Source organism: Triturus cristatus, chromosome 4_1 (genome assembly GCF_964204655.1).
Source record: "Triturus cristatus chromosome 4_1, aTriCri1.1, whole genome shotgun sequence".
Lineage (NCBI taxonomy): Eukaryota > Metazoa > Chordata > Amphibia > Caudata > Salamandridae > Triturus > Triturus cristatus.
Window position 1 is genome coordinate 899,850,560 of NC_140585.1, and position 144,179 is coordinate 899,994,738.

Here is a 144,179-nt window from a genome sequence, read left to right on the forward strand (position 1 = left end):
ATGGAGACTCTTCTACATGTCATTATTCTCCAATTCCCCCAATCTACATTCATACAACCCTATTCCAATTGAATGGTCTGACCACATGCAGATCTCATTCTCCCTCTTCATGCTCTTATACTAAAAGTTCTGGACATCCCAAGAAAGTGTAAATATGGTTCATGGACACATCCAACCATGACACAAAAGCCATGGCCAGAATGGCCCTTCCTACCCCAATTTTGATTACACCCTAACTTGATATTAACAAGGTGACCTACAAATACAACTCCTTCATGGAACCCCCTATCGACAAATGTCCACCTATGTAGTGCACATTATCCAGACCAAAACCCTTTAGTCCTCAGTTCTCAAAAGAACTTTACAAAGAAAGAAAGCTTATCAGAAAGAATGGAGATAGCACCCTCTCCCCTGCGTATGACTAAGCTTTGCATAGCATGAAAACAATACAAAGACTGAATACTCAGAGCCAAATCCTCTCATATCAGAGAACTTGTAAATTCTTCAAAGAACAGACCACAGCGCCGTTTCAAGGGTATCGCGCAGACTACAAACCTTTCTACCACTTCAGCTCCTGAGTCATCAGCGGCCCGCAGCAATAACTCAGTGGATTCTTTTGATAGAGAAATCCATATATTGCTACACACTAGCAAACCCCCAGTAAATGAGATTCTTCCATGCAAGGTTGTTGATTCATGGTCATCTTTCTCTCCAATTTCTGAACAAGATCTACAGCGAACAGTCTCCAAAGTGAAACCCTCGAACCACCTACAGGACCCAATTCCAGGTTCTTTGAGCAAGTCTCATGCCACACACCCACTCATCCTATGGACCAAATGGTCAAGTCCTCTCTTCAACAGGGCCTTTAACCAGAATGACTAAAAGTGGGGCAAATATCTTGTCTCTTGAAAAAACAACCTCTTGATCCATAGAACCTGAACAACTTCTGCCCAGTCTCCACCGTTCGATTTTTAGGCAAAGTAATTTAAAGTTGCGTAGCGTCCCAACTAGCTTCACATATTTGAACAAACAATGTCCTAGATACTCAACAATCAGGTTTCCTCCAGGGCCACAGTACAGAAACTGCAACCTTCCAAATAGTCGATGATTCCCTGAGAATCCTCGACTCTGGTAACTCTTGTCTCCTGGTCCGCTTGGATTTATCTGCCGCATTCAACACTGTCAACCATCTGGACCTTCTTCGCACTCTTGAACAACACATGGGATGTCAAAGAAAAGTTCTCAACTGGTTCTCTTCATACCTAACCAACCATTTCCAAATTGTGAAAATAGGAAACAAGATCTTGAGACCAGTCTGTGTAAATCAAGGAGTCCCTCAAGGCTTGATTCTCTCCCCAACCCTCTTTAGCCTCTACAGAGAATCACTATGTGTGATTCTCAGAAACCCTGGTATTCTCTTTCACCTCTATGCCGATGACACTCAGATATACAAGAATATCTCATCCCCTGAAGACATTGCCCTCCTTTCAATCACACGCCAAAAGATTCAAAACTGGATGTCTAACTGTTCTGCTTGGGTTTTCGGATCAGATAGAACCCGCTCATCAGAGCCTCACTAACCCAGCCAGAACGTTACCCCCTCCCTAGAACCTATTTACAATCCTGCAACCACATATATCTACCACCTAAGGACAGGGGATTCCTACTATGCATACCAAGACCTCTTATAATCGGCGGCCTCGCGATCCCATACGGATCCAGACCTCTCTGCCCATACGACAGTATCACAAGTGGCGGCCTCGCGATCCCCTACGAATCCAGACCTCTCTGCCCATACGACAGTATCACAAGTGGCGGCCTCGCGATTCCATACGAATCCAGACCTCTCTACCCAGACGGCAGTCTCAGCACAATCGGCGGCCTCGCGATCCCATACGGATCCAGACCTCTCTGCCCATACGACAGTATCACAAGTGGCGGCCTCGCGGTCCCATACGAACCCAGACCTCTCTACCCAGACGGCAGTCTCAGCACAATCGGCGGCCTCGCGATCCCATACGGATCCAGACCTCTCTGCCCATACGACAGTATCACAAGTGGCGGCCTCGCGGTCCCATACGAACCCAGACCTCTCTACCCAGACGGCAGTCTCAGCACAATCGGCGGCCTCGCGATCCCATACGGATCCAGACCTCTCTGCCCATACGACAGTATCACAAGTGGCGGCCTCGCGATCCCATCCGAATCCAGACCTCTCTACCCAGACGGCAGTCTCAGCACAATCGGCGGCCTCGCGATCCCCTACGAATCCAGACCTCTCTGCCCATACGACAGTATCACAAGTGGCGGCCTTGCGATCCTATACGAATCCAGACCTCTCTACCTAGACGGCAGTCTCATACGACAGTTCATCCTATGATCACCATAACATACAAAAAGGGAATCAGTCTCACTATTCATCAGATCACACAAGGATTGCCAGTTCGAGCATAGCCTGTTCTCAGGTTCGAGGGGCTCCTCTTTCCCTTATTCAGTTACCACTTACCTGATCAGGGTTAACATCTGTTCATGTAGCCGCAGCTGACTAGAAGAATAGGCTACCCTCTTATACAAGAACACGCAGCACATGTTGGTTCACTACAAACTGGATACTTTATTACTCATTACATACACAATCACATAGCATTACGATATAACACATAACCTGCAAAGAAAAGTGAAAGATTAAGTTGTACACTCTAATAAGAAAGGGTCGACATCACCTTAGTAGTATGTAGCCTGCACTCAGTGGTCATCTAGGTTCCCTTCTCGTCTGTGCCTCGGCTCGCCTGGAATCACCCTTCTCCGAGTCACTGGGACCTCTTCCTTATCGGCTACTCTCTCCTCTCTGGCTATTCTGCTAGGAAAGCATCTGTCTCTCGGTTCTTCTCCGCCTTCAAGATGGCGTCTGTCTTCCCTGGAATAAGTAGTAGCTTTACTGCTAACGGCTAGATGCCGCCTACGGACTGAACATGTAACTGCCTCAGACTTTCACTAATATAGAGGTGCGTTTCCTCATGGAAAATTCCGGCCCGTAACCTGCCGCCCACCAAATTCTTGTACCTCCCCGTACCAAGGACACGTTCCCAGCCGGCCGGCCTGATGTAGTGTCTTCGGCATGAAGAAAAATACAATCCTTCGATAAGGGCCGGCCTGAACCGGTTCTCTCCAAGCGAATAACACCTCATAACTAAAACATTACATTTGACCTAGAAGCATCCCAAGCTGCCGGAGCAGAAAGAAAGATGGAGTCTCTCCCGTTTGAGGCCTACCAGGCCTGAATTCAGCACAGCTCCATGAAATACCCTCACTACAGGACAGGTTATCCCTAATACTAACGAATCTATCCCCTAGGCTATGTGTGCGAGCCCTGATCTATGGGGAAGAGCACAGAATCATGTCGAAGTGCCTAGTAAATAGGCTCCATTCACTACTCTAACCCTTAGACTTGAATGGTAAGAGACTGAAGTCACATTTAATCATCTTTTCCTCACAAGAAGGCCGGGAAAATCGAGCAGAACATTTCACCCTTGACTTCAGTCTATTATACATTCATTAAACGGAACTAATATCTGTGGAAGAATAATATGAAACAAGACTAACTGATCTATGTCTAGTACCAGGTGTGCAGAATTGAAGTAGTGAAGGAATACACTGAATAAAGCAACAGATAGAAATCAAAATGCCGATAGTAATCAGAATACCTCCTAATATTTGACGTAACATATGCAAATTAGGTAACCAATTAAAGAGCCAGTCAAACCAGCCCTGGTCAATGTGTTTTCTAACTTCTTCTGTCAAGTCATGTCATTTATCAATGTGAGCTTGAATGGATTTTGTATGATCCGACAAGTTAAAACAACAAAGACCCTCAAAATCAGAACAATCGTGTCCATGTTTAAGCAAAAGATAATCAATGGCCGCTCGATTTTGCAAGATAGCCCTACGTTCACCCTGGGCGTCTAATAGCATGTCAGACAGGACTGTAGAAGTATGATTGATGGATTTTACCATCCAGCAGGCCATTTTCCCAATAGATTTGGCATTATAAACTGCCAAAGCAGGATCACCAACAATTGAAATAGCCAGGCTAAGGTATTCAGACTTGGAATATAAATGCAAAGATGAGTCACAATCCTCCTGTAACCTCACTGTATCTCGAATCACACGAGAGTTGGCATTCGGATGTGATGAAAACATGAGCAAGCTCAGTCTAGTAATGGCACAAGGGCCTCCAGAAATATTTGCGGGTATATATGTCCAGGAAGTATTACCACATGAGAAAAGCCATCCGGCAGGCAGTAACATCGTGCGATAGTGACTGGGGGTAACTACCATACTCTTGCAAGTCATGTTATTCTGAACAGAAGTACATGTTTTCGGTGTCCTTTGAAGGCACAAAGTTCGTTCATGAGCGGTGAATGAAGTGGCACCTTTCAATCTTAAACGCATACATTCAGAAATCACCCTAGGATCACAAGTAAGGAAAAAACATAAATCACCCTGTGTGATATTATAGGTAACTATTTGGGACTGGATGGGCGGTATCGGGTCTGACAGTACAGTACACAAGGGGCAATACTCATGGGCAGCGAAATCGCCCAGAAGAACATTGGGGCGAGCATTTGATATATTAAAAATATGAGTCAAAGTCTCCAATGAAGCAGGGACAGCAACTAAACAAGTTGCCAGAATGTCCGTCACCGATCTCATCGGTGTCAAGCAGAAATGAGGGGCTTTAGTCACTTGCTTGGCCAATGTAATCCAAAAGTTCGACGACGAATCCCACGCAGCGAAGGAACGCGACACTCGGGTTCTCAACTCAGCCCGGGTTGATGGGATCCCTCCTCTCTCGTCGTACCAGCCCAAAAGGAGTCCAACGCCGACACATCCTGCAGCAACAGTCCAAAGAATGATCTGAAAGAGAATCAAATACAGGCATTATTCATTCTCGTAAGTAACATTTGTCAGCCGGGACTGCTTCCCAGCTATCTTTCCCTGGTCTCATAACTAAAATGGTGTTGTCTTGACCGGTTCCAATCACTTCTGCTTGTTCAGGGGGATTCTTAGGCGGCTGCACCCAAACTCTGGCCCCAGGATTATCTGTGGAGCCAAAACCTTTCTGACCTCGTACAGTTAGCAACGTTGGGGCAGTGCCTTTTGTCATCTCACCACTGAAGACAGGCATTATTAGCAATTGAGCCACTCGGTCAGTTTGATGTATCAGTAAGTCAACCTCACTGCTATTCAGCAGGAGCACCTTAATCTCTCCCTGATAATCAATATCAATGATTCCTCCAAGCACCTGAATGCCTTTTACAGCCAGCCCCGATCTAGGGGCGATTAATCCGAAATTTCCAGTTGGTATATGAACACCAACACCAGTTTCAATGATGACTCGATCCTTACTTTTTATAACGGTGTCATCCATGGCATGCAGGTCTAAACCTGCCGACCCTGGGGTCGCTCTACATGGAGCCAAAGCTCCGGGAGTAATCTCCCAGTACATCACGGTCTCTCTGATTTCATTGGGCTTAGCATCAACATTCGGAGGAAAAAAACGCATAAGTGGGGATTCAGCATTTAGAAAAGGACGGTTATTCAAAATCAATAGCGCTTGAGGCAAAAAGTCTCGCCAATTCTTATACTTGTCATCTGTTAATTTACGCAATTGATCTTTTAGCAAGCCATTCAACCTCTCCACAAGACCCGAGGCCTGTGGATAATATGGTATATGAAACACCCATTCAATATTGTTTTCCACACAGAATTCCTGTACCAATCTTCCACGAAAATGGGATGCATTATCAGATTGAATTTGGAATGGCACACCATAATACATCATCATCAATTCCAATGTTTTAATAGTATTCAATTGGGTAGCTTGCTTACAGGGAAGGGCCACCAACAGGCCACTGTATGTATCAACAATGGTGCAAACATATTGACAATTCCTACTCATAGGAAGTGGACCAATGTAATCAATCTGCCAAATTTGAGCGGGCAATTTCCCGCGATGTAAATGACCTTTAACAATTTGGGGCACTTTGCGCTGCCTGATATGCTGACAAATGGGACAATGTAGAATAACATTTTTGATTAAATCTAGGGGAATATAAATTCCTCGATCAGCAGCCCACCTGCTAGTGGCTTTCTCTCCAAAGTGTCCTGCTTTCTGGTGGGCCCATTTCGCCAATCCCGCAATATCAGAATCTTGCGTGTCCACCACTGCCTCAGCAATTTTAGATTTCTCATCTGCAATATTATGAAAGAATTTGTCAAGAGAGTCTATCGGGGTATGAGCATCCACATGGAAGATTGTAACAGTACTCTGTGGGAGCATTTCCCAAATCTCCTGCCATAATTCTTTTCCCCACAGTTCTTTTGAATGGATTTTCCAACTATGGGAATGCCAAGTCGGTAACCAAACTGCCAGTCCGTTGGCAGTAGACCAAGAATCGGTAAAAATATGACATGTGCCAGGTAACTCTTGTTTCAGAACTTGATAAACAGCATAGAGTTCAGCAAATTGACTGCTCTTACCCTCACCAGTTGTACTCAGCAATTTTTGTGTGATCGGATTATAGGACACTGCCTTCCAATGCCGTTTCGTCCCTATGAACCTTGCTGAACCATCCGTAAACCAGACATGGTTTCTGTCCTCTGCGGACAAATCATCAAAAGGTTTACCCCACTTAACAGGAGACTCCTGTACTAAAGGTACGGAACATTCACTCTCAGTCTCAGTTGATGGCGCCCGTGCCACCTGCTCATGCAAAGATGCAACTCCTTTTTGTCCCACACGTGCCCTGTCTTGTATATACCATTTCCATTTAATCACACTCGCCTCTTGAGCGTGTCCAATTCGGTGAGTTTTCGGCGAACTCATAACCCACTGCATGATAGGAATCTCAGGTCGCAAAACTATATCATGTCCCAAAGTCAATTGCTCGGTATCCACCAGAGCCCAATAACATGCAAGTTACTGTTTCTCAAAAGGTGTATAACGCTCACCAGCATCAGGTAACTTTTTAGTCCAGAAACCTAACGGTACTCTACTCTTGCCTTGTTTCTGCCACAAACTCCAATTCGCATAAAGGCCTTGTACAGACACATTCAAATCCACATCACCATCACATACAGGCCATAAATCCAGAGCATGCTGAATTGCTTCTTTTGCCAGACTGAACGCATCTTGCTGTGGTTTACCCCATTCAAATGCATTCTTTTTACGAGTGACCTGGTACAAAGGGGCCAATATTTGACTTAAATAAGGAATATGCTGGCGCCAAAAACCAAACAAGCCAATGAAGCTTTGGGCTTCTTTCCTATTCCTCGGAACTGCAAAATCAAGAATTTTTTGTTTAACCTGAGGGATCACTTCTCAGTGCCCCTCATGCCAATTAATGCCCAAAAATTTCACATCCTGGGACGGACCTTGTAATTTATCCGGGTTGATTTCCCAACCTTTCTCACGCAAGCACTCAATGACTCTATCCAATTGGGTCTGAACTTCCTCTTGTGTTTCGCCTTGGATCAAAATATCATCAATATAGTGACATATCTGAATTTGCGGATGAACCGGTACCTCAGCCAAATGCTGTGCCACCAGCCGGTGACATATCGTAGGACCATGCACATAGCCCTGGGGAAGACTTCTAAACGTCATTTGACGCCCGTTCCACGTAAAACTGAATTGTTCCTGGCACTCAGGGGCAATCGGAATCGAAAAGAAAGCATTAGCAATATCAATGGACGCATACCATGTACCTGGATGTTTTTGGATTCTTTCAATTAGGGTAATAACAGCCGGTACTGCAACAGTCAAAGAGGGTGTGTGTCTATTCAATTCTCGATAATCAACAGTCATGCGCCAAGAATTATCACTCTTACGTACAGGCCAAACAGGATTATTCCAAGCAGAAGTAACTGGGGTTATAACTCCTGCATCCACCAACTCCTGAATAGTGGTACTAATCTCTTCATGACCACCTGGAATACGATACTGCTTCTGACGAACCACTTTTGTCGCCTGGGGAACTTTTATGGGGGGCATTCTTAAACGACCAACCCGTACAGGCCTGGACGATATATAATGTTTAGTTCTAAATTGGTAACATCCATCATCTAAGTGCAAAGTCATTCCTTTCAAAATATCAATTCCAATTATGAATTCTAAGAGTGGCACCACTAATACAGAGTATTCTTTTCTAGGAATTCTACCTATTCTCATTTCAAGTAAGGTTTGAACTGCGGGAGTTTCCTTTCCACCTAATCCGGTAATTGTAAAAGGCTGACCTTTAAACTTCTTTGATTTTCCATGAATAAGAGTGGCCTCCGCTCCTGTATCTACCAATGCTCGGGCCCTTTGGATATTACGATGTCTCCAATAAATATCAATATCTACATAGGGTCTATTATCTCTGTGAGCCCATCTGTGTACTGGAGCTTGACCTATTTCCTAGTCCTTTATACTGTGTTCTGTGTACCAGGATAAATCAGGATAAAGACTCTCACGTTTCCCAGGTATCGATACCTCCTGTTCATATCCATCTCCATTACGAAATGGATTACTGTTCTCTGCATTGTACTGCGGGTTTCGATCGGCCAATATGTGTCGATCCTCTCTCCTTCTCAACTCAGGGGATTGATCCCTATCATCTCTACGTCTGCTGTTAACATAATCATCTCTCCCCCTCTCTCTTTCCTCCTCTCTCTCCCTGTCTCTCACACGACGGGGGGACAAATCACGTACATAACGTCGATCATCACGACGATCAGAGCGCCCACGGCGGTCGTCATCACCGCTACCGTCAGAAAAACCACGATCACACTCAGTTGTCCGAACACGCCGGGCACCCTCCTTTCGATCCAAGCCACGTTTGCGAAACATTTCCCACAAACGAGAAGTAGTCTCACCATCAATGTCCTCCTTCCGCACACCATCGGCCATAAGACCAAAAAACATATCACGTCTAGTAAGTTTATTGTCACCAGGAGTACGAGTGTCAGGCCGGGACTGCCGTTCAGGTTTAAACCACTCACCCAACTCACCGAGTTGGCGTACCGATTCCAGCACCACAGATAACATGTTACCAGTCTGATTAATCAATAAAGTCATCATGACCTGCTTATAAGCAACAGGGGAAGAACGAATAATACGATTCCGCACAGAAGATGTCAAGAAACCATCAAGCAACCTGTCAGCAGTATTTAGAAAAATCGCCGTTTTCATCACCTCCTCTTTGAGACGCTGTGCAGCATCGCGCAAAGTATACCACGGTTTGTCATTCACAGGCCAGTCAGACTCAGTAGGATATTTGTGATTACAACCCTCAGTCGCCAATTGAAGCAAAGAAATTTGACCACCAGCATTAAAGTTACGAAAATGATCCTGTACAGTAGAATCCGAACTCAAGGAACAAAACTTCAAACAATCGCCAGCATCCAACATAATGCCAGCAGCGCCCAGTTCATAAAGGCGCACCATCCATGTGAGTAAGGTCTCACCAGCTCGCTGCCGAAATCGCTGCAAAATATCACTAATTTCTTGTTGAGTAAAATCCTCCAAAGAGTCTAAAGCAATACCATTCGGAGCACCGGGAGCCTGCTGCACCTTCCGCCGAAAAACTGGATGCACCGAGACCGCGGGACGAGCATCACAAGGAGCTCGACCAGTACACGTAGAGGAACAATCAGTGGAAGAAGCATCGACCCCGCTCGAAGAACGAGCGCAATCACGGGGTGCACCATCAGAGGCGCAAGAAGCAGACTTACAATCACGGCCGGAGCGAGAGGACTCGCGCTTGGTAGACTCCTCACCCGAGGAAGGAGAATCACTCGAGTTCCAGATATTACCATCCCATTCATCAGGATTCCAATCCAGTCCGGCTTTCGCCACGACCAGACGCACCTTTCGCGTCGAAACCCGACCACGCCGATTCTTGTATTTATAACGAGCAATTCGCACAGCCGCCCTTTCGGCAATAGTTTGGTACGTATCAAGTTTGTCAGCAAGCAACTTATTTTGACACCGCAACAAAGTATGAGCATTCTGAATCTCAACAAAGTTCGCTTCCAAATCCTTATGCAAGTTCTGTAACTTCAACAACCTCTCATGCAGAATCCTGTACGCAGACAGAACAATCCAACCTCTGCGCCCCAAAACGGGAAGCTCATCACCCTTAGATACCGGCGCCTTCTGTAAACAAGTAATCACAGTAGCCGGCTCCGCCAGCTCCAAAAAAGAAATCCAATTCTCACTCAAACCAGTAGAATCAGCCCACTCACGGGCTAAGGCTTCATAAGGCGTTGAATCCCAACCGGGAATATCAACGGGCAACTTAAAAGTAGATTTCGACTTTCTAGAAAACATCTCGGAAAAGAAAGAAAAAGAGAAAAAGAGAAAGAAGAAAGAGAAAAGAAAACTACACACAGGTATATATAAATAATATACAAACAAAACCACGCACGCGCCGAAAGGAAACACGATACAACCACAACGCACACAGGTTTCGTAAACGGTTCGTGACGCCAAATGTTCTGCTTGGGTTTTCGGATCAGATAGAACCCGCTCATCAGAGCCTCACTAACCCAGCCAGAACGTTACCCCCTCCCTAGAACCTATTTACAATCCTGCAACCACATATATCTACCACCTAAGGACAGGGGATTCCTACTATGCATACCAAGACCTCTTATAATCGGCGGCCTCGCGATCCCATACGGATCCAGACCTCTCTGCCCATACGACAGTATCACAAGTGGCGGCTTCGCGATCCCCTACGAATCCAGACCTCTCTGCCCATACGACAGTATCACAAGTGGCGGCCTCGCGATTCCATACAAATCCAGACCTCTCTACCCAGACGGCAGTCTCAGCACAATCGGCGGCCTCGCGATCCCATACGGATCCAGACCTTTCTGCCCATACGACAGTATCACAAGTGGCGGCCTCGCGGTCCCATACGAACCCAGACCTCTCTACCCAGACGGCAGTCTCAGCACAATCGGCGGCCTCGCGATCCCATACGGGTCCAGACCTCTCTGCCCATACGACAGTATCACAAGTGGCGGCCTCGCGATCCCATCCGAATCCAGACCTCTCTACCCAGACGGAAGTCTCAGCACAATCGGCGGCCTCGCGATCCCCTACGAATCCAGACCTCTCTGCCCATACGACAGTATCACAAGTGGCGGCCTCGCGATCCTATACGAATCCAGACCTCTCTACCTAGACGGCAGTCTCATACGACAGTACATCCTATGATCACCATAACATACAAAAAGGGAATCAGTCTCACTATTCATCAGATCACACAAGGATTGCCAGTTCGAGCATAGCCTGTTCTCAGGTTCGAGGGGCTCCTCTTTCCCTTATTCAGTTACCACTTACCTGATCAGGGTTAACATCTGTTCATGTAGCCGCAGCTGACTAGAAGAATAGGCTACCCTCTTATACAAGAACACGCAGCACATGTTGGTTCACTACAAACTGGATACTTTATTACTCATTACATACACAATCACATAACATTACGATATAACACATAACCTGCAAAGAAAAGTGAAAGATTAAGTTGTACACTCTAATAAGAAAGGGTCGACATCACCTTAGTAGTATGTAGCCTGCACTCAGTGGTCATCTAGGTTCCCTTCTCGTCTGTGCCTCGGCTCGCCTGGAATCACCCTTCTCCGAGTCACTGGGACCTCTTCCTTATCGGCTACTCTCTCCTCTCTGGCTATTCTGCTAGGAAAGCATCTGTCTCTCGGTTCTTCTCCGCCTTCAAGATGGCGTCTGTCTTCCCTGGAATAAGTAGTAGCTTTACTGCTAACGGCTAGATGCCGCCTACGGACTGAACATGTAACTGCCTCAGACTTTCACTAATATAGAGGTGCGTTTCCTCATGGAAAATTCCGGCCCGTAACCTGCCGCCCACCAAATTCTTGTACCTCCCCGTACCAAGGACACGTTCCCAGCCGGCCGGCCTGATGTAGTGTCTTCGGCATGAAGAAAAATACAATCCTTCGATAAGGGCCGGCCTGAACCGGTTCTCTCCAAGCGAATACCACCTCATAACTAAAACATTACATTTGACCTAGAAGCATCCCAAGCTGCCGGAGCAGAAAGAAAGATGGAGTCTCTCCCGTTTGAGGCCTACCAGGCCTGAATTCAGCACAGCTCCATGAAATACCCTCACTACAGGACAGGTTATCCCTAATACTAACGAATCTATCCCCTAGGCTATGTGTGCGAGCCCTGATCTATGGGGAAGAGCACAGAATCATGTCGAAGTGCCTAGTAAATAGGCTCCATTCACTACTCTAACCCTTAGACTTGAATGGTAAGAGACTGAAGTCACATTTAATCATCTTTTCCTCACAAGAAGGCCGGGAAAATCGAGCAGAACACTAACCACCATCTAAAACTCAACCCAACTAAAACTGAATTTCTTTTGTTCTCATCTCTGAAAGCAAAAACTCCAGTACACGAATGGTTGACCAACTTTCCCGCCCTAGATGGCTGCCCTGCCATTGTCCAGAGTACTAGGTCACTTGGTTTCACCCTTGACAATCATCTTGCCCTTCACAGCAACATCACAGCCATGGCCAACCGACCTAGGCAGCTTTAGGGCATCAGACAAATGATCCCTGCACACAACCTCAAAACAGTGGTGCAGTCTCTCGTTCTCTCCAGACTAGATTACGGAAAAGCCTTTTTCTCAGGCATTCCCAAAGTTCGCCTAGACCCACTGAGAGAAACCCTACATGCAGCAGCGCACTAAGTTTTAGGTCTCAAGAAATATGACCCTGTTTCCCCAGCCCTGCTAAGCCTCAAATGGCTTCCCATTGAGGAGTAGCCCTAATTCAAAACCGCCTGCATTACCCACAGAGCACTGCACTCCTCTTCACCCTCCTATCTAAAAACCTAACTGAAAAAATATGGAGCAAATAAGGGTTTTGGAAATGCCCAATCCCTGTTCCTGGAACACCCCCACCTTCAATCAAGAATGGCACATGAGAAAGTCATTCTCCAGTAGTGCCACAAGAATCTAGAGCTCCTTTTCTCCCCATCCTTTGCCTAACAACCTGCATAACCACCTTCAAAAAGGACCTCAAGCTCATCTTATTTGACTGAAACCTTGGTTAATCACCCTCGACCATACCTAAGTACTCTCTCCACCAGGATATAAACTGCATTCATTGTGTGAGCCCACCATCTTAATCGATGCTTGAACCATGTATGGCCCTTGACCAACTAATGCATTTGTCCTGGTCGCAGCTACCAATACAAATGTCTGAATTTAATTATTGTAACTGTCACTTGCAGTACCCTTGTATCCTCCTACTGTTGTAAAGCACTCTGATGCCTTCGGGCCATGTCCACGCTATATTAAATTGCATAAATAAATAAAATAAAGAACATTACCAGTTTGTGAGTGATACCGTGTATTTCTAGACTAAGGAGGGAGCAGGTCAATGCATTGACACATTCCAATTTCCTAATGAGATCACGTATTAAGCAATTAAAATGTATCTAGCCTTGTACCTGAAGATGGCCCTGTGCTCTTTGACATACTGCCTCAAATGCGATCTCTGCTTCTCTCTCATTTTGAGGGGGTACTCCCCTTTGCAGGCTCAATGTAACTCTGGTCTTTTAACAAACAATGCAGGACCTGTGAATTCATGTGTTCCATTCACGAAGCTCTGCTTCTGTGAAGGCATGGAGGTCACTGGTGCTGGAACAATTTTGGGAGTAGGTGTGATGCCATTACTGTTTCATCACTGAAGTCATAGGGATTGTGAAAAATCCAAGCGTCACATAATGAACAAGTATAGCAAATCAGCCATGCCAGTTCAGAAGGAGAGTGGTAATGGTGTAGTATGTAGCAAGTGGTGCATTCTGGAGCACACTGTTGAAAATATATTACTAAAGAATGGTGTGGTAGGGCACTGTCATTGAAGAAAAACATTTTTCCACTGAAATGGCAGCATAATTTGAACCAATTAGCAGCTTTTCTGGTAAAACTATTTAGTGCAGAAAAGATAATGTGTGGAAGTCGGGATTCAGCAAATATAATTTGCACATCACCAAATAATGTGTCTTGATTTCCTTCAATCATATTAAAATATTTGTTTCCACCACACTTTAGAATTGCAAATAAAGTTCTTCATTTGTGCTTTCCTAACTGCTAAAATGTTTTGAAATACAGCTCTTTACAAATATTTCAATGTTGTTTATGTAAACAAACTGAAGTCCTACACGGCAGCGTGATGTAAAATGATGGGGCCTGCCTGTAGACAGTGGCATAGCAAGGTCAGGTGGTACCTAGTGCAGAACATTTCTTGTCACCCCCGGCTTGACAAAAAGGCAAAATATGTGTTTATAACACATATTTTCGCCATTTTGTCACCACCCTCAGTGATGACACCCGGGGCGGCCCACACCCACCGCCCCCCTTCCTACGCCACTGCCTGTAGAAAGGAAAGAGGGGTCCCAGAGTCTCCCATATTTCACAAATATTCATTGGCCTTGGGTTAAATGGTGCCAGAGTTTGGTGACCCCTGAAGGATTGGACCCCCTCTGCCTCGCAAGAGCTGTGGGGGCATGCGTTACTCTCCTGATCGGACAGCATTTTTCTTTTATGCTCCTTGCGTCCCAGCAAGATTGTCAGATAGTTTGCTTTACAAATTGCTCAAACTTTACAGTTAGAGAAAGAAAAGTAAACACCAATGTACTTGTTCAAAGAATAAGCAGCAATCTGTCAGAAGACAGCGTGATATTTTACTTTTCTTTGAACGCATAACAAATGTGACAAGATAATAACAAAATTTGAAGACATCTTTATTTCTCATTCACCTTCTGACTTTCAGCATGTTTACTTTGAGGGTGCTCCAGCACCCCCACACCGCTACTTCTAGCACATATGGGGATGGCGCTAGTTTTTCAGGATTGGCGGATAGGGAAAAGTGATACTTGGTTTATAAGCATGAGAGGTAAAAGGGAAGGGTGAGAACAGTGTGAGGGATAGCATCAGGGATTGGGGGAATGTTTAGAAGGAAGGAAAGGGAAAGAGAACAAACAGAGTGGAGGAGACGTGCATGATGAGAAGAGATGTGGGGAAAAGAAAGGGAAGAGTGAGGTGGGAGGCAAGGGTGAAGGAGAGGGGAAGAGAGGAAAAAGGGAAGGGTGTGGAAAAGGGCAGGAGCACGGAAAGATGGGCAGCATGGACGAGTAGGAAAAGGTAGGGCTGAAGCATGTTTTTAAAGTGAGGTCCAAGCAAAGAGAAAGGAACAAGTTGTAGAAATGAAAAAGAACTTAGAAGGAAAAGGTTAACCAATTTTTTTGAAAAATGTAGGAATGGGCAGGGTATGCCCAGACGTAGGTTCTTTGCTCACATTGCCACTGGATTCAAGATAGCCTGTCTGATGAGGGTTATGAACCCAAAACCGGTCCCGGGATGCCTGATTCCGGTCCAGGAAAGACATGGCTTGGCAGTTCGGGCTGGATTGTTCCCATGAGGCACAGGGTCAGACTGATTTGCATATGGCCATGTCTGAACTGGGGTGGTGGAGTGAGCTAAAGAATGATGATGGATTAAACCCAGATCAGTTGACTGGGGGTGAGTGTTTGATTTGCTCAAACGCTCCGTCCATCATCCCCTTTGGTATCGCTTTGTTCGCCCTAAGTTGGCAGGGTATGCCCAGACGTGGGTCCCTTGCTCACTTTGCCACTGGATTCAAGATAGCCTGGTTGATGAGGGTTATGAACCCAAAATCGGTCCCAGGATGCTTGTTTCCGGTCCAGGGAAGACATGGCTTGGCAGTTCGGGCTGGACTGTTCCCATAAGGCACAGGGTCAGACTGATTTGCATATGGCCATGTCTGAACTGGGGTGGTGGAGTGGGCTAAAGAATGATGATGGATTAAACCCAGATCAGTTGACTGGGGGTGAGTGTTTGATTTGCTCAAACGCTCCGTCCATCATCCCCTTTGGTATCGCTTTGTTCGCCCTAAGTTGGCAGGGTATGCCCAGACGTGGGTCCCTTGCTCACTTTGCCACTGGATTCAAGATAGCCTGGCTGATGAGGGTTATGAACCTGAAACCGGTCCCAGGATGCATGTTTCCAGTCCAGGGAAGACATGGCTTGGCAGTTCGGGCTGGACTGTTCCCATGAGGCACAGGGTCAGACTGATTTGCATATGGCCATGTCTGAACTGGGGTGGTGGAGTGAGCTAAAGAATGATGATGGATTAAACCCAGATCAGTTGACTGGGGGTGAGTGTTTGATTTGCTCAAACGCTCCGTCCATCATCCCCTTTGGTATGGCCTTGGGACTGGCCAGCGGCTGAAACAGAAACGGGGTGGAGAGGCATAAATGGAGGAGATAGGGCATTTCTTTTCTTTTCTTTTTCGTGTAAAACTATGTTTTCCTGCAAAAAACGAAGGGGCATATTTGCAAGGACTTGCGATAAATATCGCAAAGCGCGCTTAGCGCTGTTTTTTTATCGCTGACTATCACTGGATTTTATTGCAGAGATAACGCGTTATCATCAACAATTTCCTCAAAGGTGATATTAAATCCAGCGATAGAGGCGAATCCCAACAATAACGTGAGATATTCAGCGATAAAAATCCCATCGCTAATGGAAATCTTGCTAGTAGGCAGGTGAGGACCTAACCGTAGAATCCACCTCCCATTGATTATAATGGGTTAGTCAGGTTTCTACCAGGTGTAAAATCTAAGCGATAAACGCGGTTAGCGTGCATTTTTTTATCGCTTCGCGGGCCTTGGTAATAGGCGGAAGGTGTGTTTGCGACTGCTTTCAGTCGCTTTCAAGTTGGGAACGCCTTCTTTGCATGTCATTAGTGATAAATATCGCTGACATGCAAAGCGGTACAAAAACAGGTACTATCGCCTGTAAGCTGTCGCTAACAGCTGTTAGCGACAGCCTGCTAATAGGGCGATTAAAATATCGCCGCTTTAAAGGCAAAAAGTGCCACTAAAGCGGGGATACTGCCCTAGCTAATATGCCCCGAAGTTTAATATGCTTCTCTTCCCACATTTGCAATTTATGTCTGATAGGGACTATTGACAATTTTAGACACTTTCATACCTTAATTTGAAACATTTTTACCCAGGCAAAACTGTGACTCAGGACCTGATTTATATGTTGACTTTAAGCAAACTCCATCACAACGGCAACAGAGTATCCTTGCTCACCCACATGATAGCCCGCCCACAGAATTTAGATGCGGGCGGATCTTTCGCTCAATCACAGCGGAAACTACTCCATCTCCTTAGTGATTAAACCCCTCTGATAGTCCTGTGGAGTAAGGGCCATCACAAGCCGACCTCCAATTCCACCCACCTAATTTAGATTAGCAGAGTTAGAGGTCAGTTTTCACTGCCCATTATCCCCAGAAAAATACCGGCTGTACGGGGAGGTAAAAACTTCTAAATGCTCCCCACACCATGGGAGAGGATTCCCGGGACAAAGGGAGAATTTTATTTTTTATTTTCAAACAGGAAATCCTGCTTCAGGTTTTTCGTTTTCAAAATAAAAACAGTTTGGTGCAGGGCTCTGTCACGTTGACAGAGCCCTGCACCAAACTGCAAAAACATTGATAGGAAATACCAGCAGTTCCTGGCAATGCTTAAGGAAATGACCACCTACTTGGTGGTCATTTCCAAATCTGGTGGATGGTGCCTCTGTCAGGGCAGAGAAAAGGCAATATGCTATAGTATAAATCTGGCCATCAGTCAGAATTCAAATCACTAAGGAGGCATGTAAGAAAGTTAATTATTAATTGGGGTGAATGGTAGTCCACAGTGAGTAATAACGTCACTACCTTGCTTGTTCCAGACAAAGGATTCAATAATTTAAGCCTGAGGTCAACCCCTGTTAGCTTTGGCAAAGAGCAGACCGGTTTAACTTAGAGAAAATGTGTAAAACATTTAAAATAAATAAAAGAGTAAAAAAACACAACACCATAAACACCCACTGCAAGTTGTATGAATTGGAGAAAATTCAATAAATACTTCTTGCTCCTTCGACTGTTCAAGATTTCTTTCTTTTGGACTTAGTTTATTTTTCAGAGCTCAGAATCCTCCAGCAGGGCAAGGCTACAGGTTGTTTCTGACAATGAGTTTCACAGAGCTGGATACTATCTCACCGAGGGCAGGTTGAAACAGATTTGCTACTGTAGAGAAGCTACAATCTGGAGATACCTGTTTCATAAGCCCAGCTGAGATGTGCATTGGCCAGGCCAGCTCGGATGGTTGGTCCTGGTCCTCCAGAGTCTGAAAGTCAACATTTGTATTTATTTCCAAAGATTTTCAGAGATTGTAGGAGAAGTTGTGTTAAACACAGCCAAGTGTTCCAGGACCTTAAGGACAGCACTTAGGGTTCAGAACTTAGTCCAGCAGAGACCGCTAGCTGGGTCCAGTTGCAAGGGGGGCACTTCTGGAAAAAGGCCTCTTGCAGCTTTATGTATCCATGCAGCCACACAGGACATCAGCCAACTGACCCTTTGAGTCCACTTCTTTTTCCTAGGTACACATTTGAGCAGGTCCAGCACTTCAGGTCTCCTCACAGGTCACAAACAGCAAGTGCAGCCTTTTATCTGTTTTACCACACATCCAGAAAGTATTTTGAGGAGGTTGCTTTAGGGTGCCACTGTTATGGTTGGTGCCAACTAGTGGGTGGGGGTGACTCCCAGCTCCTCCCAAACCAATGGGGTAAAAGTTCCCAGGGGCAACCCTACCCAGCTCCTGTTTGCCCTAATATATACAATTCCACAATGCACCTTCCTTCTAAAATCTAAAACAGGGAAACACTTTCTCCCTTGTTCAGAGCCTGTGTGCCTACCCAGTGGGGTACCCAGGGTAATGAGTAGTCCTAACCTTTGTGCTCACTTAAACCTGGTTCTGGGTTTAGCTTCCCTGAAACTGAAGTCATCCTGACAGAGGAAACAAAGATTGGCCTTCCCCAGGTCCATCCTAATAGGTCTTCCTGCAAGGGGAAGAAAAACACCCCCTCAATCCCAGGATCTTATCTCTGCACTTAGAGCAGTTTGCATACCTCATTAAGGTCAGGTACTGGCTGGGCAGCTTCTGGATAACTAATGCAAAGTAACCTTTAACAGCTTCAGGCAGGGAAAAGGTAACTCTCTGAAAGTTACTTTTCCTAAATATCTTTTAAAAATTGAACTTCACCATTAAATAGTATTTTAAATATATATTAAAAATAGTGATTGAATCATTTTCCTATCTGGTTCTAAACCTGACTTAGCACAATTACTATTTTAATCTGTACTGTACTTTTCCTCATAGGACAGCCAGAACCTTTCACAGAGAACATAGCTTTTTGGGCCTTGTCAATATAGGGACATGGTAATATTACATTTCTACATGTCCTACTTTTATTTATCATGAAACCTACTTTGTGGGCAACAAGGACTACATATGGGTGACTTCTTAATATTTTAAATGGGAGGATTTCCACTCTCAAAAGGATTATTTGACAAGTATGGCAGCAAATTTAAAGAGCATCTTTCAGGCTACATTGGTAGGCCTGAAGCGATGTTCTCCTTGCCCCATTAGTGGTTGGCACACTAAGCACTGCAGTCCATAGATGACATTTAACTTTCCATGCCATGGATGTATTTCAGCAGCATATACTATGGCCTACCATAGCCCTTCGAGGGCTACTCCTGTGTCAAAATTGAGATTAACGCATATTATGGTTTCAATTGTCTGAAAAATAGGAACTTTGAATGATTGCAATATGGTACACTTCCATAATACATGATTGCAATTCCCAAGACGTATCCATTGGCTATAGTTACTGGGTACCATTTCACGTGTTCTTTAGGGGACATAATATAGCTGATACCAATAGAGGAATTTTAATCACCTTAAATTAGAACTAACTGGGAGAGAATGCGTGTCTATATTCATCTGTTACCCTAACTTGAAAGTAATTGGCATCTCTTTGCCCTCTGACCATTGGGCATAGATCTTGGAGTGGTTTGGGGCTATGGTCTTCCATAATATGCCTTATACATGACAAATGTACTCCTGCCAGGAGAGTGGCGAAATAGGGCATCAAACAAGCAAGCAGATGTATTCTTATGCTAGAGAAAAAACATTGTATCTGTAAATATTTGAGGAATGCCTCCCTCCATTGTATCCCATATCTCTCTGAGGATTACAATATTTCCCCTCTACTGAGTATCTGATCAACTTCCAAGATGCCCTTTTTAGGTCAAAGTTTATGGATACGGGTACCTTGTTCGGGTAGCATGCTTTATTCTATAGTGAAACACAAGAGGTGCCAATCCACTCCCGAGCCTTGAAAGTGGGTTCTGCAGCTGTTTTTCCACAAGAATCGACACAGTGATGGCTTTGCGCTGATCAGAACTGACACAGCACAGATTTGAGGACATCCCTCCGCAGCGTGACAACGCGGTACCCGACTGCGAGGCTCTACGATGACGCAGTGCCTGCATCGTAATTGGTTCAACGTGGGACCTGTCTGTGAGGCTTGACGATTATGTATTGCCTACATTAGAAGGGATTTGACAACGACGTTGGACAGACTCTGAGGCTTGGCACTAACACACCTACCCGACTGCCTGGATCGGAACTGACGCATCGAGTCTTCGACACCGATGCTTGCTTCATACAAGGTACTCTTTCAGAGGGTCCTGTGTGGGTCCTGTAGCTGGCCTGCATTCCATTGCGATCGGCCTGAACTTTGCATTTGCCTTTGTCCAGCATGACCTCAAGTAACCCCTAAGCACTATTGGCTTTTGAGCACTATATTTAAGTTTATTCTTTAAAAATTCATAACTCAAGTTCTACTTATTGGAGTTTTGTTGTTTTGGCCTTGTTTTAGTCAGATACATATTTTATATATTTCTAAACTAGTGCGGAGTCCTTTTGTGTTGTTTTCACTGTGTTACTGTTTTTAAAGTGTTCCTCAAATACTTTACTCATTGCCTCTTAAGTTAAGCCAAGCTACCAGAGGGTGAGCACAGGTTAAATTAGGATGTGTATTTGACTTACCCTGACTAGAACTGTGGCCCCTACTTGGACATGGTGCAATCTATCTATCTATCTATCTATCTATCTATCTATCTATCTATCTATCTATCTATCTATCTATCTATCTATCTATCTATCTATCTATCTATCTATCTATCTATCTATCTATCTATCTATCTATCTATCTATCTATCTATCTATCTATCTATCTATCTATCTATCTATCTATCTATCTATCTATCTATCTATCTATGTGTCTTTTTAATATCCTTACATATCCTAAAATCTCTCTTTCACCTGGAAAGAACAAGAAAGATTGTCAGGTTCCAGATCTAAAACATACCTATGTTATCCACGTGTATTAGGATCTTGATAGCAGTACTTATTTTCAAGCTATATGTATAGTTTCTTCTTTAGAGATGAAATGCAAAAGTAGCTTCATAAACAGGGCAAACAGCAGTGGTGACAGTGGACATTCATGGCATGTACCTTTGCTGATCTCTAGTTGTCCAGCCAACTTTCCCTGTAGCGTTAAATCAGCCATCAAGTTCTGATACAAAGTACAAATCATTTGAGTGAAGTGGCTTGGGAATTCAATCACTTCAAGCACTCTTATTTAATATAGCCAGTTCATTAAATTTACTTTTCCAGTATCTGCAAACCACATTGCTAGGGGCATCTTCTCTAACTCAGTTTAGTGTATCACTTCCCAAAGTAGTGCACTCTTGTTTACTAATAAGCATCCTGGAATGAAACGCATTTGATTCTAAGAATTGATTTATCATCCCTGCTAGTAGTAAGGCAGATATTTTAATATCTATCTGTAATCCGAATTTTACAAAGCAATAAATTAGTAGGAGACACAGACTACAGGGTAATATTCGGGTTTCAGAAATGTTATAAACTCCCCCATTTTAAAAGAGTGATGCAACTCCTATCTTTTCATTATGTGATTAAAGAGAATAGTCAAGATGGGAATTAGGTTATCTGCAAATATTTTGTATGTCTCATTAAGGAGGCTATCCTCTTACATGGCCTTGGTAAAGGAGATGGAGCTCATAGTTTCTTACTCATCATTGTTAGTGCTAGATTTAATCAAAAACCTTTGTTCATCGTATTTAATTTGTTAAGTCCTGCCTGACTTCAGAAAGATTGACAGTGTATTCGAAGGCAGATATCTTTTACTTGTAGAATTCAGGACAGCATTTCAGGAAACACCTTCGCTGTTTTTATAGAATCCATTTCCAGAGAGTCTTTCTTCGGGTCGGTGAATTCGGAGACCTGGTTGGCTGCTTGCTGGGACTTGATTCTGTAGGCTAGATATCTACATCGCTGATTATATTCTTTAAAAGCTTTTTTAAAATGTAGCTTGTCTATTCGGTATCACTTTTTTAGATATTATTTCAAACAACTTAGTTGAGGTCCTGCAGAATTTCAGACCACCATTAGGGATGGAGTCTTTGTAACACACTAAAAAGAGTCTTATGGAACCAATTCTCTATTCTCTCTTCTCTCATTCTTTCTCTTCAACCTTCTTACTGCTGATACTTGTATTTATTAAGAATCCACAGTGATAGGCCTTAAATTTGACAACATTTGTGGAGCTAATATTGATTTCAAAGAAGTCCCTGATTACTGTGTAAACTTTCTTCAGCTATTCCTGATGAATATGAACATGTATACATAGGCCTTTTAATGATAATTGTATGAATTGTATCGCATGATACAATGTTACCGGAAGTGCAATATCAGTTTCAACTCATTCTAAGATTGATGCTTTTAAAAAATAAACTAGTATAGCCTGACTACTGTTTGCTAGTGTATGTAAATCTCTCTTGGTTGGGCTGCAATTCTCATCAGGAAGCTATCAATTTATTTCTCTTCTGCTGAATTCATAATACTTCTCTAATGCAGGGCTTTGGCCTATTTTCTTTCTTTTGACAGTTTCCACAATAGATTATGTATCTATTTATTTTTAAGGTTACAGTAAAATTCCCTCTTAATATTAAAGGAGAAGTAAATACTGCTAATTCTAATAGCAATTCTTCCAGGGATATTATAGGAGCCTACTGTTATATAATCTACTTAATACTTAATTGTAGCATCGGTCCAGGTTATCTTGTTTTTCTAGGACTATGGCCCATCATGCTAATTTTTGAGATGATTATAGTCATTTCTCTGATGGCTGCTAATGCTACTGGTTGTTGTACATCTTTTTAGTCTAACAATTGCTTGAACACATTTCATTTCCTTCAGGCTTTTAATCTATTTACATTCACTGTTACTACCTTAAATCAATCCATGTATTCACTGTTATATAATACATGTTTATCATACCCCTCTCTATTCTGTCTACCCATTTTTCATTTTGCCTAGCTAACTCAACCTCTAACCTATCTGCCAATCCTTGGGAAAAACCATGAACCACCTCCATTTACAGCCCCTTTGCTCTTCCTTTCCCTCAAGAAAAGAATGAAGAAACCACCCTCTTTTTTCTGTATGCATGCACTGGTGGTCATTCAATGGCAAGGTGGCCCAAGAAAAGCTGTGGAACCAATTCCCCTTCCCCTTTAATTGTCTGTTCCTAAATCCAGCTATCCCCAATCAGTGACTGTGAGACGGGAACTCTTATTTTCTGACAATTGTCTTTTGTTGGTGATTACCTTCAAAAATATGTCCTGTCTGTACAGTGATTGAACATTGATTTTCTTTTACCACATATTTTCTTATAGAAGGCTTCTGAGTGAGCAGCACACCCTTCAATCTATACATAATCTAAAATATACGTCATGTTCCATTTTAAATTATGAGTAGTCTATGAACTGTTTCTCTCCTACATCCTCCTTTCCATTAGATACCCTTAATTTGTCTTAAATTAGGTGAAAAACATATGTCCTTTTTTCTAGTTCATTTAGGATTTTGTGTTTTCCCTGCCACAGCACTTTAGTCTTGATTGGTGAATGATCTGAGCTTATCTCCCTGCTCTCTTACACTCTTTAATTAGCAATTGCATCTCTCTGCTATGTTAGCCGGTTTCAAAAGACATGTATTTGTATAGCTTGAACCTAGTGTTAAGGCAGTGGAGTGCTGTACAGGGTAAAAAGCATGCATACAGTCAATTATTGATAGGAGAGATAGATGGATTAATTGAACAGAAGGGTAGTGTTTTTGCAATGTGATATAATATTCTTTAACGAATATGCATCTTCAATTCTTATCCAGAAATTTAAAGAATAAATATCTAGTCATAGCTTTAAATGATCGGTCTATTTTGGTTTTCTCAAGCATTTCTTCCTTGGTATGGAGTCCATGAAGCAGACCAGGATAGTGCAGGGAGGAGCGTCACACAAAACGCCATAAAAACCCCAGAAACTAGCAACAATGTCTCAACCGGTTTCAATGAGGAAGGTAAATACATATGTATGTACACGACATTACAAAAAGGAAAGAAGGAGACTCATGATTTTTCAAAAGTGCTCATGGCATCATATATTTAAAATCGCAGTTCATACAAGACAGTTATATCAGCACTGTAAGCATAAATTGCAGAGGCAACCCAAAGGAACTTGGTGCACGTGGTGCTTGTGACACAAAAAAGTGACGGCGCAAGTGACAAGTGGAAAAAACAGCGGAAGGCGCAATGTGACAAGGTGATGAATAAATTATATACACAAATGTATGGTTCAAATAATGGTTATTTACAATGACTGATCATGATTTTGAACATTTAAATGAACCATAATAGAATGTGCGCCGTGAGTTGCGCTGATAAATTGGTCAAGAAACGAAACGCCAGGGCACTGTACTCTTTGATCACTGCGATGGAGATGTCCCTTTTGTGACACTTTATTCTTTCAATATGGACTCCCTGTTCCAGTGAATTGCTCAGGTCTCATGTTGCCTTCTCCCTTCTCCGGAATTCCCACAAGTCTCAGATTTTGGCACTTGGGTCTATTTTCCACATCCACTAAAGTTTCCTGAGAAAACATTCATTAACCTAATGCTGCTCATTGCAGTTTTGTTCCACCTATCAAAGTAACTAACCTGTACACTCTTGGCCAAGCTGATTTTGCAGCCAGAAGTTGAAAGATATTAGAGAGCAGCAAATCAGGTGTGATCTGAAAGTAATGAAGCATTTTCTGGCTGGTCTCTTGCAGCTTCTCTGGTATTCTTTCATTGAGATCGCTCCAAGCATCTCTCTTGCTGGTTGTACCTTGGGTGGCACCTTTGGTCCAGGTCTTGTAAGAATTCAAATCTTTTTGAGTCACTAAATGTCAGTGGGGTAGCAATAATGGAAGGCGACAGCTCCTTTTTAACTCAGTGGTTGTATTTACATTTGTCTGGAGTGTTCTTTTGTGTCTTAGGGTGGGTGTAACACGTGCAATTCCATGAAGTGTAATCACATGCAATTACGTAAAAATCAGCAAGATTATGAACTGCTCAGTGTCCACAATGGATGTGAGGATGCGTTTTTTGCTATAAGAAATAGCACTAAATGCACCAGAAAATGATTAACGAGCAGCGGCTCATGCTTGCTAAATGTGCTCTGTCTGTAGGATTTATTCCCCAAAATAGAGCACGTAGCACTAATTGCGTGATTATCAGTAATTCGTCAAAGAGCAGCTCGGAATTGCCAAAATTACTCTGATTACTCCAGTGTAATCAAAATTATGCACAGGCCTACTTGTGTTCACCACAGTGGCAGCAATTTTAGCAGGTTGGCTTTGTTAGGTCGAGCCTGGGCAGCGCATGTGCTACTGCAAGGCATGCAGTATTGGAGTATGGCTTTGAAGCTCGCCCATATTTTGAATTGGCTTGTGTCATTATTCTTTGTAAAGGCTGGCTTCCAAGTTGTTATTAGGCTTGTTAGTCCCTCCTTGGTACCGCCTTGCCTGCATTTGTTACCACCCATTACGACTGGATCTTTTACTTGTCTTGTTACAAGCACTGTTTTGTTTAATGATTTTCCTGCATACCACCCACTACGTCGCAGCACGCCACCCGCTTTTATTTTATTTACTAATGGCATTCCGCTTTAACTATAGCGGTTACGTTTATTTATTTATTTATTTTAGCAGCGCAGTCCGTTTTAAGTATAGTGGCCGCATTTTTCTTTCTTTTTTTTTTGTTTACTAGCGCCTATGCAGCACTTTGACATTCATGGAGGCCGCGCCCCTTATTTTAGACAAACCGCATCTAAAGAAAGGTGTTGCGGCTGCTATTAAAGTGAAAGCGCGGCATGGGTGCTTTTACAGATCAAAATCTGTCAACTTGACAAACAGATGCTTTTTTTTTTGTCAAAGTGCCCCTTGTTACGGTTTTACTTTATTGTGGGCCACTCCCCTTTCTTTAGACCCGGCTTGTCTAAAGAAAGGAGCAGGCCTCCATCACTGTGAAAGCGCCGCATGGGGGCTCATAATTTGCAATGCAATAGGTCTCGCATTTGCGCGAGTTTAAGGTATTGCACTGCCAATAGCTCAAACTCTCGTAAATGCGGGACCTATTGCATTGCAAATTCTTTTTTTTTTGTCAGTGGTGACAGGCATTGGCCTGACAGTCTCTATTCTGCCAATTTGGTCCCTTTTTTCCCCATTCATATGTAGGAGTGTGATGATTGATAATAATGTAGAGGAGAAAACTGGGAGCGAAGGTAGTATCAGAGTTATTGTTTTTGCACAGGTTGCTGCATTTGAGATATGCTGCCCCTTCTGATTCGATGCAGGAAGATTTCCAATCAATCCATTGTCATTTTCTGATTTGGATATGTCAGGGATTTTACGGGAATTTTCTCTTTCACTCTGTGGCTTACTGAGAAGTCCGTCTTGACCTGCCAGGCCAGAGCTTATCTCAAGGTCATCACTAAGGGCTTGATTTACAGGTTGGTGGGAAAGGTACCCCATAACAGTTGTGGCAATCTGGAAGTCTGTCCCTTATATTTAAATCTGACATACAGGGGTGTAACACAGGCCCCCGCATCCCCCGCGGTGCGGGGGCTCCCAGCTGCAGTGGGCCCCCTCATCACAATACTCAGGTCTGAGCTCTCTGGATAAAATCCGGAGCGGGGACCCCTCCATGTACATTGCAGGGGGGCCTCTTAAACATTAGTTACGCCACTGCCGGCATACTGTTATATTTCCAACTCGGTGCCCTCGCTGGCTCTGCTGATGAAAACCCTACATCAATTGCCTGACAGAGTTGGGTCTGTCATGTAGATGCATCAGACCATCAGCCTTATTTCGAGGAAATCCTGGTGGTTCTGAAAAAAATATATATATTTCAAGTGACATCCACTGCCTGGAAGGAATCTTTCAAAGTATCAAGGTTATTAGTTTTTTGTCTTTAAAAAATAAAGTCCTGTTTTGGGAGTTTGTTTTTGAAAAAACAAATAAGTTTGCTGAGTGATCCCCTGAAACATGCTGATCAAACTTTTATTGGTTCAGAAGGTCTCCACAGGGCTAGTGGAGGTCGCTACAAATGGTGAGTAGTAGCTCAGCCACGGTGGTGGAGGTAATTACCTCCAAACCCTCATAGTCAGTGGACTTCCCTCAAACAATTTTGAATGAGGCCCTTAGTTCGAGAGAGGAGGGCATTATCTGTTTTAATAACTTTCCTTGATACCATCACTGTACTTCCTGGAGAAAAATTAGTAAACTTTCCCACTTTGAGCCCTGTTTCCATTGTTAGTGTTCCTTCTTTAATTGGTGAAAGGATTTCCGGCCTGCCCTGACCCTTCCTCTTTAAGGTCACTACCACCCGCCCCTCAGTTGGGGTTTCTAGTCTACCAAGCTTCCAGTTATGGCTGTCCCTTATAACATCATTTGTGAAGCTTTTAGTTGTTGGCACCACCTTCCTCATTTTACCTTCCTCTGTACAATAGGGGTGATTCTTGGATATCCAGCTCGAGGGGGCCCCCCTGCAAAGTGCATTGAGGCGGACCCCTGTAAGAAGTTCTCAGCTGCCACCCATGCACAGTGCTCTCTTCTGCAGATACTCTTTCCCTGGCGACCTTGAACAATTCTTAAACAAAGTGTTTTAAACAATGGCTTCCTTTAATTCATTTTTAATATGGGTGATGTGTGAGTCTATTACGGACATTTTGCTGAGAAACGTTTGTTTGTTTCAAGCAAAATCCATGAAAAAGTTTATTTGAGATCAAAACAGACCTCGCCTATGAGAAATGGCTGGGTGTCACAGAGATTATTTGCAGTAATATTAGTGTTACAGTCTGTGGCGGCTCGCATAGGGCGTGCTGCGGGGCGGGGGAGAGGCAGGGTGGGGGTAGTAAACTCGGACATACGACTGAACGGGGGAAAGTAATAATTACTTTACTCCGTTCCGTACCCCCCACTCTGCCCCCGCCCCTGCCACACCACCCTGCAGCACGCCCTTTGCGAGCCGCCACTGTTTACAGTATAGAAAACACACATCACTATCCATGAATAATTAGATGTAAACACATTTAGAATTTGGATGAGTGTGCCAGTGCACTGTCAGTGACCTGACCAAAGAGAACATGAAAGAGTTGAAATTGAATCATAAATTGAAAACTGTTCCAAACAGGGGTCCCCAAAACACGTTTAGCCCAGGGCCCCCCAAATCCTTAAATGTCCCCAGTTCTCTGGCTGAGCTCTGGACTCAACCGGTGTATCTCCACTGATAATTCCTCCAGTAATGATCTCAGCGCTAGTACACATGGGGAGCACTTCTCCAGTTTCTAAAGCCAGAGGCCACCGTGTGATCTCATGCACTGTTATCCCAGCTTTACCATACAGTATGTGTTTTTAATAATAATGGCATTCCAATGTCTACTTTACCCAAAGACAGTCCTGCAGCTGTACTTTCATGCAGACCATAGATGATGCAATTGTTGCATTAACCGGTTTGCAGGGTGACTTGAATATACTAGGTTATCCCATGTAACTAAGGAGGCAGTGCTCCTCCCCTGGGTTTAATTTAGCAACCAGATGCATTCTGGTAGTTGTAGTTCCAATGCCCATCAACAAAATCCATTGGGCTAAGCTGTCAAATTACAGTTTGTAAGAGGAAATCCTTAGTAACCAGACAGTGACTGGCAGTAGGTGTCTCGCTGGAAATGGGGGAATGACCTCGCTGAGACTGCCTGCTTCAGCCAGTGCAGCTGCCAGCATGAGTGCACCCCCTTTCTTCTCTATCTTTGTTCACACCATGTGCTCCTATCTCTCACCATGTCTAGTTCATCTGCTTTGCCTGCCCGCTCTGCTCTGTCTGACATTAATTATTTCAGTCTGAGATGCATCTTCTCCATGTGGAGTCTGTTAGTTGTCTCCTCAGCATTTCACTTTAGATCTCTCTGGGTCCAGGCAACCTGCCACCTCTGTGCTAGCTATCACCTCTCACGCACTGCAAGGAAGAGCACGAATGCTATTTAGGCCTGGGCGTAGTTCGCGAAGTAGCACTTCGCGAAGCTACGCAAAGTGAAGTTCGAACTACGCGAGCTACGCGTAGCACTTCGCGAACTGCGTAGTACCTTGTTCGCACTGTGCCAGATGTCGTTTGCAATGATTGCACAGTGCGGACAAGCAACCGGCACTGTGCAATCATTGAAAATGGCATCTTGCACAGTGCGAGCTGTAGTTTTCTGATGCTCGAGTAGATTTTTACTCGAGCTTCAGCTTTCTCAACGCGAACTGGTAGTTTCTCATCGCGAGCGGTCGCGAGCATACGCGACCACTCGCAATGAGAAACCTGACCTCCTCGCGTTGGGAATCTCGCCTGGAGGTTTATTTTCCATGCTCGCGATCGCCAACTTGAAGTTGCTGATCGCGAACAAGGAAAAAGTCTCGCCGGGATGTCATTTTGCTTGCTCGCGGTCGCCAACTTGACGTTGAGGACCGCGAGCAAGCAAAAAATGACCGCAGCACTACGCTACACTACGCTACGCGTGTTCGCACTGTGCTACGTGCAGTTCGCGTAGTGCGAAGTAGCGCGAACTTCGCAAACTACGCGACCGTAGCGTAGTGCTTTGCCCAGGCTTAATGCTATTGCACTGATGTCATTCTTTTATTGTCAGGATTTCCTCTGCAGTGCCAGGAGCCAAGCTGGCAAGCCGTGAACAGCCTCCGTGCTCTTCCTCGGTGCATTATAGATTGAACGGCCTCAGTAACCAATATCTCCCATCCACATGGGCCCGCACCAGGCTCTGCAAGAGATACTAAGTTAAAAACAAGAAAAAGAAAACCTGGGGCGTAGCTTTGTCGGTAAGATTGGGGAAAGGGAGCGGAGCTTCAGATTTTCCAACAATGGCGCTGGCATATAATGTTAAAATCATTATAGGAGAAGCAGGGCGCATGCGGGCTAAAGGGCAATAGAAAGGGAGACGAATGCGGATTGCTAGGGGTACTAAGTGGGAGAAAACACAGTATTTTATAAAATAACCAACATTGTCGAAGACTTTCAAAACAGAGAGGGAAAAGTGTGTGTGCATCTTTGTCTGTGGGTAGGTACAAATTCCTGCTGAAATCCGACAGATACCTCACTTTACCCAACTAAAAGCACCTGTATCCAACTATTTAGGAGAAAATACATTTATTAGGGGGGTGTAACACCGCAAACACCCCTGTGAAGGTACGCCCCTGAAGAAAACCAGAGAGCAAGTAATTAACCTATCACAGAAAGGAAAGATGCCTGGGGAAAACCGCAAACGATCACAACACCCAGGGAGGACAGGGCGCCAGAAAACTGGATGTAGACTCGAGTTAACTAAGGACCACCTTGAAGCAGAGTCAGGACCACAATAACAGCAGGGAGTCACCCCATGGATAGTACAAGGCAATTACCACAAGGTCACCAGGACTTATGAAGAAGGCAAGGCAGTAGACATGAACAAAAACAGAAGGCAGACCCCAAAATGGCAAACACACAAGCAGTGAACAGCAGAATGTATGACAGAGCAAGTGGCACCACGATTCAGGGTCAAAGTGGTGAAAGACCATGAGCCAACAACCAAACAGGCAGAACATCACCCCAGGGTTCCAGCCACGTAGCACCCGCGAAACAAATACTGCCTCAGAATCTGAAGGCCAAAGGAAGAAGCCAGGCCCAAAAGTACACGTAGACAGTGCAATGAGAGACAAACAGCAGGAGGCAACTTGCCGACACCCCTACCATCTGTAGATGTAGATGCACTAAAGCATTTTGGGGCTTATTTATGAGAGGCTTGCGCCCCAAGGGGCGTCAATTTTTTTTTACTCTCCAGCAGCACAAGCCTCAATCAGCGCAAGTCGGTGCCTTGCCTTACACTGCATCAAGGAGGTGTTCCATGGGCGTTGTTGTGGGTTTTCCAATGTAGCACCCATGGATTTTGATGCTGCCCCAGATTTACTTATTCACGTAAACCTGGGGAAGCACCAAAACCTTACACCTCCACAGAGCAGGTGTAATGGGAAGAAATATTTTTATTTATCCTTGTATTTTCCTCTTGAATACAAGACACATAGAAATAGGAAAATGCCTCTGTGGATTGTTTTCGTGCAGGAACGTGCCCCTCCCTGCAAAAAGCAATCTTGTCCGCAATGGATGCACCCTTGCGCCACTGTGTAAGGGTGCCTGCGTTGGCGCTAGCCAGAAAATTGTGCAACAACGCGGGGGGAAAGGACAGGAATGCATCGTATTTCATGAATACGGTGCATTCCTGACCTTTCACATTGGCGTAGGCCAGGGCAGCAAGAAGATTTGCACACCGCCCTACTCCAATTCCTCATAAATGAGGCTCTTTATATGGACAGTCCTGTAAGAATGTGAAGGTCCATTGATAGACCTGAACATTGGCTTCAAAGTGTGCTGAAAAGGAGTGCCAAGAAACAGAGCAAATATGTTTAGACTTCTTAAAATAATTAGAATGGGCCCCCAAAGTGCACCAAAACAGATATCAGGGCCGGCTTTAGGGCGGTGCGACCGGTGCCACTGCACCGGGTGCTGGCTTCCTGGGGGCGCCCTGTTTGAAAGTTTATTAAGCTTTTGAAGCACCTGCTGCAGCGTTTCTTTCCGCCCACAATTACCAGGCCTCACATAAATGTCAAGAAAACTCGTGTGATTAATTATCTTCCTGGAGAGAGATCAGCTGTTTGTATAGTTGAGGTTTTGACTTTTAGGTGAAGTTAGTGCAGAGGGTTAATATGCCTGCTGCAAAGAACTTGTATCAAGTAGATTACAGAGTGCGTATGATGTAAACAGATCAGCAGGTTACTGCTTTCAAAAGAGACATCCTTTTGTTACTTGCAATTTATAACTTAAAGTCCTAATATAGAACAGCGAGCTATTGACTTTCATCCCAGAACTGCATACACACTGCAAAGTATACATTGTTAGAACATTGATTAATGTTGCAAAAAGGATTAATTTGGCTAGAAATCGATTCTTATTATTAAAGAAAACTCCCAACTATGCTGTTTCTTTTTCGACTCTGCGTGTGTGCTTCTTCACACCAAGCACTCTTAAACTATACTGCCTACCAGTATGGATAACGTGACTCCTACACTTTCAGTCCTTTGGCTTAAGTAACATTTCCTAAACACTGATTTACACACGTATGATTAATTGTCTCTGTAATGTGTGTGTGATGCAAAGTGCTCGGACACCCTACACTGGTATGAGTGGCGCTATATAACTAATTCAATGCATCTGAAAGAGTGTGGTTATGGTGACAGAGGGGCATATTAACAACAGACATATCGCCGCTTTTCTGTCGTTCTGCGCCGGAAAAGCGGCGATTATGAATTTGCGATATTTACAATGCGCTGCTAACATGCATTAGCACATGTTAGCAGCAGTTTTCCTAACGCCTCGCATCGCTAATTAGATGCAAGGTAGGCGTTCCTGAGGAAAACAGCATTGAAATACATGCAAACACGGCTTCGCCATATTAACAAGCCGGCAGCGGACCCGCGAAGTGAAGTCTAAACTCGCGCTAAGCCCCCATTATCGCCGATTCTAACGTCTGCAAAAAAGCAGACTTAGCCTTATGACATATGGGATGTGGATTATAAAGTTGAAACCACACTTCAGTTTCAGTGAGCTCTACTCTTATCGCCGACAATTAATCTCCGGATTTCTAGAGTTAATGGGGTTATTAGCCGCTATCGCTGGATTTCTTATCGCCATTGTGATAAGCGTTGACGATACAGCGCTATCACGGCGATGAAATCCATCGATAGCCCGCGATAAGATAAACATCGCTAAACGCGCTTAGCGATGTTTATCACTATTCGTTGTTAATATGTCCCTTGGTCGCTGTTAAAGGGTGCTAGTGAGAGAATCCGTGGTGGAGGTGGTCATTGGGGGGGGGGGGCGCCAACAAACATTGTCGCACAGGGCACCACCAGCACTAAAGCCGGCCCTGACAGATATACCCTAATAAGAAGTCCATATGGGAGTTAAAGTGTGCATGCAAACCATAAACCATACACACATCCTTTAGAATTAGAAGCATAATGGGACAGATTCTAACAGACCCACAAACATATTCCCCTACCGCAGACAGCAGAACACTAGCTGTGTTCATCTCAGTTTAATAGCAAATCAGTCGCTAGAAGCGGACCTGTAATTTGAGATCCAATATAGTTTGATTTAGAAACGATTGACATATTACTTATTTGACAGATCGTTGAAATACCGTGTAATGTACCTGACCATAAAATATGCACACTTAACATTTAGGCTGAGAGCCGTAGGCCTTTACCAGTATGATGGATTCCGAATGATTGACAGAATTCTTAAACTTAGGCCACAAGGGAGTTTTCTCAGAAAAACAAAACATGCCCATGGGAACAGAAGACCCTGCCCTAACCAACCCCGAAAATGCAGGACTCAAGGCATGAAGGTAGAGAACTAGGAACATGCTCACTAGAGATAGATAGATAGATAGATAGATAGATAGATAGATAGATAGATAGATAGATAGATAGATAGATAGATAGATAGATAGATAGATAGATAGATAGATAGATAGATAGATAGATAGATAAAGAGAGAGAGAGAGAATCTTTAACGAGCGATTCATTGAAATCGTTACAATACAGCTAAAAAAAGGTTCTTCAGATCTTAATGCATAACTTAAGTTTTAGTTGAGACCATAAATACAGTTAAAAAGAGCCCGTTCCTTTAGTAAAAAAGACAAAAAACCCATAGTACTAAAATAACCTTGTGCCACCAGGGCAGGTGACATTGAACTGCTATATATCTCCAAGTTATGCTGTTCTTAAAGGGCAGTTTGTCAAGTGCCCGAGGTGCAAAGTTAGCTTCTAGAAGAAAGTTCATCCCTAAAGGCCAATTAAAGTGCTGGGGGTTTAGCAACCTGTCAACATAGACCATCTCGAGATCTCTACCAGCGGTGTTAACTGACCTCCAACTGAGGTCGTGCTGACTGTAAAACTGCTAAAGTATTTTGGAGAATTATAGAAATCGGGCGGCTAACTGAGGTGATTTGCCTTGCAAGCATGTTTGTATGGCGTCCTGGCAAGTCCTGAAGTGTCCTGCTGGCAATATTAGGCGCAGCCTGTACTTTCTTCGCAGGAGCACATTTCATAAAGGCAGACGGTGTGGGACAAGGATTCCTCCTCCTTTGCACAGAATCTGCATTGCCTGTTGCCGTCATCGAATTTCCTCTGACCATGCTTGTAGGCTGTTAAAGAGATTAAGCCCAATCTGAGTTTCATCAGCTGCTCTTGAATGTCCTTGCCAAGAGGTAGCGAGAGATAGATCAGGAGAAACCCTGGTTCTACAGCATTGCTGTCCAGGTGCTGTGCACTTCTTGCTTCAGTGTCCGCACATCCTGCTTCCTTTAAATTGTTTTTGCTTGTTTCATCAACAGTTTCAATGTTAGGGATGAGGGGAGATTACTTGCTCAGCCCCCTCATTCCTCGAGTACGCTCACTGGCAATAGCTGCGCCAACCTGTTTGCTGCGTATTTGTTATTTCCCAAATTGAATGTTTTGAAAATATTGCCTTCAGTATCAGATGTTGCGAGGTCAAGCACAATTCTAGACTAATTTGGGTGTGAGGAGTGCAATCTGGTAAGGCGAATATTCTTCAGTAGCAGAAGGATTGAGTCTTGTCCAACCAATTTGCCAACTTACTTACATCTAAATGTTGTTGCTTCATGCAAAATTGTGGCTAGGAGCTTGTTGTCCATCACCTTCAGGAGTGCCGCTTGGCGGGGTGCACCATTGATGTTTGTGGTTCATGGAAAGCCCATGTTAATGAGTGTGCAGCCACCTGTTGGGCAAGAATATGCTGTGCAGTGCGGCACCTGCTGTGCAAACATACCCCAAGGTATTTGTAGGTGTCCACGACTTCAATCACACTCCCCTGGAGGAACCATAGCCCTCCTTTTATGAGTCCGTGGGAGATGTCATCACCTTCCCAACCATACCCCAAGGTATTTGTAGGTGTCCACGACTTCAATCACACTCCCCTGAAGGAACCATACCCCTCCTTTTATGAGTTTGTGGGAGATGTCATCACCTTCCCAACCATACCCCAAGGTATTTGTAGGTGTCCACGACTTCAATCACACTCCCCTGGAGGAACCATACCCCTCCTTTTATGAGTCCGTGGGAGATGTCATCACTTTCCCAACCATACCCCAAGGTATTTGTAGGTGTCCACGACTTCAATCACACTCCCCTGGAGGAACCATACCCCTCCTTTTATGAGTTTGTGGGAGATGTCATCACCTTCCCAACCATACCCCAAGGTATTTGTAGGTGTCCACGACTTCAATCACACTCCCCTGGAGGAACCATACCCCTCCTTTTATGAGTCCGTGGGAGATGTCATCACCTTCCCAACCATACCCCAAGGTATTTGTAGGTGTCCACGACTTCAATCACACTCCCCTGGAGAAACCATACCCCTCCTTTTATGAGTCCGTGGGAGATGTCATCACCTTCCCAACCATACCCCAAGGTATTTGTAGGTGTCCACGACTTCAATCACACTCCCCTGGAGAGACCATACCCCTCCTTTTATGAGTCCGTGGGAGATGTCATCACCTTCCCAACCATACCCCAAGGTATTTGTAGGTGTCCACGACTTCAATCACACTCCCCCGGAGAAACCATACCCCTCCTTTTATGAGTCCGTGGGAGATGTCATCACCTTCTTTTTTATAACATTGATCTTTAGATTGTTGGATTCACAGTAGGTGGATAGGATGTTAAAAAGCCTCTGTAGTCCTATCTGCGTTTGATCAAAGAGTACTGAATCATTCGCATACTGGAGTGTCTGAACTCTAAGGCTGGCCATCTTTCGTGGAAATCTCATCTCTTTTTCAAGATGATCTTTTAAGTCTGCCAAGTATAAGTTGAATATGAAGGGAGCCAGTATGCAACCCTGCTTTAGGTCTTTATTGGATGTACTTAAGAATCCTAAATGGGAGGTTACCCCAGGACTCCCCACCGGCTTGGACATTTTATTCACAGGACCATAAATCAAGAATTGATTACACTATGGTATCTTTGAATATATTTATTAATGTGATCTCTTTTTCAATTGTAAAAGCATCTGAGAGTGATCACAGCCAACAAATACTTATTTCTAATTTGTCTGTTAATAAACATTCTGAATATAGAACCCTGCCAGGCCAGATAGGCTCAGTAAACTATAAGAAATTAATATGGAAGGAGCACAGTAAAGAAGATACTAACAAGATGGCCCTTACATTTGTAGAAACATGTTTTGAAGATAACACCTTAACTTCAATTGAACAATGGGTTAATTTTATACAAATACTTGTTAATACCTTTAAGCAAAAAATCTTTAGAAAAGAAAATATGCAAACAGAAAGAGAGAACAAAATTACTCTAACTGTAATAACTAGGATTTTGAAAAGATCTCGTAATCAACTGAGGAGACAGAAAAAGATGGATCCCAATGATATGGATTTGGGTATAAAATTAAAAAGGGTCAATCGTAACCTAGAGAAGTTATTGTGGGATGAAAAGAATACTGTGTAAAAATTTTAATGAGACTGAGAATCAAGTTAGAATATCAAAAATTGAAAGAGTGTAACGATGGAAGTACATAATATGTTAATAATGTAACAAACTTGAAGTTTAAATATTCTTATACTTGATTTTATAATTATTTTATTCTTATGAATTTTTGCGTATATATTGTAAGGTTTTTATTAATCAAACAATAAAATTTTAATAAAGTAAATATGTACTTTTTGCAGATATGGACTAGCCAGATTCCTCCTCCTTTTTTCTGGCAGACAGAGATTTCCAATATTTTGTTCTTATTGTTCCGCAAGCATACATTTTTATTCTTGTAATGGCCCTGAGGTTTGAGGGCTTTATGTAGTTCTGTGTTTAGACCAGCTATTTGCCCCTTGAGACTGCTTCTGTTGGCCATGCTCTTATGCTGTCCTGAATTATCACTGTTGGCCTGGCTCATCCTGGCTCCCTCCTTCCTTATTAGAAAGGAAGCCAGCAATCACCATAGATTTGGTCTTGATTTTCGATCATTATTCCTTTTCTACAGCTCTTCCAGGATCAGCTCCACATGGTTCCCAACCCTGCTTGGACATCTGTATTCCACTTTTTTATTTTGATGAGTTCCAGATCCCTTTGTCTCTCGATGTGGCTGATTTTTTTGTGGATGGTTTCTTAGGGCCAGGCCATTCTGAAGCACGAAAAGTGGATGTAGGCAGTCGGTATATCTGTTTCAAACCTGCCATTTAATGTACGTAGGCCCAGTTCATTTAGTGTGGTCCGTAATGCCTAACCCTGCTTATCAGCCCTTTGGAATTGGCTCTGAATTGACAGTATGCCCCAGATTTCGTTTTCAGAATCCCGAAGTATGTCATTTGGCCCTCCACTCATTAAGTTGGCATTAAAGTCTCTCATAATTATCCATATTGCTTCTGGAAGTTTTAAACTGCTTAATGTAGGGAGTAGAGATGCTAATGTTGACCCCCTTTTGACCTTGGCTGGGTGGAGGTAAATACTCTGTATTGGTGGTGTCTAGTTCCAGTTTGATTTACTTATTATCTTGAGTTCTCAAGAATAATAAAGTCTCCATTCCCCTTGCTTAGTACTATTGTGATTATAGCCAGTTCATTTTTACATAGTTCGAGATTTACCCTGAGGCATGCCCCTCGCCCATGTTTCTTGTATTGAAATTATGTCCGCATCCCTCAGATGCACTATTGCCTCCTTCTTTTATTTGGAATCAGTTAGACTTCTTAATTTCCATGAGCTTATTCTTAAGGTGTTCAGCATAGTAAGCTTCTGTTTGCTAAGGCTGGGTACTTAAGGCTCTTGGTAACCGGGCCCAGTCGGTAATTTCTGTTTGTTGTGCAACGTTGGATCGCCGTTCCCCTGAGCGGCTAGTCTTTATTATTAGTTTGCCTTCTAAGATTTCCGGAGGTCTGGGTGCATTTTTCTTGCCCTTATGTACTGTTTCCTGTGTGTGCTTAAATCTATTTGTTCATCCCATGCGTGGGCTGCTTTCTCGCTGGTTTTTGACATCTTGGGTAGGAGCATCACCAAGTATTTAGTCACAGCTAGATATGATACGTGTATTCCTCATTATTCAAGTAGGTCCTTGTTCTTCTCTAGGGACTTAGCCATGGTCTGACTGGTGAGGGAGATTTTGGTACGTTTATTTACTTCCCCACTTGCAGGGGGTAGGAAGGCTACGGAGTCATTGTCCCTTGAGCTGATCAATTCCAGGCCAAGAAGTTTGGCACAAACTATCAAAAAATGTCCTCTATTTAGAACATTCAAATTGCATGAGGTGTATTTGAGGTGGAGCACAATTTTACTATCTGATCCTGCATTTTTTGGCTGCCCCTTATTTTGGGATGCACTCTTGCCGGGATGTGGGCTACGGCTTCTTCTCAACACTGACTTGTTTGCAGATTGCCCAGGCTTCCCCATGCCTGACCAAAATATGCTATAGTTGCAGCCCCAGCATTGGTTCTGATCCTGTTAATTTTTATCTTTGTGGATGAAGGCTATTTCCCTATGCGCTCCCAGTTCAGGGATGTATTGGGCTTGTGTGTTTTTGGTCCCAATAAAGGTAGCTGCCTGCTGGTGTTGGGTCTGGATGTGGCGAATGGCCGTAGGGCTCCTGAGCAACTATTCAAAGTCTGGGGGTCATCAACACTGTTTGAGTCCCATTGTGTTTTTACATATTGCTATTTTTTTTATTAATTATACCACTGGTATTTTCCATTGGTAATGATGATTCTTTTTGTGTTGGCTTAGGTTTTGTTAGGAAGCTTTCTGCCCCATTCCTTTTTTGATCACCCACGTCAGGTGGGTCTCAACTGGAGCTTCTGGGGCTCTCAACCCTCCCAGTGCTTGAGGAGCCTCTTTGTTTTGACTTTGGCATTGGGTGGGATACCTTGCAGTTCTCTGCTTTGTTGCATCATTTTATAGTTCTTCGATCAAGATGGGCATTATTTCTCGCAGACTTGCAAGCTTTTTCATTATGAGGCAACATTTGCATTGCTTTTGCCCCTCGTCCACCCTCACCAGTTCCTGGGCTCTTACAAATAAGTTATTTAGACAATCACATTTCCCCTCAATTTTTGTGATTAAAATGGTCATTTGTCTGCAGGATGCAAACTTGTGCATGTAGTTTGTTTGTGTGGAATACTGCTGCTTTGGCCACGGTACCTAATGTGCTGTTCTTATTCCCCAGGATCGAGACTACGGTCTGGTCCTCATTCCACCCATTTACTGTTTCCCTTTTTTGAAAGCCTGTTGACTGCTCTGTATGTGGGTGAGGCCTGTCCTCAAATTCCAATGGGATATTGCTCAGATTCTGTCGTGAATGTTGGATTGTTTGGGTGCTTGGACTGCTGGAGAATATGCGTCCTTTACCTTGCTCTTCTGCTAGCGCTGTCTCCCTAATTCTCACAGGGTCATTATCCTTCTCTGCGGGGTGAGGATGCCCTCTAGTTGATTTGTCACCCCCAGTGATAGATGCCAGAGCATGGACGTAGGGTTTGCTGAGAGATGGTGGCATATTACCCTGTTGTCTCCTTTGTGTACTGCCAAACCCAATATAGACCCCTTAGGTCCCAGGATGACCCAGTGGTTATCTCCCATTGGGAGTTTTCCTGCTATCATGATTAATGTCCTCAGACTAGGGGGGGATCAGGCTAGGACTTGATGGCCAAAGTCTTCTTTATTCTCCCATCCTATCAGTTGGTTATGTTACCATGTCAGTTGGCTCTCATCATGTGGTGGTCCCCAGCTGTGCATGTGCCTCTTGCTACCAGGGTGACGTGAACTTGAGGGGCTCAAAGCTACAGTGGAGTTGATTATTGTGCTAGCTCTGCATCCGATGTCCTAACCTGCCAATGGGCTCACACCACTCTATTCAGGATGCTATACTTTTGGTGAAATTTATGCAGGCGGGAAAGTATCCTCTGATGTTGTACCTCTTGTTAACAAGAGTGGAAACCAGGGTGGAGGCAGGGAAGGAAACACCTCTGCTGGGGGTGCAATCCTTGACTAGTAAGTTTTATTTCCATTGAGAAACCTGGGCTCATACCGATCCTATTGCAGGGCTACCTTTGTTTTTTTGCATGCTCCCACTTGCTGGTGAAGATTTGTTTATGTTTTTGCCTTTTCGTTGCCTTGTGCAGCCACTGCTGGCCTTGTACCTGTAGTAAAAGTGAACTTCTTGACCTAATTTCTCCACTGATAGGAACGTGGTGGTATCCGGGGCCAGCTGCTTTAAGACTTTTTAGGAAGTTTCTGCAAGTTTTTCTGTATGTTTTTCATGGGGGGGGGGGTGAAGCCTCAAGGCCTAGACTTCTAGGGAGGTCTGAACTTACTGGTCATCTCTTAGCCTCCTGCTTAACTCACTTCCACTAGAGGGTTGGACGATGTACCCAAATGAATGAAGAGTGGAGAGAAAAAGAAGACGCGGAAAAGGTGGTGAGCAGTGGCCAAAAGTCACACCAGTACCTGGTTTACAGGAAGCTGCTGCCCCCCTGCAGCTAACCTGCTGGGGGACCACACTCCTCTGGTGGATATCACCTGTTTTCGCCCCCAGGGGCAAGTATGTGGCACAATTGTAGCAAACGGGGCACTATGCCTCAGCTGCCACCATCGCAGCCAGTGGCAGAGTTGGACCACTATTTTCTGGTTATTTTCTCCCACGTGGAGCTGGAGGGTTGGCAGGTCTGGTTGCCTGCTAAAGCTGATGCCAATGCTTGCTTGCTATTATAGCTAGGAGTGCAGGTGAATGCGAGCCTTGGCCCACGCCATGTACTGAGGGCAGAGATCGCAGCAGGATCACAGCGTGAGTGGACCTTATCTTGAGTGTTCAAAGCATGTCTGCAGGGCTCCCTGACTAGTGCAAGCTTCAACAGTCTATCTAGCTGCCTCTATGCTTTGCTAGGGGCCTGCTGCCTAAAGCACTCACCACTGCGTGCCGCACAATTGTTGCTCCTGCTCTTAGACCACACTTGCGCCTGGTCTGCGGCTCACCACCTGGTGTCCGATCACCCATCCATCCGGGGACTTCTCTTGATCTCAGTCCATCGGTCCCTGATGGAGGATGCTGGTCCCAGATGCACCAAGTGTCCTTGCTGGGGCTCGGTCTTTTCGCCCACTGGAGAACTGGCAAATCACAAGCAATGAGTTGGCGAAGAGTCAATAAGCGACGAGCTCTGCGCTGCTCTGTTCAGCTCCACCCACCAGTGTGTACATCAGCAAAATGGAAGACTGCACCACATAGAGAGGGCAGGGCTGGCACACAGAAGGCTACCAATGAAATGATTTGTTCCAAGATGACGCCGTGCAAGCTTTGGCAAAGGTGCTCAATGGGACAGTGCATTCAGAAGAAAGATAGCATGTTACTAACCCCCAGAGATTGAACAGTTCTTAAACAGTCTGTTCACAGTCCTGGAAGATGGGGTGTGGGGTCGTTTTTGGCCAAGAAGGACTAAAGATTTTGCCAGACCCACCTTTGAAGTTGAAATTGTACAGCAAGAAAGCTCTTTGAAACTAGAGTGATTGCTTTCATGTGCTGTGCACAGAACAGTGGTTACTACTAGGGGTGTGGGAAATTTGTACAATTTACTTTTGTGTCATTACACAAAATTCTGCCAAATAATGCAAAATACAAAACGGGCATATATTGCTATATTTTAACATTAAATGCATCCCTGCATCCAATTTGAATGTGAGGATGCTTTTAACTAGAAAATAGTGAAAAAAAACACAAATGCCGTGACCAATAGTCACTCACCTCTTGGTATGGTTTGTATTTCTGCATGCAATGGAGACATTTTAGGAATTTCGCGTAGCAAGCTTAATGTGAAATTTGGGATATTGCGCAAGATTATGCCAGTGTAATGGACATTTTGCCCTGGCCTAGTGGACACAAGTATTTTTGAACTTTGGACATTACTGTGCTTGACTCCTCATTTGGAGGAAGAGCCACAGAAAAGCCCAAACGAATTCAATCAGGCTCAAACAACATCAAACTATTTTCAGACCTGTCTGAACAGCTCTGTGGCCTTTGGACCCTGACTCACAAGAATGTGGGCTCATTTAGATATTTATGAGTGGGATGCTAGGTGGCTGGAGCCTCCCCTAGCTGCAGCCTGCCCGCCATGTGTATGTTCCCGATCCCATATGAATGGCTCCATTTGACAAAAGTACTTCACTTATGGTAAAAAAAACTCAGAATGCTGCATGGTCACCATGTCTTGGTAGCATTACATTTTTTTCTTCATTTTGTTTTAAAGACAAGCCCTCACAGCGGTTGTTTGATTTTGGAAAAAGTAATATCAATATAGCTGATACACTAGGAGTTTTCATCCAGCGCGTGGGGACATTCATGTTTTTTCCTGTCAAGACCAGCATGCCCTGAACAGCCATAGAGTGGACCTTGTTACGTCATGTCTGCCACTGGATGCTGACTGTTACTCCACCATGAAGGTTATCCCAGTGGTGAAGTTGGCATCACCTCTACATAGCCTAAATAAGACAACAGAAAGGAGAGGTTAGTGGATGCTGTATCTGACAATTTTTGTTGGCTGCGCAGTTACCCCCAACCTTTAAATAGCTCCTTTTGTATCTAAGGCCGTTAGCTGTGCAGGAGTGTTGTTTTTCCATGACAGCCATCCATTGAAGAAGTAACTCAGACAAATCCACAGCATCGATCTGGCAGGCTTGCATCTTGCTTTGACCTCTTGAGATGTCTACTCCCAAGTGGGACATTTCTTTTGCGGATAGTTTTCGCGATGCCTCCTATGGAGCTACTAAGGCCTGTGAACCCAAATCCTACATTGTTCTTGCTTTAGTAAACTGAACTCAAAGAGGGAAAAGTTAACTTTTCTGTTTTGGAGTCAAACCTTCAAAGAAATGCTGCCCATACCCAAACGTGGCTGGGCCTGCACGTTTGTAGAAGACTCGTTCTGAAGACCCTCAATGGCATTTAAAAGAATTGCTGAAAATGGCTTATCTTCCTTCTTAATCAGATTGTTTATAGGATTCACTGGAAACACGCTTCACTGGTTTTCCTCCTACCTATCTAACATCACTGTGCTAACCTGGGTACCTCAAGATCCCAAAAGATTCAAATCAGATGTGAAGATCCCCAGGGCTCTATCTTGTCCGCTGTCATTTTTAGCCACTTCAGGGGCACCCCCTTGTCCGGTGGAAGTATACTCTTCCATAACAGATTACAAATTCACCAATATGCTGACACACAACTACATTTCAGAGTCTTGGAGCGATGACTGGCTGAGAACGCCGTAAACCACACCCCCCCCTTCCTCTTCTGAGCATGGAGCTGACGTAAGACGCGGGAGAAGCTGAACCGCGGGAGGCAGCCGAGCCACTGAGCTCCACGAATTCGCCAGCAAGAGCTACGAAAACTGGAGCTGCACAGGATCGGCGCAGCGTTAACACCGGAATGCACTGGCGGGCCCCTTTCTCTTTTTTCTGAAAGAACCCTGATTCAACGAGTGTGCCCACCCTGACTACGTCATTGCAGTGGGCTTTCAACATACTGGTGTTCAACATGCAGACACCATTTCAGCTGCATATTGTCCTGAGGCAGTTTACTGGGTAACCTGCATACTGCATACTCTACGAGCCTGAATATTTCCTGGTTACTTCTTGCAGTCCTATCGCTGGTGTTCCTGGGAGTTGTAGTTCTTTACTTTTTTTATTCTTTGCCACTGGGACCATTGGGACCACCAGGTTTCCCACCAAGAGGGGGTAAGTGCACATATTATTCTTACCTACCGGTGTATGGGAGTCCCCTACGCCACTTGGTTGAAGGTCGCTGTGGGGGTCCCAGGTAGTAACTTTGGCTGTCTTGTTAAGGGATCAGCATAATTATTACATTATGCAAAATCTCACTAAAGGAGCTATAGGAACAATAATAGCCCACTCCGACTCCCCAAGCCTGGGCCAAAGGGTGAAAAAACGAGTTGGTCGGGCTGCTGCTCGGGCAAACCGCGCGGCGGTTCTCAGGAAAGATCTTGACCTCAATACCGAAACCGCTGAAATGGCAAGCTCTGAGGCTGTTAAACAAGACCATCTTGGAGGTGCTTCTGTGGACCTTGATTCGAGTGCCAGCCCTTGCTCTATTGCCTCTCCTAGGGCAGGCACCTCCATCTCATCAGATTTGACCAAACCAAAGACACCGACACTACTCGAATCAGCCGGAGTAGCCAAGGACCTCAAAAAGTATCCTTTATTCTTCAGAGCTAAGCCCGGCTTGTCATCTGTGGAACAAGAGGCGGCAGGGAATGAGCCCCGTCCAATTTACAACTCTATGGATTTGTTTAAAAATGGAAGTCTTAGCAATCCTTTGGATGGCTGTCACTCTCCCCCGCCGGCCGCCATCCCCTTTTCTGCTGGTGCCTCCCTTGGGGGGGTTCTTCATCGGATCTATCTACTCCTGTGGACACTGTCCTGACTATCCCAGGAGAGTCTATGGCTTCTTCTTGGGGGGGTTCCTCAACGGATCTATCTGCTCCTGTGGGTATTATCCCGACTATCTCAGTAGAGTCTATGCCCACTGACCCGCAGGCTTCGCAGTCTGAAGGTAGGCTAGAATCAACTTATGACAACCCCTCCCAGGAAAACAGACCCTTTTCCATGCAATGGGATGCCAAAAGTCTTCTCAACTTGATTCTGAAGGAGATTCGAGAACTGAAAGCCTCCCAATCTGCTGAGATCGCCGTAATCCATGCCCGTTTAACTAAAATCGAAGAAGGCATGGCTCAGGTGTCGGCATGGCTTCTCGAGGCAGAAACTAGGATCTCGCAGTTGGAGGACCAAGTTTTAACTATGAATAATAAAGTTGCCGCCTTCCAGAGCCAGAGAGCAGCAATGGAGTATAAACTCGAGGATTTAGAGAATCACTCTAGACGTTCCAATCTCCGCATTCTGGGTATTCCGGAGGGAATTGAGGGCCAGCAGACTCTACAATGGGTTGATTCGTTCATTAAAAAGAATGTCCTCCCAGAGTTTAATGGTGATCTTACTCTTATGAGAGGACATCGGGTGCCAGCCCATCTCTCTCCCAATGCTAAGTTTCAACGGACTATGTTGGTCAATTTTGGGGATTATAGGGTCAAGGAAGAAATCTTAATTAAGGCTATTAAACAGCGACAGTTTACCTCGACAGAGGTCCCACTCTGCCTTATCTTCCCAGACATGTCGGCTTCCGCAGCCAAAAGGTGGAAAGAGTTCGTAAAAATGCTACATTTGTTCAAGGAACAGAGGGCACAGGCAATGATCGCCCAACAGAGCTAGTTAAAAGTGCTAGTTAAAGGCAGATTTCACATATTTTGCAATGTCCCGGAAGCACAGGAACTACTGCAACAAATCTCGATGGAGAAATCCTAAGGGCCTTTAGACTCCTTAAGTGTCAAGATATGACATAGCGTGAATGTTATGAGTTTACAAATGCTTTCAAAATGTTCTCTAAATGTTTCCAAAATGTTTTCAATTACTTGTTTTGGTCTCCTATCCTGGTACTCGTCCTTTCTTTAGTATATTCTCTTAGGCAGTCTGTCATCTATTTCTAATTGGTTTTCTTCTTTTTTTCTTGTTTGACATGTCAATATAATGTCAAAGTGTCGATGTTATAAGTAAACAAATGTCATCAATGATGTATTATCGACCTTCTTTCTTACTTTTCTTTCCTGCGGCTAGTACATATTGGTTGACGCTTGTAGATGGTTTGTTATTGATTGCCTTTTTGGACCTGTACTGTGTCTCTTCCACTTTTCTTTGTTCTTTTCTGTGTTCTTTATTTTTTCCTCCCTTTTGAATGAAGGGTGGGGTAGGGAGACCGGTCGCACTAGGCACCAAGTCATAGTGCCAGTCAAGGGGGAGGGGAAGCCGGTTAGATGTGAGCAGGGACGGCGGTCTGCTCATGGTAGCTTTGGGAGTTGGGTGGGGTCACAGGGGTGGAAAAGGGAGCATGGGGAAAAAACGAAATCCATTTCTTAAATCCATACACATCTACATCCATTTTGTATTGATAGACTCATATTTTGCTAGATCTCAGATCGGGCTATTTCCCATTGTCTCAGTTTTTCAGTACATTTCTAATTTCCTTACCTGCTGCTAATGGCTAAAAAAGAAATTTTGAAAGCAGTTTCTTTTAACGTTAACGGCCTCAATAATAAAAAGAAAATGCGGGCCATCGAGGCATGGATTAAGACAGAAAATCCAGCGGCCATTTTAATACAAGAGACTCATATACCAGCAGGGAAACTACCAGATGTCCTAATGTTTAGGTCCTGGGCAGCTTACAGGGGATTCTCCTCATCTTCGGCATCCTATCGGGGCACGGCGATTTTCCTCAGTAAAAAACTTCAGGCTGAAGTTGTTAATTTTGTAAATGATCAGAGTGGAAGGTGGTGTTAGGCCACCTGTAACCTAGGGGGTAGACTTTTAACTTTTGCCAGTATATATGCCCCAGTTGAGGATAACCAAATTCCCGCATGAGGAATTTTTTCAATCTTTAATTCAAGTATCCGGTGAATTGATCTTAGGGGGGGACTTTAGTGTTCTAATGAATCCTAAAATCGACTCCTCTGCCTTGTCCAAAAAACAGTTAAAACCTAAAACTTTAAAAGTTTTACAAAACTATGGCTTGACTCTGGACATAATTGATCCCTGGAGGGCAGTATTCCCAACTAAGATCGCCTATACTTGTTCATGTAGATTTCGTACTTCATCACGCATCGATTTTTTTCTTATTTCTAGGAGATTTATTTTTAGTCAGCAGAGAATCCTTCAGAATGGATTCTCGGATCATGCGATGGTGATTCTTGAGTTAGAGTTAGGTAAATGCACTATGATCCCTAAAAGATGGATGCTAAATAGGCAATATTTATCAGAGGAGAACTGGGTGCTTTTCATTAAAACCGACATTAAAGAATTTTTTGAGCAAAATCATGGTTCTGCACCTCCTCACGTGGTCTGGGACTTGTTTAAGGCTTTCATAAGGGGACTAGCCATCGGAAAGGATGCCGATAATCTTAGGAAAGCTAAGGAAGAAAAGCGATCCATAGAGCAGGAAGTCAAAAGGTCTTTTGACACATTTCTCAGCAGTCCCTCAGTTTTCAACGAACAGCAGTTTGATCAAGCTAAACGGGATCTTAGTGAAAAATATCCTCTCAAAAGTGAATCTTTTTATCAGCACCACAGGCAAAAAATCTATGAAGAGAGTAATTATACCGGGAGGTTCCTCGCATGGCAGGCAAGGGAGCAGGCCGTAACTAACCAGATAACTGCATTGAAATGACCTATAACTGTTTCCCGCACTGACGAAACGGTAGCAATAGGGGATATAATGTTACAACATTATAGGAACATATACAGCCAACAACAGACCATTGATATGACATCCTTGAGAGACTTTCTCCAGAGACATGAACTGCCTGTACTCTCAGATGTGGATAAAATGAGCATTGTGAGTCCTTTTACAAAAGATGAGCTGGATGGTGTCATAAAAAATCTCCCGAATGGCAAAGATTGTGGCCCCGGACGGCCTCCTGGCAGAATTTTTAAAAATCTTTCTTAGCACCATCTCGGATTATCTTTTATTGTTGGCCAACTCAATTTTAGAAGGTGGGGTGATTCCATTGTCATTTAGAAATGGGAATATAGTCAGTTTTTTGAAGAAAGGCAAGGACAGTGATGACCCTAATTCTTATCATCCCCTCATGCTTTTAAACTCTGACTATAAAATAATCACAAAACTTTTAGCCAATCGTTTTAATCAAATTGCCTTGCATTTGATTCACCCTGACCAAAATGGTTTTATTGCTGGTAGGCAGCTCAGCACCAATACGCGCTATTTAGCGGAAGCACTGGACTATTTCAAGACTCGGAAGATGCCAGCTCTAGTCCTTCTTTTAGATGCCAAAAAGGCATTTGATTGACCTAGTCGTCTGGGAGACCTTTATTTCTATTCTGGCACATTTCGGCATACCTCCCAAAATTACGGGGCAGGTCCAGAAACTATACTTGAATGCAGATGCCAACATAATCATTAACACCACGGAGGTAGGCCAAGTTAAGGTTAAACAGGGGACTAGACAAGGATGTCCATTGTCCCCGGTACTATTTGCTTTTTTTATTGACCCATTGGCGATCGCCATTAGGAATAGTGCGGATATTTGCCCTCCACTACCGACTATGACAACATTTAAATTATACGCTGACGATATCATGCTCATTTTAAAGCCTGAAAAAGATGTCCAAGCAAAAACTTTTGAGCTCTTTGAGCATTTTGAGTCGTTGGGAAAAAATAAACTTAATTTAAAAAAACTGAAATTATACAGTGTGGCGGAGCATCTATGGATTTACATCTCGATATTCTTTCTTGTTTAAATACAAAACCAAAGAGATAGCTTGGTGTTTATTTTTCGGCGCAAATCATTAACTTATATGATTTGAATTTCGCCCCACTTTTACAAAAAGTAATTTTTTCGATGGAATTCTCTTCCATTAACCATCTTGGGTAGGGCTGCATTGATTAAAATGTCTGTTCTGCTAATCAATTTTCTCTTCTCGGCTATTCCCTGTGTCCTAATGAGCTCTTCTTTTTCCAAAATAGAGTCTATGTTTACATAATTTCTGTGGGGAAAGAAGGTCCCCCAAATTGCGCTTAGCACTTTATATGAGGAGCTGGAAAATGGAGGACTAGCTCTCCCAAATTTGAGGGATTATTATTTTGCATATTTTGAACAATATATGTCCAGATTTAAGCCAGAACTACAATCGGGTCTTTTTATTAATTATTTTATGAACTTAATCTGTAAATAAAATCAGATCCACTGCCCATTAACAATTGTTAAATCTCCTGAATTAGTATGGTATAAGTGCGTACAGTGGTTTTTCCATAAATGCCAGGCTTTTTATAGACGATATTCTATCTCCGCAATCAACTCCTCAACTCTGTTATCTGGCCTTATCCTACTATCTGGGATTAGAGAATCATCAGTAATGACACAAAAATGGGCCAAGGCTGTATTTTGAAAAATTCCAGAATTTTTAAGGAATGATAGATGGCTGAACATAGCCGACATGTCCTATTTAATTCCAAATGACTTCCTTCTCCTTGGGTCATATAATATTTTTAGTAAGTTCCTGAGTAAACTTGATTTGGCCCAGATCATCAAACGGAAATGTTTAGTATATGATCTATTAGAAGATACGGCATTTAAGAAACCTGGGAATTGGAAAAAGCTTTTAGCCTCTATCAAGGGTATCGACCTGGAGGGGAAGGCCATAACGAAATGGGCAAAACATGAAGAGATGGAAATTACAGCAAGTATGTGGTCAACAGTTAACAATCCCAATTTTAGTACGTTAAGGGGAGGTAATTGGCGAAGGATGTTGTATTTTAGTAAATGGCTACTTTATAGAACCCCACTTTTTCTATCTAAGATTTATTCTAACCAATCAGCGCAGTGTTTCTGTTGCCTTAACTATCCTTTGGCCAATTGGGCACATACCATATTACAATGCCCCTTGATTCAGAGGTTTTGGAATGACATTTTTTACTATCTGGAAATCGAATGCGGTATCTCAATAGGGTCGAATACTTGGCTAATGATCGGCACCACCCCACCTAGAGGGCGTGGTGCCTTTAGTGGCAACAAAGGGCAGAACCGGATGGAACTCTTCGGGGGCAAGCTACTCGGAAGAGTTTGTGAGCTGCAAGGACCCCGGAAGCGCGTCATGTGGACCAGGGAAACCGAAACTGGCACGGTGTTTAAAAGTGCAGGGGAGAGGTAGAACCCCCTCTTTTGTCCCCTCGCCGTGTAGACGGCGACATCACGGAGTATCGAAATTGCCGAGGAAGCGGTGCATCGAAGTTGCCGAGGAAGCGGTGCCGGAGCTGTCGAGAGGTGAGGGGGCCCTCATTGGCGTAGTCATCATTCGGATAAGGAAAAGAAGGGATTTAAATTTAGAGGAGTAGCATCGGAGCGAGTATTATGGAAGGCATGCCAGGGAGCGTTGGGTTGTTCTCCTGGTCTCCCTTCAAAGTATATAGACGGCGATCGGATTCGCGCAATGTTCATGTTGGCGCATTATTAAAAAAAAAAGAAAAAATGAAAGAAAACTTTAACGCTTCGCGCAGCGTAAGCACAAGGAGGCGCGTTAGGGAGGTGGGGCGCGCATGTGTGGCACGGGGGTTCAAGGAGGCCGTGGCGTAGCGGTGAAGGTTGTTCACTCAGTTAAGTTCTCTCTCGAATCCCCTTATGGGCACCGTTGCGGTTTTCTATTGTATTTCAATCTATTTGAAGGCTGCGGCAATGGCGGAGGGTGTACCCATCTGTGCATGTCCATTTGAGACTGCAGTGAAACGTGGGCAGCGAGCGGTTTTTCAGGTCTGGCAGGCACATTTTTGCTGGTGGTAATATGTCCCGCATAGCCGCTTTAATAGATAGCGGTGTTTGCTGCGGAGGCCTGAAACTAGGAATTGCTGTGCTTTGGCTTGATAAGCGGGAATTAGGGGGAGTGTAAGGCCGGGATGGCTGCCTGTAATGGGAGTTATCTTGGGGCTTTGCATGGAATTGGCCGCGTCTCGAGCTCTCATGATCAGAAAGTAAAGCAGGGTTGAGCCTGGTGAGCACTTGGATGGGGGACCGCCCTGGAATCTTTTAAAGCCACGCCCTTATAAGGGGCTGGCCGGAAAAGGATGAATGTGGAATAATTATCCCTGTAGAGGAGTAATAATTATTAAAAAGAAAAAAGAAAAAAAAAACCCAAAGAGGAAAGAAGGGAGATGGTGCAGTTTAAATGTCAATCAATGGTAATGCTCGAAGGGGATGTTAAGCAGACCTTCCCCTCCCCCCTCTTTTTAGGCCATATTTCCGGATGGGAGCACGAGTCAGAGGGGCCCTAACAGAGGGAGTAGGGGGATGAGTGTTACATTGATATTCCTGGCTGGGGGGATACGGTGGTATGGCGCAGCTTGCTGGCACAAAGGGTAGAGCGCTGGCGCAGCTTCTCATCAAGCAAGCAGGGGGGGTGCGATTAGTTGGCGTAGTAAACATCATGACAGCATGCTAATATGGGACAACGTGAAAGGGGGTTTCACTGGGGCCTTGGGTCACAGGAAGTGGGAGAAGAGGGGCAACAACTAACTATATTTTGTTTCTTTAAGTGCAGAATGCCTCAAACGGTCTCAGAAGGGTAAAGGCGCACCGGCCACCAAAGAGGATTTCCGCTCACTGGCAGAGCTCTGGGAGGTTGCAAAAAAAGGGGGCATCGACTGGGCACTACACACGTTTTCCGAAAAAGGTGAAACGAGCGGGCAGCAGGACGGCACGCGTGCCAAGCGGGCAAGGCGGACACCGGAGCGATTTAAGGATGCGCAGCCAGACAAACGCAACAAAGTTACGGACTCTCAGACTGGTACCCCAGGTGAGGCAGGGGCGAAGGGACAAACGGTCTTGCCCGCCGACAGTATACAGCCTACAAGCGTGACTCCCACGGCGCATTCAAACGGGGCAACCATTCAGGTGGCAGCAAATGCGGCGTTAACCAATGCCGAGCTCACAGGGGTAGCCGGGCAAGGTTTGAGGACAGAGGTAATATCACCCAGCGCAATGGCACAGCAGGGGGGAGCAGGGGCCGCAACACCACAGCCCGCTCTTCCGTTGGTAGCGCACCAGGGAAGTGGGATAGCACAAGTGTGGGTCCAATCGGGAGGCGTGGCACAATCTCCAGTAGTGGTGGCGGCAACGTCCCAGGGACCAGCCATTAATAGCGGGATACCAGGGCCAGTGGTTCCCATGGCAGCACCCCCCCTCGCGGTGGGTGCAGTACCAGCAGGGCAGCCACTCCTCGCACATAGTCCACTAATTTATGGGTCGGCAAATCCTGCGGTGGCCCCATCGGCGGGGATCACGTGGCATGTTCCAGTGGAGACCAGAGAAAAAATATGCAGAGGGGAATTTGTAGACGTTTTTGACCTAATTAATGCCGGGGTAGTTCCGGGCAAAAGCAGGACAGGGAAGGAAGGGGAGCTGAAACAGAAGAGAGTGTGGGTGAACTGGACCATTAAGAATTGGGTCACGGGGTTCGCTATCTACGCAGCTATTATGGTCGAAAGGTACCCCCAAATGGCAGCCCTGTTAATCAGCTATATTTCCATGATCCATGGGGTCGCTTCGGAGTTCCCAGCAATGGGTTGGCTTCAGTACGACAACAAGTTCCGGCAAATGAAAGCAGTCCATCCGGCGGTAGCTTGGGATCAGCGGGAGATAAACATTTGGCATGCGGTATTTTATTCAATGGGGTCATTGAACAAGACGAGTCAGCCCTTTCGGGGGGACAGAGGGACGGGGGACAAAAAACTGGCGTGTTGGCAGTACAACAAGAATGAGTGCAACCGGGGCACAGCATGCAAGTTTAAGCATTTGTGTTCCTTCTGCGGGAAGCTGGGACACCCAGAGAGTAAGTGCTATAAGAAAGGGGGAAGGCCACAAGAGCAGCCTACACAGAATCAACCACAGGCTAGGGGACGCAGTACAAAAGCATCCTAAGACCCTACCAACTCCCATACAACTCCATGTGCTGACGCACCTCCTTAGTAAGTACGACAAGATAAAAGAAGCGCAGTTTCTACACCAGGGTTTTACATTTGGCTTTTGCATTCCTTCCAGTGCTACCCCTTCAGGTACTCCACCACGCAAACAGCGCTCAGTCCTTCGGAACCCAGAGGTGGCTCACCCCTGGGTTTAGTACCTAAGAAGGAGGAGGGCAAATTCCGACTGATCCACAATTTGTCAAGTCCACCGGGGTTTTCGGTAAATGACAAACTGGACCCGGACCTATGCACAGTGCGCTACACTACATTTGATGTGGCAATACAGAAACTACAAAGGCTGGGAGCGGGAGCCCTGTTAGCAAAATCAGACATTGAGTCGGCCTTTCGCCTCCTGCCAGTTCACCCAGAGGACACCAAGTCCTAATAGTACTTGGCTATGACCCAGACCTTCTTTTAGACAAGCTTATCAAACTATTATATATTGCAATGGCAGTCGCCAGATCACTTCTGCTTCAGAGATGGTGATCAGATCTTATACCATCTATATATGAATGGGTTCGAAAAATGAAGTTAAGGAAAGTGAACGAGCCTATGCATTGCGAATTGGTGGACTTAAGAAGTTTGAGAGGGTCTGGGCAGCCTATTTTGATAAAGATCTCAAAATTTAGCTTATCTTTTTGGTGGTATTCCCAGTATGTTTGACTCTTATGTCTTGCAATACCAGCATCTTAATCTATTAAGTTTCATTTGATATTCTCTTGTAAACTAGCTATATCAATGTATGCAGGATGAATTAGTTATTTCCACACATTCACAGATTTTTATGTATAGGCTTAAGGCATCTAAGGTTTAATTAATTGCTTAGTTTGTATTAATGGTTAGCAGCGGATTCTGTTTTTAAGGAAATTACGCTTCTTATGTTTTTTGAACACTGCCTTAAATGTTTATACTGTTTATGTTTATGAATTTTAGGATGTACTCCCTTCAGGCAAATTGGTGCTATTTAACAATTCTGTATTATTTTTGACATATTTAATCAATTTTATGGATGTATTTAAGGATAAAAAACTTTTTGTTATATGGATTTCAATAAAAAAAAATACATCTCAGAGTCCTCTCTGCCCCAGACAGCCAGTGCCACCAGCACTGTTTGCACCCCATCTATCCCTGAATGCCCTTAACACTGGGTTTACCACTGATATATTTGGCCGATTAAATCCTGACTAGATATTCCCAAAGAAAAGCACCCCGAATGTGGGAATCACAATGAACTCTTTGTGCAAACACAGATTTTCATTGCAATATTCACCTGCAATCTGTAATCATGCGGTAGTACTGCATCTGGAAATTACTGTACTCTGTACTATTTGTAATTTGTAATTCTAATTACCTAACAACTTCTAATGAGGGTCTTAGGCTCTACCTAGGCTTCTATCCGACCCTGCCTATTACTTTCTCCCACACATCTTTATCGCAGCTACTTCATTACTGTTACTGAAAGGGGATTGGTTCCATCCGTAAGGGAAATAAAATAGAAAGAAGGGCCACACGTGGAGCACAGAACAAATGCTTGAAGGAGAAGGGTTAATTAGAATGGGACAATGGCTGCGCACAATTGGCCAGATTCCATGATGCGCATTGCTTTGTTCACTACCGGAAATGACGCATATTTGAAAGGGGGAGGATGAGTAAGGGGGATCAAAAGGGGAGAGGTCAACATTAATGCTCTTGGTTGTGGCAGTTCATGATTTTTTGATTTTTTAAAAAACTTTATTTTCCATTTTCACAGTGATATACAACAAAAAGACTGCATATTAATTACTCATTGCAACCTTCCAAAGTACATTGTTTAGAGAAATGACCAAGGACATAACACACACTGGTATTTGGGGTAACATACACATTTCTTTACTAAATCAACGATTAGTCAACCTGCAATTGTCCCTTTATGCCAAGGTTTATGGCCCACCTCACGCATTTTAGAGGTGCTTACGTGCATCAGAGACAGTCTCGGAGGTCCAACCCACCCCGGTAGGCACTATTCCTGCCGACTGCTGCGAAAGGGAGGACGAGCCAACTTCCAGCAAATAACACTTAAGTGACCCCCAGATGTCCTGTGGCCTGGCCGCCAAGAGCTGAGTCATGGCAAATAGTTCACTGTTCGTATTACAATATACCAGGCTATTGAGCCAGGCTTTTGTGTTAGGGGTAACATTGTTCCCCTAGTGCACTGCTATCTCTCTCTTAGTCAATAGCAGTGCAATAGATGTAAATGTGCGTATTGTCTTAGGGATCTCTTGCAAGTTCCCTAACAGAGCCATTACAGCTACAGGGGCTATAATGCATAGTGTCATCTTAGATAAGAGAGTGAAGATGGCCCTCCAATAGCACCCTATTTTTGCACAATTCCAAGTCATGTGGGCATAGTCAGCGCGGTGTGCACCACACTTGGTACAAGTGTGTGGCCGAATGTGGTCAATCTTGTGAATTTTCGCTGGGGACATGTATGCTCTCTATAAAAATGTAAAATTTATCAGCTTATGTTTACTGTTAAGTGGGACCTCTTCGGTCTGGGCGCACCAATGCTCTCAGTGTGAGTCTTGTATCGGGTGCCCCAGATCACGTTCCCATGGTTCCCGGATCTTAGCATCTATACTAGGGACCAGGGCCATACTGTCCCTATATAATTTGGATATGAGTTGATATTCCCCCTTACTTGTGATCAGTAGAGTTAGCGGTGGAAAATTTGCTGGTTCCAGAGGGAATTTCGTCATGCGAGTGGTGGCCCTCTTCTCTTGGCATCTGCCCCACCCCCTCCCTATCTGCCAGAAATCTGGGAGTGATATTTGACACCTCACTCTCTATGTCCCTGCAAGTCAACAGGACCGTTGCTACCTGCTGTGGTGTGATCCGGGTACTCAACAAAATCCGGGGGTACCTTTCCCCCCAGGCGCGTAAACAGGTTGCAGTCGCCCTGGTGGGTTCGAGACTGGATTACTGCAACTCCCTCTATATGGAAGTCAACAAAGGGCTGATCCACCGTTTGCAGACTCTTCAGAACTCTGCAGCACGCTTTGTTTTGAATCTCCCCAAAGCCTCCTCTGCCACCTTAGCCAGGAAAGAGCTTCATTGGCTTCCGGTACAGCACAGAATCGCCTTCAAAATCCTCTGTCTCACCCACAGAGCATTGATGGATGGTCCTGCCAGTGCCATTGGCTCTCTTCTCTTGCGCTATGTCCCCTCAAGAAACCTGCGCTCTGCGGGACTCTGTCAACTAGCTGTCCCCCGCATCAAATTTGTCAGATGGGGAGCCAGAGCCTTTTCCGTCGTCGCTCCGCAATTGTGGAACTCCCTCCCCATGGAGATAAAAACTCTCCCTTCCATCGACTCTTTCAAAAAGGCTCTAAAAACGTATTTCTTTAAGAAGGCCTACTCATGATCAAATAGGACTAAGTAGGGTCTTAAGTTGCTGTATTTAATCTAGGCGCCTTGACGCCCACTGGGCTAAGTACGCGCGATACAAGAAACTCCTCATTCATTCATTCATGTAAGCACAAAGCGTTCTACGGCGCCTACTAGATGAAAGATGCCCCCTAAACCACTCCTCCTCTGTGCTGGAAAACACATGACCTCCCGGAAAGAGGTCCCCTATTGTTTCGAGAGAGTATACGGTGAGTGTGCGTTGAACCAACCTCTCCTCGGTAATAGGCAGCCATGCATTATTTGCAATCGGAATCGCAGAAAAGTAAAGGGTGTGCCCCCCGGTAACAAATGCCAATTCCTGCCAAGCCCACCCAGTAGTCAAAACAGTCTGGATATCACAGGGGTTCATAATTTGGGAGCCACTATACAAATGTTTATGCATCCGGTAAATGAATGAAGCTCTCGGAGATATGTTAAACAGTCTTCATTTCAGTTGACATTAAGTTCACATCGTTAATTTCCAACCACATGTTAGCAAAAGCGTGAACCTATACATCAAGAAAGCATTGAATGCACATTTTCAAATCACATTTTATTAAGAGTTTACATTTTGTCATGTTCAAGAATATGGACCAGAACACACCCACCAACTAAATCTTGTAAAATAATTACTTTCATAAACAACGCAGATGAAATATCATCTTAATATGAAAGGCGTGCTCTCATGGTGAAAAGAGAACACCTATTAATTAGAGCATTTTCTGCACTCAAAGTCTCTGCTTTGTTCTGCAAAATTACTTACTCTGGAAAGTTAAGGTGAGATCCGTGGGAAGCTAAGGCAAATTAAATAGGGCAGGAGAGTGTCATAACATTTTTAATTAAGAACATTAGCTCACCATTCTTGCTTGCAATTTTAACAACCACGGACTATAATGGATCACAAAGTTGCTTGGCGCTGCAGTTCTTAGAAAACGTCTGAACTTTTGCCTTGAACAAATGTTTACAGGAAATAAGGCTCATTATCTTATTACAGTTCTCTACTCAACAGAGACCCCGAAAGATCAACATAATCTAATTTTGAATCTCTCGCTGTTCAAATTAAGTTACACAATAGAAAGTAAGAGACTTGCTGCATTTAATTTAATGTAATCAATTTTGACTAACTGCATACTGCTGTAACTTGTAAGTAACTTATATGTAATGTTACTCTAGCAGAACAGGACGCTGATACCGATTTCGGTTTTGTCTTCATTGTCTTTGTATGAGTGCTTGTTTGGTTCACCAATGTTCCTATTTGTGTGGCCGAATTACTCATTGTGTTACTTTTGCAGGCAGTGCCAGTTCATACTGCTTGAGTTGTGCACATTTTTTGTCAGTCCTTTGCGACTGTGACTTTCTTACAAATTCGACATTGGTGCGTGGCGAAACAACAAGAGATTTGCAGGTTCCATGTTTGATGTGGGCTTTGCAAGACTACTAATTTTGGAGAAAGCATGCATGAAGCAAAATACTGTGAAAAGGTAACTGCTTTATGGATGAACAACAGTTTTTAAGCTTTTCCGCTGTTGATTGGGCTATACTGGGAACAGAAATAGAAAAATGAGTGAAAGAAAAGAAAAGGGACGTTCTCACCAAAAGACCTGGAGGTAATGCTGGACGCTATTATTCGAATAGATCAAAAAGTGTTGGGAGGAAGAAGCAGAAGTTGATTCAGCTTCCTAGGGGTACTGGTTATCTATCAGAAAGGGGGAATAAACCACATCAGTCTCAGTACCATAGTCTCAGAACTTTTGGTCTCGTAGACACTCAACCACTCGTTCACAGACTGCGGTGTATGTAATCTACGTGTAGTGTGGTTCAGTGGATAGCGTCATCATTGGGTCCTGTCACTTGAGTGTCCCATTCTACAAGTGATCATTCAGTTGGGAAGAGATGCATGCAGAAGCACTGTGTAGGACAGTTTAAAGCCAAGCTTAAACCCCTGTCCTTCTTTTCTTCACACTATGATGCAAATAAAATGCATATTTATGTTATAGGCCTAAAGATTGTACCTATAACTATGTTCCATCTGGAGCAACGTGTGCTCACTGACGAAGACAGGTGAGCGCTCCCACTCACTTAGAACACACTATCCAGGAAGCCTTGAAGTATAAGGCCTCCATATATATTCCTTTAGTCTGACAAAGGCTATAGACCCATAGGGCCTGTTCCAGGCCGAAACATGTTGACCCGACCACTAGGTGTTATGGACCTGTGACTTATTCACTAAACACCGCTTTATTTTTCTACTTATCCCTATCCTACTCTTTTCCCCCAATAAAGATTCACCTAAAGGATAGGAGATAATTCTAATCCACTTACTACTGTCAACATCCAGACAGTCTCCCTCCTGGTGGAGGTTTTGATTTCACTTGTAGAATGGGACACTCAAGTGACAAGACCCGATGATGACGCTATCCACTGAACCACACTAAGCGGAGTTTACGTTCACCGCAGTATGTGAACATGTGGTTGAGAGTCTCTGAGACAAAAAGTTCTGAGACTCCGGTACTGAAACTTATGGGACTCTATTGTTCCTCTTCAACACCATCTTTATGGTCCAAGCCTCACTGCACATCTTCATCAATGACAAAAGGTGTTATTGGTATGATTTGAGTTGCACGGTCATGAACAAGATTTTAAGGGTGCACCACAGACGTTCCAGAGATAGATCACAATATTTCTTTGAATTGAGATCGGGTGAAAAAGCCATACTCTTCATTATGGGTATGGTTCCTGAGGAGTGATTGTTAGGTGTTGATTCCTCACAGGGTTTGTTGTACTGTAGGTGAGAGTTGTTCAACTGTTGTATAGACCATACTTTAGCTGGTGCTATGCTTGTTTCAGTTCGACAAGTGAAACCAATGAAACATGGATGTTGCATGGAATAAAATTAACATTGTCTCTCTCACACACAGGTCAACGTCGTGGATCACCCCCCAACACTGGGGAGGAAGACTCACAGGACCCGGGTCTGCAGGATGACGGAGCCACCGGCAGCGACGCCTCCCACCACTCTGTGGACAAACCCGACCCCGACCGACCTGGCCCCTCTGGTGTCCAACGACCTGCAGCACCTGCGTCAGGTACAACTGTGCCAACCACCACCCCCACTCCTGCCACATCCCAGGAGACACCCAGGATCCCTGCCCCACCACCACAATGCAGCCAGGCTGGCCAGGAGGGACACGGTGTCCCGGGCACCCAGGAGGAGGCAGGCGACAACGCCAATGCCACCCCTCAGGGGTCCCGGAGACCCGATGTGCCCACAAGGGCAGGCCAGGTGCAAGTGGGCAGGGGTGGTGGGAGTGGAGGACAGCGGAGGCGCGAGCCTGACCAGTTGGCTGGGGAACCGGTATATTCCCATGTCCGTAAAATCCTGGACACATACCGGCAGGACACCACGGGCATGGCCCAGGTTGTGTCCACCCTCAATGAGATTAAGGGGACCCTCGATGAGATAAAGACCCAGCAGGCCCAGCAACATGCCTGTCTACTGCAACACCAACGGATGATGGAGGACAGACAGGCTGAGCAAGTGACGGTGTTCCAGGGGATTCACAATACACTCCGTCGGATGGCCGACAACATGGGCAACCCTCCCTGTGCCAGACGGCGTAGAACATCACCACCCACAGGGAGGGATCAGGAGGAGGAGGAGACATCCGACGGAGCATCCCAAACATCGTCACGGCCTGCTTCTGAGGGTCCCCGCAGGAGGCCGGGTCGTCCACGGAAAGGACCGTGAGGGTCGGCGCTACATCACCATCTCCCAGGACACCTGGCCTGGCACCTGGCCCACTGGAGCAACAGCATCACAGCATCAAGAGACATTCTCTGCCACATGGCCCTGCTGGTCACTGTCTGACCAATGTTGACAAAGACTGTGGCATGGACTCTGAGGATTTCCAATGGCAAGGACACCAACTCCCCTACTGAACTTTGGATTCCAAACTCCCGGAAAGCCCCTCACGTTATACCCCCCCCCCCACAAAAATAAAAAATCACACCATGAAGAGAAGATGCCTGCTGGTTGCATTATTACCTGACATGTGTGTTGTAAAGTCTAAACATGCCTGAGTTCTCTTTTGACTTCAACCATCCACACCCTGGGGCCTGAGTCTGGCACAGGACACACGGGTCACAGTGTATTAGGCAAGACAGACATGGAGCACCATACACACCCGTGATGGGCCCAACCAGCTGAGGGGGTGGCCGCACAACCGTGCTGACAGACACATTGAGTACAGCAACAGTCATGCGCAGAGGTCAGGGATCATGTGGAGTGTCCTGGGGGGCACCCAGGTATGTGTAGACAGGTGGCAGAACCATGTCCTGCAAGCTTGAGTCCGGTGGATGCAGAGAATGGGGGCCTGGCCAACATTGGATGCATGGGGATGGCACATGTCACAATACCCACACAGTCATGGACATCATGCCCAATACACAGTCTCAGCCCACACACACAGCTTGCATCTTGCTACTCGACACATCGACACATAGCCACTATCCGGGAAAACCATGCCAGACATGCTGGATGCACCGTGGCAACACACCAGCATTGACTGAGAAGAGGCACCTTGGAGGCATAGGGACACCTTTATTAGTCATGTTTTCGGGATTGCAGAGGCAACTTGAAGTACACATGAACACTTCTTGTGGAGTAACATGTGGGTCCAACACTGGCACCCCCCTTCTGCAGCACAAATGCGTGTTAGCCATGGAACTGGCACACAATTGTCGGCTAACAGCTAAACACCTACAGCTGCTCACGGAGAGACTGCCATACACCATTGATCCGCTGATGTAGAAGTCCCCCACCCTGTCAAGCCAATGCAAACCGTATGTGTCCGAGGGCAGTGTTACACACATTGATGCCATCATCACAATCCACTATCCCATCACTGATGACTGTCAACCAGTCAGACCATCTATTCAGGTGTACACAGCTGCATGTCGTGTCCCATGGTGATGCTACATGGCTGCAGAGGAACCAAACATCGACAGGGGCAGTGTGCATACATCGTGAACAACTGCCACACCCAATACACCCCTGATGCATCCCTTACCCTAAGGAGACTTCCAAACTTGTCCGTGCGTGTAACGCTGAGTCAGCACACCATGACGTGTCCATGAGGAATAGCAGTGCCACAACAATGCAACCAGCAGACGCCATGCGCAAGTACCTGGGGATGAGAGACACACAAGAAGTCAGCCACAAAAAGCACAGCCACTTGCATGTGCATGAACTCGACACATGTATGGATGACAACATGCTAGGTCACAATTATGACTGGGGAAATACAACCATCACTGCCACCATCACTCCAGTGACACACCCACACACACCTCTGACTCACGTGCCATACATGCAGGTGGAGACACACATCACAACACATGCCACACGTGGAGCAATGTGTGCACACTCAGACACTGGTACTCACCACTAAGCAAAGAAGTCGCGTATGAGCCGAGTCCGGATGTCCTCTTGCGGCTCCACATCCTCCACATCACTAGCCCCATTGCCAAGCCCTTCGTCCTCCACGGGTGGATGGTCCTGATCATCTTGATCCAGGATGAGTGGCACAGCTTTCTCAACTGCTATGTTGTGCAGCATGCAGCAGACCATGAAGATTTTGCAGACCTTCGCAGGGGCATAAGGGAGCGCGCCGCCGGTCTTGTGGAGGCACCTAAATCGGCTCTTCAGCAGGCCAAACGTCCTCTCTATCACTCGCCTTGTCCGGCCATGGGCGGTGTTGTAGCGGAGCTGGGCCGGCGTGATGGGGTTGCGGAGAGGTGTGAGCAGCCATGGCATGTTGGGATAGCCAGCATCCCCTACATGGGAAGCACATGGACATCGTTAGAACTGGTGAAGCGGTCGTGCTGGTAGGCTATGCAAAATACAGGACAGACAGACTGTACCCACCAACAACACATGCTCGTTCGTTGCGCAGCTGCATCATCATTTCAGGCATCCTGCTACGCCTCATGATGTAGGCATCGTGTGCTGATCCTGGAAAACGAGCACAGACATGTGAAATCACCATGTTGGACAGACACACCACGAGGGCATTGATGGAGTGGTAGTGCTTCCGATTGCGGTACGCTACCTCCCGTGCGTGTGGTGGTACCAAAGCTACATGTGTACCATCTATGGACCCAATGACATGGGGCATCCCTCCCAGGGCATAGAATCCACGCTTGACCCCAGTCAACATTTCAGGGGTTGGGAACTTGATGAAGTCATCCAGGTGAATCAACATGGCCTCTAAGAAATCATGCAGCACACGGCAGAACATGCTCTAGGACATGCCACCAACATGAGCTATGGTATTTTGAAAGGTATCCGTGGCTAGTAAATGTAGGGCTGCCATTACCTTCAGCTTGGGTGTCAGTGCCGTAGGATACCTGTGCAGCGGTTCCAGGTGTGGTGCCAGTCTCGCCGTCAACTCCAGAATCAACCGTCGGGGGAAGCGGTAGCACCGGATACGATCATTCTCCCGCATGGCAGCCAAGTCCGGAATTGCTCGGGGAAGAGGTGGCGCTCTGCAGGAATTTGGAAGTGACAAGGAAGAGTGAGTGCCCCACAACAACAAATAATTTGTACTGAGCACATGTTAATCTGTCTATACACATATGCTACATACGGAGTCAGGTATGTGCCACATGCCCTGGACACGTATGGCTGGCAGGTGACACTCCTACCAAGACCCAGCTACACACGGAGATTGAGAACCTCCACATGCCATGCCATGGGATTAGCTGTGTCCCAGTGCAAGAGAACAGCCAGACGCAACACAGGAGTGACATACACCCACACATCAGCAGAAGTAGGATGCCGATTGCAGAGACTGGTAGCGGAACACTAGAGACACAGGTCACATGACACATAGTGATAGTGAGCGTACGCACACGTGTAGGGTCCGTATCACTATGGGTACGCATACGCGAGAACCCCCATAGCGATAGTGAGCGTACAGGCGTGTGTACGGTCCATACCACTATGGGTACGCATACACGAGAACACCCATAGTGATAGTGAGCGTACGCACGTGTGTACGGTCCGTATCACTATGGGTACGCATACGCGAGAACACCCATAGTGGTACGGACCGTACACACGCCTGTACGCTCACTATCACTATGGGTGTTCTCACGTATGCGTACCCATAGTGATACGGACCGTACACACGCCTGTACGCTCACTATCACTATGGGTGTTCTCGCGTATGCGTTCACGTAGTGGTAGGGGCCGTACGCGCGCCTGTACGCTCCCTATCACTACGTGTACGCATACGCGAGGACACCCAGAGTGATATGGAGCATACAGGCGTGTGTACGGTCCGTACCACTACGAGTACGCATACGCGTGGACACCCAGAGTGATAGTGAACGTAGGCACGCATGTACGGGCCGTTGCTATGCATTTGGGGTGCCCTAGGGCCCCGGAACGCACCGTACCTGTGTGTGAAGCTCCAAATTACATAGGGGACACATGAGGGACAAGTATTAAGGCCTACATGCATGCTGGTTGTCAGGGAGACCAAGTTTAAATTTTGAATTTGTTCAGGAAGCTGCACGGCAGAAGTTAGTTGGAATGAATCTACTTTGTTGCAATGTGTTTGTGGGGCTGACATCATGCAAGAGAAAAAAACAGATTGAGAACCCACAGACTGCTAGGTTTGAAGGGATTGGAGGAAACATAGGATGCAAATGTGAGTGACCAATCACTCTGTACTCCTGTGCATGAGATGGGCCAGCAAGGCAGATATAAGGCAGCCAGGTCCCATGAGGGAGCACTTGCCTGCACATCTCTGTATTCCACGACCCAGCTGCTGCTACTGATTCCCTGGAACCATGTCAAGGGCTGTGGAGAGGTCACAGCCATTCACCCTGGAGGAGAACATGGCTTTGGTGGATGTGATCCTCCCACGGTACCCCATGCTGTACGGGCAACCAGGTTATCAGGTGAGTGCAGTGTCCACTGGCACAGACTGTGTCCCTTTTTAGTGACTGTGACTTCTGCCATTGTGTCCAGGTGTGACACACATGCTATGTACTGTAGGGTGGGTCCCAGGGGGGGAATGCCTGATGTCTCCCAGCAGTGCCCTGAGACAGGAGGGGTGGGGGCCTATCACTCCCAGCAGTGCCCTGAGACAGGAGGGGTGGGGGCCTATCACTCCCAGCAGTGCCCTGAGACAGGAGGGGTGGGGGCCTATCACTCCCAGCAGTGCCCTGAGACAGGAGGGGTGTGTGCAGAGTCCTCCCAGCAGTGCCCTGAGACAGGAGGGGTGGGGGCCTAACACTCCCAGAAGTGCCCTGAGACAGGAGGGGTGTGGGGCCTATCACTCCCAGCAGTGCCCTGAGACAGGGGGGGGTGTGTGCAGAGTCCTCCCAGCAGTGCCCTGAGACAGGAGGGGTGGGGGCCTATCACTCCCAGCAGTGCCCTGAGACAGGAGGGGTGGGGGCCTATCACTCCCAGCAGTGCCCTGAGACAGGAGGGGTGGGGCCTATCACTCCCAGCAGTGCCCTGAGACAGGAGGGGTGTGTGCAGAGTCCTCCCAGCAGTGCCCTGAGACAGGAGGGGTGGGGGGCTATCACTCCCAGCAGTGCCCTGAGACAGGAGGGGTGGGGGCCTATCACTCCCAGCAGTGCCCTGAGACAGGAGGGGTGGGGGCCTATCACTCCCAGCAGTGCCCTGAGACAGGAGGGGTGTGTGCAGAGTCCTCCCAGCAGTGCCCTGAGACAGGAGGGGTGGGGGCCTATCACTCCCAGCAGTGCCCTGATACAGGAGGGGTGTGTGCAGAGTCCTCCCAGCAGTGCCCTGAGACAGGAGGGGTGGGGGCCTATCACTCCCAGCAGTGCCCTGAGACAGGAGGGGTGGGTGTGATCCACAGTGTGAGCCTGGATCATTGATTGTGTAGTTGCCCTCATTCCACCTGTGTCCTTTCAATGGCACGTACTGCTTTTGCCCTTCCCCAGAGGATCATGTCCCTATGACAAAGGTGCAATGCGTTGGATGCATACTATGCCTTGTTGTAAACAGCGAATGTGTTCTAATCTGTGTCCCTGTGACATGTGCCAGGTGTATTGATGTAGTGTCACTTGTCCATCCTCACAGGTAGACGCCTCTGCCAAGGAGCAGATATGGCTGGACGCCGTCAGCGCCGTGAGGAGTGCGGATGGTCGGAAGCGGCGCCTGTCCCAGGTGAGGAAACGCTGGCAGGATATCCGGTGCTGGAAGCGGAGGATCGCACAGGTCCTGCTGGGGGACTCACCTGAGAGCCATAAGAACCGCGGGCGCCGCCGTCTCTCCCACATCCAGAAACGTGTGCTGGCGGTGGTCTTTCCTGACTTGGACAGGCGCCTACAGGAGATGCAGCAGCCGGAAGGGGGTAGGTACATGTGTGTGTTTGTTGTGTTTCACCAGCATTTGTAAGTGCACTGTTCCATGGATACACTTCCATGGTTTATGGTGCTGTGCAGATCCTGTTACCCACAGTGTTGCAGGGCTCTCCTGCCTCCCTTCCCCACCTTGCAATGTGTTCCCTGGTCTCTGTGTAGTCACTCCATCACAAAGTTATGTAGCCTGACACCTTCTCCAAGTGTACAATGCCTGCAGCATCATGTGTGGGGGTGGTGTGTAACAGGTTTAGTGACCTTGCCTGTGCCCTGTCCAGTTCTGGACTTGTGGGTTCCCTGTCAGTTGGCACTAATGCTGATTCCAGACATGGGAGTTACTCTCTAGAGTGCGAGGCCTTCCAGCAGGCATGTCCCATGTGGTGGCCTGTGACATGATGTGCATGATTGTGCATTACGCATAGTGCAGGGATGTTAGCGTGTGTTGCAGTCATTCCCATTGAGGAGCATGGAGTTGTGTGGCCACTACTGTCCCCAGGGGCATCTTTTCCTAGGTATCATGTGTGTAATCCGAGAATGTCGACAATCTCTGTGTCTACAGCATAGGTTGTGCTCTGTGCCATTGTCCCCTGGCACCATGTATATTGACGTGAGATGTCCACTGTCCAGCCTGACCTGATTTTCCAATTACATACTCACGGTGGCCATTGCCTTTGTGTCTTGTTGCAATCATCTGATGATGCCCATTTGTACATGATAATTTGGACAGCCGCACCTTGGGTAGTTTGTGTGCAATATAGAAGTTTTGCATCCCATGTGTATTTCACCCTGACTAAGAGATGTACGTGCTTCCTGTGTCTCCATAGATTTGTCTCGTGTAGGGGGTGGGTGGTGCGGGCATGGCCGACATGTCAAGACCTGATATCTCCTTGCTAGGACTGGCCAGTGTGTGATGTTTGCCTGGACATACACTCAAGGTGCAGTGTGCCAGTCAGGGTGGGCATGTTATCAGTATTACCTATGCTGCATGTGCCTCTAGTTCCTGCCTATGGTCCCTGCTCATCCCTATTTCCTGCCACGCTGTGTGGTGCAGATGCAGTGCTGGATTGTCCCCAGGGCCTTGCTCCTCAGTCAAAATTCCATGTCATCTCATTTGCTATTGTGTCATGCTCTCCATAGTTTTTCCATGGCATGGTGGGTCAAAAAACTGTGTCTTGCATGCCCTACATATGTACCTTGTTTTGTAGATGTAACTCTTCCTTTGTTTCAGGCTATGCACTGTGACCTAAGTAGATTTGGCTCATTTGACATATGTATACAGGTGTATGATTAATTTCTGTCTCTTCACCCTGCCCACAGCATCGTCGGGGGACACGGAGGGAGACATGGACACAGACGGCGCAGAGGGACCGAGCACCAGTGCCAGCGGTGGCATCGTGCCTGGCACTTCGAGTGGGACAGAGGCGGAGGAGAGTGAACCCGGGGACCTGTCAACTGGCTGAAGCTGACGGGTCCGAGGATGATCTCTCCGAGTGGGCGGTGGCTGCACCACCATCTGACAGCAGCCCTACATCTTGCACCGCCCCCTCCATTGGCATCAGCCGCCTCCCACTTGCTCGTGTCCCTTCCCAACGTGCCCGGTCACCACATGTCTCCTTCCTGCCAGGCACCGTACCCCCTGCCCCTGTCTCCACTGCTGCCGCCAATGCTGAGTCTGTGGACATCCAGCGGCAGTTGCAGATTGGTCAGACTGCGATCCTTAATGTCCTACATGGCCACAGCCAGGTCCTCAACAACATGGAGGCATACTTGCAGGGCATTCATTCATCGCAGGCTGACCAACGCAACTTGCTGAGGTCCATAGACTCCACACTGACTGCAGCAGTGGGTCTCCTGCAGCGCTACGTCCCACCCCCTACCCCTGCTCCTTCCACACTTCCCACTCCCATGCCTGTCCCACATACAGCCAGACGTAAGCATGCACCCACCACAACAGACACAGGCACCACACCAGCAGGGAAGGTCCGCTGCACACCTCCTGACACGCACACACAGGGTGAAGTAGGCACACCCACTGGGTCGGGGGGCAAACCTGTGACACGCAGCCAGAGTGGGAGTCCGCATTCCACCCAATCCATTCCCTCCAAATCCCCTCCCCTCAGCTCTCCTGGCCACATCTCCCCCAAAGACTCCTTTATGGCCGCTCTGTCCCTGAGCCCCACAGTGACACCACCCCGCAAGCGGTCAAGGAAGTCCCCGGTCAGGGTGCTTGAGTCCCCCCCTGTCCACACCCTCCCCCAGTGGCGCTGCGACCCATCCCTCTGACCCCCCCCCCTCCTTGGGTCCTGTGTTTCCTTCGGGTGCAGGGGAGTCCCTGGAGGACCTTGCCAAGGTGTGCAGCGCGCTCCTAGAATCCGCCTTTGGCCCTGCCCCACCCCCTGTGGTGGTGTCCTCCATCCCTGCACCCACGTCGCCTACCCTTTGCCCTCCTCTCCCTGCGGTGCCTGTTCATTCCCCCCCACTTGATGCCCTCACCCCTGTGGAAGACAACGGCTTGTAACTGTGCAGGCAAGCTAGGGGACACGCATCCCACTGTGTCCCCCATCCAGCTGTGACTCCTGGACTGCCCTATGGGCTTTGTAAATATTGAACTTCCTACATACCAGTTTTTGGATCCTGCTGAATAAAGCTATTTATTTTTTGCCCTTGGAACACTCCTGCTTTGCTGGCATTGCTGTCGGTGGGCCTGCTACATGGTTGTGGGTGGTGTTCATGTGTTGGGTGTGTGGGAAATGTAGTAGTGTGCTGCTCATAGGGGGGACCATGGGATCTGTGTGCCATCACACGGTGTTAGCTAGCTTTCTCAATTAATGTAAGCAGTTGCTGCATGTTGCAATTGTCCCAAGGTGTTTTCCTTCCTCTGTGTACCCTGACTTCTTCCCTGCAGGGTGTTCCCAATATTTAGCGCCGAGCTGTGTGTACATTAGCTGGGTGTGTGACGGACTCCTTCAACTTTGCACATGCATGCTGAGCCATTCTCCACCTGCATCATTCGTGGCATCCTTGGTAGTTATTGTACTTGTGTATGTGGACTATTGACATGACTTCATGTGTACATGTTTTCTTTTTGGCCCTATGCATGCGTATACTCCCAGCCTCGCACACATGTGGTACATGTACTGCCGGGTCTTTGTGCACCTGACTGACATTTGTGGGCATGGTATCTGTGGCTACTCCACCCTTAGCGTTCCATGGGCACTGCTGGGAGTGATAGGCCCCCACCCCTCCTGTCTCTGGGCACTGCTGGGAGGACTCTGCACCCACCCCTCCTGTCTCTGGGCACTGCTGGGAGTGTTACGCCCCCACCCCTCCTGTCTCAGGGCACTGCTGGGAGTGATAGGCCCCCACCCCTCCTGTCTCAGGGCACTGCTGGGAGGACTCTGCACCCACCCCTCCTGTCTCTGGGCACGGCTGGGAGTGATAGGCCCCCACCCCTCCTGTCTCTGGGCACTGCTGGGAGGACTCTGCACACACCCCTCCTGTCTCAGGGCACTGCTGGGAGTGATAGGCCCCCACCCCTCCTGTCTCAGGGCACTGCTGGGAGGACTCTGCACACACCCCTCCTGTCTCAGGGCACTGCTGGGAGTGTTAGGCCCCCACCCCTCCTGTCTCTGGGCACTGCTGTGAGTGATAGGCCCCCACCCCTCCTGTCTCTGGGCACTGCTGGGAGGACTCTGCACACACCCCTCCTGTCTCAGGGCACTGCTGGGAGTGATAGGCCCCCACCCCTCCTGTCTCAGGGCACTGCTGGGAGGACTCTGCACACACCCCTCCTGTCTCAGGGCACTGCTGGGAGTGTTAGGCCCCCACCCCTCCTGTCTCAGGGCACTGCTGGGAGTGATAGGCCCCCACCCATCCTGTCTCAGGGCACTGCTGGGAGGACTCTGCACACACCCCTCCTGTCTCCGGGCACTGCTGGGAGTGTTAGGCCCCCACCCCTCCTGTCTCAGGGCACTGCTGGGAGGACTCTGCACACACCCCTCCTGTCTCAGGGCACTGCTGGGAGTGTTAGGCCCCCACCCCTCCTGTCTCTGGGCACTGCTGTGAGTGATAGGCCCCCACCCCTCCTGTCTCTGGGCACTGCTGGGAGGACTCTGCACACACCCCTCCTGTCTCAGGGCACTGCTGGGAGTGATAGGCCCCCACCCCTCCTGTCTCAGGGCACTGCTGGGAGGACTCTGCACACACCCCTCCTGTCTCAGGGCACTGCTGGGAGTGTTAGGCCCCCACCCCTCCTGTCTCAGGGCACTGCTGGGAGTGATAGGCCCCCACCCATCCTGTCTCAGGGCACTGCTGGGAGGACTCTGCACACACCCCTCCTGTCTCCGGGCACTGCTGGGAGTGTTAGGCCCCCACCCCTCCTGTCTCAGGGCACTGCTGGGAGTGATAGGCCCCCACCCCTCCTGTCTCAGGGCACTGCTGGGAGGACTCTGCACACACCCCTCCTGTCTCAGGGCACTGCTGGGAGGACTCTGCACACACCCCTCCTATTTCACGATATGTACGCTCATGACATACACGGATGTGGGTACGCTCCATGCATTCGAGGTGGGGGTACGGGTCGTACTTACACTGTTGGGGTGGGGGTACGCTCCATATCTACGCGGGTGGGGGTACGTGTCGTACGTACAATGTTTGCATAGGGGGTACGCTCCATGCATTCGAGGTGAAGGTACGGGTCGTACTTACACTGTTGGGGTGGGGGTACGCTCCATGAATACGAGGTGAGGGTACGGATCGTACTAACACTGTTGGGGTGGGGGTACGCTCCATGAATACGAGGTGAGGGTACGGGTCGTACTAACACTGTTGGGGTGGGGGTACGCTCCATGAATACGAGGTGAGGGTACGGATCGTACTTACACTGTTGGGGTTGGGGTACGCTCCATGAATACGAGGTGAGGGTACGGATCGTACTAACACTGTTGGGGTGGGGGTACGCTCCATGAATACGAGGTGAGGGTACGGGACGTACTAACACTGTTGGGGTGGGGGTACGCTCCATGCATTCGAGGTGAGGGTACGGGTCGTACTTACACTGTTGGGGTGGGGGTACGCTCCATGAATACGAGGTGAGGGTACGGATCGTACTTACACTGTTGGGGTTGGGGTACGCTCCATGAATACGAGGTGTGGGTACGGATCATACTTACACTGTTGGGGTTGGGGTACCCTCCATGAATACGAGGTGAGGGTACGGATCGTACTTACACTGTTGGGGTTGGGGTACGCTCCATGAATACGAGGTGAGGGTACGGATCGTACTAACACTGTTGGGGTGGGGGTACGCTCCATGCATTCGAGGTGAGGGTACGGGTCGTACTTACACTGTTGGGGTGGGGGTACGCTCCATGAATACAAGGTGAGGGTACGGATCGTACGTACACTGTTGGGGTTGGGGTACGCTCCATGAATACGAGGTGAGGGTACGGATCGTACTAACACTGTTGGGGTGGGGGTACGCTCCATGAATACGAGGTGAAGGTACGGGTCGTACTAACACTGTTGGGGTGGGGGTACGCTCCATGAATACGAGGTGAGGGTACGGATCGTACTTAGACTGTTGGGGTTGGGGTACGCTCCATGAATACGAGGTGAGGGTACGGATCGTACTTACACTGTTGGGGTGGGGGTACGCTCCATACGTACGCGGGTGGGGGTACGTGTCATACGTACAATGTTTGCATAGGGGGTACGCTCCATGCATTCGAGGTGAGGGTACGTGTCGTACGTACAATGTTTGCATGGGGGTACGCTCCATGCATTCGAGGTGAGGGTATGGGTCGTACTTACACTGTTGGGGTTGGTGGTACGCTCCTTGCATATGCAGGTGGGGGTACGTGTCGTACTTACACTGTTGGCATGGGGGGTACGCTCCATGAATACGAGGTGAGGGTACGGGTCGTACTTACACTGTTGGGGTGGGGGTATGCTCCATGCATACGGGGTGGGGGTACGGTCCGTACATGTCCGTCCCCACGCTATGTGATGCTTGTTCGGCCCGTACCCAGGCCTTTGCCACGTGGGTACGAGCCGTCCCGCCATTGTTGGGGTGACGTAGGTGTGGGCGTGGTACGACTCATACCCACGCTCTTAAGGCGTGGGTACGGGACGTACCTGTCTGGTTGTGTTGCCGGTTCGCGTCGTGAAGAACTTCCGTTGTGGCGGTCGCTGGCTTAGCTGGACACGACCCCACCCCCTCGTAGTGACCAGGGCCTGGGAGTCAGGTATGTCCAGGGCATGTGTGCTGTGTGACTTTGGTAGGGGGTTTGTGGCCTGCCCTTTTCCTGCCACCCCCCACCTTTCCCCCCTCCCTTTGTTGTTCTGACCTTCTGCGGCGTCTGCGTCGTAACCTGTAGAGGAGGTCGACTGCTATGAGGGCCGGGATGACACGTAGGTTCGGGTCCATGTCTGTCCGTCGCGTATGGGTACTCCTTGTTCGCGTCGTCCTGTCTGTCCGTCGCGTACTGGTACTCCTTGTTCGCGTCGTCCTGATTTCCCGGCAGTTTTTGGCTGCCGGATAATATTCACCGTGCGGGATGACGTCGGTGCGAATAGTAATTCCTGGTTCGTGAATGGCAGGCTGCGAGCGTCCCGACGTCAGGTCGGCGCTTTCCCGGATCGCATTTGTATTTTTTTTTTCGTCGGTCGGGGTTTTGTACGATTCGTACGGAATTGGTGTTTCCGTGCGAATCGTAATTCCATGTTGGGCGATTTTGACGACCGGGTACGTGTCGGACGGAGAATTTGCTCCGTCCGACGGTTCGTACCCGGTTTTTACAGGATCGTGATCGGCACCTTAGTGTATCTCACTTGGCTCCTTGCAGCCACATCAAAGTAAAATCTAAGCTGCAGATTGAGCCCCTAAAATAATGTCACTTTGATACCTTTGTGTTTAAGTTGATGGGGGTTTTGTCGAAGCCCATATTACCTTTTGGTGTACAAGAGGCTTGGTTGACCATAATGCTGTCGTCTATTCGTGCTTAACTTGAAGTAGATTATAATGTACTGAGAACATCCACATGACGTATACTTTGAATGACAGTCATTAAATTCAGAGCACAATACAGCAAATATTTCGTTAGAAAAAGCACCAATGGAGGGCTTTGTCACACTACGCTCCCTTAGTTATTTCACCCTCAGGGATATCTTGTATGAGATGCCAGTATCAGTGTCTGTTGGGATGGATGTCAAAATCCATAGACACTAGCATGTCACATGCTGTACAAGATTGTACACGAACCAATACAAAGCACTTCCTTTTCAGACTTTTTTCAAGGTAAGCTTTGTTATATGTCTTCCCACTCTTCGTTTTCCAGGGAAAGAGTGGGTGTCAAAAGCCAAGACTTAAGAACATAAGCCTTTATCTCCGATATGAAAATAAATGAAACAAATTAATGGACTGTGATGAAGATTGTGCAGTAGGAAGAGAACCACAAATGAAATTCATGCAACTGACATCAATATTGTAGTATGTTGCATATTCACGCCAAAGCATTCCTGTCCAACGTTTTTCATTAACTGTGCCACTTTAGATATCAAGCGACCATAAAAGAAAAATCAGTCTTGGTCTTACACCAAAAGGAAGAGTTCAACCAGAACTAGGGTTATTTATTTCCCACCTGGTGGAAAGCTGGCCTGAAAGTATGGCTGGACTATGCCTCCAGGACCTGATGTGACTGATTTGCAGATGGGTGGTCTTTGTCAAAGGCAGTGGCGGCTGTTAATTTGAGCAGAGAGGGAGGCAGATGGGACACACACCCACACATACACAATCGCTCACACCAATGCATTCTCACACATGCACACACATACATCCATTCACAACACTCACTCCCAAATATACTTACAAACACGCATGCATGCACCAAACATTAAACAAAAGTCACACTTAACTGCGCAGCTCTGCCTCGGAGGTCCCAGGAAGGTTGGGACAGCTGCCTTCTCAAAGTCAGCCACTGAGGCGAGGCAGCAGTCACTACCTTCTGACTCCCACCCCACTCTGTGATGAGATGTCAGTGATTGACACTCAGCCCTGGGCACTTCAGGGCTTAAAACTGCTGCTCCCAGGCCCGAGGCAATCAGTGGTACTTCCCCTCATCATGATGGGAAGGGCCTTGAGGTGTTTTGCCAGGCTGAAGCTGTCACACTCAAAGGAGCTGTGACATCTTCAACCCGGCAAAGTTGAGCTAAGGCAGCCAGGAGCCTTCACATTTAGCGCATGTCTAGCTCCTACCTGACCTGAAAATAAACCGTGTCTGTCAGGCTTACCTTTGCTCACCCTGACAGACACTCTTCTTGTTGGGTGAAAGTTGAGGGGGCATGACCCCTTTGCCCGATAGGACGGGCTTCGGCTGGTCAAAGGTGAAATACTGGACAAAACATGATGGACTAGAGTGCGGCAAAACTAATTACCAATGGGTGAGCTTAATTCAAACATTAAAAAAAAAAAAAATGTTTGTTCTTCTAAGGGACACAGTGCGACAGGTATAGCCAAAGATGTGTCCTCTGCTCATCACTCTTGTGGCTTAAAAGTCCAACACTGGAGCATGTTTGCTTGTGTTTCCGTTTGGAGGGTACCTGGCCTGGCAGTTTGAGCTGCACTATTCCAACGGGAGCAAGATAAAGAGACTGATTTCCGTGTAACTGGCCTCTGCCTAGAGCGGTGTTGTGAAAGAAAAAAATAGTCTGAAATGCGACCTGTTTTACCAGTGGCTGATAATAAATCAAGTATTCCCACCTCATTGCTCCCATTTGGATTATGTCTCATTACACTCCTCCTTCATTCAAAATGCCTGCATCTTTGTACTACTTACTAGGTTGAGCATAAGTCACTCGGTATATTCCCTCCCCTCTGTTTGTTGGTGTTTCATATGTGGCCCATGTTCTTAACCATACTTTCTCGCTGTTCCCTGATTGCTAACATCAGGTTCTTGGGTTTAAAGCCCCGCAAATCTACCTGCGGAAGCTGGCCGTGTGATTTACCACCACCGTGTGTGATGAGGGGTGCATGTCGCGCCTGAGCTGCTCATTCAGGGTCAGTGAGAGTATAGTTATTGATGTTTTGGGTGTTTAGTTGTCTGCAGGTGTGTTTTTTCATCTAGCTTCCGATGGCATTACATTTTCTGAATGGGCACGTCTCTCTTATGGGTTTGTCTTCGGCTTCTCTCTTCTCGTACACCGAATTCTTTGGATGTCATTGGCCAGACTTGACTGCCAGTAATCCTGAGTGAGTGAGGATGGCGAGTGTTGATAATTGTCCTAGGGGAAGCCATCTGCAAGCATGGCACATCACATGAAGCAGAAGTCCTATATTTAGATGGGTCAAGGTGGTACTGTCGTCTTCTACCTTCTGGAAGCATGTATTTCTTGTACTGCCGGGGACATTATCTTGTAATTTCACGGGTTTTAAAGTGCAGTGTCGTGTAATATAAAGTGAATGACGGACATGGGCTTTCACATTGTCAAGTGAGCTCATTTTTGTGTTGTGCTTTAAGACATAAGGTGATATGTTAAGGTATGTGTAGTTCAATGTTGTATTGTTAACTCTGGAGTTTTATGAATGGATGTTAGGTATGGTTTCATTTGGTAAGACGTGGATGGTGTTCTGAAATGCTTTGTGGTGTCTAGTAGCATGCCAGATGTGTGTAGTGGTGCTCAATGAAGGGAGTTTTTTGAGGTTTGAATGCTGTTATTGGGAAGTTGTGATTTTTCCCATATTTCCTCTCTACAAATCACAACTTCCCAATAACAGCATTCAAACCTCAAAAAACTCCCTTCATTGAGCACCACTACACACATATCTGGCAAATCCATACATTTAGACATATATGCACAAACACACCAACCACTTAAAAACATAACACTCACCTGCCATGCAGCTCTTGGAGAGGAAAGCCTCAGAGGTTCAAGGAAGGTTGGAACTGCTTCCTCCCCTCATTGGCTGATCTTAGGTCAGCCAATGAGAGAAGGCAGAAATCCCTCACTCGTTGCAGAGTGGGATGGGGTCAGTGAGACTGCTCACCCCATCCCACTGTATGATGAGGTGTCACAGATTGACAATCGGCCAAGGGCAGTTCAGGGCTTAAAACTGAAGCGTTTTCTCACAATGCGTTATCTGTTCCTTAAAGATAAGAAGAATCAGAGATCAGACTCGATCACTGAAAAGGTGAAAGGAGGAGGGGGAATAATGAAAAGGAGTCTCTGTGCGTGAGATGGTTCAACCCTAAGGGATCTCTCCTATTGGATAGTGGTGCCCTCACACACCCTTGCGGGTGTCATGCTTCATCATAGGGCGTTGCTCCTCGTGGGGGTGGCGCTGCAGTCCCCCACGGGCCCCGCAGGAGGGCTCTTTGTCGGAGATCTTTTTGTAAAAAACGCCGCAGTTGTGCATGTGGGTTTGAGGGACTCAGAAAAAAGGGGAAGTGATGGTGGTGTAAGTGATTGTGTCTTAAAATACCCTTCGGAACCGTGGGTTCAATTTTATTCGTCAGTCCGAGGGTAGAATTAAAAGTAGCAAGACAGGGCCTTAGAAGAACCTCTATTAATAGATGGCATAGAGGACGGGATATTACTCCGTTGTTCCTAGGGCCGTGTGTGACAAAGGTGTGCACTGGTCAACATGTTTCGCGCCTTCAACGGGTCCCTACTGGATCCCTTCGCACTTCGTCAGGACCAAAGACAAAAGTGAAAGAAAAATAAGTGTGTAGGGAGAAGAATAAAGCACTCTTTCTAACAGACTGAACCGGCTGGGGAGTGTCTCCCAGTTGTGTTGGCCACCAGGCTTGCGACCACGCAGAGGGGTATTTGCCAACAACAAGAATTTCAGTTTTGTCGCCATTAAGGCGTAGACAGTTGTTGTCCATCCACCCAGCTACGGAGAGCATACAGTTGGAAAAATTTGTGGCCCCATCTGACTGGCTATCGGTGAGTTTGATTATTAATTGGGTATCGTCAGCATACGTGACGATCTCCACTCCGAAAGCTTCCACAATACGAGCTAGAGGCTCCATGTAAAGATTGAACAGAGTAGGGCTTAAACTGGAGCCCTGAGGGACTCCATGTTTAAGCTTTCTGAGGGAGGATTTGTAAGGTGGGCAATGCACCTGGAAACTTCTGTTAGCTAAAAAGGATTTAATCCATTCCAGTGCAGATCCCGTCACTCCCCTTTCCGAGAGGCGAGACAGCAGCGTGGAGTGCAGTATCGTATCAAAAGCTGCACTTAGATCAAGTAAAACCAACGCTGCCGTCTGCCCCTCGTCCACAAGTTGTCTCAGGCACTCTGTAGAAAAAAGGACCGCAGATTCTGTGGAGTGGCCCGCTCTGAATCCTGACTGAGTAGGGTGGAGAAGGGAATTATCCTCCACAAATTTCATGATTTGAATGTTCACTACCTTTTCTACTACTTTTGCACAGAAAGGAAGGAGGGAGACCGGGCGCAAGTTTTGCAGCTGGGAGATGTGTATTGAAGGTTTTTTCTTCAGAGGAATAACTTGAGCCCTTTTCCAAGCATCAGGCACGTAACACTCCTGGAAAGAGAGAGTGATGAGGTGAACAATCTGCTCAATTGTGCTTTCCATGGCTCCCTTGCAATGCTTAGGAGATATGACATCCAGTGGGGAGCCAGACCGGATGCTATTCATAATGGTGAGTAGCTCCTGTCTTTCCGGAACTAAGAAACATGTCGGGGAAGGTTTAGATGCATGGTCGACGTATTGCGCACCATTGTGACTAATGGACGGATTTCCAACAAAGGTGTCATGAATCATGTCAACCTTTTTCGTAAAGAAATCCGCAATGTCGTCACATAGCTCATTAGAGTAGGTGTCTTGAGCCACCAATCTGCTTGGAGTGGTGAGTTCTTTATAGATAGAGAACAGTTCCTTGGTGGGATTCTTAGCAAGTTCAATGCGTCCCTTAAAGAAGGCGCCTCTAGCAGCTCTTATTGATTTATGATATATTTTTAATTCATTTTTATATTTCAACAAGTCTTCGGGAGAATAGTGTTTTCTCCAACCACGTTCCAAATTTTTGCATTTGGCTTTTGCTACCGTAAGATCTTTGGTAAACCAGGGTGCAGTCTTGGATTTTCTGGCAGGAGGTTTGGTTGTCCATGGAGCAACCGAATCCAAGGCCCTAGACATCCATTTCTCATAGGTATTCCACGCCGTAAGCAAAGTTTTGCTCCCTGGAGGAGGATCCGCAAGTAAAGCGGCTTGAAAATCCTCCGGCGTGAACTTTCTCCAGTCCCTACGCTTTAGGGGCTTGGATTTAGTCACTAAATTTTTACTTTGGGCTAAAGCTACTTCTTTGGGAATTACAAAATGGTCAGACCACGGTATTTGAATAGGGTTAGCAACTGTCACCCCCTCCCAGTTAGCAAAAACCGGGTCTAAGAGGTGGCCTAGTTGATGAGATGGGGAAGAGGATTGAAGTTGAAGTGCAAGGGATTGAAGTGTAGTTACTACTTCCTGTGCCTCCCTACTATTAGTTTCTTCAAAATGAAGGTTGAGGTCACCCAAAATAAGAAATTTCTTATAGCGCAGAGCAGGAGGGGTTATAAGCTCTGCAAGTTGGGAATTGAATTGACCAGGCTTACCAGGAGGCCGGTACAGAAGAAAGCCATTGATCGTGGTTATATATTGCCCAACATCAACCAAATGCAGGGCAGGATTGACCACATGGGACACAGGGAAAATTCCCAGTAGGCTGAAAGTTATTAGTCTCTTTTAGGATTCAATGGATGGATTTTGCCTGGCAAACAGCATTGGCTAAGATGTAATTTTGTAGACATACATATAGTTTGCCTCAATCAATCAATCATGGGTTTGTTAAGCGCGACTACTCACCCGTAAGAGTCTCAAGGCGCTGGGGGTGTGGGGGTGCAGGTTCCGGTCCATCAAGGTGGGGGCCTGTCGAAGAACCAGGTTTTGAGATTTCTTGCGAAGATGGGAAGCGATGTGGTCTTTCTGAGGTGGAGCGGAAGGGTGTTAAAGGCTCTGGCCGCCAGGAAGGAGAAGGAGCGGCCTCCCGATCTGGTCTTTCTGGTGTGGGGGATCACAGCGTAGGAGAGCTGGGCTGATCGTAGGGTCCTTTGGGGTGTGTGGAATTTGAGTCAGCTGTTCAGGTATGTTGGGCCGGTGTCGTGGAGGGTCTTGTGTGCGTGGGTAAGCATCTTGAAGGTGACTCTAGCCTCGATGGGGAGCCAGTGGAGTGTGTGCAGGTGCGGGGAGTGTGGCAGTTTAAACGCATCCTTCTGGAGACAGTCATGCTCTCTCCCTAGACTCAATAAACTAGGAGCAAGGGTGGTATGACCAAATTTTCCAGGTTTACTTTAAGCTCTCAATCCACCACTATGTCATGCAGCAGGGATGTGTGTTTCCCCACTCTGCTCACAACCATGTGGCAAAGAGGAAATGAAACAGCTACCCAAGAGTTCGGGCAATGGAGAAATGAGTTTCACACAGTCCTACTGACAACAATCATGAGGGGTTTACTCAGGGCACTGCTTTGCAGCAGGGACATCCCCAGTACAGCATGAGCCCCCTTCTTTGCCTTCATGTTTCATTAATTTCACCAGCTTCACTGTTAGTGAAGGCTGACTGACAAGTGTTAAAACAATTGCAATGTTGAAAGGCGTAGAGCCCTGAAAACCCATCACAAAGATCTGTAATTCTTGCTTAGAAAAGAATATGCGTTTGACAAACGATACTCCTCTTTCTGTTGCTGTCCAATTACCAAAATTGTGTCCCTGCAGTTGGTGATTTTTTGTTAACTTTTATGGCTTTTGCTATGTTTGCCACTTTTTTATTTGACAGCCAAAACTACCTAAATTCTAAAAAAGTGGATGCCATGAAGATTCTCATCTGCCTACTGAATTTGGAAACGTTAAACAAAAATCACCCACTATTTTGGGAACCAAAAAAAATTGTGCCTAACCCTACTGGATGGACGAATCGAGGGGCATATTATCAAGACAGGCGATAAAATTATCACCACTTTAGCGGCAGAAAACTGCCACTAAAACGGCGATAATGGGCTTGATAATATGCTCTATGGAATTCCAATTGAAGCTCAGGTTAGATGTCCTTCACATTATCGATAATTTTATCGCCTGTCTTGATAATATGCCCCCAAGTTATTTACGTTTGGGCAAAAAAAATCTGAGAACTGAAAAAGCACAACAGGGCGTCAGTCGTGTTAATAGAAAGAAGGGCTCACAGATACACCGCATTTGAACTGTTTTTCTTGGGTGTGTGTGCGCAAAAGTTGTTATAGATGCTGCATCTCAGGAATTGAATTTGAACAGGATAAACTTGATCTTTACATGGGTGCATTCAGACATAAGAGTAATTGGACAGAATATGTAAGACTATCAATGGCATCATTGAAGCAATATTGTAATACAGGCCACTTTTTGATTCTGTGCATATTTTGGCAAACTATTGTATTTTGTCAACATGAACCTCTTTACGTGGTAGTTCATTTCTATAGAGTAAGTTGAAACAATAAACGTTTCTGAATATTTTGGCTATATACAGGGACATGAGCAAGTTATTCCTATTTACGTGTGTAAGTGAGTCGTAATTGTGATTAACTCTTTTTGAAATAGATCCCTGTATTCCTAAGCAAATGTATACAGGTCTCTTTGCTTCATTTTGCTTAAGTGACAAAACTGTGAACAGAAGTCCTTCATTTCATGGAACTTCCCAGCAAAGTCGAGACTCCCTGACAATTGGTTGATTAGACCATAATTCTGCTCTACACCAATGCGTCTCTCTCGGACACACACTAATATATTATATAATTATTATATATACATGCACAGACATATATATATGTATATATATATCCTCACAACTCGGTTCTTTTTCGTTCAGCGTTTCTGGTGCTCAAATAGGTGCAGAACCCTCGTTGCTGAACCACGCGGCTCTATATAACACCAAATCCTTTGTTTCCCAAAGAAGCGGGTCGCACTCTCGCAGCGTCTTTATAATTTTGATTTCTTTCTTCATTTCATTCTGCATTTCATCATGCATCGTTATCAGGAATCACAGGTGAACAACCTACGCATTTCGGTATTACATAATACCTTGCTCACGGTCAAGTTCTGGCGCGAGCAATTGAGCCCTTTTAAGTTCATAACCTATTACGTCATTTCCTGACAAACAATTCTGGTGCCGTAACTGGTCTGGGAGATGTAGTCCCCATTGGTTGTTAACATTCAATATACATTAAAATGGTATAACAAAAAGATTTTTTATTATCACCTAAAGTCAGCCATAAAAGCAATATTTGCATTTTTTCTCCACCAAGTCCATACGTTTATACATTTTAAATTTGCAGATGCAGTCTTTATGAATGTTATTGAGTCGTGACTTACAACTGTCCCATTTATATTACATTGGCTGCTTCTATGTACGAATCCCTCCAGTGGGAATAAAGTTATTGTCAATCTTTTTAGCTTTTCAATCCCTGATTGGATATATTTTGCCATATGGAATTCGTTGTGGCCCTTTATAACTCATGATAGTTACTTGGTGTATTTTCATCTTTCTTCTATTTCATTTCATTACACCCTTTGGGGAATAATTACCCTTCTATAAATGTATATACAGTTCCTCTGATTGATTTAAGCCATGCGGAGTCATAGTTCTCAATTTAAAGATGTGGCGTGATTCATTTTTTCCAGAGCGCTTTCTCTCTGTTACCTCCTCGGTCATTCATTTTTTATTGTCTCTATGCCATAGAACTTCAAAGCCTTCCAGTCCCCATTGTGATGCAGCTCCATGTGCTTAGCTACTGCGTTGTTTCTGTCCTTATTTACTGTGGCTCGCACATGTTCTAGCACTCTTTTTTTTAATTCACAGGTGGTACTGCCAACATATTTTCACATGCAGGGACACGCTATCACATATACAGTATATTGGCTTTTGCAAGATATCAATTCCTGGATCTTCCATACTTTGTTGTTGGCCATTAGAACTTCAGTCATTGGTTTTGCAATTTGGCACACTTTGCAGCCATGGCATTTGACAAATCCTTTGGTTTTTAACCATGAAGCATTTTTCGTTTTGCCTTTAAAATGACTGTGTACTAGTCTGTCTTTTAAGTTTTTGGCTCTTCGATACGTAATAGTAGGATGTTTACCCATTACTTTTCCCATTGTGCCATCTAGCTGCAAAATCTTTCAATTGATCTCTTTGGATTCTTGAGAGAAGTCCATAATTAGTCTTATTGGTTCCGATTCGGGTTTCTTTTCTTGCTTTTTGGCAGGAGTCACTCCTCCCCGGATTTTTCATTGGCTCTGTTCCAGCATCTCTTCACAATGCTTTTGTTATAACTTCTGTGTTTAAATCTTTCTGATGTGAGGGCACTATTTTTCCACCACTCATCTTCCTCACTGCAGATTCTTCTTATTCGAAGGAACTCCCCATATGGGATGCTTGATATTAGAGATGGTTGGTGGAAGCTTGTTGCCTGTAGAGTTGCATTCGTCGCGGTGGTTTTTCGATGGAGTGTGGCCTGAATTTGGTTGTTTTTAATATATATTTCTGTGTCCAGGCACATTACCCTTTCATTGCTGATGTCATAGGTAACTTTTATATTAGTTATGCTTGTGTTCAAACTTTCAAAATACTCCTGGAATTCCACTTTACGTCCATCCCAAATGATTAACAATTCGTCTATGAATCTCGTCCAACTGACGATTTTTTCTATAAATTTGTCAAATCGTGGGTTCCACGCCACCTCCTTCTCCCACCATCCCATTGCCAAGTAGGCATAACGGGGACTAAAAGAAAATCCCATTGCAGTTCCATTACACTGGCGGTATACTTCATCGCCAAATAGAAAGATATTTTTGGATAGACACAGTGATATAATTTTAGAAAGCATTTCATTGTGGTCACTGTAGTGGATGTTTCTCTCTTGTAAAAAATATTTACATGCTTTCAGCCCTAAAACATTATCTATGTTCGTATATAATGCTATCACGTCCATCGTGATTAGCTGGTATTTCTCCAGCCATGGTGTATTTTGTAGTATACATAACAGATCGCTTGTGTCCTTAATATATGAGCTGAGTTGAGCCACATATGGTGTAATAAAATAATCAATATAATTCGCTATTGGCTCTAGCAATGAGCCCTTCGCAGACAGAATTGGCCGCCCTGGTGGTTTCTTTGAGTCCTTGTACAATTTTGGCAAAAAATAGATTGTTGCCATCACTGGAAAGTCCATAGTGAGGTACTTACACTCCTCCTCATCAATTAGGTTTTTGTGTGTCCAGTCCTGGATTTTTTCATCGATTTCTTTCTTTATTGACCTTATAGGATTGATTTTGAGTCTTTCATAGTATGTACTGTCCCTTAGTTGGCGATGTGCCTCCATAGTGTATGCAACTCATTCCCAAATCATTACATTTCCGCTCTTGCAGCCGCGGCCCGTGGAGGGAGTTCCGTGGGGCGGTAAGGCGGGGTGGGGGAGGGGCAAGGTGGGGGGTTCTAAAAACCGGAATATGGATAATTGCAGGTAAGTAAACAATTAAATAAATAAAACGAATTTCGTAGCGCACGCTGCATCGCAAAATGCGATGCAGCGCACGCTACGAAATTCGTTTTATTTATTTAGTTGTTTACTTACCTGTAATTATCCATATTCCGGGTTTTAGAACCCCCCACCCTGCCCCTCCCCCGCCCCGCCTTACCGCCCCACGGAACTCCCTCCACGGGCCGCGGCTGCGCTCTTGTCTGTTATTTTAATTTCAAATTATTAGTCTGTTGATAAATTCTCCAGGACTTCCCTTTCTGCTTTTGTTAAATTGTCCCTGTAGTTAGATTTCTTCAATTTGTACAGGTCATGAATAATCGCTTCCTGGAGCAAGTCAATTTTATTTCCAGGGTCCAATTGTGGATAGTATTTAGACTTTGACCGTTTTTCACTCAGACCCTCACCCAATTGGAGGCACGCAGTTTGGAGAGAGATGTCCTCACCTTCTTCTGCATTCAAGTTCAATAGTGATACAAAATCTTCTGATTCTGTCACTAATAGCATTGATACTGGTTTGTCTGTTATTGTTGCAGGTCTCCTAATGTTTGGGTTCTCCAGAAAGAATTTTGCAAGTTTAATTTTTCTGATCTATAGATACAAGTCAATCCTGGTTTAGGCTGAATCCATTTTTTGGGTGGGGCAGAAATGTATGCCTCGTTTTAAAAGCGATATTTCCGCTGCAGATATTTCATGTTTTGACAACGTTACTATTTGCAACTCATCCATTACCGGTCCTTCCTCTGTTTCATGCTCCTTGTTGTTGTTCCTTTTTTCTCCGATGAACCCCTTGCACCTTTTTCCACTTCGTTGCGGTTTCTTTGGGGCCATTGTTTTCCTCTTTCCCTTCCTCGTTGTTGCTGTTGTGCCATCCGGTTTTGCTCCCATTGCCTTTGTTGTAAAACCAGGCGCATCTCCACTAAAAAAGATAATTTTGCATTTTCAGCCTTTTTTTCTGTCTCTCCTCCACTTAAATCCATAGATGCCAATGAGGAGAGGCTGCTGGAGGTGCTTGCCGGGTTACTTGGGATTAGATGTTGTTTAAAAGGGTCACATTTTTGTGCAAACGTAAAAATGCGTCCTTTGGCATAGTCAATGGTGTCACGTACACATTTATTATGTTTCCGTTGCCTCACAACATCTTCATGTTTTTCAATTTGTCCTTCTAATTCATCCTTAAACTTCATAATTTCAGCATTTAATTTTAGAGAAGCCAGTTCTTTTTCTACTTCTTGTAGTTTTTCTTTTATCTTTTGTAATGCAATATGAATATGTTTGATCAAGATATGAATTAAGCCCAATGATGAATTTAATGTGTGTTCACCCCACTCTTGCAATAGCTCATTTGTTGCATCTTGCTGACTGGGCATTAGCATGATTCTGAGACCTCTAGGTACTCGCTGTACCTCTATGTATTTCCTCAAAGTAATCAATTCCCAGGATTTATTTATTTCTTTCCTTCTTAACTTTTCCCACATCCTTAGTTTACTTTTCGTGTCCGTTTTTGCCGTTATATTTTGTATATCCGCATCTTTTTCCATAGTGCCTTTTTCAAACATTGGTATTAACATTTTTTGTCTTTTGGCCTCCCTTTTCTCCATATTTCACCTGTGATTTATCTTTTCGTTAAACAATTTCTATTTTCAATCAGTGTTTATTTGCAATACTTTTTGTTACCGTTTGTTGCGATTGGGATTAATTTTCGAGAAGACAAGAGTAGCTATTTTAATTTGCTTGTTTACATTGAAACATTGTTGCAAACAATTTCCGTTACTGTTCTCACGTTTCCCACTATCAGTCGACTTTATCGCCACTGGCTTTGGTCGCGGTTTGCTTTACTTCTCTATTTTCACTCCAACAGGCACTCTGTCACGCGCCCTTACCTCGGTGTTGCTACCCCGAGCGGTGCACTTCCTGCCTTGCGGTCTGTTTTTTTCGGGAAACTCAGTTTTGTCAGCGAGCACCACTGCTGAACGTCTTCAATCCTCCCAACTCGGTTCTTTTTCGTTCAGCGTTTCTGGTGCTCAAATAGGTGCGTAAACCTCGCGGCTGAACCACTCCGCTCTATATATTACCAAATCCTTTGTTTCACAAAGAAGCGGGTCTCACTCTTGCAGCATCTTTATAATTTTGATTTATTTCTTCATTTCATCAGGCATTTCATCATGCATCGTTATCAGGAATCACAGGTGAACAACCTACGCGTTTCGGTATTACATAATACCTTGCTCACGGTCAAGTTCTGGCGCGAGCAATCCAGCCCTTTAAAGTTCATAACCTGTTACGTCATTTCCGGACAGACAATACTGGCGCCGCTAACTGCTCTAGGAGATGTAGTCCCCATGGGTTGTTAACATTCAATATATATTAAAATGGTTTAACAAAAAGATATTTTATGAACATCTAAAGTCAGCCATAAAAGCAGGAGCACGTTAAACAGTTACCATCCTACCTGCAAGATACGGGGAATTTTCTGAGGAAGATTGACAATCTAATATGGCAAGATGATTACTTGTTAATCACCCTCGATGTCACTGCGTTATACACAAGTATACGCCATTTGGACAGCATCAAAGCAGTTGAACATTTTTTTAGGACTAAACCTTTGTGTATGTTGAACCATAACAAAATGCTTTTAGAGATGATTTCAATTTGTTAAAACAATAATTACTTCTTATTTCAGAGCCAGGTTTTTCAACAGATGAGAGGTGTGGCTATGGGGGCTTGCTTCTCCCCCAGTTATGTGCCTGCTTGCATAAGGGGATGTAGGAGGAGCAAGTCCACAGGACCAGGTTTGAAAAAGTTCTTGCTGACAATATAATTGCATGGTATCGTTATATAGACGATCTATTTCTCATCTGAAAGGGCTCTGAGGCAGCAGCCGTTTTGTTTACTCATGAAATCAATGACATCAATCTCAACTTATGGATCACAGCACAAATCAGCCAGGATGCAGTCAATTTCTTGGATGTGGAAGTGTACATCCAGGATGGCCGGCTGGAGACCAGGTTGCATCGCAAGACAACGGTGGGCAAAACGGTGCTCCACGCCACCAGCCACCAGCCATCATCCCGATCATTTGATAGGCAGCAACCCCTATGGTGAGATGCTGCGTATCAGACGTATTTACACTGTGGATGGGGACTGTTTTAAAGCTGACAGTAAGAAAAGGTTCCTGGCTAGGGGCTATACTGTTGAAATGGTCGACAAGGCAATCATGAAAGCCAAGTCCATTTCCAGATCTGCAGCGTTAGGTCTTAGCCCTAGATCAGGTGACACGCACAGTGCACCTATCTCAACTGCTGAACCTCCAAGATTAATTATGACGTACAGTCGCCAACATCGCACTTTGCGTAAGATCTTTAATAAAAACTGGGTCGTAGTTTGCAATGACCCCGTGATTGGCAAATCTTTGACAGAGGTTCCAAAAATCACTTTTTGAAAAGCACGCTCAATGAGTGATATGCTTGTAAAAAGTAGTCCAGAGGTAGTGACCACCAGTACATTGTAACAAACTACCAAAGGGTTCATCAGATGTTCAGCGTGTAAGGCGTGCAAGCTAGGAAAGAGCAAAACATCTTACAAAACTCCTTTTCACGATGTGCCCTCAGTAATATCTAAGAGGTTGACATGCAAAACTGATTTTGCCGTTTATGTGCTGGAGTGTACGTGTGGCCTGCAATATGTGGGTAGCACCAAGTTGCAGGTTCACAAGCGTATACTCCAGTACATGAGGGCAATCAGCAATAATGACACATCTTATCCAGTAGCCAGGCATTTTATGGAGGTCCATGGCAGCTGCCTGGATCACCTTAGTTATTTTGTGGTGGACATGGTTCTGCCACTCAGACATGGTGGTGACCGAGAGGCCTTGTTGAGGAAATTAGAAACAGGGTACATCCTTGAGTTGGACACAAAGACGCCCAATGGGCTAACCTCGAGTGAGGATTTTTTCACCTGCCTGTAACAGCTCATTATCAGATTAATTAACTCCAGCACATTTTAACAAACAGAAATCCGTATGCCTGTCCTCCTCACATGTAACTTTAGTTTATTTTAACATTTTTAATCAGCACATTTATTAGCATGAGCACTTTGTTTATGGCAGAATAGACATCAGGCCCACTGGGGCCCTACGCATTTTTATTGATGGCTTAATGATATTCAGTAGATTGTTTATAAAATCACGGAACAAATTACACATTACACTTGATATTAGATATTTATGATGTAATACATATTTATTAAGCTTTTAGTACTTTATCTATAGAACTTTTTAAAGATTTCTATGAAAAGATCAAATAATTTGCACACTAAACTTTATTTTAGATATTTATGACGTAATAAATATGTATTAAGGTTTTAGCATCTTAGGTATCTTGGCAGCTTTTAAAAAAATTATTTAATAAGCTGAGTTTGTTTGATAGCTAGTTGTATTTGTGGATTTGTAGTTGGTGCAACTCCCCACCCTGGATTGAACCACAGACTAGTTTAAATTTAAAAGTGTTTGATTTCATTTGAACTGCCATCATTGCTCTGAATCTTTTTTGCAGTATCATATTGTTAACATTATTACTAGTGTTAACATATCACATAGCAGTAGGTGCGAACCCACTGGGGGTGTTATCCTTGGCATTCTACGCATTTATGTAACATACAATGGGAAGGCCCCCAAGTAAGAAAAACAGGAGATTTCTCTGTTCAGCTCAGTGGGATTTCGCCGTATTTTAAATTGAATTTATTTAGGATTCATAAATTCTGGCTTATTTGCACGTTATTATGCAGCATTGAAAGCTTATTTGTACAAGGTATTTATTGCCTGTGAGGCTACCCATTTTTTTAAAAATTTGTGGCAAGATACAATTTTTCCACAATTTTGAATCATTTTAATAAGGTTCAGTAACATTTGCGTATTTTCACATTTCCATTTAGCACTGTCTGCTTATTTGCACAACTGTTTGTATATTTCTAATTGTTTGGTACTGCAATGTTTATGAAAAGCATATGATTAGAAGTGATATTTCTTCTATGTCTATCTGCATCTTTTTCACGTGGTATTGTACTGTCACTTTAAATTTGTGGGTCACTCCTCATGGCGTCATGTGATCAAGGCCTCCTGAAGGCCGAAACGTGTCATGGCGGTGGTGCTGGGTGTATTGATGGAATAAAGAACCTTGCACCAAGTTTCTGGGTCCGCGTTCATCTTTCCAAAGCTATTGGGAGTATCGGGCAGAGGTCTCTGCATATATATATATATATTCACTGAAAAAACCATAGGTTTCACACATGTTATAGTTAGCTGTACATTTCACTCGTAAAAAACCAATGAAATTCCCCCGTTATAGTTAGTGCAGGCAACTATAACTCACGCGACCGCAATCCTCTGCTGATGCTAATACTGTATTTAGACACTTATTTGCCCAAGTCTTCTTCCATTAAATTTTAGCTATACATATATTACAAATATTTTTTTTTCATAAAGACACATATGTCATCAGCAGAAGATTGCGGTCGCGTGAGTTATAGTTGCCTGCACTAACTATAACGGGGGAATTTCATTGGTTTTTTACGAGTGAAATGTACAGCTAACTATAACATGTGTGAAACCTATGGTTTTTTCAGTGAATTTGCAAGGTTTTTTAAATGCTAATTCCTAACTATAACGTGTGTGAAACCTATGGTTTTTTCAGTGAATTTGTACGGTTTTTTAAATGCTAAGTTACTTTACGCCATTCGTGGCGTGCGCGCCCAGTTAACGCAGTTCGTTCCGTGCGCGCACGGTGCGCTTCGCGCACCGTGCGCGCACAGTGAGCACGCGGTGCGCTTCGCGCACCGCGTGCCCACTTTACGCAGTTAGTGCCGTGCACGTACGGTGGTCACGCGGTGCTCTGCGCACACCGCGTGCCCACGTTATGCGGGATGGGCCATGTACGCACGATGCGCTTCGTGCACCGTGCGCACATGGGGGACATATTATGCGCATCTTTGTGAAATTTATTCTTTGTTTATTTCTTACCTGTAATAAGCCATGCACAAATGGTGCGCTTCGGGCACCATTTGCACACGGGGTGGGGAGGGTGTGGATAATTTTTTTTTTTTTACATTTTTACCTTACGCGTACGGTAAGCGTAATCAGCGATTTTCCGAAAAAAAAAAAATGTATTTGGGCGTGGGGGTTGTTTGGGGACCCCTATATCAATGCTGGGGGGTTAGGATCTCAAGAAACTGCCTCTTTAGACATTTTTTGGCATCGTTTTTGCTGCCCAACTCAGAGAGCGAGAGAGAAAATGGCGGCCGCCGCTTCCTGGTTTCGACCGATTCGAATGTTTACTAAGATCTAACAGCCAATCAAAATCGCGCTCGCGCACGCCACCGTACGCGTACGGTAAGCGCACCGTAAGCGCACCGTACGCTGGCTCAGATATATATATTGATTTAAAGGCTATTTTCTCAGAATCTACTGAACAGATTTACACCAAACCTACAAAAGGCACTTCCTTGACCTGAGGACTACCTCTCTGCCAAATTTCAAGTAATTCTGTTCAGCCGTTCGGGCTGTAGCTGTGTCTAAAGGTCCTATGGAAAAATGCATGGGAAAAACGCGTTTTGGGACCCCCCTTTTATCTCAGCCCCCGCTTGACGAATCCCCCCGAGACTTTCAGGGTAGGAGCGGAGCGTAGCGCCCCACCTATTTTGAAAAATTCACGAGGATTCGTCGACCGGCGCCAAAGTTATTCAAAATAGAATGTTGTGGATTTCCTATGGAAACGTGGTCCTAACTATAACTACCTACTGGCGACCGCCAGTAGGTAATATATATATATATATATATATATATATACAAATATATATGTAGATGCCTCATTCTCCACGGGAATAAAAAACTATATATATATATGTATGTATGTATGTCTGTATGTATGTATGTATATATATGTATATATATGTATTTGCAGGACGACTCCTACAAATTGTCTGATTTGCACGGACAAGGAGTCACAGACCCAGAATTTCGTGGCTGAAACTTTTTTATTCTTCAATAAGCCATATGACGCGTTTCAGGCATACAAAGTATATATATGTATATGTATGCAACTCCTTGAACTCCTCGAACCTCCGCTACAAACACGCAGCAGCAGCGGCGAACAGAGTAAACGGACCCCAATAGCTGGCAGGAAGATTTTATTTACCGCTCTTCTGCTAAATGACGCGTTTCGAGCACAGCCGTGCCCTTGATCACACACAGGTAACAGTTTGCCAAAGCCTTTTAAACATGCAGGGTGAATTCACTTCCTGTGTCAGGTGATCATAGACACAGGAAAAAGACTTGCAACAAAAGACAGATTCGGTACATTTCAATAAACACTCGCCATAAATTGCCTAAATGCATCACACAATTACTAGATGATGTATGCAATATATCCGTATAAATACAAATAAAATTAAAACAGCATCATCGTAACATGTATATCACTTGGTTCACTTCGTAAAATTCAAAGTGAAAAAAATATAATGTAAATACATATATAAATATATTTACAACAACAACACTGGAAATGGATAAAAGAATGTAACACGATATAAAAACTGTTAATAAATAGGATAAAATATCACTAATAAAACAGAAAAAATAGTGCCACATAATCCAGTAATGACCCAGCGAAGGTGATACATAACAGCCTGAATGCTAATGAATGGTATGAATATGGCTTGAGTGTGGTTATTACATGTCTTAATGCACAGTCTGAGGTAGAAATAAATATAAAGTGCCACAATTATGTGCAAAAGCATGATCTGATTTTTCCTTATAGAGAGTTTATTTTTATCTCTATTGAAAAAAGGAAAAACTACAATAAGTACAACCCTTGAAAATTCCCTAAAAGATCCTGAAAGAATCTAAAAAATCTTAAAAAACCACAAATGTGCAAAACGTGCAAAAGCAGCTGAAGTTCTATAATAGTGCTGATAAAAAAGACAAAATAGAGTCCGTTAAAAAAAACCCTCAAGATATTGTAGAGGAATGAGAGCTAGAAAAGCAGGGGTGTGACTAAAATACCTATAAAAATCTACCAAAAACCCGTAAAAAAATCCATGAAAATTCATAAAAGCTTATAAAACTATTTATAAAAGCTCATAATCAATCTACAGAGTAATGGGTCCAAGGAGAAGTCAACACAGTATGAGAGAGGGAGCAGCCAATAATACTAAAGGAAGTTGTGCAGATCTTCATTTGTATTTAACCCATGTGGTGTTTTACTATCAAGTTCTAGAATAATGCGAGATTCTAATTGCCTTAATTTCTTTTCCTTGTTTCCACCCCTTCTTAAGGGGGGAATCGCATTGATAACAAAGTACGAGAGGCAGCTGAGATCATTGTTGTGTTCTCGTTTGAAGTGTCTGGCTACAGGATAGGAAGAGTCATTGTTAACTATAGCCCGAATATGTTGAAGAATTCTGACGTGCACCTGTAGCTTGGTGCTACCGACGTAACGCAAGCCACAGGTGCACCCCAAAACATATACCGCAAACTCAGTGCGGCAGTTGTAACTCCCATATATAACACATTTTTCTTCCGAAAATGGGGTGGTGTAATGTGTAGTATTGACACCAAACTTGCACGCACGACACGTGGAGCATTTAAAAAAACCCTTTCTTGGTTTCAGCCACGTGCCTGAAGTTCCTGTTTCTGGGCAGCTTTTAACTAACTGACTCCTCATAGACTTTGCTCTTCTAAAAGTGATAGTAGGAATATCAGGTAGACGAGGACCCAAAACCCCATCTGTAAGGACTATGGGCCAATTTTTTTTGATAATGTTTTTTATCTTTCTCTCTTGTCTACTGTATGTAGTGATTAGCCTTGGACATGAGTCAGCTTCAGCCACATCAGTTACTTTGGCTGTCCCATGTAGAAGGGTATCTCTAGGTCTTTCTCGTGTTTTCAACACCGCACGGGTCAAAATTTGGTCACTGTATCCTCTTTGTTTTAATCTTTGTAACACATCCTTGGTGCATTTATCAAGTTGTTCCGTTGTACTGCAGATACGTTTGATCCGCAGTAGTTCACCAAACGGAATGCTCTCTATTAGATGTTTAGGATGGCTACTATTAGCATGTAGAGTGCTGTTGCCAGATGTGGGCTTCCTAAATAAGGTTGTTTCAAGTATGTTATCTTCAATCAGCACTCTGACATCTAAAAATTCGACCGTGGTTGTGCTGATTTGTGATGTGAAGTGCAAATTCATATGATTCTGGTTAATGGTAGAAATAAAACTGATTGCACTTTCCTCGTTTCCCCTCCAAATCACAAAGACATCATCTATAAAGCGTAGCCAATGCACCACATGCCGATTAAAAATTTCCCCATGTTGTTTTTTGAGGACCTGTTCCTCCCACCAGCCAACATGTAAACATGCATAGCTGGGGGAGAAACAGGATCCCATAGCCACGCCTCTTTGCTGTTTAAAAATGTCATTCCCAAATAAAAAGAAGTTATTATTCAGACACCAATTTATCAAATTGATTAACATTCTGTTATGAAGAAACAATTCACTCCCCCTTGAGTCAAGAAAATACTTAACAGCATTCAGCCCATCCGTGTGATTGATGCTAGTATATAGCGATTCAATGTCTAAAGCAATCAATAAATAGTTTGTCTCCCATGTGATGTCATTGATCTTGTTTAAAAAATCACCAGTGTCTTTGATGTAGCTGGGGAGTTTTTTTACAAAGTCCTGTAGAAAAAAGTCAATATACTGGGAGACGTGTTCACTCACACTGTTGATGGCGGAAATAATCGGTCTTCCTGGTACTGGTTGAGTTAGTTTGTGCACCTTTGGGATCAAGTACAGTGTGGGTAACACAGGGAAGTCCATGTCTAAAAATTTGTATTCCGATGAAGAAATAAGACCTTCCCTTTTGTATTTTAATAATTGCTTCCTCAATGATTCTTTGGCAAGGTTATACTCTTTAAGATTTGATTTGTCATAGCATTCTTGATTGTTTAATTGTCTTTTTGCTTCAATAATATACTCCTTTTTTGGCCAGAGTACGATGTTACCCCCTTTGTCAGATGCCATAATAATAATTTCATTGTTCTTCCCCAGTTTAGTCATCAGACGATCATATTGATTGCTCATATAAGATGAATTTTTTGGTTTCTTTCTGGTTTGGATATACAATTTTTTAATATCGTCTGTCACCCGGTCATGGAATACATCCACTGAATCTTTGGGCATCATAGGAATGAAGGTGCTCTTAGGTTTAAACGGACTGATCCCAGCTCCATGTTGAACAATTCCTTCATTGGACAGTCTGTTTTGGGTGTTAGAAACAGCCTCTGTATCAAGTTGCACCACCGCTTGTTCATTGCTCAATTCCTGCATAGTTAAAAGGGTCGGTATATCAGCAGCTTGTAGACCCAGCAAGTTCCCAGGCAAATTGTCTTGCGTTGTTTGGCATGTATCCAGGCCTGTTTTGACCGCAAAGAATTTCTTTAATTTTAGTTTGCGAATGAAGCAGAAAATATCAATTCTGGTGTTGGCATAATTAAAGGAGCTTTCAGGACAGAAGCTAAGTCCTAGGGAAAGAAGCTGTTTTTCTGCTTTAGATAGTTCGATATTAGACAAATTGATTATTGTTTGTTATGTATATGTATATATATATATATATATATGTACATTAGATACTGAATTGTCCTTAGTCCAAGATCACTTGTGGGTGTACTGTCTCACATTAAGATTTGAATGATTGTATGTCAGGGGCTTTATAGATGACAGTGCACACAAAGGGGGTGTGGAGGAAAATGGTGGAGTGCACAAAACTGCACCCCTCCCACAGCTCCACAATACCTTGAGACGGGTGTGTTACAGAAGCTCATGCTATGCAGGGGGTGCAGTACTATGGGGCGGGGTCTCCTTGACACAAGGACCCTGTTTATCCGTAAGGCAGCATGATTAAAGAGACAATTTTAACATATGGACCATGAATCTTTAAGGGCACCTTCCGAATTTTGCTAAATGATCCAGTCATTTTCTTTGATATCACTGAGGAGGCTATGGCTACATTTTTCACTAGATTTAAAGCTACATACGAAAAAAGGTCAAACGAACTGACAGCCTGGAAACATTATATGTGAGCAGGACTTAGTCAGCGCGGTGCACTCTGTAGCATTGATTTGACCTGCTACTTCCAATCATCATGTGAAAGGTCATAAATTGTAGGAATATCTGAATATTTTCCGAGGAAGGCTTTCATTGGTTACTGACCAGTGCAGACCCAATGAAAACTAGCCTATATATTGACACAATCAGAATACGAAAAATTAAACTGTACTGCGAGTCTCCATCCAACCTGGTTACTATTGTGCGTGGAATGTACATCGATCAATATTAGCTGTATATTTTTAAAGTCCATATTGCCACAGCCTATGAGCACCAGAAGTTTGAAACTGAAATGAAGTTTGCACATTAACTCAGCAAGAGAAGCTTAACCCACTGAGCCATGTTAGCAGGTAATTACTAAATAATTTCTCATTTAATCATTTACTGCTTTAGTGAGTAAAAAGTTAGCACAGCTCTAGAGGTGCAATTATTGAGTCGGCAGACGCCAAAAAAGAACGAAAGCAGAGTCGCTGTGTGGTTTTCACTGTGTTTCTTGAATAGCCACCTACCTAATTGAATTGAAATTGATAGTCGATAAAGTCTTGCATGGAGAGATTGAAGCTTGCGCCAACACTCAGGGATGATTTATTTGAAGTCCCATTACTTTAAAAAGTATAGCTATGACTGCAATTCAATTATGCAAAAGCGTTGAAATACTAATTGATTTTTTTCTAATCTCCTACACACAGCAGAGCACTACAGGCAAAGCAGAGGACAAAAAATTGATGGCTGGAGCTCAGAATGCCCCATGTATTTGCAAGGCAACTTTTGAAGCATCGTAATGAATGTTTGGCTATCATCACCCCTCTGTGGTCATCTGTTCTTCTTTCAAGGCCAACCAGAAGGCTTTTGGACCAGGAGTGAGGCGGTCTGACTTAGTACGCTGCTAACCATGGCGGAACTGCTCATCTCTCCAGTCTCTGGAAGGTAGGACAGATGGGTGTAGGCGGTGCAGCTAACACAGAAAGGGAAATGAAGAGAGCGCCAAACACTGAGGGCTACTATTTTGCTGATACTATTTACCCCTTCAAAGAGAGCGGACATGGAGGTAAAGGTAGAGTTCCCCCCCCCCCACGCCCCCCTCCGGACCTATCTGAGACAGCTTGTGACCATGGGGAGTTGCGGGCTAGCACTGATCACATCATCAAGGGCAGTGACCGATAACCGGCAGTAGCAGCACATTGACTCTGACATATGGAAAGCAACGAATTATGCTTTTTAGGACTATACCGCTGAATGACTTATCTTCAGCTTCATGCAATTGCAATTCAATAGTTCGAGCGCACAAAATTCCACATTGTCCACTCATTAGGATGAGAGAGAATCAAGAGACTTCTGAATTGAGGTAGGCTGGTTTTAATGTAACTGGTTTATTAGAATAAGAAAAGTACCACTGTGAGGAGAGGGTGTACTTTGGAAACCTGCAGCTTTCTGGAGTACTTCCACATTCCTTAGTTATGCAACACAGAATACCTGACACATTCATGTTACAATTACATAGTTTGGATCCATTGACTTAAGAACATTGAACAATGCAACCTTTCTTCCCAACACAATGACCACAACAGCACAGCACTAACACACACCACAACCTATCAGAACCACACACACAAACAATTACATAGGACCTATATACACTCGCAGTAAGATGAAAACGCTCTATAGTCCCTCATCCACATTGGACCACTCTTGGATCTTTTCAATAATTTGTTTCTGTTCCATGGTGGTTTCCTCTCTTCCACCACATTCAGGCACCTGTTTTTCTGCTTTCTAGAATGCAGTTAGGCCCTGCACCAACTTCTCCAAATTCGATGTATTTCAGTTGGACAGTTCTACCACATCCCTTCCAGCTGTTAGCACTTGTAGTGGATTAGAGAATTTTACAGTCATTTCCCAACCTTGTAGGGGAACTTAACCTTTAACCAATCCCCTATTTGTCTGGGACTACTTTGTGAACGTACTCCTTTCCTGACCCTTCGCCTTTCTCCAGGTCTATTAACATCCACCTTTGTTTCAGCTTAGTAAAAAACTCCTTTTCACCACTTAAATTGTTTCTGGGTTCTCAAGTGGCCAGATTGGGCAAAATAGGGTAAGCTCAAAATGTGTTTCCCCAAAGATGTATTCCATTCAGGCTTATCAATCAATGCTAATTGCAGTCCTTCTTTTAATACTATGTTTCACCTTCCCGCTAATTTGCGGTCCAGGGGATGTCAAACAGATGTTCTAATGTCCCTGAAAATCTCTGGAATCTTGCTGCACACCATTATCATTTACAATTTCTGCAGGGTAATTTCTGCACAAAAATCTCTCTTATAATACTCAATTACAAGCGTAATAACTACATGGCCGACAGATTTTACCTCAGACCTTAGCAAATATGTATCTAATACAAGAAAAAACATATCTTTAATTTGCTCGTAATTGTCTGATATTGGCCAGAAATATCAAAAGTATTTTTTTTACACAGCTGTTTCTGGTCTTGTTGCATGGATTCTGCACAAATACAGAACTATGCTCAGGAGTATGGGCCATTGAATTTTATCGCGGAGATAGCGTGCTGTCAGCAACGCTTATCTCCAAAGTGATAAAATTCAGAGCGCAAGCTGCCAACTGTGCGATTATCGCTGGAAATCCAGTGATAATTGCACAACTTTTGGTGATAGCTTGCTGATAGGGCTTCACATACTTAGCCATGATATCCACCTTCCATAGGATTTCATGGCTACGTCAGTTTCAAAGCAGGCGTAAGGAAAGTAGCAATAACAGAGGTTATCGCTACTTTTCTTGTCGCTATGCTCCTTTGCGTGAGGCTTGATAATAGGAGAAATGTCACTTAGTGACATTTCTTCCGTTATTCTGGGGAGGAACGCCAACTTTGCATCTCATTAGAGATGCAAAGCTGGGCGTTAAGGGAAAGGGCGAAGAAGCAGGGATTCACACGTTAGCGTGTCCTTGCTAAAAGAGCGTTAAAATTATCGCCGCTTTTCATCCAAAAATGGATGCAAAAGCGGCGATAATTTTTTATCGCCTCGTTGATGATGTGCCCCTTAGCACCCATGAACACAGGACCGAATAGCTTTAGTGTCTTACTTGCTCTCCTTCACACACCCAGATAAACAACTGATCAGACACCCCAGAACACAGCACTCCCAGATATCTCAGTAATTGCGGTAACAAGACACCCTTTCGCCCACTCCCTTGTACTTGTCCACAATAAGATCTGGCAGAGACATGAAACAGTTTAAAATATTTATTTTAACTAACGTGCTCTAACATGCTGTATACATACTACAATAAGCAGGAAAATGCGTAGTACAAATATAGTCAGCATAACAGTTAGTCAGTACATCATGAAGGGAGACGTCATCACAAAAAGACAATGGAGAAAAGACTATAGTGACTAACCTCCCTCCCCTTGCTAAGAGGAAGTATTATTATGTAATAGCAGATCTCTGGGCTTTGTCAGCAGACCCCATACCTTAGTCTATAGATGGTATATCTACATCATAAGTCTTCTTACTGGAAAGGTCCCTCTCCAAGTGTGTCACACCTATATGTGTACCTTACTAAAAAACCCAAGTACGCTGTCAAAACAACAGCTGCATTGGTATCTTTTTCAGCACCACATCTCCCTCCAAGTGTTTCAATCATTCACTCTATCTAAAGTTTGCCCCGTTATTTCTGAATGAAATAATGAATTAATGCCATTTGTAAAGCACACAGCTGTTTCCCAAGAAGCGTCCAGGGTCTGAATAAGCTTGTAGAACGGTGCAGTAAAACTTAGCATTCCCTAAAAAGGTATGTTTTTAAAGGTGCCTTAAAAGCCTTTTCCACATAGAGATCTCTCAAAGCTTTAGAGAGTGAGTTCCAGTTTTTAGTGGCCAAATAGGTAAAAGACCTCATCCTCGCCTTTCCTCATGTATACTAGGGATTAAAACCAGTTTCTGGTTGAATGAGGGTAAAGCCCTACTGGGATCATAATTTTCAAATCACCTTTGGAAATAGAGAGGTCCAGATTGATGCAAAGCTCTATGTGTAATTGTAAAGTCTTTAAACAATATCCTCTGTTTGATCAGGAGCCAATGAAGAGGCTTCATATTCTTCCTAGTTGATTGTCTTTTGGAACTATTCAGAATTAGTCGCTTAGTAGTATTTTGGACAGGTTGTGATCTGTTAAGGAGCTCAACCTGTAGCCCAAAGTACAGCGCGTTCACATAATTCAACTTTGGAATGACCATAGTATGAATCACAATATTTGGTGTGTGAACAGGTAGAAATATCAAGGTCTTCTTTAAAGATTTTTAAATGAGCAAAACAAACAGTTGGGATGGCTCTCATCTGTGTTTTAAATGTCAGGCGGTAGTCAAATTTTACACCCAATTTTCTCTCCTCTCCTTTAAGAATTGAAGGAGGACTCGTATCATCTGACCACAGCAATGTGGCAGCAGGAGAGCCAGTTGCTCCTCAAAAGAGGATTTCAGATGTGTCCAAACTCAACTTTAGGTAGCTGTGTTTTTTCCACTTCTCTAAACAGTAGTCAGACAACTATGGGCGTTTTCCACCATTGAGGTATCCATTTGCTGAAAGTATAGCATCAGCTGAGTGTCATCAGCATAAGAGACAAGATCGAAATCCCAATTCCCCACCAGAAAGCTAGCCCTTTCTTTCCCACCCTGGTGTAATTAGCTTTAGCACCTTTCACACTCTCTAAGCATAAGCACCAGTAAACCCCCTTAATTTGTTTACTTCAAATTCCTAAAGCTGAGTTCACATTTTTCATTCCAGATAAATGGTTCTGTCTTTTTATTAAATATATTCATAGCTTTTCGGTGAAATTCACTATGAATATTGCATACTATTTTGCTAGTCTAATGAAAGAACACACCTGGAACCAACTCCCTGGCCTGAGGATATATTTAATTGAACTCTTCAGATTTCATTAATTGTTTTGCCTTGTCACTGCTAATATGGTGGTATGAATAATTAATCCTGGCCTCCTGAAATTACACTTTCTCCCTTAAAAGTCAATCCACTTTCCTTCACAACCTTCTCAAGAATGGTATCATGCCCTTTCAAATTCTTTCCATGAACAAGAGAGTCATCTTGGAAATGTGTTAAATTATGAATGATGTTCTTAAACAGTTGCTGCATTGTGCTCTGGAATGCAATGGATTCAGTAGCCAATGCTCAGGGCATGATTTAAACCTGTACACATCTTCAGGATCTTAATGAGTTCAAGGGTCTTGGCTGTTCATGAAGTGCTAGATGGTGATGTGCTGAGGGTTGGCGGTAGGATGAAAATAAAATGGGTCTCCTCATGTGAGTTCCTATCTCGTACGTATTTGACAGTTAGATCTGCATGCATTCTGATTCCTTCATTGATCTACCTTGACACAATTATGGGTATTAGCTACTCTGAGGCTTCTATTTCATCAATGATGCCTTTTCAGTACAGATTTTACTTCTTGTATACTCTCTCCTGCTTTGGGTCTCTCTCTAACACTTAACACAGTTTTGGTCTGACTAAAGTCAAGTTTAATTTGTTAATCCCTTTGCTGAAGCTAGCCAGTTAACTTCGATCATCCTATGTTTTAAAATACCTTGACCTTTGTTCCTCTACCTCCAAATTTAATGTTGGTTTTGAACAACCCTGCAAGTCCAATCATTTTCTTCCTTAAGCAATCAATAATGTGAGCTCTTTCAGCTCCTCTTCCTGATACTCAAACAGCATCTAGTCAAAAAGAGCATAATTATGTGGGAATCAGTAATCACTCACATATTCTTTCCTCTGGAGTTCATCTCACAGAGAGAAGCATCATGTCCATCCGATGCTTGCAAAATAAACTACACATCCTCCTCATCTTTCTCTACACTGTTTACTCCGTCGTTCATGTGTAATTTACATAATTGTCTCTTGCATACTCTTGCAAAGTACTATGTAGGTGTATGGGATAAACCTGCTGATCTATTTTGTGAGGTTAAGATAGGAGGAAAAAGAGCGATATAAACTGTAGTCTGTAGACAGTGGTATATTGAAGCATTTGATGGTAGCTATGGTATGTGGAAGCTTTGTTTGGTCACTTGTTTTACTTAAGAAATAAGAGAGAAACTGGATCCATATTAACTCCAAGGTTCATCCCTTTAGCTGAGTTTGATGGTGGGATCCATGTTCTTGAGGCCAGATGTTAGAAAGGTCATACTTGATCCACTTTCCATATGCTAGTATTTATCTTAAGCTGGTTGATTAACATCAAGTGGTCCATTGCTTTTAAGCATTTTCTGATGGTACAGAAGTCAAGATATTTCTGAGAGTTTACATAAACCTGGCCCATTCAATAGTGGGGATAGTTATTAGGATTGTTTGGTTCATGACTACATTTTTTAGAAAAGGTTACATGTAAGCAGTCTTGAGTTTGCTCTAACCGAACAGGTTTTATTTAAGCAAATTTGAGTTCCTTTGGGATGGTTCAGTCACCATGGTTGATTGACTGTTACTCTGTCAGGGATGCTAGCTGAGCTTTTAATGGCTTCCTTGTATGCACGAGCCAGATATTGGTCTTTGCTAATCCATATGAGCCATAGGCGTTTGCGTTGTTGGTAAAGACTTCCAGTTTTAGGAGTTTAAGAGGAGTATGTTGAGCCCATGATTTGATCTGTGTGTTAGAGGAGGGATGGGTGATGCTAATAGTTCTATTTCTGCTCAATGTATGTTGTTTCATGGTTTTTATTACATTAAGTGGTGAGCCAGTGAATCACATTGCTCTTGGACGTGGCTCCCTTTTTACTGTGTTTCTAGAATCTTTCTTTTTGATTGTAGTGCTTTTATTTACATGCCAGCATGCCAGATTTTCTAAAAGGGTTGACGGCTTAGATGAATTTGAGTGGTATAAAGTTATAACTAACACTTGTCATCCATGATAGAAATAGTGAGCTGTTATTCTTGTAGTACTGGTTAAGGAGTAAAGACATATGACTCACAATGAGGGTAGATCTAGTTTCTCATAAAATCTAATGCTTATTTGGTGATTTTTTTTGGGGTGGTGGGATAATCAAATGAAGAAACTGACTAAGATGATGTGGTGGTCATTCTCAGTGACCGTATAGATCTTACTGATGGGATAAATTTCATCTATTGAGGTAAAGGTAGAAATGTATTAAATGTATGTCCAGCTATATGAATTTGCCCAGACACCAGTGTGCCCCCTGAATATTGAACCAATGATATCAATGGGACAGAATATCGAGGACAGAGTATTGAAAATAAAATATCAACAGGTGAGTAAGGTTAGTTTTTTTATACCTCACTCCACATATATGTATGTACATGGTACATATATCATCAACGTACATAGATGTGGTGTTAGGGATAGTAAATACATGCTTTTGTACATGCACTTACCTTTCGATATTTTGTTCATCAATATTCTGACTTCTATATTAGTATACCACAATAATGTTGGGGTTTATATTCAGTAGTGCAATCCCAGGCACCAGTTGCAGACAACTGATTAACACTAGGTTAAAGAGTCTGAAAATAGCTTGCTGTGAGTAAGGCTTGTTAAACTACGTGTTGTAGTACGCAAAGGTTGGGACACTTTCTGGTAGCCTCAAACGGAAAGTCCAGAAATGGCCTGCGAATACCTGGTTGTAAAGAGGGCATCTATAAATTAGGAGAAATGCAAATGTACAAGTTGGGTGATCAATGTTTCAAATTTAGGGATTCCATTATCCTCTAGCTATTTGGTCTGAAAGGCTGCTTTATGCAGAATTGCTAAACCTTCTTCGGTTATTTTTTATGCCGATTTTTTAAACATATCTAATATGCAGCAGGAATGGTTTAGTTTAAAATAAGCATAATCGCAGAGGCAGTTTTCTGTGATGAATAGTAGGTATGGGCTGGGTTGTGAGACTAGATCATAGATGTTAGGATGTTTCTTATTCATTGATCCAGTACTAAAAACTATGCAGAAGATGAAGTGAATAAAGTAGAAGGTCTGGAGGTTAGGTGAGGTTATGTTATTGTCTGACTCGAAGACACTTACTAAGGATTTTACAGGGCCTGGATAGATCGGGAGAAGCTGGAGGACGGTGAGAGACAGGGCAGCTGTCATAAGCCCCATGCAGGCCTGTTGTTTTTGCATTCTTTTCTTTCCTGAGATTTAGGCTCAATATGTAGACAAGGTCGAACAACGATGCCCTTTGTTATTCTGTTCTGGTCTCTTGTTTGCGAACACATACCTTTCGTCATATAGGTATGCACAGATAGGTAACACACACTTGAAGAGGGACCTTTCCAGGGAAAAGATCATGACATCACCTGAAATGTAAAGCTTTCAACAAGGTCTAGTGCTTACACATACAAATCTTCTGATATATAAACATTTTGCTTCTGTAGAAGGGGAGGGAGGTTAGGTAATTCTGTCATGCATAATGACTGTATCATTTCTGATTTACAGACCACTTGCTAAGCTAACCATATTTGTGTTAGGCATTTCCCTACATGTTCTGACATGTATACTGCATGCTAGAGATTGATGGTTAAAAAATAATTTTTTAAGCTTTTCTTGCGTCTCTGTCAGAACTTATTGTGGACTAGTAAGAGTGTGGGAGCAAAAGGGTGTGTCCTGCAACCGAGATTCCTGAAAGTGTTGTGTTTTGGGGTGTCTAATCATTTTTTCCTCTGTGAGTGAGTAGGAGGGCAAGTGAGACACTATAGCTAGTCGGTCCCAGGTTCATGAGTACTCAGGTAGTAGGATGACTCAGTCCCTACTTACTAAGGTTCCATAATCCCAAGCATAGTTCTGTGACTCTGTAGAATCCCTGCAACACAGCTAGTGGTAGGTACAGCAACTAAAGCTTGAGAGAAAGAGGGAAGTAGAGAGGAAGGATTGAGAGTTAAGGAAGAGTTTGGAAAAGCAGAAAGAAAAGGTTGGGGTACCTTAGAAGCAAGGTTTTGGAAAGAATGAACGGTGGACAGCAGTGGGATATTTAGTGCTACTGAGATGTCTCTGAATATTGTTGAAAGTAAGGGTGGGAGGAAGGTGGTTATTACACTTAGCAAAGGAGAATTGTGTATAGCAGGGTGAAATTAGAGAATATGGTGCATTCCAGCATGGAATTAAATGGTAAGGTGTATACATGGGTGGAGTGAGGATACAAAGGGGACTGGTGAAACAGGGTCACACGAACAAGTATTTACAGAGAGTAGGAGAGTGGCTAGTGGCATGGTAAGATTGATAGATATGGGGGCATATCTACAAGCCCCTATTGTCACCACATTCACTTTCAGTGACGTTGTGATGGTGCTAGGGGCCTCGCCTTATTTACAAGGCAGTGTTAAGCCACTTAACATGGCTTAATGCTGCCTTGTAAATATGGTACCCTTTCACACTGTATTTAGCATGAAAAGGGAGGGCAATGGGTGTTGAGGTGGACATTCTACTGCAACACCTATGCATTTTGACACTGCCCCCTATGTACAAGGGCAGTATAAATAGGAGGCAGCGCCAAAAATTAAGAACAGGGAAAACCTGGTCTTAAACTAGTAAATCGAGGACAAATGGTTTATTTCTCCTCGTTTTTGCCGTTTTCATGTGTGCTGCCTTGTGCAGAATACATAAAAAACAGCAAATTGCCTGTGATTGTTTATGTGCAGGAGGACTTTCCTGCACTTGAACAATCATTTAAAAAAAATTCAGTTTTGCAACTTCTGCATTATGCAGCACACATAGAAGTTACATTTAAAGATTGAAAATCAAGAGAAGGAAAAATAGAGAAGTTGCCCTGCACTGATTCTCAGTTCCCTGTTTTCCTCTCAGGGAATTTAAAGATTATTTATGTGCAGAAAGGGGGCCCTTCCTGCACATTAACAATCTTCCCACAACGCAGACCTCCTTGTACACTGGTGCAATGGTGCCTGCGTTGGCGCTAGGCAGCTGAACTCGGCGCCAGCGCCAAGGGAAATGCAAAGGTGCACCGCATTATTGTGAATACGGCTATTCCCTGCGTTTTCAGAATGGAGGAACATGGCATTAGCAATGTTTGCTTAACACCAGGCTTCTCCATTCTGATGATGAAGTGGCAGGGTTGAGGTAAGTGCGATTTGGAGGGTGAGACTGGGAAGAGCAGGTTATGTTAGTGGGAAGATGAATAAGTGAAGGAAAGGTAATGTTGAAAGCGCAGGAAATGAGGTGGCATTTCCTTTCAGTGGCAGTAACATTTTTGGTGAGTTGTTTGTGATTATAGTAGAATGTTTAAATATTAGTTTTCTGTAGTTAGAACAGCAGGAACTATATGATATGGTGGATAATATTGTGGCAGGGAACTCAGTCACTTGATCCTACTTCTGGTGTTATAGGGTGGTGTTTTAAATCTAGAACAGCAGGAGCTAAGCTATAAGGTAATCATTTATATTGGTCGACAGTTCTCTGACAGTGGAACCCAGCTAACACATCTTATTTGTAGAGCAGTAGCATGATCTTTTACATTTTGAACAATGGAGGCTCAACCAACCTAGGGAGCAATTGGTGATTGTGGAAATTCCTGGGCTGAGGAACCTTTTAAACCAGAGCACATGTTTATTAGTATGGTTAGTGTTTAGTAGGTGGGGCCAACAGGAACTCAGGTAACACAAAACACAGACATTGATGAGCAATTCTTGATGAGTGGGACCGCAGCTAATGGAAAATAGATCCCACTTGAATTACTATAGAGTAACACTCCCATGGGATGGCTGGTGCTGGTGGGAAGGTATAGAGATCCAGATGCTTGGCCATCAGATAAATCTAGAAACTCTGCTACTAGAAACCACAAGTATTGGTAAATAATTATTTACTATTAAGACAATGGCAATAGATTCCAGTTAAATTACTGTGGAAGATGTATTAACCCAAGGCAGCCACCTACATCTGCAGTAGTAGGACTATGAGGGCCACCCACAACTGTAAATGTAATCTGATATTAACCACAGACACCTATTGCAATAGAACTGTTGGTCCACCCAGAATGTGCAATGTATGAAGATGCATAATCCTAAGGTTAGGAACAAACAGCCACATTTTCAGGTGTATGTACCACCCAGCCACCCAGCACTGGAGTTGGTGGAAACCAGTGATTATCCACAGACTATGAAAGTTGATGGTCTGTGAGTTGCTCCTGGTAGTAGAGATGCCATACTTAAATGGAAGCCACGGTCAACCACAGTAGTAGGACTGTGCACCCAGTCATAATACATTATTTAGTTTGTGAGGTCTACTCAGCACTTGAGAAGTGACCAGAAGTTAACACGGTAGTAGGACTGTGTGTCTATCCAGAATTGAGAAGTTATGAACCCATGATTAACCACAGAGACCCATCGTAGTAGGCCCGTGGGATACTCCCTGACATCTTACCTAAGGATAACTAGAAGTGGAGATGCTTCAACCCTAGGGAAACTACAGGTAACTGCTGTAGTGGGTGTGTGAATGATGCGAAACAGTGTTAATGGTGACCCAGAAGGGGAGATGCTATGGTCCAGGTGCAGCCACAACCACAGGATTGGGTATTTTGAACACCCCTAGAGGCTGTGAAGCAGTATTCCAAAGATAACAACAACAATAGGTCTGTGGCTCACCAGAAACATTGTGGGAACTCTATGGAGTACATCCAGAAGCAGTTGTGTTGTAATGTAAAAGAGTGGCTGCTACTTAAGGGTAGCAGGTGTGTGGGCTTCAATATGCAGTTTTAGGCTATACATGTATTTATATTAACCATAGGCTTTCACAGAGAGGTTGCCATAACCAATTGCATTTTATAGGGGAGGAGAAGTTAAGTAGACAAGGTTAATTGTAGTAGGTGGGACGGCCCAAAAGTGGGATGGGGTGCTCCCAATGGGCCCATCCCTATGCCATCCGCAAGGATGAGAAGAGGGAGTAGCCAAGGTGAAGCCAATCAGGCTGTAGTATCTGCCATGGAGGACAGAAAAAAGAAAAGAGGTAGTCTTCTATACCCTCTCGCTAGGCAAAACACACCCAAAAAGTACTTGTAAATTCAAAGCTCAATGCAAGGACAGCTCGGATGAAATTAAAATGCTGCCTCATAGGCAGCCAAGCATAGCTAGAGAAGGACCTTCAACAATGCAATACCATGAGTCAATCATATGAAAGTTTTGTTATCTGCCAACTGAAAGAGCCCCAGGTAGTCAGGATTGTTTCCCTTGTTACGAGTAATGACCAGTGTGTCAAATAAATGGGTGCTTGGCATTCTTGTGTTGATAGTAGTACCTCAAAACAGGTTGTGTGAAAGAAATTGATGGAAACCTCAAAATTATAGAGAGATATTCTTTGGAACTCTTTATTATATATTAATTGAACTATAACCAGCTATGTGGAAGAAACTGCAAAAACAGGGGGCATAGATGGCATTTGACTTCAACCAGTTGATTGATCCATCCCTGGATAAACAGTTAGATCCCCATCTCAAGTCTTGTAAATAGTATCACTCTCTCTGGTTGTGTTTCCCTCTTTATTATACTTAGAATACAGCGAGCCCTTGAAGTATGAGTACAAGCATTTTGAATGGAACCATTAAGAACATCTAGGAGTATTGTACCTATAAACTGGTGATAATAGATTAGCATTTAATGCTGTGCTGCCAAATAGAACCTGTTGGTGCCTATTTTGAACATCCTTATGAAAAACCAGAACCAGTTGGTTTCCTTGTGCTGTTGCAGATAGTCAGTGAAGCAGAATGTGTTTATGCTTGAGAGATGGTCAAAGGTAGGTCTCTGAGCTAAGGCCCTAGGGTCTCATTTATGAAGTTTTGATGTAGGGCAGAGCTGCAAGGAATCTTGCTGCAGTGCCCTACATCGAACCAAACGGGCAGGAATGTGCTGTATCTATAAGATATGGTGCATTCCTGTCTTTTCACCCTGCGCTGGCGCACAATAAGCTGCCATGCGCCAACGCAGGCACCATGGTGCAAGGGTGCTTGCGTTGTGGGGCTGATTGATTTTGTGCAGGAAAGAACACCTTCCTGCACAAAATCAATCAAATCAGGTAATTTCCTCTTTCTATGCATGCTGCAGAATTCAGAACACATAGAAAAAGGAAACAAACTAGTAGAAATAAAAACATTTCTCCTCATTGCACCTCCGTAACACCACCCCATGGGTGGCGACATTAGATTCTGATGCATTCCCAGGTTTACGACTTCTTGTAAATCTGGGAATGCTTCAGATTCCATGGGTGTTGTGTGGGAAAACCCACAGCAACACCCCTTTCATGCAGTGTTCTGCGTGAAAGGGGCACATATTTACAAGGCCATGAAAAACCACATAAAGTAACTTTGTGTGGCCTTGAAAATATGCTGCAGCACATTGCACCACCAGAACATCAAAAAAGTGACGTTCTGGTGCCGTAAGGGGCCTCATAAATGAGTCCACTAGTGCCTTCAGGATGACCGCAAGGGAGGGGGGGGCAGATCCTGACAGTGTAAATGATGGTCAACACTCTGTGAGCTTCACTACAAAACCTCCCTCCTTTGGATGTAAAACCATGCTTACAATCCTCTATACCCAACTCACAACAGGCGTGGGAGGTAAATCATCTCCACCAAATAAATGCACCTGACTGCTAGCATCTAGGGGCTCTGTAACAGTCCTGGGATCACGCAAGTTGTACAGCAGCACCTCTCCAGGCCCCTAATGGCCTTGACACACCTTTAGAGCGAACTTCCAGGACTCCCCAGTGATCCCCTCGGTCTCTGGTGCTGAGGCATGTCCCTGCCCTCCAGTGGCCCATATCTTGACCGGTGACTGCAAGAGACTTCCCTTCTGACGTGGAGCTGCAGGCATAGAAGACCCGGCAATTCCTATTTGTAGGGCCACACTCCTGTCTTCTCACCGTGAGTTTCAGTGGAGGAGGGCAGGCTCAGGCTGGATCCTCGCTAACACCGCACTGTGACAGGACCGATGGAGATTGCTTTATTAAATTCCTGAATCTCTGCTGGGGAGTTTTGTCAGCCACCATTTGGGGATTAGGATAGGATCATCTTAATGATGTCATAGGCCCCTGTTGAGGTGGCCAACTATTCATTCACTTTCCAGTAAACTGTCATCGATAGTCTAACACCACCTAAGTGCAAAAGTGTATAACTGCATGTATTCTCTGCATTCCTTTAGTATATCACCCTACTTCAACCAACACCTAGCGCTTTCTATTTGCTCTTAAATGTCTAAACAGAAACCAGAAAGAGAATTAGCTTTTTCTGAAGCCCTGAAATGTGGTCCTGAAAATGAATACCTCCCACCTACCTAATAGACATTTCTGCAGCAACCCTGGACTCACTAATGGCTGAACTTAAACTATTAGAACTTCTATAGCCAGTGTGGAACACTCCACCGCAAACAATTATTAAAACGTAAGTTGCTTCGTTGAGAATTAGCCACTTTTTAAGGCATCACAGAAACCACCCCTACCGCTTGAAGGATCATAAGATCCCCTTCGCTGCTTATTTCTCACTTGAGACCATTGCACTTCAGAGAAAATGTCTGCATCTTTGTTTCTTGCTTAAAGAAAGAGTAATAAGGTATGGCTGCCTGGTCCTGGCAACTATGATTGTAACCATAGATGGCATCACTAAAGAATTCCTTGCCCTGGATGACCTAAAATGTTACCTGGAAAACCTCTCAGTCACTAGGATGGAGACTGGACCCGGGTGGTAAGACACTCTGCAACATCACTCTTAGACACCCAACGATTCAATGTTCCCAGGCAACAATTTAATACTTCGGCTCCCGGGCAGACACAGAGACCTAGATAAATTGTGCAGTTCCAAAAACTCATCCATCAGAGCACATGACAAATCAAGATCTCCCTCAAAGCCAAATACTAACACCAGTTGCCTATGATGTAGGGCCCCTTCTATGACCCAAGCACACACCAGCAATCACATACTTACTTACACTGTTCCTGCTCTACTGTTTTCTTTCTTTTGGGTTGGCTGTGAAGGTGCATGTTACCTGAATTACCAGGTCAAAGTATGTTTTTCCCCTTTACTTTGATGAAGACATTGCCTATATAGCCAACCGTCCCCAGTGGTACTTACCCTCTATTGGGCAACATATCCACAGTCCTAATTATTACCCTTAATACAGGTTCTTATTCTCTCTAACAACTCTGGCTCATTTCCTGAGCCTCTCTTGCATGTACAAGATCTCTATTCTCACGATGACAGGAACTAGAGTCCTCCCACTGGTTGCTGAACATCAATGGCCCCTCAGACCCACCTATCCCAGTAAGAGTCTGAAAAACTGAAAAGGGACTGGGTCCAGAAAGTGATCTATGCTGCTCAGGAACAAAGAGACAATCATCGTCCCACCATAATGCTCTCAAGAAATGTGGAGTAGCTATCTTGATCCACAAACATCTGCCTGTTAGAGTAGCCAAAGCATGGCTTGACCCTGCAGGCAGGTATGTGTTTGCTAAACGTAAGGTACACCATGACACTTTAGTGGTGGGCTCATTAAATGCCCCTAATGACAACAAGCATGATCTTTCTACTTAAGCTCCTGAGACTTTCGATGGAATTTGGCCTTCCCAACCCATAGTGGGAGGGAAATGGAGCATGGTACTTTATCCTGTCTTGGACCATTCAGGATGACATGACTTGAGACACTCAGCTAACAGAGGCTACTGAGGGAACTGCTAACATGTTCACAGCTTTGTGGAATCCTGCTTCACCCTACACTATACGGATAGGGAATACACTTCCTTTTCAAGTGTCTATGACACTTGAACGATAACTGATTACTTTTTAACCTCCCATACCTTGGTGCCACAAATCCTCTGCTGTGACAGTAAAACAGGGACTTGATCCGATCATGCACACTCAGTGGAATCACCTCAGCTCCTCTTGGCTGGTGGGAAATCCTACATAAGAGGCCTGATGGTAAGAGAGGCAACAGTGAGGCATCAAGTTGATAACAATAAGTGGGATACACTGGAAAAGGAAATCACCATGCTCTTCCCAAACCATTAGAGCTCACTCTACAAAGGACTGACTCAAGACATTGATCATGAAAAAGTTCTAATGAAACACACTTTAGAACCTAAAGGCAGAAAAAGCCCTATCTTGTATAAGAAGTCGCCACTTTAAACACGGGGAAAAGTCTAGTAGGTTCTAGCCATACAACTTAAACAGAGGGACACTTTCCCAGTGTTCAAAACCACAGACAGATTCCTACTCAGAAATCCCCAAGAGATAAGCAACAAATTTGCATCGTTCTATGTGTCCCTCTACACCAGTTCAACTCCGATGGGCACCACAGCTGAAACTGCGTTCCTACAAACCTCCCCATTCCCTGGATCCCTCCAGATCTTTAAACCACTCTGTAGGACATGAAAATTGGCCACTAGGAAAAAAGAAAATTCTCAATTATTTTTACAGCAATGTTTGACTTTCATACACTTTGGGCTACATAGGTGCACAATTCTACTAAATGTAGCAGGGAAATCCAAAAAATAAACTAGACACCATCTGTAAGTTTCGGAATGGCTACATGAACAACTAAAAGACATGCTTATAGTCACATGATTATGTTAACCAATAAACAAAGATAATAGATCAAAATAAAGAATGACATTAAATCTGATTGCCACTATGTAGTTATAGTTAGGATTCCCAGAGATAGGAATTGCTCAGATTTTTGCTCCCTAATAACTTTCTACCTGTTTGACGAATCACCACAAAACTTTCCAGACCTATAGCATTTTCTCCATTCTGCGGTGATGTAAATGTTTGTGGTGAATTTGTTTAAGGGGTGCAAAGCTAAAAGGGGAGGTCCCAAAACGTGTTTTTCCAACAATGCATTTTACATAGACTATTGCATTTGACGTAGCGCAAAAATGGCTGAACTGACTTACATGACATTTGGCAGGATATGGTGCAAAGATGATCCTTTTTAGGGAGCTGCAGGTAACTATGGTAAGTGGTTTCTGTAAGTTATAAGGCATTTAAACTAGGTGATATCTGTAACAGCGGTACTTCCACAGAAATGTGTGAAAGTTCTTGAAACAACAGCAGTACGTAGTGATGAAAAACCATTATCTGATTTGTTAATGACCGCTTTTACAAAAGTTCAAGGCAGGCGTCTTATTTTAAGGCCCTTTTGCAAGTGTTCTGGCTAGAGCCCTAGATATAGGTAAGTATTATGTTTGATATTTTTCCCCTACCTATTACCACTTTTAGAAAGTGGCAATAGGAAGTAAAACAATAATTAAAAGTTTCTATATAATTAAAAAAAATATTACGGAGTGCCGAGGTACTTTTTTTGGTAGTAAGCCGGTACTTAAAAATATAACACGTACTAAATTGAAAATACACTGTAACACACTATACTTCTCAAATATAGTGTAGTAAAGTCTTTTTACAATTTCTATATATATTTAATTCTGGAAAACAAATTGTATGGAGTACTGCGGAAATACCCCAAAAATGTCCTAAAATATATGGGGGCATATTTACAAACCACTTGGGCTGCTGGTTCGTCACTTTTAACATGAGAAAAAGTGATGTGCAGGCGGCGCAAGGGGATTGTAAATAAGCCCCCTGGTATTTCTGAGGTACTAGTGCAGTACTCTGTAAACGTATTTCAAAATATGTAAAAAAAAATATATACATTTCCCTACCTATTACTACTTTTTTAAAGTGGTACTATATAGGGAACTACAATAAAACCTACTACTTACCTAAATCTAAGATTCTAATACAGAAGACAGCCAAATTGTAGTAAGAACAATATGGCTGCCTTTTCATTTTCTAAAAACCAGTCATTACCAAAGTATATATTGGCTTGTCATCGCCATGTACCACAGTATACTGCAAAATTACAGCAGTATACCATGGCTGTTAGACCTGGTACCTTTGGCGTGAGTCTCCCTTCCATTTTTTACTGTTGTCTCCTCTGTTTTTTATATGTTTTTGCTGGTTAGATGCTTTGGGCACTGTGCCACTACTATTCAGTGCCACAGTGCAAGTGCTGCCTGTGTTAAATTAATGTAATGGATTACTGACTCCATCACTGGCTTATTTGATTTACTTGTCAGACCCTAGTACAGTGCACCATGTGTGCCCAGGGCCTGTAAATCAAATGCTGCTGGTGGGCTTGCAGCACTGGTTGTGCCACCCACAGAAGCAGCTTGTAAAGTGTGTCTCAGGCCTGCCATTACAGAGCCTGTGTGAAGTCTAGTACTGCCATGTCGACTTGGCAAGTGCACCCACTCACCAGTCCCTAAACCTTCCCTTTTCTACATATCAGACACCCCTAAGGTAGGCACTAGGGCAGGGTGCTATGTATGTAAAAGGTAGGTCATGTCCTGATGGGTGTGGCATGACCTGATAGTGAATTACGGCCTAGTTTGTTTTTCACTATTGCAAGGCTACCTGTCCCCATAGGCCAGAATGGGCAGTTTGATTATAACATCTTATAATTCTAACTGACCCAGGGAACATGGTAGAATAATGAATTTAGTAGGCCTGAACTCAGAATGATAAAATACATCTTTTAGTGAAGTTGGTTTTAACATTCTGTGTTTGAAAATACCACTTTTATAAAGTAGGTATTTTCTTGCCTAACCATCCAGCCTGCCTCTGCTAGATTGTGTATTGTATGTCTGGTTTTGTGAGTGACAGGGTCTGGGGGCTCCAGGAGACAGGGTGAGTCAGCACAGAGCTGAATAGACCTATCTGCATGTAGAGTGGTGGGAGGAGTAGCACCGGGGACTGAATAGGACTGTGCCTACCTTCCACAATGCTGGCTCCTCCTCCTGTGGTGTATCTGAGGACCCTGGCCCAGACTGACAAAGGAAGAAGGTGTGCACTGGCAGAATGCACCCAGAACTGGTTTGGACTAGGTAGAGGACCCTCTGCCTTCAGAGAACAAAGAGAATAGTAGTATAAATATGGGGACCCAGACCCCAAGACTTTAGATCACTTCTGGGAAAACAAGACAAACCTTTGCCAAGGACAAGAACCAAGGAAACTGCAGGAGTTTGGACTGACCCCTGCCAGTGTGCTGTTTTGCTAGGTTTGCCTGCAGTGGTTACTTTAGTGCCAAGGAAAGGAGAAGGAGATTTTAAGGAACTTTCCTCATCTTGCAGAATATTTCTCCAAGGGCTTGAACTTGTGCTTGCCTCCTGCTGAAGTCTCAGGGCTACAAGACTTCACCACCAGCTCCCCTCTGAATTTCCTTGCTGGGAATTCTGTCTGCAGAAACCTGCGTGTCGCTGGGAGCTGGAAGCGCAACTCAATGAGAAGAAGCGTGTTGCCGCCACAGCAGTTGCCATCGCATTGCCAGAGAATCGTGTCACCACCGAAAGGGTCGCTGTCGCCTCACCGGAGAAGCGTGTCGCAGGGCCTGTCGTGGCTCCAAAGTTATAGAGTTCACTGCACAGCTGTCGGGCTAGCACGCATAATCATCTTCATGTCGTCGCATCGCATCAAGGGCGCCATCTTATTGCATCACACCACATTCTCACATCGCATCGAGGCTCCATCTTGCCGCATCGTAACCGGAACGCAGTACGAGAATCAAGGCATCACCTCCTCTCCGGTAAGTAACAAGACGCATCCCCTATTCTGCGCAAGCATTGAGGAGCGGCACATCGCCTCCCCCCGAAGCAAGGAACCAACACATCACCCACCCTGCGAACCTCTTGTTTGTTTTGCGTTACGCATCCAGGTACTTTTGTGAGAAATGTGTCGCATTTATCCTCAACTTGAACTAAGTTACCATCTTTAAATCTACTTTGAGTAGAGTATTGTGGATTTTTGTCGTTTGTGGCCTTGTGTTAAGTCTATATAAAGAATACTTATTTTTATACAACCTGTGTGGTGTCCATCTGTAGTGTTTTCACTGTATTACTGTATGTGTTCACAAATGCTTAACACACTGCCTCTGAGATAAGCCTGTCTGCTCGTGCCAAGCTACCAAGGGGGTGAGCAGGGGTTATCCAGGAGTGTAATCCCCTTTTCCTGACTTAGAAGCAAGGGTCCCTATTTGTGCAAAGGTGCATACCATTGCCAACTAGAGACCCCCAGTTCTAACAATGGCCTAAAATATAGCTAAGGACTTGAAGGAAGTGACCCGCTTGGGCCACTCAAGTCACTGTAGACAACCTCTCAGCCTTCCATACCAAATGAAGATTCGTAGAGTCAGTGGAGAATATAGACCAATAACTGTTTATTTGTATACACTCGGAGCGGAGCCCCATCTGCACAGTCTCTCGGAGAGGTACAGAGGGAACTGAAGAATCACACTTATAGATACCTTAAACATAGTATGGTTAGCAAGGAACACGCCCACAATGGAATTTTCCAGGCAGCTGCAGCTGAACAGAGTATACTCCTTAAATAAGTTTCTGCTTTCATAACTCACACAACTCGCCCCAGTCCAAGGCCGTTGCACCCTGTGCTATGGTCAAAGTACCAGACAGGGAGAGGACCTCTATCTAGTGGGAAAGCTATGTGCTGGCACTAACTATTCATTATTGCAGAAACAAAACTTAGCAAGAGGCATTTCTTGGAATAAGTGAGAATTAGTTGCGATCACCATTCAAAATGGATGACAGAAAAGCAAATACTGAAGAGAATGCTAACTTATACAAGGTACTGCATAAGGATTAATGGGTCTAGTCTAACAGACTAGCTGTATTATTGCATTGCGGTACACTTGAGTCATACAAGGTGTAGCATGAGCAACGCAATGAGTAAGTAAGATTAACAACGCAACACAAGGCCACATTCATGGCCCTGCGTTGATTGGAAAAGCTGGAGACACACAAGGCAGCACAATTCACTGTTTTGCATTACTCTCCTCACCATAATCTACATTTCTGTGAAATTTCACATATATCTATACACCAGTCCACTGTGCACCACTACACTATACACCACTCCACTCTATGGTATTTCAGTGTACACCACTCCACTCTACACCACTCAACTAAATCCCACTGTGTGCCACACCACTATATACTATTCAACACTACACATCTCAACTCTCCTCCTCTCCATTGTACAAGACTCCACTCAACACCACTCCACTCTATTCTGTTTCACTGTACGCAACTCCACTGTACTCCACTACAATATAAACCAGTCTGCGCCACTCCATTGTATACCACTCGACTGGATGGTACTCCACTATGCTCTATTCCACTTTATGCCATTTGACTGTATGCCACTTCACTCTGTGCTATTCCACTGTATGCCACTCCACTCTACTACATTGCACTCTACACTATTCCACGGTATGCCATTCCACTGTACAATACTCCACTTTACGCCACTCCAGTATATTGCATTCCATTCTACATCACTTCATTCTACATTGTTCCATTGGATGCCACTTCAATGTATGCTGCTCCACTGCATAATATTACACTCTACCTAACTCCACAGTACTCCCCTCCAGCCTACACCACTCCAATGTTCGCCCCTCCACTGTATGCTACTCCACTATATGCTATTACACTATACACCACTTCACTGTACAGCACTCCACTCCACATCACTCCACTCTGTGCTATTAAACTGTACACAAGTCCACTCTACGCTATCTCTACAGTATTACACAGCATGAAACTCCACCCTATGTCACTTCAGTGTATGCCATGCTACTGCATGCTACTCCACTCTGCGCTACTCCACTGTATGCAATTCCACTCTACACTATTCCACTGTAAGCCAATCCACTCTATGCTATTCCACTGTTTACCACTCCACTCCACTCTACAACACTCCACTCTATGCTATCCCATTGTATGCGACTCCATTGTACTCTGCTCCACTCTATGCCACTCAGGTGTACACCACTCCACTCTGAACCACTCTGTTCTACACCTACTCCAGTCTATTGGACACTATTCCACTCCACGCCACTCCACTGTATGCTTTTCCGCTCTACCCCACACCACTGTACGTCACTACAGTCTACGCCACTCCACTCCACTGCACACCACTCCAGTCTATGCTTTTCCAATCTATGCTATTATTCCACTTCACGGAACTCCCCTCTACACTATTCCACTGTATGCCACTCCACTTACGCTATTCCATTGGATGTCACTCCATTCCACTGTATGCTATTACACTATACCCCATTCCACTGTACACCACTGCAGTCTATACTACTCCAATGTACACTACTGCACTGTACCCTGCTCGCTATACGCTATTCACTCTACGTTGCTCCACTGTACAACACTTCACTCTATGCTACTCCACTGTAAACCACTCCACTGTATGTTACTCCACTATATGCTATTCCACTCTACGCCACTTTACTCAATGCTATTCTACTGTATGCCGCTTCACTGTATGCCACACCACTCTATGCCGCTCCACTGTATGACACTCTCCTCCACTCTATAAAAGTCAAGTGTACTTTATGGCACTCTACGACACTCTTATCCAATCTAAGCCCACACGTTACACTGTCCAACTATATACTCCACTCCATGCCTGTACACTTCATTGGACAACACTATATTCCACTACACAACACTTTTCTATACTCTTTCGATCTTCTATGACACAGCACTCCAATTGATGGGATTCCCTCCCTGAACAGCTTTTGACCAGCTAGCCCTGCATGAACACTCCATTAGAAGTTTCCTCAGTAAAGAAGTGGACACTGACCCGTTGCCAATTAGAGAAGCAGGTCTATTGCCATGTGTTACTTTCAAGGAGGCACAAGTAGTCAGAGTGTAAGAAACGACCAGCTGCGTCTGGAATTCAAATCCATTAGTGCATTGAGATAAAAGCTTTTTTTAAAGCGAAATAATGTCCTCACTTGGAAAAGTTCCTTTTTTTAAATTATTTTTTTTAGTAATTCTAAGTAACCAGCTTTCTTTGGTGAATTGTCAATGCACTAATGTAATAAAGTATTTTAATTTCAAACTAGTTTTTGGTGATTACTTTGAAGGCAATGTATTTATATTTTACTACATATATTTAGTGAAAGGCTTGGTGTAAAGCAGCCCACGTCTAAGTTGGTAATTTCTTTATATTGTGTCTGTTTTTCTCTTGTGGAATATCCGTATGGCTCAAACACATTGGACCGCCTGAATCTTGACCTCCTGTACGTTTTTTCTGCACATGAATGATCTTTCTGAATTGATGCTGTGAGTAGGAGAGCTTTGCTGTGTACGTACCTGTCCTGAGCTGTCAACAACAGCACCATCCACAGCCAGGAAGCGAATGACCCGCATGAGTACAAAATTCAGGAACTGAGTCCATTCACCGCCATACATTCACTTTGCCAATATTTGAGAACTGTTCTTGAAGCACAGCTAGTGGAACACTACAAAGATTTTATCATGTGAGCAAAATAACATAGATCCCGATCATTGGCCCACTGTTGCTCGCAGAGTTTGCTACTTTCCTATATCTAGAGCTGGTTGGTGCTTAACCTCACCGCTGCTAGGCCTCAAAGTGCTAAGCCTTTTTTGGCTATTTGGGGTAGTTCGTGCTTCTGACCCTGTAATGTTTTGACCACATGAGGTATCCACACCAAATTTGGGTACTTTTCTTCCAACATCATGGGAATTCTGAAGGTACACAGGGGGGGCACCATGTGTTTGTAAGTTAATTACAAACATATGGTGTCAAGCTCGTTCCCGCAAGGCAATCGCCACATGTGCACGCGTTGCCATTGAAGGCAATGGAACGCGTGCACGTTTTCGCCTGAAAAGCCGAAGCGATTGCTAAAGGTCTTTTTGCCAAGCAGCGCATGCGCGCTGCTATGCGAGACCTAATGACTATTCAGTCATAAACATGTTAATAGATGTACTGCTTTCTCACGAGTTTAGTTTCAAAGCATAACTGGATGGATAATGGTGATCTGTTTTTTCTCAAAACAACTTAAAAACCAAAAGAGACAGGAAAGTTATGAGTTCAATGTGAAAGCCTGCACACACAAAAAATTGAGAACTACAGGTAATAACAGTTGTATGCTCAAGAACTATGGGAAGTGAGCAAAAGATAAACATTTCTACTTCACTCACCCCTGTTTTCTGCCAATTCACTTATTCATCAGCAATTACTTGATGTAGAGGACCCCACTGACCAATAAGTACTAGCATATCTATGAATCAATGGATCAAGGGCACACTTCATCATATGTCCAATATGCCAATGTTTGTGAAGCGGTTCTGGGAGCACAGCACAATCCTACATTGCAGTATAACTCATCAGTGGTTCTGAGAAACGCCAGAGCTGTTAGTTACCCTGTGCAGGGCATTAATCTACGGTACTGTAGGTTGTTTGTGTGCTATTTGAATAGAATAGTTATACAGCACAGCGACAGCCATTTTTGATCGAGCTCTGTAGGAACTGCCAAGACACTCTCTAAGGCATAGGTCCTGATCTTTAGGGGTGGGGGCACATCTGACCAAGAGGAGCATACATTATGCCCCTAGGGAAAAGAGACTCCATCATGCTTAAAGCACTACATTGTTTCAAGGAAAGAAAATAAAGTGGCACTGAGACACTCTGTGATGGGCAATCAGTAATTCATTTTTTATATACATGTCCAGGCTAAAGTAGGTGTCAAATTAGTGGAGGGCTCAAAATACTTGTCAAAGTCCTCCCCCAGTTTCTGATAAATGCTTCCACTGCAGATACTCCCTTTTAGGGAGCCCTGGCTGTCACTAGCGCAGTGATACTCCATGTACAGCCCGGGGGCAGCATGCAGCCCTCTTGACCTTTACGTGTGGCCCATGGCGTGCTCTCCTCAGCACTAATATTAAAAAGATGTTAAATAAAAGGGCAAGCAAGGTTAATTGAAGTTAAAGAAAGGAATCAACTAACTTGTGCTGCACTGATAAGCTTTAGAAACATCTTAATTTCTAAAGACAACTTGAAGTAATAATTGTAAAAATATGATTGTCTCTTGAAAATTCCAAAAGTGTATTTCATTAACATGCAGACCTGTTTCACTTTAGTACATCAGATTATATCTATGCATTGAGAAGTATTATTTTAAGATGAGAGTTTTCGGACAGGAATTTAGAAAAATTCATGCCCCCCCCCACTCTGACAAGAATACCAATTTAGCTAAGAGGTAAGCCAGTTGCTTTGTGCACCCTTTGGGTAGCCTGGGTTTCTATTATACATAAACAGCATTATAGTTTATTAAATCAAACACAGGAGAAGGTTTTGTACAGCACACATCTTTAAGTATTTTATTTCGAGGTCCTCATGTGAGATAATGAAGAAAGAGGAGGGAAAGTGAAAGGAAACAATTTCCTCGATTCACACTGTTTGGTCAAGTGGGGACGCCGGGGTTGATCCCAGGTTTTCTGGTTTCACATTTGCAATTCAGCCACTAGATGTACATGCTTGGCTTCCCTTCCACCTATCTTCCCCTTTCTTCCCCAACCCACCACCATGCTGGTATCACTGCGGCCCTCGGTCACACCACATACCAAACAAGTTTTGCCAATCATGTATTTAATTTCATTTTTAACACCATAACTGAAAATAAGTAGAATGTTTGAATTGCTAAGTATGTTTACAGAATAATAATGCAAAATACGTTTGTAATTCTTGGGCAGGGGGTGGTCCGATGATTGCTTTCTTTCTATGCACGTGTATTTTAAAGCATTAAAACGATAGAAGACCATTGGGCTATGGGGAAAACAGTGCACAGCAGATGTCACTGGATATCCTAAATTTTAAAGTGCTTGAATACACAATGAAACAAGGCTTCCTCGCTATCAATGAAATTATTTGATACTGCTGAGCTCAGACCAGACTCAGCTCTGCCTCTGTCACTGAATAGTCAAATTAAGATTTCTGTTGTAAGTACTGCAGGTATTACAATCGTTTTAAAAAAAGTCCTCAGTTCATTTCTTCAAAAGTTTCATCAAACAACTTGTCATTGAGCATAAGAAAGCACAGAAGTGTATTGTCTGAGGACCACAAAAGAAAAGCAAGGCAGTAGAGTTTTCTAAATTCACAATGGAGCACAAAGCACGCCCTTTACTTAGACCTCTGGAACAGTTGCACAAGGAAATTCTATAAAATGCAGAGATGAATTGGCTCATACTAGAGTCGTGGGCAAGCAACGCTTGCCTCTGTGCAGTGCTTAATTTGTAAGGGAATCAATGACAGCGACCAAACCTGCCGCTATTAGTTTCGGTGCACCACATACCTAGGCTGCGTAGTCTTCAATCAACCTCATGCTCTTCCATCTCCTATCTGCTTTTCATAGAGTGCCAGGAGTCTCATTTTCCATGAGTCATTATAGGTTAGGTCTAAGGAAAAGCCTTAGAACTTCCATTTTGCCGGTGCATTCGGAACATTTTCCAAAATGGCCATTCTTTGGTTGAACTTGTTTTTCAACTAATATTAGACCATTGACTCTTACCTTAACAAAACCTAAATGTGATTTATCAAGCCAAACAAGGCCACCTTGCATGGCTCAGAGTGGCTTGATAAATCTTAAGTAACAGAAGGCACCATAAATCGCTCCCTTGCGTTACTCTGAGGCAGGGAGGCATGCCATTGGTGGAGCGTGGGAATTCCCACTCTTCCACCCACGTATTCTGACACATTTTCAGATTTACCAACATTGCTAGACCTGAGAATGTGTCTGAAGTGTGCGCCTCTTAACCAGAGTCGCAACGAGGAGAAATATCTTTATTTCTCCTTGCTTTATCTTTCTGATTGAGCTGCATTCTGCAGTACACTTAAAAAGAGGAAAATGCCTTTTGAAGATGTAGTGCGACGATGAGGTGATGAGCTTTAGTCAAAGACTTTCTCACGGGGTTTCACCCTGGTTACTATGGGGCATATGTATCAAAATCTCCATCTGCGAATCTCAAATAGCGATTTTTTGAGAATCGCTATTTGAGAATTGCAAAACGGGATGTATTTAAAAATTCGCACATATTTTGCGAATTCTTAATATTCCTTAATTGCGATTAGCAAATTGCAAAATCGCAATTAAGGAATACCTTCCCATTCATTCCTATAGCAGTGAATGGGAAGTCATTCTCAAATTGCGAATCGCAATTTGCTAATCGCAAATTGAGAATAATTTCAAAGGTGCAAGGGTGTCATGATGACACCCTGATGCACCCCTGAAATTAGCATGTGTGTGCATATGGCGCACATACATGCCCTAAGGGCATGTATGTGCGCCACATGGCACTTTGAAAAATGCCAAAAGGTGCATTTTTCAAAGAGATCGCAAATTACCACCAACTTGAAGTTGGTGGTAAATTGCGATTTCTTAAGGAGAAATCGCACAACTTGGTTGCGTGTTACATAGCATTTAAGGAATCGCAATTTGCGATTCCTTAAATGCTTACGCAAAATTAAGGAATCGCAAAATTAGCGATTCCTTAATAATGCAATGCGAAAATGGCTCATACATCCCATTTTGCGATTTTGTATTCGCAAACGCTGTTTTTTTGCGAATCGCAGCGTTTGCAAATCCAAAATCGTTTGATACATATGCCCCTAGATCTTTTATACTTGAAAAATTACTCATATTAGCTTTGGAACATTTGGATGAAATTTCTGCTTTGCGAATTACTGGAATTACATGCGATAATTGTGAGTCTCCCTGAACCTATAATATATCTTGCCCTCCTTTATTGTTGACATGCACTGTGATTTGGTCATGACTTAACTCTTCATGGAGGTTCCCAAATCTGCAGGTAATGGCAAGAGAAGACACATGGTGTCAATGGGCATCAATAGGTTTAGATTTTCCTTGTTTTCTCTGGAAGAAATTACATTTATCTATCACAATGCATACACTTGGAGATTACATCTCATCTAAGTCTGGAAGTGCATTAATAAAGATATTAGGCTCTTATGGTGGTCTGATTTTTTCCATTCTGCTGTTATATTTTAAGACCCTGCTGGCCTAAAGAATGTAGAAACATGTTCTTATTTTTTCATGTGTGAGTTCTTCATCATTATTATTCTTAATGCGGTTTATAAAATATTTTTTCAGTTTTTGCCATTTTAGGGGAACATCACCAGAAGTGGTCACGAAAGGTTGTGGCGGGGTAAAGAAAATGTTTGTGCAGCACACGTTTTTAGGGTAGGCACTCAGTCAAAAATGAATGCCTAAAATCATAAAGGTACACTGAATTGGAGGAGGCATGTAGTGTGCGGTAAACAGAGCTCCACAGATCAGGAGCTGCTCTAATGCTACATGTCCAAAATATTGCTTGAACTGGTACTTGTCTATAAGCAATGACTTCCAGCACTGAGTTAGGGAGGGATCCTTAATCATCAATCTGGATGCTGGCAGGAATCCATAAATTCACAAGTGGCAGGGGTGCTATTGAAATAAGCATGTCACAGGAAATGTAGGAGACCAAGTAAGAGTAGCATGGATTTTCTATGAGGCTAACCATCTTCATCATCAAAATCTGTAAAAGACATTATGTTAAGAATTTAGAGTATGCTTTATTGAAACCCCATTGGACAGCTCTGTCTTCTCCACCATTTTGTCCAGGAACTGTAATAAAGTTTGAGAGGTAACTTTCTTTAAATGAATGCATGTTCTGATAGAGAACTATCTGCATAGATAGGTTCCATCTGTCCTTTGGACACCTCTGCATTTTCACCTCATCTCGTCCAGGGACTGCAGAAAAGTTTGAGAGGTAACATTCCTAATACTGAATACACATTCTGATAGAGAACTATCTATATATTTAGCTTCCATCTTACCCAATATTTATTAAGGATACAGAACCTGACACCACACACTCCAAACACCAGAATGCCTCCGGCCATACCTATGGGGCATGACTGCAAGTCATTGTTGGTAGGTGTTTAAGATCTGTGAGATGAACGTCCCTGTCATTTATTGTACCTGCATGTGGTAATGAACATCACTAAATGAACAACTGCAAACCTGAAACTCTATGAAGCAAGAAGTGAAGCATCAGTGAGGACATCAGGGCAAAAGAAGGGTCAGTCTCTACTAGTTTTCGACAGCAGCAGACAAAGTGATTCCTGATTTCTACTCTCAAAGCTAACTATGAGATTCTGGAGTAGAAAGATCAGATTTGGCAATCCATCACCAGGTACAGCAGCAGGGAGGGACAGGTGAACCCCATCAAATATGTGGTAGGGTCACCTCAGCCAGGAGGTGAAGAAAGAAGGCAATTTAAAACTTCTATAGAGAACCGGTGTGCAATATAAGCAATTAGCAACAAGCAAACATCTTAGATGAGGAGGCAGACCTCCACGAGAAGAGAAAGAGAGAGAGACATGTTTGGTTCTGTCAAGGTTTACCAACACTACGAGGGCTGATCTGGTCCTCATAGCTGATGTTTACCATGCATTGGCACAAGCACACACACATACCTGAGCCCACTCCATCGTGGCTTTAGGCCATTTGTGGCACATACATGAATACCTACATAAATCAAATGATACACAGTATCACAGTAAAGATTTACATGTCAATATTTGGTAAAGTCAATCAAAACATCCTGACTCAAAGATCCCAGAGAGACAATAAAGAAGTCGTACTTGAGTGGATATGGCTAATTTCACACAGAGATGCTAGGAAACACCACAGTTTGTCATTATTTACCCAACTGTTCAAGGGCTACAGTTAAAAGATTAATCAGAAATGGATACTTATGTGAACAAACAGAGTTCACAGGATCGAAGATCCCAGAGATGTGCAAACTAAGGGCTTCTCAAAGGGCATCCAAAACCCACCTTAGCCTTCACCACAAATCGGTGAAGTTGACCTGACCCTATGGTGCATTTAACCAGAAAAGAAAACTTCCCGATGAAGACTCACCTGTAAGTCTGCCATACTAATAACAAATGTGCTTCCCCTTAAAATTGTACCATAAGAAGGAGTCCTCTACAGACTTCAGACCTGATTTAGACTTAATCAAAGTTCTACCCACCTCATTTAGAGTCAAGCATAAAGTGTCGCATAAATAATGAATGACTGATCTCTTTTGGTTCCTGATGGACACCACAGGCCTGTGACATAATCATTGGAGGGTAATGAATTGAATACAAGTCTAGAACGAGGAGTTCTTGCTTACACGTTGAAGAATAATGGCATGTATAACTACTCTCCGTGTGTGGCGTAGTCATTGGTGAGTGCTCATGCTGGGTAGGACACAACAACTGGTGACGAATGCAAGATAAGTAACTCGTTGATCAACAGCGCTCTCCCAGAGAGCTTGTTAAAGAAAGCATCATTGAAAATCTACACATCGGTGGCCGAGAATCAATTAAAAAGGCTTCAAACAGAGGTACCGCACCACTACCCAAATTAATGCTATATGTCAGATGGAGTGATAACGTTAAAGCTGGATGCAACCAGGTCTTGAAAAGCAGCATATTGTGACATTCTAGTGCCAGATAAGCTGTGTTGGACTTGGCCCTTTTTGTAGGGTCATCCCTGAACTTTTTGCCTTCCTCCTGTATTTTTTCTGACCTGTTGTTGGTGGTTTTATGACTCTGGGCAATTTACCACTGCTGATCAGTGCTAAAGTGCATATGCTCTCTATTGTAAATTGTTGCAATGGATTAGTGACTCCACGATTGGCTTATTTGATTTACTTGTCAGACCCTAGTACAGTGCACCATGTGTGCCCAGGGCATGTAAATCAAATGCTGCTGTTGGGCTTGCAGCACTGGTTGTGCCACCCACAGTAGCAGCTTGTAAAATATGGCTCAGGCCTGCCATTGCCGAGCCTGTGTGCAGTCTGGGACTGCCATGTTGACTTGGTAAGTACACCCACTTACCAGTCCCTACACCTTCCCTTTTCTACATGGTAGCCACCCCTAAGGTAGGCCATAGGGCAGAGTGTATTGTATTTGAAAGGTGGGACATGCCCTGATGTGTATGGCATGTCCTGATAGTGAATTACAGCCAATTTCAGTTTCACTATTGCAAGGCTACCTGTCCCCATAGGCCACAATGGGCAGTTGGTTTTATAACATCTTATAATCCTAACTGACCCAGGGAACATGGTAGAAAAATGAATTTAGTATGCCTGAACTCAGAATGATAAAATTCATCTTTTAGTGAAGTTGGTTTTACCATTCTGTGTTTGAAAATACCAATTTAATAAAGTAGGTATTTTCTTGCCTAACCATCCAGCCTGCCTCTGCTAGGTTTATGTATTTCATGTCTGGTTTGTGAGTGATAGGGGCTGGGGTGGCTCCTGGAGGCAGGATGAGTCAGCACTAGGCTCAATAGACCTATCTGCATTGGGAGTGGTGGGAGGAGTAGCACCTGGGCCTGAATAGGGCTGTGCATGCCTTCCACAATGCTGGCTGGCTCCACCTCCTGTGGTGCATCTGATGACCCTGGCCCACACTGACAAAGGAAGAAGTTGTGCACTGGCAGAATGCACCCAGAACTGGTTTGGACTAGGTACAGACACTCTCTGCCTTCAGAGACAAAGGATTTGTGTGTATAAAAAGGGGGACTCAGACCCCAGAACTTTAGATCACTTATGGGATACCAAGAGGAACCTTTGCCAAGGAGAAGAAACCAGAGAAGCTGAAGGAGGATTACTGCCCCTGTGCTGTTTGCTGTCTGAGGTTGGCCTGCAGTGGTTACTTGTTGCCAAGGAAAGGAGAAAATGACTTTGCTGTTTGCTTTGTCATCTTGAGGAAGATTTCCAAGGGTTTGAACCGAGCTTGCCTCCTGTCTGAAGTCTCAGGGACACAAAGACTTCACCACCAGCTTCCCCTGAATTTCCTTGCTGGGAATTCTGACCTGCAGTGAGGTGCTTGCTGTTGCTTGGGCCCTCTGAGAGACTGCGTGTCGCTGGGAACTGAAAGCACGATGCAACGAGGAGAAGCGTGTTGCTGCCACAACAGTTGCCGTCGCATCACTGAAGAAGCATGCTGCCTCCGTAGCTGTTCGCCGTCGCATCGCCGACGAAGCGTGTTGCATAACCAGAGAAGCGTGCCGCAGAGGTCGCCATCAATTCACCGGAGAAGCGTGTCGCAGGGCCTGTTGCAGCTCCAAAGATGATCAATTTTGACGCACGGTCGTCAGGCGTGCACGCATCACATCCCCGTTGTCTCATCGCATCAAAGATGCCATTTTGTCGCATCGCCCCTGATTGTCGCATCCCATCAAAGATGCCATCTTGTCCCATCGCTCTGGATCACAGTAAGAAACCGACGCATCACCTCCTCTCCGTTAAGGAACCTTTGCATCACCACCCCTGCGCTGCAGTATGGAACCGACGCATCACCTCCCCTGAAGCAAGGAACCGACAGATCACCTTCCCTGCGACCCTTTTGTTTGTATTGCGTGCCACATCCAAGGTACTTTTAGAGTAAAGAGTCGCATTTACCATCTACATTGAACTGAGCTATTTCTAGCATTTTAAAGTCATATTTTTATTACAGTATTGTGGATTTTTGTCGTTTGGTCTTGTGTTAAGTCTAGTAAAGATTACTTATTTTTCTAAACTGGTGTGGTGTCCATTTGTAGTGTTTTCACTGCATTACTCTATGTGCTCACAAATGCTTTACACACTGCCTCTGAGATAAGCCAGTCTGTTCGTGCCAAGTTACCAAGGGGGTGAGCAGGGATTATTGAGGAGTGCATTCCATTTCCCTGACTAGAAGCAAGGGTCTCTATTTGGACAAAGGTGTATACCATTTCCAACTGGAGACCCCCATTTCTAACATTGGTGGTCAGCGGTGAGGATGTGGACTTGCATTTGTGACTCATATACAGTGATTGGAGTACACTAATAGTGAGTGCAGACCATAACGCAACCACATACTTTTTTCTGTTCTCTGGTGTCCTCCTGGAAGTATTTTTTTACTAAGACTCTGGTTAGTTGTTGCACCTGTGAAATGTTGACAAGATGGGACTTGACTTCTGGCACATATTCATGTATACAATGAGGGAGCTACGTGTGTTCTGCAAGGAAAGGGGGCTGCCTGTGAAGAGAAGGTCCAGGGAGGATCTAGAGACAGCCCTATTTCAGTATGAACTACCACGCTGGATGCTAACACTACCAAATGAGTCTGAGGAGGAGGAATTCTTTGAAAGCGAGGGAGAAACAGAGAAAGATGAAGGGCTTCTGGCTTGTGAGCAGAGGCTGAGAGAGCTTGATGAGGAGCTCAAGAGGGCTGAGGCCAAGTGGGTCTTAACCCAAGAAGAAGAAATGTGTGTAGCTCAGGAAGTGAGCTTGGCTGGGTTGGAGGCGGAGTCCAGCTCAGATGGTGGCAGCAAAATTGAGTTATCTAGTGCTGAGGGAGCAGTACATACACCCTGAGATGTGGCGCCTGACTTGAAGGAGGGGGTTAACATACACCAAGAGGTTCAAGGATTGAAGGTAGCTCCAGTGGTGCGCAGTGTCCCTGAGGTAAATTGGGAAACTGACGCAGGGGTTAATGGTCCTAGTGGTGGGAAGGACACTCTCCTGACTCTAGATGAGAGGTACAGGGAGAAGGGTTCCCCCATGGTTGAAATCCTGGTGTGTGAGTGTGGAGACCGCCCAGAAAAGTGTGGGTTGAGAGACAGAGACAGTCAGATACTGTCTTGCCAATCTCATGAAAGGAGTGTGAAGTATGTGTGCGAGGCACTGGATGGTGAGGTGAAGGATAGTTTGGTTAACACTTGTGGGAGGCTGTGTGATCCAATTGTGGGAGAGCATATTGTAAGTCCCTGTTTTCCAGAGCTATGCCAACACCTGTTGGAGTGTGAGTTCTCTGACCCCAGGGAGCTCACCAGGGAGGTAGACCTTTTGGTGGATTCCAGAGAGTCTGAAGAGGCATTGGGGAGTGACCCTAAGAAGACTGGCTCAGGTATCTTCCAGCCCAGAGTGATGGGGGAGGTTCAGAGTAGCCCAGCTAGGTCCCAGTGTAGTGGGAGGGTTGTAGGGCCTCACGTCCTGTCTTCAAGGAGAAGGAGTGAGACTGGGATCTGTCCCGAAGTGCCCCAACCTCAGTCTCAGGACCTGGATGGTTCCTTAAGGGAACACCAGGTAGGGAACCTAGGCTGTACTAGTAGTCCAGAGGGGGATCTCCTAGTGTCAGGAGAACTGGGAGTGTCTGTAAGTGGACCTCCATCAGTTCTGGTGTCTGGCAGTGCCACTCCTAAGTGGAGGGTGCAGAAGTCCAGATGGAGGGGTAAGAGGGGAAGAGAGTCCCCAGTGGGAGAACCAGTGGGTCAGGGACCGGACAGAATGACTGAGCCTCCTAGGAGTGACCATGGTAACACCACTTCTGTCCTGGGGGATCATCACGCACTGTCAGATGGACAGGAGTCAGGAGATCTGCACCAGGCAGACTGTCACACAACACATGAGTCATGTGTTACCCTAGGGGGGCTGTGTGGTCCCCAGAAAGTCCTGGTGCATAGGGCAGATGCTCAACCACAGGGGTTGGTTCCTGGGTTGGGAAGCCAGGTTCAGGTGTTGCCTGATCTGTAGGGAAGGACAACTGTAATCAGTGTCCCTACCGGTTTGTCTTCTGGGGTCACTGCTCCTGGTGGGAGGGTGCAGGGCCTCAGTAAGGGGGCGGGGAGAGGGCAGCCTCACCCCTGACCTTTGCCCAGTCTAAGGGTACAGACCCTAGGCTGGGATCCCAGTTGCAGGATAAAACCCCTGAACTGGTGGGCAAATTGTGCAGGACACCTGCCACAGGTGCCCTGACAATTCTGGAAGGGGGTACCACTCCAGGTGGGAGGGTACAGAGCCCTGAGGAGGAGAATGACCGGGTGTGGGAAAGACCACCCCAGTCTCCTGTCCAGCCACCGGGTACAGGCCCGGGGTTGGTGGGTCAGTGTCACGATGTCATACCTGACCTGACAGGAGGGAGAGTGGACCAAGGGTGCCAAACACCTGGGGCTACTGCCCCCCACTCTCTGACGCCACAGAGGTTGGAGAACCATGAAGGGCCTGGGTCCTGGTTCTCATCACTGACAGCTATCAGTGGCCACTTTGGCTTGCTGTCCTGGTGGACAGAGTTGCCCCTGGGAGGGGGACAGGAGACACACCCTGGGGGTGGACTGGGCCACACCACTGTGTTGGCCATGTGGGTACTGTCTGTCTGTTGGGACACACCTGTGAGCAAGCTAAGGTTAGGTGCTGCACAGGTGGCGTCCACAGGTGAGGAGAAGGGTTCCCCATGGGTTAGCTTAGTGGGCCCTGAGAGTATGGACAGAGGGATTCAAAAAGGTTCAGAATGGCGTAGAACTGGAGTATGCCCCTGCAGTTGCGGGCCAGGGTCCTTGTTCTATAGCCCAAAGCAGGGAATCCCATCAAGGTAGTAATTGGTCTACCCTGCGTTTTGGCTGGAAGCGGGTTGTGTTGGACTTGGCCCTCTTTGTAGGCTCATCCCTAATCTTTTTGCCTTCCTCCTGTATTTTTTCTGACCTATTGTTGGTGGTTTTATGACTCTGGGCACTTTACCACTGCTGTTCAGTGCTAAAGTGCATATGCTCTCTATTGTAAATTGTTGTAATGGATTAGTGACTCCATGATTGGCCTATTTGATGTACTTGTCAGACCCTAGTACAGTGCACCATGTGTGCCCAGGGACTGTAAATTAAATGCTGCTGGTGGGCTCGCAGCACTGGTTGTGCCACCCACAGTAGCAGCTTGTAAAATGTGGCTCAGGCCTGCCATTGCAGAGCCTGTGTGCAGTCTGGGACTGCCATGTTTACTTGGTAAGTACACCCACTTACCAGTCCCTAAACCTTCCCTTTTCTACATGTTAGCCACCCCTAAGGTAGGCCCTAGGGCAGGGTGCATTGTATGTGTAAGGTAGGACATGCCCTGATTTTTATGGCATGTCCTGATAGTGAATTACAGCCAATTTCATTTTTCACTATTGCAAGGCTACCTGTTCCCATAGGCCAGAATGGGCAGGTTGAGTATAACATCTTATCATCCTAACTGACCCAAGGAACGTGGTAGAAAAAAGAATTTAGTATGCCTGAACTCAGAATGATAAAATACATATTTTAGTGAAGTTGGTTTTAACATTCTGGGGCAGATTTACAAGAAAGTGACGGATCTGTGAAGATGCGTCACTTTCCCTGCTCCACCCTGAGAAACCCTTGCGCCACTATGGATGTGCCATACTTATAATACGGTGCACCATGGATTGACAGATGCCTCGGAAATTCTGACGCATCTGTTGGCGTAAAAGTCACGCATTGCAGGAGTAGTGTCGAAAGCACAACGCAACTCCAGCAATGAAGGGGAGGCCTATCCTCATTGTGCTGCATCACTCCTTACGCCTGCTTCAAGCAGGCGTAAGAATATGACGAAGTGGCGTCCTAGAAGTGGCGCAGTGAAATCTTGTAGATTTCACTGCGCCACTTTTACGAGGCATTTTTACGTCGGAACGCCCACCCTGCATACATTATACCTGACGCAGGTATAATGAAGTGCAGAGCTTTGCAACGTGATGCATCTCCCTAGATGCATCATGTTGTAAATGGGACGCATTTTTACGCTGCTGCTGTGTTGAAAATACCACTTTTAGACAGTAGGTATTTTCTTGCCTAACCATCCAGTCTGCTCCTGCTAGGTTTGTGTATTTTATGTCTGGTTTGTGAGTGACAGGGGATGGGGTGGCTCCAGGAGGCAGGGTGAGTCAGCACTAGGCTGAATAGACCTATCTGCATTGGGAGTGGTGGGAGGAGTAGCACCTGGGCCTGAATAGGGCTGTGCCTGCTTTCCACAATGCTGGCTCCACCTCCTGTGGTGCGTCTGATGACCCTGGCCCACACTGACAAAGGAAGAAGTTGTGCACTGGCAGAATGCTCCCAGAACTGGTTTGGACTAGGTACAGACACTCTCTGCCTTCAGAGACAAAGGATTTGTGTGTATAAAAAGGGGGACTCAGACCCAAGAAGTTTAGATCACTTATGGGATATCAAGAGGAACCTTTGCCAAGGAGAAGAAACCGGAAAAGCTGAAGGAGGTTTACTGCCCCTGTACTGTTTGCTGTCTGGGGTTGGCCTGCAGTGGTTACTTGTTCCCAAGGAAAGGAGAAAAGGACTTTGCTGTTTGCTTTGTCATCTTGAGGAAGATCTCCAAGGGTTTGAACTGAGCTTGCCTCTTGTCTGAAGTCTCAGGGACACAAATACTTCACCACCAGCTTCCCCTGAATTTCCTTGCTGGGAATTCTGACCTGCAGTGAGGTGCCTACTGTTGTTTGGGCCCTCTGAGAGACTGCGTGTAGCTGGGAACTGGAAGCGCGAGGCAACTAGGAGAAGCGTGTCACCGCCGCATCAGTTGCCGTTGCATCGCCGAAGAAGCGTGCCGCCGCGGCAGCTCTTCACTGTTGCATCGCCGCCGACGAGTGTTGCATCACCGGAGAAGTGTGCCTCCACCGCAGAGGTCACCGTCACATCACTTGAGAAGCGTGTCGCAGATTCTGTCACTGCTCCAAAGATCATCGATTTCACCGCACGGCTGTCGGGTGTGCACGCATTGCACCCCCATTTTCGCATCACATCAAAGATGCCATTTTGTCACATCGCACCGGATCGTCGCAGCACATCAAGGTGCCATCTTGTCACATCGCACAGGATCACAGTAAGAAACCGAGGCATCACCTCCTCTCCGGTAAGGAACCGATGCATCACCTCCCCTGTGCTGCAGTAGGGAACCAACGCATCACCTCCCCCGAAGCAAGGAACCGAAACATCACCTTCCCAACGACCCTTTTGTTTGTATTGCGTGACGCATCCAAGGGTCCCTATTTGGACACGATGTATACCATTGCCAACTAGAGACCCCCATATCTAACAAGCTGTAATCTGGGGCCAGATGTACGACCCGTTTTTGTGTGTGCAAACTGGTTTGCGACCCATTTGTGCATGCAAAAACCTACAAACTAGTGTTTTGCGACTCGCTATTAGGAAGGGGCATTCCCTTCCTAATAGCGAGTCTCTAGCCATGCATGAATGTTTTGTGACCGCAATTGCAGTCGCAAAAAACTCACAATTTACCATCTTCTTCAAGAGGGTGGTAGGACCCCTTCCCCTTTGTGACTGGCTCCAAAAAAATTTTTTAAGGGCAGGCAGTGATCCCAGGGACCACTACCTGCCCTTAGGAAATGAAACGAAAACGTTTCATTTTTTTTTTTTTTAAATGCAACCCGTTTTCCTTTAAGGAAAACGGGCTGCATTTTTTTTAGAAAACTGCTTTATTGACAAAAGTCCCAGACATGGAGGTATCCTGAGCCCAGCAGGCCACCATCCCTGGGAGGGCCAGCCATTCCCAATGAGGTCGCAGTTTGTGAGTGGTTCATTAATATTCATGAGCCTCGCATTTTGCGTCCCCATTGGGAATCGCAATCTGTGTCTCTGACACTGTTGTACAATCCAAATTGCGGCTTGCTATTGAGAGAAAATTGCGAGTCACAATTTGAAATGGTCGTACCTCTGGCCCCTGATGTGCTGTGAAACAGAGATCAACCAGGTGGTTGCGATGAAGCATTTAAGTGCAAAGCCAATTGAATATCACAACGTTATCTGCTTATCTAATCAGTAGAATACAAAAAGACTTTTCTACTTATTGAAACAACTAAAGAGAGTCATCATACCACAGCCTGCTGTGGAGTAGCCCCAGAGAGAGGGTTGGGGTTGTGCGTGCAGATCTCCTTCCAAATAAAGAGCTCCAATGGAGAGCAAGGGCAAGGCCAAAGCTCCACCAGCTGTCAAGGTTGACCCTGAAACCAGCATGTCACAAGGCTCTAGGGATGGCTCACATGAGCAAGTTCGCCAAGAATCGTTAGAGAGACCACTGGTGTTCACCAAAGGTTATACTGCTGCTCCTCTCTTAAAACCACCATCATCATTTGATACTGCCAAAAAACACAATATTAACATTAGATGGACTGCTTTGATAGAGATTTGTGAGGATTTCATAGACGCAAACGATGAAGCAGATTACAAAAAGATTATCAAGTATCTGAAGAACATGACGGTGAATGTGTAAAAGAGGCCATAAAAAAGGTACCACAGGATGGTGAAGTGATATACAATCACATCAAAGCAGCTCTGAATGTTAAATTCAATCCAGTGCCAAATGTAGATTAAGAATGATACATCTTCAGTCAAGAACCTCAGAGAGTTGATGAAACCATCGATGAACTTGTTGAAGGACTGGATCTCCTCATAAAGCACTGTACGTTCAATTAATTTGATGATGAGGAAGCTACATGCCTCATAGTGCTAGATGGATGTCTGTCAGATTCCTTTCCATGGCGAATGCTGAAGAAAACTATGACCTTAGAGCAAGACCTCATGGCTGCCCAAGATGAGGAATGTGCTAATCGACAAGTGACTGACATGGAGGCCGGAGGTGCTCAGAGTGCGTCAGGCATGAACATGAAAAGTAAGCCAAAGCTTAAAACGGAGGTATGCAAAGCGATGTCTCCACAGAAAATGTGCTTTAGATGTGGATTGTCATTTCCACATAACAGTAGATGTCCTGCCATTGGACAGATTTGCAACAGATGTGACAAAACAAACAATTTTGTGATGGTTTGCAAGGAAAAGGGAAAAGTAAATTCTTCACAGCACGAAGACAAAATGGCCAACGAAGCGTTGCATCAACGATGTTTGACGCGCTCCCAGAAGGCCCAGCTGTCACACCAACTGAGGCAAATCAACACCAAATGTAGTCGATCATCATCAAAATTATTCTCAGCTAGTTCCTCAGTTTTGGTTTCAAGTAAAAGTGACAATGATAACTGTGCAATGTCGATGTTTACTTCAGAGAGGCATGCCCATATGGGACTAGTTGAATGTGAGAAAAAACAACGCGGAAAGAAAGATCGACATGAAAAGGCACCAGAGATCCACAAACATTGTCTGAAGTTTAGTCTGAAGATAAATGGGTGTTCAATACCTTTTATTATTGATAGCGGTGCATCAATCGACATTGTGTCTGAGGAGAAATATAGTGAATTTTCTCCATTACTACAACATATGCAGTTGAAAACTAAAGTGTATACATGGGCGGCGTCAAACACCTTCAAAAGGTCAAGGTTCGTTTGCGTCTACGATGAAACACAAGAAAATAGTGATACAAGCACCTAATCATGTACTTCAAGGTACAGCTTTAAGTGCCTGTCTGTTCAATTTGAATGAAGCTGCTGATATGGGACTGATATCAGTGAAGTACAATATGAATGCTCATCATGAAAAAGTAAGTCACTTTCCTTCATTATTTTGCGGGTTAGGAAAACTCAAGGCTATGAAAGCACAGTTACATATAAATGAGGAGGTTCGTCCTATTGCCCAAAGACACAGACAAATTGCATTTCACTTGCTGTTGAAAGAGAGCTTATTTGATATCATTGAACGCTAAACTCATCCAACGCCATGGGTTTTTCCCATAGTGATAGTGCCTAAAAGAGACAGTGAAGGAGCTATACGCGTTTGCGTTGACATGCATTAGGCCAATAAGTCAATCAAGCAAGAACGACATCTAGGGCCACACATTGCTGATACGATAACTCAATTGAACGGTGCAAACTTTTTCTTGCGACTCAACTTAAACAAAGCATATCACCAGTTGGAACTTGAAGAGAGTTGCAGGTGCATTACAGCCTTTCTACACACTTTGGTCTGTTTCCCTATAAGTGACTGGTTTTTGTTGTATCCTCTGCTGCAGACCTTTTCCAAGATGCCATTCAACATATCATACAGCCTGTTGTAAATGCCTTCAACTTTAGCGATGACATATTAGTCTTTGAAGCTACTCAAAAAGAGCATGACAAAGCTCTCATGTAAATATGTTGTTTGCTAAATGATGCTGGTTTGACTTTGAATGCTGACAAATGTGAATTCCATGAGACAAATTTGATTTTTTTTTGCTGTATCTTTCCTGATGGGGATATGACACCTGATCCAGCTAAAGTACAAACAGCACCTACTTATAATGCCCCAGAGGACATTTCTATGTTACGTTCATTCCTTGGAATTGCCAGATACTGCTGTAGATACACAGAAGACTTTGCCATGGTCAATTCACCATCACGAGAACTGACAAAAATAGTGTGGTGTTTCAGTAGTCACGTGAGTTTCAAGAGAATCAAACACGCCATTACAAATGCCACTGAAATGGCCTACTTTGATCCCAAGCTTAATACCGAGGTTGTAGTTGATGCTAGCCCTTCCACGGCACAATGAACAGCCAAATGCCTGAAGGCATATTGTGGCTTATGTCAGCAAAAGCTTGTCACAAACTGAACATGCTTATGCACCACCTGCAAAAGAAAGCTTAATAGTGGTGTTGGCTTGAGAATATTTCCATCTGTTCTTTTATGGAAAGCCTTTCACAGTAGTGCACAATCATCAAGCATAATTGACAATACTTGCCAATCCTAAAGCCGAGATGCCTTCTCGTTTTGAATGGTGGCTTCTGAAATTGCAAGAATACAATTTCACAATTGTTCACCATCCAGTGAAAGATAAAAATCCTGATGATTATTTTTCAAGATTGAAATTAAGATGCCCTGATACCCCATCTAAGATCGTTGAAGCATACATGCATTTCATTATGAAATCCAGCCCACCAGCTGCAATGTCATTAGAACAAATTGTCCCTGCTACGAGCCAAGATAATGACATGCTGAAATTTAAAGACATTTTTGCTCACCAATCTTGGAAACAGCACTCTAGACTACTCACCAGTGACAATGAGTACTTAAAATTAAGAAATGGCAGAGATAAACTGCCTGTAACTCAAGAAGGCCTTATCTTGCTTGGTACACAAATTGTCATTCCGAACAGTCTATGACAACAAGTAATTGAAGTATTCCACGAGGAACACAGAGGAAGAGTTGCCACAAAGAGAGCTCTTCAAGACAGTCTGGTTTCCGCATTTCGACAAAAGGGTTGAAAGAGAGATAAAGGCCTGTCACTTATGCAACTGTCTCTCATCACACATTAGTCAGCACTATTTAAACATGTCAGAATTGCCTAACAATGCTTGGGAGAGATATGCTGTTGATTTCTGTAATCCTCCTGAGAATGGACATCATCTGATGGCCATTGTTGATGAATACTCCCATTTTTCAGTGTTGGAAGATTTTTCATCCATCACTTCTGAAAAGCTTATTGAAAGATTAGATGGCACATTTGCAACATGGGGTGTCCCTGTGATCTTGAAATCTGACAAAGGCCCACCCTACAATAGTCGAGAGTTCAGAGACTGTCTCAGCCATCTCAATGCAAAGCATCAGAAAAGCACCCTTTGTTGATCTGAGGCCCTTGGCCTTGTGGAACGATTCATGAATATTCGAACGAAAGTTGTAGAGCAAGATGCATTAGAGGAGCTCGACCTAAAGGTTGTTTTGAATACTATTGACCCCTCACCCAACTACAGGGTAAAGCCCTGCAATCTTGATGATTCGGAGAGCCATGATGACCAAGTTACCTCAATGGACCAACTTCAGATAAAAGACTGAGAAAGGCATTTGCACAAAATATTCCGGTGGCAAACAAAAAATGAAAATCTATGCTGACAAGTGAAGTCATGTAAAAGATCTCATTTTCAAGAGAGGAGATCGAGTACTAGTTCAACAATCCAGAAAGTGAAAATCTGATGCTCCTTTCAAGACTGCGCCCTTTACTGTCACTACCACCTAAGGACACATGCTGACTGCCCAACGTCCCGGGAGGTCCCTCACTAGAGATTCGTCTCACTTCAAACATGTGGCTTATCACTTACCAAACATCGATGTGACCATAGAGACTGGGTCCAGACAGACAGGTATTGATCATGTGACTGATGTTATTTCCTCCTCACCTATGCAGATAACTGGCACTTCGACTGCCAGCTCCCTGTTTCTGATGACCAGATCAGGACATGTGATTCAAGCACCATGAGGGCTCATTGAAGAGTTATAAGTGCATATGCATTTGCAATATTTTATGTATTTATTTATTCATTTATTGTAAAAAGTTGTAATATTTTAATTTAACAAAGGAGGAGATGTAGTGTTGTGTAAATAAAGAATGACAGAACTCTTTTGGGTACTGATGGACTCCGTAGACTTGTGACTCAAGCTTTGTAGGTTAATGAAGTGATTGCATGTTTAGGACAGGAAATTCTTGCTTGCACACTTAAGAATAGAGACGTGTGTAACTACTCTCTGTGTGTTGCGTAATCATTGGCGAGTGCCTGGGCTAGGCAGGATGCTACAAGGTGGAACTTCTCTATGTAGACGGCAGACAGTACTCTGTCTCCGTCGCCTACATACACCTCCGATGACCCAACAGAGTAAGGACAGTTGGAGGTTTAGCCATGTGTCCACCTCTACTATTTTGTGTGGGCGAACACAAAGTTACTTTAGATTTCACATACCCCATACGAAATGTGGCCGCATGTGAAAGCAAAAGCCTTTAAATTATCCCCACGCCATGAGAGAAACTATTTCCATGCCAATGATTTCAATGACTAGATAAACAATGCCTTGGTCTCGGGGAATTATTCCACAGTGGATAATAACTGTGTGTATTGCATGCGATTAAATAGTTCAGTGAATTCTCTGTTCTCTTATAGAACTATGCTAGCAGACTTCAGGGCAATGAAATACAAGGATAATGTTGAGTTTCGGATCTAGCCCACTGCTCTTCATCTGTAATCCCTGTGACCAAAGGCGCGAGCAGGGCTGCGGAAACACATTAAAAACAGCCACCAGACACAGCATGTCCTCTTCTGTCTGTAGCACATCATTTAAAAGATTAAAACAAGATGAGTGTCATTTTTTCAGATGCACTGTACTCAATGTGACTGTTTCAGTGCTTTAATTTATTGCCATTCTAGTTCTGAAACAAAGTAATTTGGTGTGTAAGAAATGGACACACTGTTTTTGCAAAGGCAGGCTGACTGGAAATAAGCTAATCAACCGGCAGCAATCAGTTATTGTGGTTATTCCGCTTGTAAATTAGCTGTTAATTTAAAAGTTCAAACCCCGACAGGGCTTACTCGGGCTTTCATTTTTCAGTGACTAATGAATTAAGTAAAGAAAAAATCAATAACACTTGAGCTCTAATGAATAAGATATACAAACAGTCAATAGTATTTAATACATTTCGCATAGAAAATCGTGCATACTAATATACATTGGATCTGCTTTCCACAGAGAAATGCAAATTTTTAATCCACAGGTATTCTAATGTCCATTCCACTGGAACCCTCAATCAGCCCTGGCAAAAAAGGGCAGTCCAGGCCCATGAAGTAAATGGGTTTTCTTGCCTTGATCATGTCAGTTCATCCAGTAATGAAAATACCCTTCTAACTTGCAGGTTACCCAAAATGCCAAAGTGGCAGAATGACCAGTCCAGCATTGGTCCCCACACTAGTTGTCCCTTTATCTATCATACCCCCAAACAAAATAGGAACATTTACTGATGCCCTTTAGACAGTATATAACGTGGAAGGATTGGGCCCTAATGCAAACAAGTAAAATGGGACGCCTAGCCTTTGGCTTGTGTAGTAAACAGCCATATTTAGGTGAAGTGTTCCCCTCACACCCATGGGTCCTGGTGCCATTGCATCTGCTGCATTATTGATAGATGTGCACTGCCCTCTACAATATATCTAGATCCAATCTAAGCCCTCTGCGCAGTTTCTCCCTCCACTCAATTTAGAACAGAAAGATATACGTACAGAAGGGGACGGCGGGGAATTAGATTCATAGGGGTAGAATGGCACCAGTCTTCATACGAGATGTAACCGAGCCGCCACAAAAATAACAAATCAGTGCCTAAAATGTACTACAATTTTTACAATTTATTTGGAAAATCAAGTCCAGTAAAGGGCAGACAAGTAAAAAAAATATATACAAATCAAGCACATTATTCTCATTACAAAGTGCAAAAAGCACACATAAGAATGATTGCAATTTCCAACTGAAAATACGAATGTGCATAATAACAGTTACTTGGTGATCATGGAGTTATTTAACACATAAAAACCTCAGCAGGGGCCCGGAATTTGTAAAGCTGAGTTATTTGGTTGATTAAGGTTGTTTTTTTCTATCAACGCCTACAACAATACATTGGGGGACACTGCTGTTTACAGTACTGCATTAATCTTGTGCAAATCAGAGGATGCAAGAAAACATTAAACAAAAAGAAATTGTCTTTTCTAAATAAGAGGTAGGTAAAAGATTAAAAATTAAATTATGATGGCCACAAATCAAAATATGTGCCAATGCCCAGTCCTCCAGTGTCATTATCGATGGAAGATATGTGAGGATTCAAAGTGCGTTTGCTTCAAAATGTTATTGGTCAGTGCAGAGGTATGGAATTGACTGATGAGTAAATAAGAGGTCTGTTCTAACAGATGCCAATAATTCTAAAACCTTAGTACACTGAGCAAGTGCGGACTCAAAAGACAGTAATCAAATATAAGGCAGTAATGAGACGACTGTGCTTTGGGTTACTTATAATGGCAGGGTAGTTAGACTTATCAACTTAAGACTGTCACCGAAGAAATTGTTTGTAAACAAAAATCGGAAATATATGACAACCCCCCACGAGCAACCTGACCACTGCGACCACATGTACTCCTTTATTCAGCGAAGGTCATCCATACTGGGTAGGCTAGGTGCCTGCAGGGAAAGCTGACGAATCCGCATTCTGTAATGATCTTTTCAGTATAGCCAAGAAGCTTATTAGTCTTACTATCGCTTGCAGATGTTTTCCTTTTAGGAAGAAGTCAATGGCCACCTGAACCAACCGTACCCCCTGGTGAATCAGGGGCCTTTGAAGGAATTATCTATATTTGCTGATTAGATAAGGACAAATGCAGAGAAGATATGCTAATGTTTCCTGATGCAGACAACATAGGCGACACCTATTGGAGGCTGGTTGGGTCACCCATGATGGTTATAAGTCTATTGATGATAAGCATTGCATCAGAATTTGGCAAAATCTCCATTTGTAATGAACGGTTAATGCTTGAGTGAGGTACCCTATGAATCCCTTGTCGCTCATAATTGTCAATGATGAGGCAGGCATGCGTCCTTCTCTTTAAGCAAGGCAGGTCCATCCTAAAGGAAGCTCTATGTACCACTTTATTTAGTGTTGTTTTGAACTGATGATAGGGTAGATGTTAGCATAAGTCAGCAACAACTTCCAGTTTGTGATCCTCTGTATGGACATTTGGCCAGCGATAATGGCTCTGTGGCTTGCAGTCTAGATTACATTATTTAAGGAACCTATGTTGGCAACTCGTGCTGAGTGCATATATTTCAGAAAACTAGCTTTCTGCACAACTTGCTGTAAAAGCAAGTATCTGTGAGGAATACTGGACTTACAAGTGGTAGTTTGGTAAAAGGAAAAGGCTTCACTTAGAGAAAGTGTGTGCATTGTTTAGTGGCATCAGAACGTGACTATTCAAGAAATAAACCACATAACATTTTCAAACCAATTTAATTAGCAAGAGCATAATTTAAGCATTTAAAGATTACCATGCCAGCTAAAATCAGCTTATAGGTGCCAGACCACGTTGCAGAGGCCACGGGCAGACAGGTTCTACTGGGCCTCAAACGTAGTGGCTGAAGTTGTTTATCACTGGTGCCCTGGAGTCCATCGAACTATGACTCTGCAAACTGGGCCAAGTGCAACCCTTTCCGCACTTCACTCTCAGGGTAGGAAGGATGAGCGGTCACAGACTTCTCAGGTAGGTATTGTGTGGGGGGGGGGGGGGGGGGACAAGAGCTCAGAATTCCACTATCAAACAGAAAGTGCCTATCTTTATGAAAAATAAGGTACTTTTTAAGCACACATCAAAACTAAGTTCTGTGCCATTCAATGTGTGTCACAACAGGGTTCCAAAATGCTGCCTTCCATCAATGAAGCATTTTCACCTTTTCCCTTAAAAGTAACTTTCTTTCTGTCACTAGTGTTACAGTGCCTGCTATTACCGTCCATACTTTTCTATTGGATTAGTAAGGATTAGGCTCAGGTGCATGTCTGTTAAATGTTCTTGTTGTTCTTAATATGCAGCACAGTTTACAAGTTTATCGTTCTGTACTGTTTATTCAACAGTCTCTGCAGTTGGGCAGACAGGCCCATGTCTTGTGGTTTACTGCACACTGCAGCATTTCTGAGCAGGCATTGGATGTAGTCACACTCTCAATTGAAAACTTCATAGGATGTGGGAAAATAAAGGCAAAGGAATACTCACACAAACTGTCAACCACAACATAGAATCTTCCCTGCCCTTCATTCGTAGAGAAATATATATAATTAACCAAAGCTTACTGCATGATAGTTCTGCAAATAAATATTTTAATCAATATAATTAATATGTTCTATAATCTCAAATTGATTCAATACACAAATTACACCTAAATCCAAAAAAGCCCACACCACAATTCCACATTAATGAATCAATGATGCAGTCTAAAATAATTAAAAGCAAGGTCTCTGTTGGAAACCCTAACTCCTAGAAGCAAATAGGAAGTCCAACAGATCTTTAGTTTGTTTTTTTAGGTTACTGTGGACATTTAAAAAGTTTGTAGCATGTTTCAGTGGACAATTAATGATACATCTTCCACATTCATCAGAAATGGAGGTCAGATGAGTTATGGACAATTAGAAGTCTTGAATCATACAAAATATATATAGAAGGGGTCAAGAATTCCAGTTAGAAACCGTCATTACTTGTCCAAAAACAAATTCAAATCAGAAATGATAGGGTCTCCAGGCAGGATGAGGCTGCAAAATGTTTGGAATGCATGACTGGAAACTTATCATTGAGTCCCTGGAAATCTAGACAATGTGGCCGGAGTATACAGAGACAAAATCTGTCTTCAAAGGGCAAACAATATATCCAAGCCCGAAGTCAGAAGACAAATAAATCACAACTATGGGCCTCATTAAGATTTCGGTCGGAAAGCATTACGACTGACTCCTTGTCGAAATGGTTTCCGACCGACTCAGCTCCGCAGAGTCCGACCAACCGAGTGCGATGTTTCCGAACACCGTTCGGTCAGACTCCCATTGACTTCAATGGAAACCTGTGTTCTGACCGACAACACAGGCTGCCATTGGTGCCTACTACACTGTGCATGGCTGTAAAGTGGGGTCCCATGGGTACCCTGACGATCCCCAAGCGGAGGCCTCCGGGTGAAAGGGGGTCTGCTAAATGCCCCCTAAGTCGGTTTCCGACAGCTGTTCTGTGTCGACAGACCGAGTTGGAAAGGCTGTCCGAATCCGACATCATAATACGTCAGTCGGAAACGCTGCCCATAGACCTGTAAGATTTGTCTCCGACCGACTCAGTTTCTCCGAATGCCAATTGGAACCGACTTGGGATGACCGAACGGTTAAATTGCATCGTAATCAGTCGGTCAGAATTCCGAGTCGTTCAGAAACATGGGTTCCGACACGGATTCGGACAAACCGAATGCCATTCGGAGCCTTTCCGAGCGACATCATAATGAGGTCCTATTAGTGGATGCGGTGCTTCATACTCGGTGCCAATCCAGCATCAGGCAGTCAGATACAATCCATAGAGTGGCAAAAATGCAATGTAAGTAAAAAGAACACAGATTAACTAAATCTTAAACCAGTCACTTCTGGTCTAGATACATTCTGGCTTGTGTGTGAGATGCTTCCTTCACAACTTGGTCCCATAAACAAAGCAGAGGGGCCGAATTGACCTCCAATAAAAGAGGCCCCTCCTTGCACGCCCTTTTTGGGTCATTAGTTTCCTCTGGAGTCCAGTTGCTGGGAACACACTGGCCTCTCCTCCTGAACATTCTGTCCTCCTGTAGGGCCAGACACTTATTACCTCTCTTAGCAAGCAGGCAGGGTTCTAGGTACTTCAATCAGATTCTAGGATCCTCTAACAGAAAAGTGTTGACTGCAGATGACCTCACCTCTGGGAGGCTGATTGTAAGGCAGACAACAGCCATGATTTTTCAGCATCTCTTCAGGTACTTTTTGGAACATTCCCTTCCTTGTTCAAGAAGATTTTAGGACTGGAAAGAAGTGTGATGTTTAGATCCTACATTTATACGTGTTGTGTTCTTCACAGGCACCTCACCAGACACAGCCTTTGTGTAAAGTGATGCTTCTCACAACCGGTAGCACTGGAGCGGTCTACAAACAGGAGCATCTGCATATGGGCACAATACATGCTGGCTGTGGTCATACTTTCCAAAGCAGTAATCAGGGACAAACATACAGGCAAGGCTGGTCTAGAAACCTCTTCAACTTGAGCAACAGAACCTGCAGCCCCTACCTTGTATCTACAGAATGGAGATGATGGGGAACAACTAGTCAGCTGCCCCTTGCTAACAAAGTTTTCATCAAATTTATAAAGGTAGCCGTGTTACTATTGTCCTCACCTCTCCAGTTACAAGAATGTAGACAATAACACATCCGCTGTCTGGAAAAACTATTCTCTATTCTATGTCGTGCCATGCTACAACCAGGGACATTCAGAATGGATCCTACTGGCTTCAG